This window comes from Polyodon spathula, chromosome 13 (genome assembly GCF_017654505.1).
Source record: "Polyodon spathula isolate WHYD16114869_AA chromosome 13, ASM1765450v1, whole genome shotgun sequence".
NCBI lineage: Eukaryota > Metazoa > Chordata > Actinopteri > Acipenseriformes > Polyodontidae > Polyodon > Polyodon spathula.
This window is the reverse complement of record NC_054546.1, coordinates 24594633-24738811: the sequence shown is the minus strand read 5'-3', so window position 1 is coordinate 24738811 and position 144179 is coordinate 24594633. Positions and strand designations below refer to the sequence as shown.

General features: G+C 42.1%; 1 protein-coding gene and 1 pseudogene across 2 annotated transcripts; one reads left to right on the top strand and one right to left on the bottom strand.

Moving 5' to 3' along the window:
• The first annotated feature begins 17586 nt into the window (after positions 1–17586).
• Positions 17587–17714, top strand: LOC121326310 (annotated as a pseudogene).
• A 16055-nt stretch (positions 17715–33769) lies between these two features.
• ret (ret proto-oncogene receptor tyrosine kinase) lies at positions 33770–92728 on the bottom strand. 2 transcript variants are annotated; one of them, XM_041269091.1, is made up of 20 exons: positions 92228–92711; positions 71547–71765; positions 70916–71191; positions 70075–70331; positions 69504–69693; positions 67978–68177; positions 66227–66509; positions 65565–65696; positions 63885–63995; positions 63383–63499; positions 62321–62577; positions 61680–61827; positions 60357–60464; positions 51326–51540; positions 50962–51084; positions 50282–50352; positions 45953–46090; positions 45433–45532; positions 38604–38751; positions 33770–35148 (listed from the first exon to the last, which is right to left on the bottom strand). In XM_041269091.1, the coding sequence occupies exons 1-20, from the start codon at positions 92283–92285 to the stop codon at positions 34991–34993; spliced, it is 3309 nt and encodes a 1102-aa protein (XP_041125025.1). In that variant the 5' UTR covers positions 92286–92711; the 3' UTR covers positions 33770–34990. The 2 variants fall into 2 exon arrangements, with proteins under 2 accessions (XP_041125025.1, XP_041125026.1); XM_041269092.1 differs by having other exon boundaries at positions 35056–38751; positions 92228–92728.
• Between the last annotated feature and the right edge of the window lie 51451 nt (positions 92729–144179).

Sequence of the window (144179 nt, the reverse complement as noted above, 5' to 3'; positions counted from 1 at the left end):
CATTCCTTGATGTTATTAAACGTGTATTCAATACAATAGTCAATACATCATCTTTGTCATCGATTCTGTTTGTCTAAAGGTTGAATTAATGTGCAAAAAACGACCAGGAGCAGCCTTTGGTATGAAATGCGGTTTTAAGCTACTTACCCCAATTTGCATCAGGTTGCTAAACCAAAATACTCTGCGACATACGTGGACGGCAAAACATTGAAGCGTGAAAATCCATCAACAATAAACTGTAACTGTTGTCACAAAGCAGCTACGCTATCACTTAAGATGTACTTCCTGTCTGACGGTGGAAGTGAGTCAGGCTGCAGTTTCTTAAAGAGACATGCACAGACAGTCACCGTGACGCGGATGGCACACACATGCAGTGTAGCTCGCATATCAACAAGTTAGGAATGAAATTAGAAGAGTTTGAACACGCTGTAGTGTCTGTGCTCCAATCAACTGCAATGCTTCTTTACAAGTGGTGCGATGACTGCATCATTCTGTACACAGACATGGGAACTATTTGCTTATTATTTCGTGTTATGTTCAATATAATGCAAACATGCCTTACTTTTAAGCTTTGGGTTAAAAACATTCACAGAATGTGCAGCTTTAAACGCGTTTTCCAACAAAAGCGTCAACAGTCTGTTAAACGTGCTGCTCCCGTATGCTGTGCTTGTAGACTATATTGAATAGCTGCATTTTCTCTGCGGTAGCCCAATCATAAATTAGCTGGGTGGGACATAAACTGTGTCTGTTACAGTTGCTGGTACAGACAGTAAGTTTAACCAGTAGGAAAGTCAAATATCTGCCAGGTTTTACGCAGCTGTCCAATCATAAGCAAGCACAGGCCGTTCACGGTATTCTGCATGAAAACTGAAGGTGAGTGAGTAGCCAATGGGAAAGTGAAAGATCTGACAGCTGTCCAATCATTCGTGAGCAGAGGCGGGGTAAGCACTGAATTTCGCAGACTGTTACTGAGAAAAATAATACACTTCAGTATTAAGAATTTAATTGAATCATATATATATATATATTATATTTAATCATATATATATATATATATATATATATATATATAGATATATATAATATATAAATGAGCCAGCTGCCCAACGTTTCAATATGTTGTACATATCTTTCTCAAGGGAGCCTGTGTTTGAATCAAAACATTGGAGGTATTTATAGGTGTTTGACGACATGACAACTACTTGTTATTGTTTATATTCAAATCCCTGATTTATTCTTACATGATGTAATGGTGTTCTATATGTGACATCACTTTTACTTATATCTTTAAATCTATATTAATTCTAATTAACATTATTTTATATAAACCTATATTTATATTATCATGCAATGCTGGCTCTGAGGATCAGCTTTGATATGGTCTCCCCAGCGCATCAGCATGCACAACTTTTGAATAATTTTGTTTATTTATTTATTTTTAACTATTATATATTTATTGGAAATTAGTTCATTCTTTTCTGTTGAGTCCCGCTGGCATAATCATATTCAGTCTATTTATCCATTTACTTTCTTTTATTCTTCTATACGTCGCATTATCTAATTTGAGCTGTTCTAATACTACAAACTGTACATCATTCATGTCATGCCCTTGACTGGTGAAGTGCTGTACTATTGGTTCATTCATTTTTTTATTTCTAATTAATGAAAGGTGGTTCTGAATTATTTTATATAAAGTTGTTCCAGTCTCTCCAACATATTTTATTTCATCACATAAATCAACATATTTTATTTGATGCATATCAATTATATATATATACATATAAATTATTTACTATATTATATATATATATATATATATATACACACACAAATAAATAAATTTCATCAGACAAGGGATCAAAACCGTAGTAGATTAAAGTTAACCGGAATCCATTTTACTTTCCATTTGACCGAGAACTAAATGAAATCAACCACGAGAGCAATTGTGCTCTTTTATTTTAAACGTATTATGGTTATTGTTGTAGAACATGTATTATAAACTTCTGTTCGCGGCGTTGTGTTATTGCGGACTTGGCATTATTCTCACGAATAAGCGACAGGCACAAACACCAATTAACTGCCTGAGACTCGGCATTACAGGTGAGTCAGAACATTTCCCCACTCCTCAAAACAGAGCCACAGGGTCGAGAAGAGTGACTAAATTGAAACAAAACTCTCTTCTCTCTGTAGTCTCTTTAGCTTCATGGTTATCTGTGTAGAGTGAGTGGTGTGTACTGTGCGTGAGTAAAACTTTTACTGAAGTTATATTCATTTTGTACACGTTTAGCTTTATTTATTTATTTATTTTTTATTTTTATTTCCATCTCCTGATTTGGAGCCGTCATGGGTTCCAAATCGGGAAGTTTTGGGTCGCTGACCCGTAGGCATGGCTTTAAATGTATTCCAGACAGTTCAGTAACAGTGGAGGAGTGTTTGTTAGCTGTCGGGGAGAAAATAGGGTATGGAAATATAAACTCTGCTGCAAGAATGAATAAAGCCATCGTTGTTTTTCTTAGTAGTGAACTGTTAGTGAACAGGATTGTTGAAGAAGGTTTGTATATCAAAGAAAGTTTTGTCAGCGTTTTACCTTTAGCTTCCCCTGTCACTAAAGTTATCCTTTCAAATGTCCCGCCTTTCATTAAAGATGAGTTGATTATTAATGAGCTACTAAGATATGGTAAAATAATGTCCCCAATTAAACCTATTTTACTCGGTTGTAAAAACCCAGATGTTAAGCATGTCATGTCTTTTAGGAGACAAGTTTTTGTATTATTGAATGACCCCAACTCGTCTATTGAAGTTGCGTGGACTTTCAATATTGACGGTAGTAATTATGTTATATTTGCCAGCACAGAATCAATGAAATGTTTTCATTGTGGAGGACAAGGACACCTTAGAAGGGCTTGCCCTCAAAAAAATAATAATACTGAGTACAATAAGGCAAAAGAACCAGCAAGTGGGGAGGACGGAGTCTCTGAGACAGCACCGGGGGCTGAGCAGCAAATGCAGCCGCCAGCGCAGACAGTGAGACCCGAGCCGGCGCCTCGACTGAAGCGGGGGATCGGTGCGGAGGTCAAAGAAAACAATAAAGAAACAAGGGTTGAAACAGTGAATACCCCAGATGACGCAGGTTTTCAACTGGTTGAAAAAAAGAGGAAAAGACGTGTGGCCACCCCAGGAAAGGTAGCTGAAGAAGGGCAGTCTGTCTGGGACTCTGAGACGCTCTCTCAGGGCAGCGGTGCTGCTGCAGCTCAGAGCTCTGGGACAGGAGATCAAGGTAAAGCTGGATCTCAGTGTAAACCTGCGATAACCCCGCGTTCAAGGGAGAAGGGGAACAGCAGCGCTGCAGTTCAGTCCAGCGCTGAGACAGCCTCCAGATCAGAGGACCTGTTGCCGGATACAGTAGCTGTGGATGACGCTGAGGAATCCGAAGAGGAGTCGGTGATATCAGAGATGGATGATGGAGGAGAGCTCTCTGACTCCTCGGTGCTGCTCGATGAGGCTCTGCCCAACCCGTCTGGTAAGAGTAAAATATATCCAGTTGATACAATATCAGCGTTTTTAGATAAAACCAAAGGGAAAAGGGGAACTGATTTAACACAGTTCTTTCCTAATATCCAGCTGTTTATCTACTCTGCAAAAATAGCCATGAGAAAAGCTACGTTAGAGGAGCTAGACCAAAAGAAACGGTATCGTTTAAAAAAAGTAATAGTCTCTGCAAGAAAATTGTTGAATGATAACAAACCGAAGACATATTAATGGATTATTTAATAAGACATTTTAATATAGTTTTTAGTAGTTTGTTTTTGCTTTCTTTATTTCCTATGGAACAAATTCAAATAGCTACTTTTAATGTAAATGGTTGTAGGAGTGTTAATAAAAGAGCACGTTTATTTCATTTTATCACACAGAAGAGAGTGAATGTGATGTTTTTACAGGAAACGCATACAGACAGTATGAATGAGAGTGAGTGGCTGAGCGAATGGAAGGGGCGGGGCGTCTTTAGTCACGGTTCTAATGTCAGTGCTGGAGTAGCTGTGCTGTTCTCCCCAGGGCTGCAAATAGATATTTTATCAGTTAGTGAGGAAATCCAAGGGCGCCTTTTAAAAATAGAAACGGTTTTTAAAGGCACTGAGATTGTTTTTATCAATTTATATGCACCAAATGAGGGCAGGGAAAAAGTTTTATTTTTTAAAAAATTAAATCAGGTTTTATCTAATTGTAATCCTGCACATATGATTTTAGTGGGGGGTGATTTTAATTGTACAGAACATTTTATCATGGATAGGAATCATGAAGAGCCACATCCCCAGTCTTCAAAAGAATTGTCTGCTGTTTTAAAAGTTCAAAGCCTGGTTGATGTCTGGAGGAATTTATATCCCAGAGTAAAGCAGTACACTTGGGTTAAAATCAATAATAATAATCAGATATCAAAAGCGCGATTAGATAGATTGTACTGCACTAAACAAAATCTTAATCAGATTTTTAAGAGCAATATCATTCCCACTATGCTGTCTGATCACCACTGTGTGTTACTTACTATTTGCCTGCCTTCTGCTGCTCCCTCAAAGTCATACTGGCATTTTAATACTAAATTATTGGAAGACAAACAGTTTTTAGATCTTTTTAAAGCATTTTGGGTCTCCTGGAGGCAGCAGAGTATGAAATATAGTAGTATACGACAGTGGTGGGACATTGGAAAAATACAAATTAAAATTTTCTGTCAGCAATATACTTTAAATACAACCAGGGTTTTGAACCAGACAGTTGAAGAGCTTGAGAGAGAGATATTGAGAATAGAAACAAAAATTACTCTCGATAGTGATGAAAACATCTTCCAGTCTCTGAGAGAGAAAAGAGAAACTCTGAGCAGCCTACTGGAGGAAAGAGTGAAGGGGTCCCTCATCCGCTCTCGTTTCACACAGCTAAAGGACATGGATGCACCCACCAAATTCTTTTTCAACTTAGAGAAGAAGGTGGTGGAGAGTAAGCAGCTGTTTTGTGTGCGTCTGCCCTGCGGGAAGGAGGTGCACAGTAAAGAAGATATTAATAGAGCAGCTGTGCTTTTCTACACCCAGCTGTTTAGTGCCGAGCCCTGTGATGAGGAGCAAATCGCTTTACTGCACCAGGACCTGCCCAAATTGTCTCAAGAAGAACAGCGCCCCCTAGAAGCCTGTTTGACAATGCAGGAGCTGACGGAGGCAGTCACTCAGATGTCACCAGGAAAAGCCCCTGGGATTGATGGCCTTCAGGCAGAGTTTTATAAAAAGCTCTGGCCAGTGATTGGGGAAGACCTTTTCCGAGTTTTACAAGAGCGCATTAGAGAAGGAGAGCTGCCTCTGAGCTGTCGTCGGGCTGTGATTACACTGTTGCCAAAAAAAGGAGATCTAAAAGAACTAAAGAATTGGCGCCCCGTCTCACTTTTATGTTCGGATTATAAAATATTTTCAAAAGCCTTGGCCAATAGACTGAGGGAATGTATTCACACCGTGGTTCATAAAGACCAGTCATATTGCATTCCTGGAAGGACAATATTTGATAATATCTTTCTAATCCGAGACTTTTTAACTGCTAGTAATCTTTTTAATCTTGATTTGGGGATTATTTCTCTAGATCAAGAAAAAGCATTTGATAGGGTGGATCACAAATATCTTGTTAAAACATTACAATCTTTTGGTTTTGGTCCTAATTTCATTTATTTTATTTCCCTGTTGTATAAAAATGTTTTTAGTGTTTTGAAAATTAATAATAGCTTGAGCTGTCCGTTTTCGGTGTACAGAGGGATTCGCCAGGGATGTTCCCTATCAGGCATGTTATATGCCCTCTCTATTGAACCTCTGCTTTGTCATCTTAGGAGAAAGCTGGCTGGTCTGAGAATACCTGTTACACCTAATGCCTATGCTGATGACGTTAATGTCTTTATCACCAGTCATGCTGATGTGTCAGCACTGAGAGACAGTTTGGACATTTTTCAGAAAGCCTCATCGGCCAAGGTGAACTGGGGCAAGTGCAGCACATTCCTGTCAGGGGAGTGGCGTGGAGCCGGCCCCCCGACGCTACCTCAGCCATTGCGCTGGGGGGGGATTGGGATCAAAGTTCTGGGAGTCTATTTGGGAGAACGACAGTATGAATTCAAGAACTGGGAGGATTTAGCAGAAAAGGTTAAGGGAAGGCTGCAGTGTTGGCGGTGGCTGATACCTCAGTTGTCATACAAGGGAAGAGTTCTTGTGATCAACAATCTGGTGGCCTCCATGCTGTGGCACAGGCTGGTGTGCCTGGATCCTCCCCCAGGGCTGATAAATGACATACAAAGAGTACTACTGGAGTTTTTTTGGAGTGGCCATCATTGGCTAAAGCCAGCTGTCTTGTACCTGCCCCCTAGTGAAGGGGGTCAGGGGTTAGTGGATGTACGCAGTCGTGTGGCTACTTTCCGGTTGCAAGCAGTGCAGCGTTTGCTGTTTTTACCTGAGCTAAGCTGGAGAAACATCGCCTTCTCTTTCCTGCACAGAGTGAGGGAACTGGGCTGGGATTGGCAATTGTTTTTAATAAATCTATCTCAGCTAGACACCAATGAACTCCCAGACTTCTATAAGAACATGCTCAATGCCTGGCGAATGGTGAAGGTAGAAAGACTGGAGGATTATTTGACCGTAGGAGCATTGCTAGAAGAGCCTTTATTTTTTAACTCCTTGTTCCCTGCAGATGGTTTCCAATCTGGGGCGTTGTGCTCTAGTTTTGCAAAAGGGGGCATTACAAAACTAAAAGATTTACTGCAGGTGAGCATTGGGAGGTGGACAGAGGTGGAAAGCCTGGCCAAACATCTGGGAATTCACTCACTCAGAGTACTAGAGAATCTTTTGAAAAAGCTCAGAGACTCTTTCTCCCCTAGGGTTACAGAGATGTTGAACCAGGCTCTGGGAGGCAATGATGAGCAAGAGTTGACTTGCCCTTCCTTTTTAGTGTCCCCTGCTGTTCCTGAAAACCTTGGGGAAGGTCTGTACAGTATTGAGAGGCTGCAACAGCTTCCTGCACACTCTTCTGGAAAAAAGGAGCTGTACAGACTCTGTGTTAAGGTGTGCCATGTAAATGCGCTAAAGACACTGCCTGATACCAGGTGGAGAGCTCATGTGGATTGTGTAGGTAGTACTGCTCCGGCCTGGAGGTCTTTATATAAACCGCCTTTACCTAAGCGTTCAGGAGATCTACAGTGGCGCATTCTTCATGGCATCATAGCCACTGGGCGCCACGTCCACCGTATTGACCCTGCGGTTAGTAAAGACTGTGTTTTTTGTGGAGAGGAAGAAACACTGTTTCATCTTTTTACTGACTGCAGAAGGCTGGACCCCTTGTTTAATGCTATTGCTGAATTGCTAATTTCTTTAAATGTGATTTTTACTAAAGAATTATTCATTTTTAATTTTCCTTACAGTCACAAGACACGATTTAAAAGTGCTTTAATTAATTTTATATTTGGGCAAGGAAAATTAGCGATCTGGAAAACCAGGAAAAACAAGCTGCAGGGGTCGGGAATTTATAACGCTGAGTTAATGTTGAAATTGTTGTTGAAAACAAGGATTCAAATTGAGTTTGTTTATTTTTCTTTAGTCCATGACTTACAGAGTTTTCAGCAGCGTTGGTGTGTGAATGAGGGATTGTGTGTGCTGGGGGAGGAGGGAGAGCTACAGTTTTTTGTGTGAAATAATCTGGATGTGCATGTATATACAGATTTATCTAATTGGGGGAATATATATATATATTTAGATCTGTTTTATATATAACCTTGTTTATCTTTTTTAAAAAAAAAAAAAAAAAAAAAAGGGATGTTACTGTGATTTGTTAATTATTTTATTTGTTTTTTCAAAATGTTTTCAATAAAGGACCCTTAAAAGTCAAAGTCTCTCTCTCTCTCTCTCTCTCTCTCTCTCTCTCTCTCTCTCTCTCTCTCTCTCTCTCTCTCTCTCTCTCTCTCTCTCTCTCTCTCTCTCTCTCTCTCTCTCTCTCTCTCTCTCTCTCTCTCAGTCTCTCTCTCTCTCTCTCTCTCTCTCTCTCTCTCTCTCTCTCTCTCTCTCTCTCTCTCTCTCTGGAGGATTGTGGGAAGGGCTTGCAGAGAGGTGGAACGCCGGTGCGGTAGGACCGGGAAATTTAAAACTTTTATTTATTTATTTATTTATTTATTTATTTATTTATTTATTTGTTTGTTTGTTTGATAGTTACTTAGTTGTTTGTTTTTGTGTGTTTGTTTGTTTGTAGGTTAGTGTGTGTGTGTGTGTGTGTTGTTTGTTTGTTTGTAGTGGTGTGTTGGAGATCCCGTTATGGGGTCTCGTTCAGGAGGGCTGGGGGCTCTCACCCGCCGACACGGGGTCCGTTGCCTGCCTGACCCCGGGGTTTCGGTGGAGGAGTGCCTGCTGGCAGTAGGAGAGGTGGTGGGGTTTGAGAATATTATGTCGGCGTCAAGAATGAATAAAGCGCTGGTAATATTTTTAGTGGAGGTGTCTCTGGTACACAAGCTGGTAGAGGAAGGATTTACAGTGAAAGGTGAATTTGTTCAGGTTTCCCCTCTAGTAACCCCGGTTACGAAAGTTATTATTTCTAATGTGCCTCCGTTTTTAAAAAATGAGCAATTAGAAAAGAATTTAGCTCGTTTTGGTAAACTGGTGTCCCCGATTAAGGGAATCCCGCTGGGGTGCAAAAATAACAGTGTTAGGCACGTCATGTCGTTTAGAAGGCAGGCGTTTGTCTTACTAAATGATCCTAACCAAGTCATTAATGTTGCCTGGAATTTTAACGTGGAAGGGATGAATTGTGTAGTTTTTGTCAGTTCCGAAACGATGAGATGTTTTTACTGTGGAGAACAGGGACACCAGAGAAAAGCCTGCCCGAGAAAGGAGGCTAGAGCGGAGACAGGGCAGGATCAGGGCGATGCTGGCGGGGAGGAAGTCGGGGGTGTTGGGGGTGAGCGGGAGGAAGAGTCGGCTCCCCCAGCGCAGCCGCAGAGCGAGCCCGTGCTGACCGAGGAGGGGGCGATCCAGAAGGAAACCGGAGCAGAACCACCAACACCACGGCCTCGCACAAAGAGACCCAGCCGCAGCCTGTCACTGACGGGTTCGGAGGATAATACCGCTACTACTGAGAATGGTGAAGAATCATTCAAGGTAGTAGCGAAAAAGACACGAATTCAGCGGAAGGCTGCAGAGCTGCCGGATGGCAGAGCGCAGCCAGTGCAGAACTCCGAACCCGTGCAGACAGGGAGACTGCGGGCTCCAGGCGGGGCGTCAGTCCCTCCCAACGCGGAGGAAGAGAGCACAGCGCAGGGTGAGCCGGGCGCGGTGCAAGACTCTCCGCTAGCTGAATCTCAGCCGCCTGAAATGGTGCCGGCTGTAGCAGAGACCGGTGTCGGGGAGTCGGAGGGAGCTGCGGAGGAACGGATTCTCGGGGGCGAGCGAGAGGACAGCGCGGATGAGATGGAGGGGGAGCTCTCTGACTCCTCGCTTATCTCAGACATCCCTGATAGCCAACCCGTCAGTAAGAAAAAGTTATACACACTTGAGCAGGTAAATGATTTTATGATAGAAACAAAAGGGAAAAGGGGAGTAGAAATAGAGAGTTTTTTCCCTGATCTAAGGTTATTTCTCCACTCCGCTCACGTTATAACAAGGAAAGCCACAATAGAAGAATTTGATCAGCCAAAACGTTATAGATTAAAAAAAATTGTTCAGAAAATTAAAAAGGATCTTAAAAGTGGTTCAAAATCTCTTGTTTAAAAATGGCTGTGTTTTATGAAACTTCTTTTATTACTTGTTTTAGTGTGTTAGTTTTTTTAGCTATGATGGAAAGGTGCGTTTTTATTTCTTTTAATCTAAACGGCTGCAGACAGTCTTTTAAGAGGGCGCAGCTAGTCGAGTTTTTAGAGCAGAAGCAGGCGGGGGTGGTGTTTCTGCAGGAAACGCACTCGGATCAGGAGAATGAGGAGGCGTGGCGAGCGGAGTGGAAGGGGCTGTGCGTGATGAGTCACGGCGCTAGTACCAGTGCAGGAGTAGCCGTGCTTTTTAAACCCAGCCTGGGGGCAGTTTTACTAGATATAGATGAAATCGAGAAAGGGAGGATTTTAAAAGTAAGAGCTAGGCTGGGCAGTACAGTGTATGTTTTTATTAATATTTATGCCCCCAATAGAGGGGGGGAACGAATTTTATTTTTTAAGAAATTAAAGCAAGCTCTTTTTAATATTAATAATAATGATGTGGTGGTAGTAGGAGGAGATTTTAATTGTACTGTTAATTTTAATATTGATAGAAATAATGATGAACCACACCCTCAGTCCTCCAGAGAGTTGGCTGCATTGTTAGAGTCCAGTGACCTGGTTGACATATGGAGATGCCTGCACCCCAGTTCAAGACAATACACCTGGTCTCAGTATCACACAGACTGTGTATATAGAGCAAGACTAGACCGGTTTTATACTTCAAAAAACGATTTAAATAAATTTATCAAAGCAAGAATCATCCCCAGTAGTCTCTCTGACCACCACTGTCTATTAATTACAGTATTAATTCAATCAGAACCCCACAGAGCATCTTACTGGCATTTCAATGTAAAATTATTACAAGATGTAAAATTTAAGCAACAATTCAAACTTTTTTGGATAATTTGGAAAAAAGAAAAAGCACAATATAAAGATTTAAGACAGTGGTGGGACATTGGCAAAATACAAATTAAATGTTTTTGTCAACAATATACTATAAATGCAACCAGGTCACTGAACACAGCCGTGAGAGAACTGGAGTCCAAAATCCTCCTCCTAGAGGAAAGTTTAAATTCAGAATTTAAAGAACAGACCCTGGAGAACCTAAAGGAGCAGAAAATCGCGCTGGGGAGCTTGCTGAAGGAAAGAGTGAAGGGGGCGATTGTGCGTTCCAGATTCATGGAGTTGAGAGACATGGATGCCCCCACTAGTTTCTTCTTCAACCTGGAGAGGAAGAGAGCGGACAGTAGACAGCTGTGTTGTATCAGGACTCCTGGTGGGAAAGAACTGCACACCCGGGAGGAAATCAGCAGAGAGGCGGTGCGTTTTTACAAGGAACTTTATAATAAAGAACTGTGCAACATAGAGGACACTGAGCGGCTGCTCCAGGGGTTACCCAGCCTCAGTGAGAAGGAGCAGATTCAGCTGGACGCACCGCTGACCCACCAGGAGATGACCGCCGCTGTCAAGCAGCTCTCCAGCGGAAAGGTTCCCGGGATCGATGGACTGCCAGCAGAATTTTATAATAATTTCTGGGATATAATGGGGGAGGATTTGCTCCAGGTTCTGAGAGAGAGCCTCAGCCACAGGGAACTGCCTCTTAGCTGCCGTAGGGCAGTGGTTACACTGCTGCCCAAGAAGGGAGACCTATGCCAGCTTAAAAATTGGAGACCTGTGTCAATTTTATGTTCTGATTTAAAGATTTTATCCAAAACAATCGCTAATAGATTAAAAAGTGTTATTGGAACTGTAATACATATGGATCAAACATATTGTATACCGGGTCGCTCTATTTTTGATAACTTGTTTTTTATTCGAGATTTTTTAACTGTAAGTGATATTTGTGATTTTAATGTAGGAATGGTCTCCCTGGATCAAGAGAAGGCTTTCGACAGAGTCGACCACACCTACCTCTTTCATACACTGGAAGCCTTCGGGTTCGGTCCTGGTTTTATTTCTTATATTCGGCTTTTATATTCCAACATTTTTAGTATTTTAAAGATCAACAATGGGCTGAGTCAGCCCTTCCCAGTGTGCAGGGGTATAAGGCAGGGCTGTGCCCTGTCTGGTATGCTGTATTCACTGGTTATAGAGCCCCTGCTGCACCTGCTGAGGGTCAGGCTAGCTGGATGGACAGTGCCCTCCTCGCCCTCCACACCCTCCTCTGCCACAGTGAAGGTGTCTGCCTACGCAGACGATGTGACTGTGTTTGTGAGGGGGGATGCAGATGTCCAAGCGCTGCAGCAGACTCTAAATGAGTTCCAGAGAGCATCTTCTGCCAGAGTAAACTGGGCAAAATGTGACACCTTCCTGTCAGGCGGCTGGGATGAGGGCACCCCTCCTTTCCTGCCTGAGGGGCTGAAATGGAACAGAACAGGTATTAAAGTGTTGGGGGTGCACCTCGGAACAGAAAACTACATGAAAAAGAACTGGGAGGGTTTGTTGGATAGGGTGAGGGGGCGGCTGCAGAGGTGGAAGGGACTGCTGGCTCAACTGTCCTTCAAGGGCCGGGTGCTTGTTATTAATAATCTGGTGGCCTCTAGCTTGTGGCACAAGCTGGTATGCCTGGACCCACCCCAGGGCCTGGTGAAGGAGATCCAGAGAGTGTTGCTGGAGTTCTTTTGGAGCGGGAGACACAGTTTGAGGCCGGCAGTCCTCTACCTCCCTAGTGATGAGGGGGGGCAGGGGCTAGTCAGCATTGCCAGCAGGGTGGCAGCCTTCAGACTGCAGGCGGTTCAGAGACTCCTGTACACTGAGGAGGAGGCTCATTGGAAGAGGCTGGCCTGTTTCCTTCTCAATAGATTTGGGGGGCTGGGGTTAGGAAAACACCTGTTTTTAATTGAGAACACCAGTTTTAGTAAAGCAGGACTTCCTCCTTTTTATCAAAGTATTTTAAAAGCCTGGCAGCTGGTGAGGGTGGAAAGGGATGTGGAGTCCTTGACAGGGCAGGACCTGTTTGAGGAGCCCCTATTTTTTAATCCACTCTTTCCAGTTAAGTTCCTCCAGTCGATGACGCTCTGTGCCAGTTTTTTAAAAGCAGGTGTAACCAGGATGGTCCACCTGTTAAACCTTGAGCTCTCCTGCTGGCTAACTGCCTCCCAGCTAACTGCACAGCTAGGCTGGCACTCAGAGAGGCTTGCAGAAAGACTGATGGGTGAGTTGAGGGGCTGCCTCTCCCCGCGGCTCAAGGCAGTCCTGAGGGAGGAGTTGTCCAGAGGCACAGAGCAGAGACAGCTTTCCTTATTTCCAGGGATGATCGTGTCACCAGCAGTAGGTGAGGAAGGTGAGGGCGGTGGAGAGAATGGAGGGACTTTGCTTAAATTGCAGAATGTGGAGGAAATTATCTTTCACACAATGAATGGAAAACAGATATACAAATTGTGTGTTAAAGCCACAGAGTATAGTAGGCTAAGGGGTCTGGTAGACTCTAAGTGGCGAGCTTACTTGGCTGTAGAGGAGGGGCACAGGCCGGTGTGGAGGGTGCTGTACAAGCCGCCTCTCGCCAAGAGAGTGGGGGACCTGCAGTGGAAGATTCTACACTGCATTGTGTCCACAGGCAGGTTTCTCCATAGAGTGGACCCCAGCATCAGTGAGCAGTGCGCTTTTTGCTCAGCAGAGGAAACTCTCTTTCATGCCTACAGTGAGTGTGAGAGGCTGCGGCCACTTTTTAATTTACTGCAGGGAATCCTGAATAATTTAGGGGTCGTTTTTAGTAAGGAGCTTTTTATTTTTGGGGTTCTATACAATTTTAAAATGAAAAACAGGTGTGTTCTTATTAATTTTTTATTTGGACAGGCAAAATTGGCTATTTTAAAGACAAGGAAAAATCAACTCTCTGGTTCTGGACTGACCAGTTTAGTGGTTCAGTTCAGGGTGCTCGTGGTCAGCCAGATCAGAGTAGAGTTTGAGTATTTTAAACTGGTCAGTAACCTGGAGGACTTTCAGGAGAGGTGGTGTGTGGGAGACGCCTTGTGTGCTGTGAGTGAGGAGGGGGAGCTCCAGTTTTTGTTCTAATTTTATTTAATTTTTGTTTTACAGTGTTTTATTTTGGCTTTTATCTGTTTTCAACAAAGAAAAAAAACACTGTTTAATATTGATTTTTTAATGATCCTTTTATTTTGTTTAAAATCTGTTTTTAAGGAGAACACGATATATTTTAGGATTTTTTAAATTTTGCTCAGGCAGTAGGAATCTTAACTTTTGTTGTGTTTTACCTTTATTTGAATTTTAATGGATTTTATTTGGAATATTTAAATAAAGGATCTGTGTGTGTGTGTGTGTGTGTGTGTGTGTGTGTGTGTGTGTGTACCGTATTACTTCAATTTGCTGCTGCCTTTGAATTTTTTTTCTCAGACACACACAGTAAACAAATAAACGCGCAACACTGACTATGTACATGTGACGCCCCCGAAGAGACATGAGCCTCAATCTAGCATGTAAATTACAAACTAATGTACACACACTTAGTAAGCACATTTTATTTTACAGCAGTACAGTTCGGAAAGCAAATGCAAGAAAAACTATGTACAGAACAGCAGTCGTGAAGCTCTTATGTGGATTTGTTGTTTTGTTTTTAGTTCGATTGTAATTCCCATACTCAATCCCATACAAAAAGAAACAAAAAACAATCTGCATCCTATCGATGAAAAGATTTAGTTTCAGTTTACTGATTTGCTGGTACAGTACTCCACCCCCTGACTTTCCAACTTCCATCTAATAAGCTCTCAGTAACTGTCACCGATGAATGTACTGTAGTCAAAGTAGGTTAGCCACACACGCTGCTACATACACATAGCTACTTCTAAAATGTCATAAATCGTGTAATTAAATATCGCAGCATTTGAGAATCGTAGTATTAATAAAGGTTGCCCTCATAAAAGCTGCCCTCTTTTAAGCGTTGCAGTCATTTTGATCAATTTAAAATAATTGCAGCAGCGCCAAATTGAGTTTAAGAACCTATGCAATAGGATAGGGATGGGATAGTGGCAAGGATGGGAAAGGGACAGGTAGGGGAGAGGGCCAGGCAGGGGACAGTGATGTAAGAGGGGCAGGGAGGGGAGAGGTACAGGGAATGAAGAGGGACAAGGAGGAGTGAGGGTCAGGGAGTCAAGAGGGGCAGGGATTATAGAGGGGCATTTCTGAGTCAACCAAAACTCTGAGGTCTTTTTCATAGATTCCTTCTTCAATTTCAGTATCTCCCATATGATATTTATAATGCATATTTTTATTTCCTGCATGCAGTACCTTACACTTTTCTGTATTAAATGTCATTTGCAATGTGTCTGCCCTGTTCTAAATCTTGTCTAGATCATTTTGAATGACTTTTAATGTAAATTAATTATTGTTAATTATTGTTAATTATTGTCATTAATGTAGATTAGGAATAGCAGAGGACCTAACCCTTTCCTTGGCACATAACTGTCTCAGCATCTTTATTCTGGTTACAACTGGTTGCTCTGGTTGCTTCAATTTTTATCCTAACTTAGGCTTTCTTGTTTGATATCACCACTTTAAACAGCTGTTGCATTTTTCTAACTTGTTTTTTTACATTGACAGTGTTTTTGTTATAGATTTTTACTGAGGCAAAAATCAAATTTTTGTCTAAAAAAACCCTGCATTAATGCAAACTGTAAAGCAATATAATAGTCGCTAACTCTCTTTACCCTGTGACCCACCTTGAATGATGTTTGAAATTTCATGACACCATTTTTGTTTTAAACAAATCTCCCAGCAAAAACAACAACCAAAAATAATTCTATTCACACTGTTAGAAATATGTGATATTAAAAGGACAAGAAGAATAGAACTTATAAATATGAAGTATATGAGTAGATGAGTGTGACAAAGTGGTTAACAATGTGCAGGTGCAGGTGATCAATAAACGGACAGACAATTATAATCCAGGTGCAAAGTTGTTTAATGGATTTGCATGTCCAGTGTCTGATGGCAAAACTGATGTTAAGTAATACAGCAGCGTATATTACTTAAATAGTAATCCCAGGGTTTGTCCAGAAATAATAGTCCCATTTTTATACTCCCACATGAAACATAAAACACATACACAAGTCTGTTAGTGCGTGAATTAGTGCTCATGGTGCAAATACAGTTATTTGTGATACAAGTGCAGTGGTGTTCTGGGTTTGTGCTGGCCCTTGGCGACAGCTCCAGAACATGTTAGCTGTCTACTAATAACAGGACATAATTAGAGACAAACAGACAAACACTCATGATACGGTTGCACAAAACACAGATCCATTCAGGTTCTTTTCTCTAACTAAAACGAATCGCTTCGTCCTCTACTTATACCGCCACTCATGACCCCTTGGTAAACTATTGGAGCTGCTCATCCAATCTGCGGCTGCCACATTATTTCCCTTCCGGGTTAATGAGTTAATGTAACAAAACTCCGCCCCTTTTCTCAATGACTGACATCCTTTTAACCCAGGAACGAAGTGTCAGGCCAAACAGTCCAGGGTACTCTGTTCCCATTACTTAGCACCCTCACAGGTTGGGAGGGAGATTTACCACCAAGAATCATTGTCTTTCTGTTACAGTGGGTTTATACTTTCACTGAGACATGAGTTTGGTTCACTGCTACTGAAATTAATGCTGAGACTGGTGACACTGATGCTACAACTGGAACTGGTAACAATGGTGCTTCTACTGCTGCGACTGGTGCTGCCACTGCTGGGACTGGTGCTGCCACTGCTGCGCCAGGTAAGACTGGTGATGTTACTGTTGGGACTGGTAAGACTGGTGATGTTACCTGGTAAGACTGGTGCTGTTACTGCTGGGACTGGTAAGACTGGTGCTACCACAGCTGGGCCTGGTAAGACTGATGTTGCCACTGCTGGGACTGGTAAGACTGGTGCTGCCTCTTCTGGAACTGGTAAGTTGTGCTGACACTGCTGGAACTGGTAAGATTGCTGATACTAGTGCTAAGACTGATCAGACTGCTGACACTGTATGATGCCACGATTAAAAACACTTTAGAAGGCTTTACTTTAAATAGAGTTTGCCAATCCTCCTATGATCTGATCTATGGAAACGCTGTAACACTTCCTCCTGGGTCATGTCTCTGTGGAAATATAGCAGGGCAAGGCCATTCAGTCTATTTTTACCCATACTGCTGCTGCGAAACATATTGAAAGGATGAACTTAGTTAAACTCTTTCTCATCATGAACAGGAACCCTAGGAATCAAATTGCTGCGGAAAATGCAGATCGTCTCTATGCTGTAGGAGAATTTTTTGTTTTACACTTTGGGTGGGGATAAAAACATGCAAGGCTTTTTTTGTTTGTTTGATAACCAAACCAATACACTTATCATATATAATCATCAACACAGACAATATTGATTTAAATTTATGAAAATATACTTTAAACTGCTTCTAGTGTAGGTCAAGGTTGAATGAGGCATGCTGTCACATTCATGCTGGAACATAGAGTTTACTTCAGTATCCATTGCTTTGTTACCACTGAAAAAGCTGTTTTAAGATGCCAAAACGTTTTTTTTTTAACTGCTGTTGCCAAACAGTGAATTTATAAATAGAATTACCTCCAATTCTTCTAGCCCATGGCATCAAATACAATACATGAAAAGTACTACAGGTATGAATCTTTATATTGGGGGAGGGGGAAGGCATTGCCATTGTGCAAGAAAAATACTGATTTATGAAAGCGTATCACAGGACTGTCAGCAGAAAAACAATATTAATATAAAAAATACAATTACTAAGCATTCATACCCAGAGTTGGCTTCTTCTGAAAGAAATGCGTTACAGATTGGTTTCTTCATCTTTGAGTATGTACAGTACCAAACTGTCCATTGGGGGGATGGAGGTAGTCAGCTTTGTACAGTGGCAGTATTGTAGCCAATGTGGTAAATCTGAGGTGCAATTATTGCTGGTTGAAAACTTGACCAATACACAGTTTGTTAACCAGGGATTTGAAGATTGTTTTAAACCTCTAAAGGTCCAACAGACGGCTTCTTGCACTCACTGTATGATTGTATTGTTTTTCCTATTAACAGAAACTGTTTGGCAATGTCTGAATGCTATAATAACAACTCCCCAGTAATGTTGTTGAAGCTGACACCTTGGGATCCTTCAAGAAGCTGCTTGATGAGATTTTGGGATCAATAAGCTACTAACAACCAAAGGAGCAAGATGGGCCGAATGGCCTCCTCTCGTTTGTAAACTTTCTTATGTTCTTATGTTCTTATGTTCTTATTAAATAATACGGGACTACCCCCTGCTCCAGGGACTGGTTGCACTAACGAGAACAAAAAAAAAGGGATCTGATCCAAATTCACTGGAGTCAGATCAATATTAGATGTTGGATCCAATTCTGGAACTACACATGACGTAACTAAGGAAACTGACCAATGAGAGAGAGTGAAGATGTTTGTTTTGCACAAAGTAATGCCCGGCATGTTAAATTTATATACATAGGGTTACCATACGTCCGGTTTTTCCCGGACATGTCCTCTCTTCTGGGCTTCCGTTCTCTGTCTGGGGGGATTTTTGAAAATTGAACAAATGTCTGGGATTTCGTCTGCTCGCCCCTTCGCTGCTGCCGATACTTTCAGAAAATTAGTTTACCTACCGTAAACCTGGTTCCCTGAAAGAGAAGATAGCCACCAAACATCGTTATGGGATAAACTCCTCCCTATTGGTAGGTGTCACTGAACTTCATATATCAAAGCTGCCGATAGGCCCCCCCCCCAAAGTGACCCCAAAAGTCCTGCCTCCCGAGGGTACTTAACTGTCACGCAGGGGGAGGAACATCCTCTTTCGCGACAAAACCGTGATGTCGACCGAAGCGACCTCACAGTTGGTGGCCATCTTCTCTTTCAGGGAACAAGGTTTATGGTAGGTAAACTAAAGTTCCCTTTTAATTCGAAGATGGCCACCAAACATCTTTATGGGAAACGTGTACCAGAGCCGTTGCGAGGGAAGAGAGAACAGCAACATATGAGGGACACTAAGTCCTGCCTGACAAAGGTCAGCGGCGTGAGCGTGCAACCTTGTGGACCCTAGTACACACAGAGGGCAATAAGGGGTATACCAGATTCAGGCGATATAACATGGAAAAAGTATGTGGGGTAGCCCAGCTAGCCGTATCACAATTTTCAGCCATGGAGGCACTCGGAAGAGGGCCCATGATGTAGCCACACATATCGTGGAGTGTGCGGCTATCTGCCCAGGTGGGGGTAAGCCAGCACCATCATACACCGTCAAAACTGTGTCTGCAATCCAATGTGACAGTCACTGCTTTGAAAGGGGCTGTCCCAGGGTCCGTGATCCATGACAGACGAAGAGCTGGTCAGATTAATATCTCAATGCCCGAACCGAGCAGAGAACTTCTTATCCTCCTCTGTAGCAGATGGTGGAGGATGAAAGAACTCCAGTTCCACAGACTGATTCAAGTGGAAGGCTGTAACCAGCTTGGAGATCATCCCAAATATGCATGCAGGAGCAATACACAGACAGCACCTGCAGCTCACTAACCCACTCTGCGGAGGTAATAGCTAAGAGGAAGGCTGTCATCATGGACAGATGCTTCAACTTGATCGAGTAAATAGGCTCAAACGGGGCCTGCATGAGAGTCTCCAGTACAATCTCAAGACTCCATTCAGGGAGAGTAGCCCTCCTAGGAGGGTGCAATCGCTGAGCGCCTCGGAGAAACCAGGTAGCCATAAAAAGCGTGCCCGGGGACACTGAATCAACAGGGGGTAGTCTGGAGCAGGGGGTAGTCCCGTATTATTTAATGGACAGTTTGGTACTGTACATACTCAAAGATGAAGAAACCAATCTGTAACGCATTTCTTTCAGAAGAAGCCAACTCTGGGTATGAATGCTTAGTAATTGTATTTCTTATATTAATATTGTTTTTCTGCTGACAGTCCTGTGATACGCTTTCATAAATCAGTATTTTTGGCAAGCAGAAATAGCTGCTAGGTAAACCTTCAGAGTGGAAGGTGATCTACCAGCCTCATGCAGATTTTGCAGAAACTGCAAGATGGCAGTCATGGGACAGGAAATTGGATCATGACCGTTAGTACGGCACCAATCTTGAAAATATTTCCACTTATAGGCATACAGTGATTTAGTGGAATAAGCCTTAGCATTCTGCAGCATACCCACAACCACGACCGACAGCCCTAGGGCTGACCAGCGGTCTCTTTCAGGGACCAGACCCACAACTGGATCCTGCAGCTCCGCGTGCCAAATTGTGCTTCTCAATTGACTGAGAAGATCTCAGCGAAGCGGGATTTCCCAGGGCGGGCCGTTCAATAGCTGGCACAGGGATGAAAACCATCTGGCCATCTGGGGACCACTAGGAGAACTGACACCTTCTCTGACCAGACCTTTTCGAGAAAGGTTGGGGAGCAATGGCAGAGGTGGGAATGCATAGAAGAGTGCTCTGGGCCATACGTGGGCTAGGGCGTCGACGCCGAGTGGACCGCAGCGGTGGAGGGAGTATAATAGGGGGGAGTGTGTCATCTCCACTAAGATGAAGAGATCGACCTGCACCTTCCCAAACCGTTCCCAAATGCACTCCACCACCTCAGGGTGGAGCCGCCACTCTGACAGATGCGGGCCCTCCTTCGAGAGGAGGTCTGCTTCCTGATTCTCCACGCCCGGAACATGCGTCACCTTAAGGGACAGTAGGTTCTGTTGGGCCCAAATCAGAAGCCTGAAGGCTAGGTGATGCAACCCCGGGGACTGAAGGCCATCCTGGTGGTTGACATACCCACCACTGATGTATTGTCTGTGTGGATCAGCACATGTCTGTTCTGCATCATGGGTAGGAAGTCCTGGAGGGCAAGGAACACTGCCTGCAGCTCCAGTATCTTGATATGCACAGATGTCCAATGGCCCAACCAGGGTCCATTGACTCCTCTGCCTTCACAGACCGCACCCCAATCCGAGTTGTCACCACCCTGTGGTTTTAAACCACTCCCATTTGGACTCCTTGGTGCAGGTGAGAGGGAATCTTCCACCAGAGCAGAACTGCCGTACACTGCAGGCCAGAGATCTGGAGCAACGTGTGCAATAGCAGTCGCAACTCCGTGGCCATCGGCTCTGGGAGCGGGGCGTCACAGAAAATCCCATTCAAGTACACAGTCAGCATGCTGGATGTGTTCGCTAAGCTGGTACTTTGGGCTCCCACCACGTAAGCTCTCCGGACGTGTGTCTCCGTAACCCTGCACTGCAGATTCAGGCACACAGGATCCTTGGGCATACCTCCCATTGGCAGAGCCTTAACCAAGGCTGCAATGTTGATGTCCTCCCTCCCGACCCAAGAGGGCGCTAAGCAGAGGTACTTAAGAACATAAGAACATAAGAACATAAGAACATAAGAAAGTTTACAAACGAGAGGAGGCCATTCGGCCCATCTTGCTCGTTTGGTTGTTAGTAGCTTATTCATCCCAAAATCTCATCAAGCAGCTTCTTGAAGGATTCCAGGGTGTCAGCTTCAATAACATTACTGGGGAGTTGATTCCAGACCCTCACAATTCTCTGTGTAAAAAAGTGTCTCCTATTTTCTGTTCTGAATGCCCCTTTTTCTAAACTCCATTTGTGACCCCTGGTCCTTGTTTCTTTTTTCAGGCTGAAAAAGTCCCTTGGGTCGACACTGTCAATACCTTTTAGAATTTTGAATGCTTGAATTAGGTCGCCACGTAGTCTTCTTTGTTCAAGACTGAACAGATTCAATTCTTTTAGCCTGTCTGCATATGACATGCCTTTTAAGCCCGGATATCTTTTTTGTAGCGAGGTGACCAGAACTGAACACAATATTCAAGATGAGGTCTTACTAGTGCATTGTACAGTTTTAACATTACTTCCCTTGATTTAAATTCAACACTTTTCACAATGTATCCGAGCATCTTGTTAGCCTTTTTTATAGCTTCCCCACATTGTCTAGATGAAGAGCTCTGCTTCGCCTGGGGCTGTTGCCGGCACTGCTTCGTCTGGGGCCACTGTCTGGCTTGTGCCGCCTGGAGCCGGTACTAGTCCTGCAGGACCGCAGGAAGCACCGGGGCCGGAGCCTCAGAAAAGGGGACGGCCGACTACAAAGAAGGGGGGGGGGGGTCATGAGACCAGCTCCCCCAGCCGCACTTTTGCGATAGGATGTACGGTTGTCGGAGCCCCATAAAGGGGAGCTGCTGGCCATTGCGGCAGGAGTAACAGTGGTTGAAGCCTGGGAAGAGGGAGCTACCAGCCAGGAAGACATGGGGGGAGGAGGACCTCCCACCATGGCCACCCACATGGATTACTCCAGACCCCTCTTCCAGGACATTGAGACTGAGGGGGGGAGGTGGCCGTTGGGGCCATGTGTGCTTTGCACAAGGGGGGGGGGGGGATATGTAACAGGGCGAGCAGCCCTGTACAGTGTATATTTTAGAATGGGGTCTCCCCTCCACCTCTGTGTTATTTTGTATTTGTTTATTGTTTTATATTTGTTTATAGATGTCGGAGAACCACTGTGTGTTTTGTTTATTGTTTATTATTGTATTTAGAAAGACGGTGTGCATGTGTGTACATTCTGGCAGAGACGAGGTTTGGCAAACTCATCTCTGCCAGCAATTCAAAAACTCGTGCAGAAAGTGGCCATCTCCCTAATTAGTTAAGTGATTAATTTGTTGCTAATCGGGAGATGATCATCTATATAAATACCTGCAGCTCTCTGCACTCTGGGTGGGTGTTCAGAGGAGGAACGAGAGCGAGCGAGGAGTGAGAGAGGAGAAACTTAAAATAAAAGAATATAAGGATCTGTGAAGGCTACTACCCAGCTGGACCTTAATTCATTATTTGTGTTTGAGATTTATTTTGTTTAATTGTTTCATTTCTGCTCTGCGAGCAAGTGTTTATTTTTGTTTAAATATGTTCTTTATTTTTGTCTACTTTAAATAAAACGGCGCACGTGCCAGCAATGTACCTTTGTTTTTGTTGTGCTCTCTTCTGGTCTGAGTCACCGCAACACCATTTCCTGCCACAGCAACACAGATGTCTTACCGTACCAATCATGAGAAGTGAAAGAGAGTGAATCTCCCCTGCGTGATGGTTAAGTACCCTCTGGAGGCGGGACTGAGGGGGTCACCGAGGGGAGAGGGCCTATCGGCAGCTTTGATAAAAAGAGCTCAGTGACACCTGCCTATAGGCTCCATCTACATCTATATAATGCTTATATTCAAAAGACCGATAGTGATAGCAGCTTCACTAGTTTTAATATGTTTTAAAAAATAAACAGGGAAGCGGCAATCATGATCGTTTTTTCAGACTGAAACAAAACTTATCACTTTCCCAAGCATGCTTCCTTGGTGCTGATAGAATAACATATCATAGTACGTACCGTACTAAACAACTACCTGTATAATGCAGGGACGCTTTACTTTAAGAGACACATACAGCAGTATATCAACCAAGCAACAGTTTGCACCTCCTTACCTTCAACAACTTGCTAACTGGATAAGTCGCTACAACATATTTTTATTTAAGTTATATGTTGAATAGCCTACACTATCCTGTGGTCCATTGTTTCATTTCTCCATTTAGTAGCTTATTTATATATTTTTGGGTCTGGGCATGCAACTTCGGGGGTACCATTGCTACTGATGTGTGTTGAGCTTTGATTCTGCATTCCATGTGTAGATTACATTTGAGTGTAGACTCGTCTGAGAAATAATTTATTTATAATCCAGTGTAATACTGTATCAATGCTAAATTTTCACCAAGATTGATGGTTCTGAACTCAATGGATATTACTCGATGGAGATCTGTATATTCCTACTGCGATTATTACCATTTCGGGGCAATAATTGGAATACAAGTTAAAACAAAATTAGTAGTTGGGATTCATTCCCTAGACTAGGTTGCAGAGCAGGAGCAGTACAGTGCTCAGTGAGAGCAGGTTGCAGAGCAGGAGCAGCACAGTGCTCAGTGAGAGCAGGTTGCAGAGCAGGAGCAGCACAGTGCTCAGTGAGAGCAGGTTGCAGAGCAGGAGCAGCACGGTGTCCACAGCAGTCAAACCCTTCACAGCTCAATGTGAGTGGCACAACAGCTGGGCAGGACCTGCAGCTGTCACACCTTTAGGAGCTGCGAACATCCTTAAAATTGCAAGAATACCTTTCCTTCAGAAAACCAGTGAAGCATTATTAAACAAGACACATATACAATATGGTTTAATGTGGATGGTGTGTGCTTTTGTATAGTTTTGTTCTTAATTAAAGAAAAAAAAGCTTTGAAAGAAGAATTTGTTTTGGAACTATTAATATTCTAAGATGTGAAACGTGGGTCAGTCTCCCTTTCACTGCTTTGCTGAGAACACTCAATTTTATTTCTCACCTATACCTGACCCCATGTATTGACTTTGGCTGTACTGCCTGTCCTGATTGCAAATATCAGAAAATTCATTAAAAAACTTCTATTCCATGTATAGGTCCGTGGCAGAGCGAAGCTCTGCCCTTTTTAAATTGGCAGGGATGGGGTTAATTTCCCCTACCTGCCTGGGTTTATTATGTTCAGGTGGCTGGGGTTGATTAGTTGATTAAATGATTAACTTAATTAACGATCAATAAGCGCACAGCCACCTGACATAAAAGGAGGCCTCTGCTTCTCATTTGGGAGAAGAGAGCTGAGGTAGCAGGTTGGTGTTTGTGGTGTTTGTGGTGTTTGTGGTGTTTGTGGTGTTTGTGGTGTTTGTGGTGTTTGTGGTGTGAATCCAGTGAAGGCATTGCCCAGCCTGGAAATTGTTATTTTGTAAGTTTTGGTTTTTTGTTTTGCTTTATTTGTGTTTAAATCCCTTTATTTTGCCCTTGTGCACTTTATTTTTGTGTTTGTTTATAATAAAATTGTTATTTTTTTTGAAATGCAGTCTGTCTCTGGGCCTCTATCCACTCGCCAGCCTGCCACAAGGTCTCAAATATGCAGTTTTGTAAAAACGTGTTACAGTAAACATATCTGTATTTTAAAGCATGACGTCTGATGCTACACAGTTTTCTTTTTACAAGTCATGTTTTCAGATAGTGTTGCCCTTTCTGGTCATTTCACTATTGCTGTGCTGAAATGAAATACCAAAGCAAGTGTAACTGATTCCACCGTGTAACAATTATTTATTTTTTCTTGGTTCCTGGGTAGTAAGTGTTATTTCCTAATTGCTTATGCCTCAAAAGTATAGAAAATGGCTATTATTCCCCGCAAACTTTGCTTTTCTGACCAGGACAGTGATATTTTAAAATTTACCTATTTTCCAGAACATTCCAGATAGATTCAGTGCTGAATAAACTTAAAGTAACTTCTAGAACTTTCCAGTAATATAAATAGTAATATAAATACAGGGGCATTAAGCCCACCAGTTCAGTTTGGTTCCAGCTGCCTAAGTCGATACATATCTGCATTTTTCTGAGATGGCATCAAGAGGCTGCAATGGTGGCATTCCTGATGGGTCTCTGTGACAGAGAGCGAATTAATCTGAATCAAAAATCTCCCGCTCGACTGGTGAGGACACTGTACAACAGGAGCTGCGGGCCTCCTACTGAATGGTTGGGCAGTTCATCCCAGGGACAGTCGGGAGCCGGCCATTCAGGAAGAGGGTGGCGTTACGGTACCTGGAGTCATCGCCCTAGTACGGTGAGCGAAGTTTCAGTCATGAATTGGAGGAGACGTATCGGAGGGGGTGGGGCTTAGGGTACTTTAGGGGGACGTGATGCCGTAATCGTCTCCTTTGTTGTGGTTAATGGGAGGAGACAAGGACGGAATCTCCTTTGTTGTGGTTAATGGGAGGAGACAAGGACGGAATCTTGAATGAAGTGTGGGTTCATTGAGGAGTATTGTGTTTGTTTTGGGTCAGTTTTCACTGGGTACCCATTGCTGGGTAGAACCAGCTTTATTATTTGAAACCCAGTTTAAAAAGGGCATTAAAAGAAACCTGACCGGTAGACTTTGTGTTTGTCCTTTGTTGGAGCACCTCAACTCACCTATATACCGGACCACTACAAACCACTTTGCCACAGTCTCCAATGCAGTTTTACCAAGTTTCCCTGCTATCTTTGTCTTTGGGACAACAGGGACACCAAGGCGCACTACCATAGGTGGGACTGGCCACAGCGGACTGAGTTCAGTGTGGGGAGGAACAACGTCAAGTGGGAGCCACTGGTGGACCCCCGGAAGGTGCTGATGCCACCACTGCACATCAAATTGGGCCTTATGAAACAATTTGTCAGAGCTCTAGATAAGGAGTCGGCAGTCTTCAAGTACCTTCAAGACTTCTTCCATAAGCTGTCTGAGGCAAAGGTCAAAGCCGGTGTCTTCGTTGGACCACAGATAAAGCTCACTAGTAAGGAGAAAGCGGCTTGGAACAGCTTTGTTGCAGTGGTTCAGGGCTTCCTGGGCAATCACAAGGCCGAAAACTATGTGGAGCTGGTTGAGACTCTGGTGAAGAACTACGGCACAATGGACTGTAGGATGTCCCTCAAAGTCCAAATCCTTGATGCTCATCTTGATATATTCAAGGAGAACATGGGAGCATACTCGGAGGAGCAAGGCGAGCGCTTCCACCAGGATATACTGGACTTTGAACGCCGATACCAAGGACAGTATAACGATAACATGATGGGAGACTACATTTGGGGGCTGATTCGTGCAAGTGATTTACAGTATAATTGTAAATCCCGAAAAAACTACTCATTTCTAAATCTTTTGTAGTCATTTTTGTATTACTTTAGTATAAACACATGTTAATTTGGATTCAAATGTTGTTTTTTTCTGACTTTATGTGAACGAAAAGACTGTTTTCTCATTGGAAATGGGTAAATTTTCACATGTCCTGGTCACAAAAGCAAAGTTTGTGGGGAATAATAGCCATTTTCTATACTTTTGAGGCATAAGCAATTAGGAAATAACACATACTACCCAGGAACAAAAATTGTGTTACATAGTGTTCTCTGTGAGGAAGGAAGGGAGCCTGAGAACTTTGAACACAGTCTACAGATACCATGTTTTAAAATGAAAAATAAGTTTGTATTGCATGCATTACTTTCAAAACTTCACACTTGAGTCCCATGTAGCGAATGGATTATTTTGTTACTTACATTCGTATTGAGCACGTAATGGCCTTGCCTCCTTGTACCTGTCTTAATTGCTTTGAAATCTTGTCTGAAGGCACACTTGTTTGAATCAGACATTCTTAACAGTGAGTATGTGTTTGCTGAAAGGTTCTATACAACATGAGTGAGGTTCTTTGAAGCATCTAACATAGCATCTAAACTACAGCAGCCCCCTTGTAGAGATGCATCTTAATTCAGGATCAAACAGGGACAAGTAAAAGCACTTGGGAGTTTTGTTTCTTCTCAATTTAATGCAAAACAACAATTTACAATGGCATAAGTATACTCTTATTGTATAATCAATATTGCAGCTGCTACACAACAGATGCAGATTAAAATTTTCTTTATGCAAAAGAAAGCCGAAATTTACAGCGGAAAAGTATTTCCATTCGAGGACAATAAATTAAACAGTTTCTTCTTGTAAACAAGGATACTTAATAAAATACAACAAAATGTGGTCATAAATAAATGACAGGAATTACTGTCACATCAGAAAAGGCACAACAGCCTGGAGCGACGAGCCAGAGATGGGCCTCTCCTTTAGTATTATGTGCATTCAGAAGACTGGGTGAGCTCAGTAGGGATTAGACCAGTGGTTCTGTATTAAATGCAACACCAAGCTGTGCAGCTGTTTCCAGTACCTGTTCCAGTTTTTGAATAGGGCATGTGAAATTTTCTTAAATTTGACACCTGTATTCTGAGCTTTCTTGTGTAGATTATACCACAATATACACGTTTGCTGTATGCTGTATGCTATCTGCTTGTATAGTGATCATGTTTTCTGAATCCGCTATGCTATCTGCTTATATGGCTGTGTTTGTTGTATGCTATGTGCTTGTATGGATGTGTATGCTTTATGCTATCTGCTTATATTGTCATCATGTTTGCTGTATGCTATCTGCTTGTATGGATGTGTTTGCTGTATGCTGTATGCTATATGCTGTATGCTATCTGCTTGTATGGATGTGTTTGCTTCTCGTTCACAATTTCAGCTGTGTTCTATTGTCAGTGAAGTGGAATCAGAGCAGGGTTACATAGTGTTTGTAGAGGCCTCAAGCATTGCAAAATGAGGGAGAATTCTTATGCTGAAGGGTGCTATTTGTTAAAGTTTTGAGGAATTTTATTTGGCATGGTTGTTATGTACCAGTTATTTGCATGGGGTTTAAATCTTTAGAAACTCTTGTAGTTCTATTAAAATAAGTAACAGCATAATACTATGATGGTGTGCTCCTAAACACACCCATTAGTAGTACTGTATTTCTTGTTTTTAGGTGTTGGCTGAGCGGTACTGTAAGTATCAGTTTTTTGTGTCCAGTTTAATAGGTATTTCACATCAGATCAACCCTATGTTGCCTACAGTACTTCAGAACCAATTCACCAAACCTTATCAAATTCACTGGTAGCCCCCAGATACATCCTTTCTTTTTAAATCAAAATAAGAATAAAAAAAGTATTTTAAAACATGAAACATACAAGAGGATGATTTGCATTAAAGGTGCTATATTCCTATCTTCCTATCAGCACTTAAAAAAAACTTCTGAAATAAAACTATAAAAATGTCAGGATAATTCTCTAAAAGAATTTATTTTATATTTTTAACTAAGGATCAATATTTTGTCAGACTTGGGTTATTTTAATTGTACAGCAGAGAACCCATTGCTTCAGGGTTCTGTATTCTATCATATACTCTATCAAGTATACAGTAGACATGTTACTGCCTAACGGTAAGTATCTGTCATGCAATCTTTTGAGAAATATCTAGCATTACAGCACTCGCCAGGAGCAAAGAAAGGTGCACCCTGATTAGGGACAGGGATGCTAGCAGAAGTTTCTAATTGAACAGAAATGTGTTTCTGAAAACCCTCACTCTGTGTTATAATGCTAATAAACCAGTACTAAGTACTTAGTGTTACTGCAGGACATTATCATACCAATAGGTGATGAGACCTGTAAATTACTTTCTGAGGTTCCATTTCTGCATTTCTTTATAGATGAGTTCCTGGAATGCAATGAGCTGTGTGTCCAGAAGGTAAAAAGGCCTTTAATGAGCAAAAAGTGAAATGCCAAGGGTCTGTTACGTCTGTGTGGAATCATGCTCTGCAGTCGCATGTAACATCTATGTAGAATCATGCTCTGCAGTCACGTGTAACGCCTGTGTAGAATCATGCTCTGCAGTCATGTGTAATGCCTGTGTGTAATCATGCTTGCGTGTAATGCCTGTGTAGAATCATGCTCTGCAGTCGTGTGTAATGCCTGTGTAGAATCATGCTCTGCAGTCGTGTGTAATGCCTGTGTAGAATCATGCTCTGCAGTCGTGTGTAATGCCTGTGTGGAATCATGCTCTGCAGTCGTGTGTAATGCCTGTGTGGAATCATTCTCTCAGTCGTGTGTAATGCCTGTGTGGAATCATTCTCTCAGTCGTGTGTAATGCCTGTGTGGAATCATTCTCTCAGTCGTGTGTAATGCCTGTGTAGAATCATGCTCTACAGTCGTGTGTAATGCCTGTGTGTAATCATGCTCGCGTGTAATGCCTGTGTAGAATCATGCTCTGCAGTCGTGTGTAATGCCTGTGTAGAATCATGCTCTGCAGTCATGTGTAATGCCTGTGTGTAATCATGCTCATGTGTAATGCCTGTATAGAATCATGCTCTGCAGTCGTGTGTAATGCCTGGGTATAATCATGCTTGCGTGTAATGCCTGTGTAGAATCATGCTGCAGTCGTGTGTAATGCCTGTGTATAATCATGCTCGCGTGTAATGCCTATGTAGAATCATGCTCTGCAGTCGTGTGTAATGCCTGTGTGTAATCATGCTCACGTGTAATGCCTGTGTAGAATCATGCTCCGCAGTCGTGTGTAATGCCTGTGTATAATCATGCTCGCGTGTAATGCCTGTGTAGAATCATGCTCTGCAGTCATGTGTAATGCCTGTGTGTAATCATGCTCATGTGTAATGCCTGTATAGAATCATGCTCTGCAGTCGTGTGTAATGCCTGGGTATAATCATGCTCGTGTGTAATGCCTGTGTAGAATCATGCTGCAGTCGTGTGTAATGCCTCTGTGTAATGCCTGTGTAGAATCATGCTCTGCAGTCGTGTGTAATGCCTGTGTAGAATCATGCTCTGCAGTCGTGTGTAATGCCTGTGTGGAATCATTCTCTCAGTCGTGTGTAATCATGCTCGTGTGTAATGCCTGTGTAGAATAATGCTGTCGTCGTGTGTAATGCCTGTGTGTAATGCCTGTGTAGAATCATGCTCTGTAGTCGTGTGTAATGCCTGTGTGGAATCATTCTCTCAGTCGTGTGTAATGCCTGTGTGGAATCATTCTCTCAGTCGTGTGTAATGCCTGTGTGGAATCATTCTCTCAGTCGTGTGTAATGCCTGTGTGGAATCATTCTCTCAGTCGTGTGTAATGCCTGTGTGGAATCATTCTCTCAGTCGTGTGTAATGCCTGTGTGGAATCATTCTCTCAGTCGTGTGTAATGCCTGTGTGGAATCATTCTCTCAGTCGTGTGTAATGCCTGTGTGGAATCATTCTCTCAGTCGTGTGTAATGCCTGTGTGGAATCATGCTCTCAGTCGTGTGTAATGCCTGTGTGGAATCATTCTCTCAGTCGTGTGTAATGCCTGTGTGGAATCATGCTCTGCAGTCGTGTGTAATGCCTGTGTGGAATCATTCTCTCAGTCGTGTGTAATGCCTGTGTGGAATCATTCTCTCAGTCGTGTGTAATGCCTGTGTGGAATCATTCTCTCAGTCGTGTGTAATGCCTGTGTGGAATCATTCTCTCAGTCGTGTGTAATGCCTGTGTGGAATCATTCTCTCAGTGTGCCTGTGTGGAATCATTCTCTCAGTCGTGTGTAATGCCTGTGTAGAATCATTCTCTCAGTCGTGTGTAATGCCTGTGTGGAATCATTCTCTCAGTCGTGTGTAATGCCTGTGTGGAATCATTCTCTCAGTCGTGTGTAATGCCTGTGTGGAATCATGCTCTCAGTCGTGTGTAATGCCTGTGTGGAATCATTCTCTCAGTCGTGTGTAATGCCTGTGTGGAATCATGCTCTCAGTCGTGTGTAATGCCTGTGTGTGTAATGCCTGTGTAGAATGCTGTCGTCGTGTGTAATGCCTGTGTAGAATCATGCTCTGCAGTCGTGTGTAATGCCTGTGTGGAATCATTCTCTCAGTCGTGTGTAATGCCTGTGTGGAATCATTCTCTCAGTCGTGTGTAATGCCTGTGTGGAATCATTCTCTCAGTCGTGTGTAATGCCTGTGTGGAATCATTCTCTCAGTCGTGTGTAATGCCTGTGTGGAATCATTCTCTCAGTCGTGTGTAATGCCTGTGTGGAATCATTCTCTCAGTCGTGTGTAATGCCTGTGTGGAATCATTCTCTCAGTCGTGTGTAATGCCTGTGTGGAATCATTCTCTCAGTCGTGTGTAATGCCTGTGTGGAATCATTCTCTCAGTCGTGTGTAATGCCTGTGTGGAATCATTCTCTCAGTCGTGTGTAATGCCTGTGTGGAATCATTCTCTCAGTCGTGTGTAATGCCTGTGTGGAATCATTCTCTCAGTCGTGTGTAATGCCTGTGTGGAATCATTCTCTCAGTCGTGTGTAATGCCTGTGTGGAATCATTCTCTCAGTCGTGTGTAATGCCTGTGTGGAATCATTCTCTCAGTCGTGTGTAATGCCTGTGTGGAATCATTCTCTCAGTCGTGTGTAATGCCTGTGTGGAATCATTCTCTCAGTCGTGTGTAATGCCTGTGTGGAATCATTCTCTCAGTCGTGTGTAATGCCTGTGTGGAATCATTCTCTCAGTCGTGTGTAATGCCTGTGTGGAATCATTCTCTCAGTCGTGTGTAATGCCTGTGTGGAATCATTCTCTCAGTCGTGTGTAATGCCTGTGTGGAATCATTCTCTCAGTCGTGTGTAATGCCTGTGTGGAATCATTCTCTCAGTCGTGTGTAATGCCTGTGTGGAATCATTCTCTCAGTCGTGTGTAATGCCTGTGTGGAATCATTCTCTCAGTCGTGTGTAATGCCTGTGTGGAATCATTCTCTCAGTCGTGTGTAATGCCTGTGTGGAATCATTCTCTCAGTCGTGTGTAATGCCTGTGTGGAATCATTCTCTCAGTCGTGTGTAATGCCTGTGTGGAATCATTCTCTCAGTCGTGTGTAATGCCTGTGTGGAATCATTCTCTCAGTCGTGTGTAATGCCTGTGTGGAATCATTCTCTCAGTCGTGTGTAATGCCTGTGTGGAATCATTCTCTCAGTCGTGTGTAATGCCTGTGTGGAATCATTCTCTCAGTCGTGTGTAATGCCTGTGTGGAATCATTCTCTCAGTCGTGTGTAATGCCTGTGTGGAATCATTCTCTCAGTCGTGTGTAATGCCTGTGTGGAATCATTCTCTCAGTCGTGTGTAATGCCTGTGTGGAATCATGGTCGTGTGTAATGCCTGTGTGGAATCATTCTCTCAGTCGTGTGTAATGCCTGTGTGGAATCATTCTCTCAGTCGTGTGTAATGCCTGTGTAGAATCATGCTCTGCAGTTGTGTGTATTTATATGCACGACTAGTTTGCTGCAATTTGCAAGAGGTGCTATTTATGAACTGAATGCATCCTTCATTAAGAGCTGGACACATGGTTATTGCATTCCAGTGATGATTAATAGTGTCTAGCACTGTGTGTCGTCACCACAGGGAGAGACTATCTTGGCCTCGTTGCTGTTAAAGAAATGAGAAGCAGCTCTGCAAAATCTTTGTCACTACTAGAGGTGCATAATCCCCCAGTCGTGTGTACGCCTGTGTGGAATCATTCTCTCAGTCGTGTGTAATGCCTGTTTTTTTTTTTTTTTTTTTTTTTTACAGAAATGCCTGTGTGGAATCATTCTCTCAGTCGTGTGTCTAAACAATGGTGGAAAATACTGCCACCACACAACTCTATCAATCCTACTGGTTTAAAGCCCCCTTTTCAATCACTAAATATAATACAAATACTGTGAAGCGTTGAGATACAGTATGGTTATGACCCCATTTGAACTTCAGGTTTAATCACTTTCTCTAGACAGCAAAATCTTGTGTTTGCCTGTGAAGGAATCATTCTCTGATGCGTTGTATGCCTGTGTGAATCATGTCTAACTGGTGTTCAGTGCTCTGTGTGGAATAAAACTGATCAGGCAGCCTGTTAATGCCTGTGTGTGAATCATATTCATATAGGATGATGTGTTATGCCTGTGTGGAATCAAGTCTCAGCCGTGTATATATATATTATATATATATCGTGTGTAATATAAATATCTCCACAAAAACATGCAACAAAATCATTGCTGATTATTCTCTGTGCATCCCTTTAAAAAATAGTCTGCCACAGTAACGTATGGAATTGCGTCGCACAAGCAAACAGCATGGTATGCCTGAGCCACAGAATGAATGAAGGGCTACTCTTCATTCAGCTTTAGATTGGTATGGATAATGAACAGCAACTAGTACATGCATTAATAAAAAATAATTAATACTAGTTTAAAATATACACAAACTGTACTTATAAATAAGAGGTCTATTGTACACAAAATAAATTGCTGGTATGTGTTTTGAGAAGAGCAGTGCTCTGATTGTCTTGATGAAATCAATGGTGCTAATTAAGCACATCCTCCTTTTCAACTCAACAGTCTGTTTAGTAGCAGACTTTAAAGTAGAGCTTTTGCCAGTGCATAGAAATTGCTGTCTAGCATGCTCGTTGGGTGAGACACTTGCGCAGTACACAGAAATAATGGATCCAAATCCCACTAACTGGAACTGTACACCCTGTTTATTCATTAAACTGAAGTACATATCTTTTTTTTCTATGTATATTTTTTTTTGACAGAGGGAGGAGGGGAGAGAGACAAAGAGGGAATCTAAACAATGGTATAATACTGCCACCACACAACTCTATCAATCCTACTGGTTTAAAGCCCCCTTTTCACTTCAGAAATATAATACAAATACTGTGAAGCGTTGAGATACAGTAGTTAAAACAGACCCCATTTGAACTTCAGGTTTAATCACTTTTTCTAGACAGCAAAATCTTTCTTTCAGTGTGAAGGGAGAGGTGTGATGCTTTGTATGGTGTGTGCCTGTATAACTGGGTTCAGTGCTCTGAGCAGCTAAAACTGATCAGGCAGCCTGTTAATATCTTAGTTGTCGTGTATTTATTTTCATATTCATATAGGATGATGTGTTAGCTATTGACAAGTAAAGCCAAATATATATATATATATATATATATTGTATAAATATCTCCACAAAAACAAACAACAAAATCATTGCTGATTATTCTCTGTGCATCCCTTTAAAAAATAGTCTGCCACAGTAACGTATGGAATTGCGTCGCACAAGCAAACAGCATGGTAAATCTCAGCCACAGAATGTAATGAAGGGCTACTCTTCATTCAGCTTTAGATTGGTATGGATAATGAACAGCAACTAATACATGCATTAGATAAAAAATAATTAATACTAGTTTAAAATATACACAAACTGTACTTATAAATAAGAGGTCTATTGTACACAAAATAAATTAGCTGGTATGTGTTTTGCAGAAGAGCATGTGCTCTGATTGTCTTGATGAAATCAATGGTGCTAATTAAGCACATCCTCCTTTTCAACTCAACAGTCTGTTTAGTAGCAGACTTTAAAGTAGAGCTTTTGCCAGTGCATAGATTTTGCTGTCTAGAATGCTCGTTGGGTGAGACACTTGCGCAGTACACAGAAATAATGGATCCAAATCCCACTAACTGGAACTGTACACCCTGTTTATTCATTAAACTGAAGTACATATCTACATACTCTATGTATATGTGGGAGTGAGGGAGGGAGGAGGGGAGAGAGACAAAGAGGGAAGTACATATCTATATACTGTATGTATATAAGGGAGGGAGGAGAGGGGGAGTGAGAGGGAGGAGGGAGAGACAGAAGGAAGTACATATCTATATAATGCATGTATATATGGGAGTGAAAGGAGAGAGGGAGGAGAGTGAGAGAGAGGGAAAGAGAGGGGGAGGGAGAGAAGGAGGAAGAGAAAGGGAGGGATGGAGAGGGGGGGCTATATACTGATCAAATAGGAGGCTTTTACTGGACTAAACTTAAATATAATTTATCCTGTCATTACGTATTTTAACTATCAAACTTGTCCATAAATTTTGCCGTTGAGGGTGAAACCATCCAGTTTGCATATACACTATCATTTGCATATCTTGTAAAGACAGGGTTAGTGCCATCGAGTCTTGTGAGCAGCACGGGGCTCTTCTCTGGCCAGTTTGGGTAAGACATTCCTAAAAAATGAAAACAGATAATTTTTCTGCACTGAGGAACCAGAAGGTAGGGTGCAGACAGTACGGCTCTCAGTGAAACCCTGATGAACCTCATCAATAACAATTTAACAAACAGTTTCTAAAACAAGCCTCTATATTCTTACTAATCACCTCCGGTTTCACAACATCAGGCATCAACAGTGAAGACATTTCCACAACGTGCCTGCTGGTTTCACAGCACAGTGGCCAGGTCTATCAAGCTTTGCTGCAAAGCACACTTTGCACCATTTTTATGTTCATCATGCATATTTTACAAAACTAGTAATTAGCAAGCTTGAATTAAACATTTACGGACTAGAAAAAGTGTGACTACAATTTGTTATCAGTTGAATTTTCCTGTGTAGTAAGAGCTTGATACATCTGTCCCAATAATATTGAAAAGTTTACAGGAAGACCATGATAAAATCAGGCCTGAAAAGCAGACCCTTCACAGACAAAGCAGGAAAAATAACACATGAATGTGTGCTAAAGTGTAGGAAAGTGCATGAAACTGACACAGTAAAGCATGCATGTTTAGAGCTCTGAATTTGAATAAGGGATGCACTTGCAATGACAGGGAAATGAGCCTCTTACTGCACTATGAATAAAAGCTCATGAAATGAGAGTTGAAATTTTTGGCAAAACAGAAAACTGATGTGGCCACTCGCAAGGGAACTGGGAAATTGGACATTGGAATTCTTAATATTAGGCTTTAATTCAGGGGATACGTAAAGAAAGTTTTAAAATATGAGTAAAATACAGTATTGTGGTTATTCATGACAAAGACAGGCAAATAACAACAATACAGTATGTTCAGGAGCAAAGATAATGAACCTGCTGCTAATCAGACCTTGGTTAGCTCTCCTTTAATAGTACACTTTGTCAAGCAGGTAGCTGCAGGACCTGGAGATGCTGTATAGGGGTGGCTTCAGTTTGCACCTCAAGGCAGAAAAGACTGTATGACATCTTTGATCTGTTTGAAATGTTACAGAAGCTGGAGTTTCTTCCAAGCATGATCACTTCCCTTCAGTACTACAGTATTCTGTACAACCCATTCCAAAAGTAAATAAGAACTTCCACCTTGATCTGGGTTTATTCTCGATCGCCTGTCATAAAACACAGTATCTGTGAAAGGGAGTTTAGATTTCAATTCATGGATTGTAAACAGGGCCCTTTTGGGAATCTAAGAGACCTGTAGAATACCGAACGAGTTTCGCACCATAATAGTTTTAAACTCAAATCTGGATGAAAGCAAGGCATTTTTAATTAGGAACTGATTGTGTCATTGTTAATACTGGGATAGAGAATGGGTCAGCAGATGTTTATTGTTTTATTTTTGTATGTAGTTACGATGTCAGTATGCTCAGCTGGAGATGTGTGCTTTGTATTTAGCTCTGTGGAATTAATAGGGATAAGTGCTGGGACAAAAATTTAAATATTCAAAGCAAAAATGTACTCGAGCTAGCTTATGTCTGCCCGAAGCATCAATGTGCAATTTATATGGATGCCATTTTCCATAAATGTCTCAAATGTCATGCTACAAAGTACAGTCAACCTCGGTTAACTCGACAGCCCAAAGGTTTACCATTTAGTGCCAACTTATCCAAGGTATCGGGTACCACGGGTGTAATGAGCCATGTCATTAACATGCATTGAAGTAACAGAACTGACATGTTTACAGTATTTACAAGTTTATTTTTAGTTAAATGTCCCTATGAAAATGGTTCAAAGAACTGCAGGGAATGAATCAATCACAGTACAGTACTGTAAAATTGGTTTAATGCTCTTACTCTTTAGTAAATATGTAATGAAGATTCAAATGCACAGGTGGGTCTCAATGCACATGAACTTTATTCCATGGTTTAATCGTTTACATTAATGATGTTTATTACCATCCTCCTGCACTAATCTACCACTCTGCTGCTGCTATTCTTGCCGTGTCTATCCACACACTGTCTGTCTAATCCTTCCGGTTCTTGACCTTACTTCTTTTGACCTTACACTGTATTACTTAAAGGGGCAGCAGTACATTTCTGGACACTACACTCAATACAACTCATACAGTTCGATTGAAATAAGAATTAATAAAATAACTGTGTGTTATTTTTATGAAAACAATCCAACCACAAACTGTTGACCATACTTTTAGGTATTGGCTTGTAATTTGACGACTTAAATACCAAAAGTTAACAAATGTGCATTATACAGAATTAACTCTGAACAAAAACAATAAGAAACAAGTTAGTTTCACACAGAACTCAAGCATTGTCGATTGTTTTGCATGTAAAAACACGAGTTTTGAAAGTTCTGCTGACAAGCTTGTTATCCCGAATAACCTGCTTTAAAGCCAATTGAAGAGAACACATTTTTTGCTTCTGACTCATTGCGCACTGATACCGTAACCAGCTGCACTTGGTAGTCGTGAAGGAATGAATAAACTATCTGTTTCCAGTCAGAGTTTCGTCACGTGAAACGACAGTTTCATGTTATCCACTAGTCTTTTTAATAGTTTTTATCCCTTTGGTGCCAGTAATTAGTGTTGAGTTATTAGTAAAGTGTGGTGTCGAATAAAAAAAATAAAAAGAGGCGTAAGATGGCCACATGGCTCTGTCTTCAGCAGGATAGTTTGGGATAGTTCAGGCTTTTCAACTCACAACCCAATGCATTTTGGACTATGCTTGGGTTGCGATTTGAAAAGCCTGAACTATCCCAAACTGTCCCACTGAAAACTGAGCCATATGGTCACCTCAGGCAGGATACATATATTTTATATGTAGAAAATGTAGGACCAAGACTGTCGAATTAAGAGAACGTGTCAAGTTATCCACCAGTCAAGATAACTGAGGTTGACTGTATTATAACTGCAGTATTAGGCTGTGGTTCTCTATATTATATTGGAATACTATCGTCATACCATAAAAAAAAAAAAAAAAAAAAAAAATAGGCTTCAGCCCACAGGTTTTACATTCACGATCAAAAACATTATCTGCTTTTTTTACCAAGCTTCACATTCTTAGTACAACTGTTTGGTGCTGACTGACTGGCTGGCAATTTTATGATGATTCCTTGTGAGTGTTGAACGATTTAACCACTGGAGGCAACACCTGCTTAAAGATTTTTGAGGTTCAAACTTGATGAAGCTTGGGTCTGCAGAAGCTCAATCTAATCTTATGACCATGTTTTCTCTCAGTGCCTACTGGACTTCTGAAAACAAAACCATGAGAAATCTAACCATTCTTTCACACTGGAAATCAACCGATGATAATTAATGAGATAGACGTTTGACATTTTCAGAGCTATCCAGATTGCATGAGCACAGAGAGTGTCTGGCTACAGAGACAGTGATAGAGACAGTGAGAAGGAATTCATGTCATTCATTCACTCAGAGGTTGGTTTGTTTGATTTCTAGAATCTAGTAAATGCATGTGAAATTCTACCATAGAGCTTGTTCTCAATCCAGGTGGAGGGAAGGGTGCGGGCAAGGGGGGTGTTATTACAGTCCACCAGGGGTGTGTCCTCTTCGGAAAGGGCGTCGTCATAGAGCAGGGAGTCTGCAGGGGTGGAAGCAGCGAGGTCCAGATAGTCCTGCAACAGACAGAGGCAACACCACTCCTTACACACTCATTTATTTTAGGGTTCTGTTGTTGTATTCAATCCAATCTTCCTGAGGACAAATGTTTTTATCAATTTTCTGGCATTTTTTGGCAACAGGAACATAATGTATTATCCACATTTACTACATTACATGTTATTCCCTCATTTGAAGCAGTCCATAATATTGTATATATATTCATTGTTTTAACTATAAGTGAATACATCTACATTTGTCATCTTGTAACACTATAAAGACTGTTGAAACATTTGTTGGCATTTCATGTAATTTGTGCCTGAAGCAGTAAAAACAGTAGATTTTTTTTTTAAAATAGCAAACCTTTAGGTAGGCTATTAAACCTGAACAAATACTTTGTAAATGCAGTACATGGTCATTTTCTTTTTCTTTTTTTTTTGTACAAAACAAACATTTAAATGATGTTTGTGGGATACGACTCACTTCCAGACATTCAGATAAAAAAGGTATTATTATTATTATTATTATTATTATTATTATTATTATTAGTCCTATTTAAGGCCCGTTTGCCGGGACTACACCAGCTGTCCAAAGACAGCTGGAAAAAAATTCAAATTAGCACCCTTGGGGGTGCTAAAAAAGACGGACCTTAACTAATTTAAAGAAAACCAGTGAAAAAGTCTGCAAATTAAATATTCAAAACCAAAGGGGAGGTGGTACAGAGCACGCCCCCTAGAGTTCACTGGTCGACAAAGGCGGCCATGTCGCCAGCAGAATCTGCGTGGGCGTGCTCCAACTTAACCCGGGAACGGACGAGGGCTCTGAACATGGCCCTGCAGTCAAAGAGACCTTCCTCGCTCATCTTACGTATCCTGGTCTTGTAAATTGCTAGTTTAGCAAGTGCCAGGAGCAGATTCACGAGGAGGTCTGTCTTCTTGCTGGAGCCACGAACAGGATGCCCGAATATGAGGAGGGTGGGGGAAAAATGCAGTCAGAACTGCAGCAGGAGGTTCTTAAGTAGCAGGAAGAACGGCTGCAGCCTGGCGCACAAAAAATAAATATGAGCCACTGACTCGGACTGACTGCAGAAAGGGCATGCGTCGTCCGAGTCGGTAAAGTGACACAGGATCTCTCCTGACGCACAGTCTCCGTGCAGCACCCTTAGGGACCAGCGAGGAGTACAGGGCCTCCCACTGGGGACTCTCGTCAAACGGGGGTTGGAGGGGTTCCCACCAAGCAGTGTCTCGATGGGAGACGAGGGCAAGGAAATGGATGGTGTGGGGCACCGTCGCATACAGGGTTCTCCTCGATGCGGAGGGGAAGGGAGTCAAGGAAAACTGTGAGATCCTGCTCAGGTTATTCTTGAGAGGAGGCTGAGGGGGGTCCTGCGCCTTTGGTTCAATCAGCAGGACCAGAGAGCCGGGGGTAGGGAGTGAAGTTGGCCCTCCTGTCCTAGGGACCCCCTTGAGATACCTGACAGAATCTGGGTGCAATATGGTTTGTACTCCTGGATCGCTCAGCAGGCCTCCTGGCAACCAGCAACTCAGGAGTCAGCCACTCCGAGCATTCGTGAACCAGGAGATCCCAGACTCTGGTCACTTTGGCCGAGATCAACAGCTTCTGCACTGCGGGGGATTCCGATGCCTGCGCACCTAGATGGGGGTTGTGCACTGTTCGGTTGGAATGGTGTCTAGGACAACGCTGAACATGCTCCAGGTCTTGAGCAGGTCCTGGAAAAAGAACCTCCTGCATATGTAACTGAGATGGATTTACCAGTGAGCAGGAGGATGATGGGAAATTTAGTTCTGAGAGGTCCACGCGGGTACATGGGAAGCCATCCTGAGGCAAAGAATGTAATTTAAAAGTTTAAAAAAAATGAAATGAAAATGTAAAAAAAAAATAATAATTAAAACAATACACACACCTTACATAAACAGATGTAGCAACACATGGGAACATGTAACACAATCAAATAAAAAGGTCCTTATGTACCCTTTAATTAATCACATGGACAAACTTCAACGAAATAATGAAGCATATGCATATCTCAAAGTAGTGCAAAATTCAGCAATGGGCAAAATTCAGCAGGACAGCGGTGCATGAAGCAGATCGTGGGAGGGGTCTGAAGCTGATAAGTGTGCAGACATGGAAGATTATAGTCTTGTGCTACGTACTGAGTCCGGGAACATACAATTACTATGCATGCATTGACCACAGACAAATTTTTTTTTTAAACTTTTGACATAAGCGACCAGGAACAAAAAAAGCCCAAAATATGTGCTAAAAGCGACAAAGGAAACCTGGATCTGGATCTGGGAACCCTGTTCATAATATCTTCCGCTCCACTGCTTGCGATTCCCACTCCAGACAAAATAGGCACGCTCCACTATGCTCACATTGTATTGCATATATTATATTATATAATTAATATAATAATAAATAAATAAATAAACTAGCTGTTTTTTGTGTTGCCGATTGCAAATGAAAAGATGTAATGTACATTCAGAAAGGAATACTATTTAATCATCCTTATTATAATCGCTTAGCTTGACCCAAGCAAAAAAAAAAAAAAAAACTATGATCAGAACAGAAAAAAGCTAATATAATCGCTCCAAAATCTAATTCAATTTCGAAGACGCTTTCTCGTTATTATCGATTGGTACAAAATAAAAGCGTACATTGAAAATAAATTCAGTTAGGAAATATCATCTTGCAATAATAGGCCAAGCAGGGAGAATGGATGAGATGGGAGAGTGTGGAACAACGCAAGATCTGCTGGCAAGACCTATGGACAATGGAAGATCAGTTTCCTCATCAGATCAACATATGATGTTCTCCCATTACCACAGAACCTAAACCTTTGGGTGGGTGAGGATCCCACATGTCCTTTGTGTTCATCACCTGCAACATTAAGGCACATTTTCACAGGATATAAGGTGGGTTTTAGCCAAGGGCAGTTTACTTGGCGCCATGACCAGGTGCTGTGATGTTTGGCCTTAACATTGGAAGACAAGAGTAACTTGACCAATAAGTTGCCACCAGTTCCATCAAAGCATTACACACAAAAGACAATATTCCTCTGTCCAGGAGAGCAACCACCAAGAAAAAGTGTTAAAACCAAGCCTCGCCCAGGACAACTCGAAGCTGCTAGAGACTGGAAGATGCTAGCAGATGTGGGTTAACAGCTTATTTTTCCACCTGAGATTGCCACGACTAACCTTCGACCACACATTGTCTTGTGGTCTGGATCAGCATGCCTTGTTCATATGGTAGCATTAACAATGCCATGGGAGGATGCTGTGGATGAGACGTTAGTGAGGAAGAAACTTCGGTATGCTCAACTAGCTGGAACAGCAAGGATGGAGTCCGGATTTACCCAGTGGAGGTGGGATTTGTGGCACATTGTACAATCTGGTTTCTCAGAGATGTCCGGTTCAGTGGCCAAGAGTTGCGTCACACAGTGAATAACTTATCTGAAACAGCAGAAAGGAGCAGAAACTGGCTGTGGTTGAGACGGAAAGATTCTGATGGGGGATCTCAAGCACAATAGGAAGAAAGCAACGCTGATGTACGGGTAAGTAAGCTGAGCTGAGCTGAGTTGAGCGGGGGACGGAGGTGGGGGGGATGCTGGGATGCCAGAATCACTGTCGAGCCTTCTTGAGGTGTGGTGGGCTAGTCGACGAAACACAGAGGATGGAAGGTGCCCATTTGAAGACCTCAGAGATGTACCCTACTTAGTTCAATCCAGATGGTTGTCATGCTGATACACTGGTAGACCGCACTATAGTTGATACTCGGAGCCAGCATCGCAGCCGTTATGTATGCTGAAGCGCTGGAGAAGCAAAATAAGCTGAACCCTGGAGCCAGCATTACACTTCAGCCATCAACACCAGGCAGAAGGATATCTACATCATCAGATGGAAAGCAATGCAAATGGATGGAGATGCAGATGGATCACATTAGTTTACTGTAAAGCTATGTCTTAGTTGGTGCTTATCTTGGTGAGATCCAAGTTCAAATCAGCATGTTTTAACATCTACTCTCATGTAATGGAAATCAAAATTTAATTTTCTCACCTATTTCAAACTTTGCAAATGATTTGTATCAAATTAGTTTTATGCTGGGCTTGTTTGTATCCAAATATCTCTTAGGAAGCTCAAAGCAAACCCCAAACGCATATGAGTGAGACCACCCTGTATTGTATGAACTATCCTTAAGAGTACAGAAAATATAAATCGTGTTCACAGCGCTATATTGGGGCATAACTGTAGAACTTCATAAGAACAATATAGGCTATGTAATAACCGCAGATAGATGTGCACACTGATAACATTTTTCACATTTTTATCTGGCACAAATGCAGCTCCACAATCGGGAGAATATCTTTTTTCCCTCCATAATGAAGTATAAAGTGCATCGCCAATCACATCGAATTTTTTATTTTTATTTTAATAAAACCGTGCTCCGTTCTTCTCAGTGCTGTAAAGGAGCAAGCCAGAAATGTATATATTATGGCCCTAAAGTAAAAATTACTGCTGGCCCTAAAGATAACGCTCTGTGTTCCCTCAGGCTGCTCCCTCTAGCTGAATACGAGCCAGCGGAAGCGCTATGGGTAAACCAAGCGCAGCTGGAGAAAACCACAGCATAAAAAGACAAAAGAAAGAAAAGATAATTTTTTCAGCAGGGAAAGAACTCGGGCAGACCCTGATTATTGTATAAGGTAGTGAGGGAACAAGAGCGGCCGTTCCTGCAGCTGAGGGGGGAGCCCGAGCGTCCACAGCCCCAGAGGGGTAAGCTCACGTCTCCGGCGTCCAAGAAAGGGAAATCCAAATCTCCAGTGACAGAGGGAGAGCCGCACCAGTTTCCAGAGATAGGCAACTAGCTGTAGCTCCTGCCTCGACCGCTAGAGGCAGCACTTATTGCTCTCATCTCTGCCGCCAGAGGTAGACCACTTGTTGCTTTGGCCACCACTGTCAGAGGAGCTGAAGCTACCTCCCAAGGATCAACTCCTGCCTGATCCTGCTCGCCGTCACCTAGGGATGTCTGCTCGCTGTTGCCTGTGGATGCCTGTATGTCACTCCCCAGGGAAGCTGCTGACCCCCATGGATTTGCTGTGGCCTCTGGCGGACCGGGCGACACCACTGTCCGCCTTTCTGCTACTGACACTGCCACTGGCAGTATGTCCACTGCCATACCTGCCTTTGCTGGAGGAGCCAGCCTTGGCACTGTCAGCACATCCTCCGACAGCATTGCTGTTGTCTCCCTTGCCACTGTCAATGTTGCCCAGGACAGCGTTGCCACTGCCAGGATTGCCCCTGCTGGAGCAGCCAGCCTTGGCTGACATTGCAGTTCTAAAAAGAATGCGCATGCAAAATCTTTCAGACACTGCCTAGCATGGTCTAGCACTGAGAAACATGAAGCAAAATCTTTCAGACACTGCCTAGCATAGTCTAGCACTAACAAACATGACAAGAAATCTTTCACACACTGCCTAGCATGGTCTAGCACTGACAAACATGATGCAAAATCTTTCAGACACTGCCTAGCATGGTCTAGTACTGATAAACATGATATAAAATCTTTCAGACACTGCCTAGCATGATCTTGCACTGACAAGCATGATGCGAAATCTTTCAGACACTGCCTAACATGGTCTAGCACTAACAAGCATGATGCACAATCTTTCAGACACTGCCTAGCATGGTCTAGCACTGACAAGCATGACTTTTTGAAGCTTGCTGACTTGTTTTTTGCTTGAACTATGATCAAATGAGCATTCCCCAGCAACACTAAAGCATTGTGAGATCTGATAGAATGTAGCAGACTCTGTTAAACGGATACAAACCAACAGATCGTACATACAGTTACAGCCGTAACATAATACTGTTTACATCTATTCTTGTATATTTTCTTTAACAACAGCAAATTTTAGTTTCCAATTTCAGATTATAAATAAGATATATAGTAGCCTATGTGTTAATGCTGATCGTGCTGTTTGTTCAATAACTTGACAGCGTTCAAAAAGTTTATTCAAAGCCTCTGGGCTTTGCTATTATTATGATATACTATGCTGACATAAAGTTGTTGAAAGTAATCAGTCTGCATACTGTTGTTTGATTTCTACAGCTTGTTATTCAAACTGGTGACTAATTGCTTTTCCTGTTGTGGTCACTGTATTGCTGCTGACAGCAAACACTATTCTCGATTACTTATTTACGTATTTGATATACTAAATTTAAATAGATAGATTGGACGTATTGGACAGACAACATTCAGAGAGCCTGCACTAGAACAGAGATTTTCTTTAATCAAGCAGAACAAAAGGTAAAATACACAAATGAATACTGTGTTTATGTATTTTTCAGCAGACTGATTTGGAAGAGATTGAACTGTTTGAAAGACAACATTCAAGGTTTACCAGAGATTAGGGGCCTCACATTGACCAAATAGGATAAAGGAAATTTCAGATCCATGCTCTAATATAATACAGATATGCCTCTTGCATGTCTTTTTAAAGAGACTCATTGGGGGGAAAACATGATGTGCTTTATTACACTGTGACATGTTTTACTGTGGTAAACTGTTATAAGAGTAAAGCTATTAGGTATTAGGAGAATGGTCTGTGAGTCCCACAGTATAACAGAGCTGAAGAGCTGCTCAGATTGCTCTTCACCCCAGCAGATGATCTAGGCTCTTACTCTGCTCTTCACCATCATCTTCTCCAGCTCTTTGCTGACCTCTGAGAAGGGCGGCCGCTTGTCTGGCTCCTGCTTCCAGCAGCGCAGCATCAGACTGTACCTGAAGAACAAAGCCAGGACAGAGGTCAGGGGTCAGGGCACTGCACAAATGTCTCTACCTGATTTTGATCGATTTACCCAGTGGTTCAACACTCCAAGTCTTAAAACCCTCAGAAATAAGCAAACTAAATGTTTCTTTCAATGATCTCTTCAAACTAAAATGACTTTATGTCAAGCACTGGGTTTAAATCTGTTTTAGGTCAAATCCCTGAAGTCAGTCTCAATGTCACCCTAAGTGTACAGTAGTCTAATTCACAACAAATCCATCAAAAACCTCCCTCGACATGTAAAGATGCACCAGTTTATATTGGACACAAGTTATGGCTTTTTAATTGGGCTATCCTGATCACATGTCTTAGAGTAACCCCACCCCCATAGGAAAATGTTCCCATAATAAACCGCACTAGGATTGGACACGCACATCTCCTCACTGCAGTTCTCTGGTTTTTCCATCCTGTACCCCGTCTTCAGCAGGTTGAAGAGCCGCTCTGGGGCGATCCCTGGGTACGGGTTTCCTCCCAGTGTCACAGTCTCCCAAAGGAGGACCCCAAAAGACCACCTGCACAAGGGGGAAGAGAAGCAGGAGATGAGGGGCTTCCCAGTACTCCGGACCTCTTACCTTCTCTAAAACCAACAGGCAGAGAAACACTGCCAGGTCTACCTCTGACGAGAGGAATTACGATTAACACCACTCACCAGTCTGTGAGTAAACCTGTCATTTAAAAACCTCAAAACTACACAGTCAACTGAATGTATTGTGCTTGTTTTGTTTTGTTTTTTTTTCTCTTTAGCTTAGAATTGCAAGGGCAATCAAATGAAAAGGCAGTCCTTCAACATGTGGCGGACCTTATTTATTGTAGGCTCTGATTATATTAGGATAGAGTCTCGTCATTATTTCATAGAAAGGTATTTTATAGAAATGTTTTCTCTATTTGTCATTCTTCTCATTTTCATTATTATTCTCAAGGTGTTTTAGAAGGATGATGTATCTCAGTGTGATTGCTTTAGTTCTACAGAGAGCCATGCAAAGAGAGTGTTCTGAAGCCTGTCTGTGTCAGAACACAGGGAGAGAAGAAGACAGCCTTGGAGCAAAGAAACACCTGTGGCTTCTATTCATGGATTGAACTAAAGGTGAAGACTAAACCTAATAAATGCTTTTCACAAGTCAAAACAGAATCAACAGCTTCCTAAAAGAAACTGCTTTCCCACTCTTCAAAATTCTTTAGATTCCAAAACATTGATTCAAATGGGATGAGTCCAGAAACAACAAAATAATGCATAACTGTACAAATAATGTTGTATGATTATAAAACAGGCCGAGGCTTGTAAAATAAACTTTTCCTTTGATTTTCCAGAAACATAAAAAAAGCATTGGTTGTAAAACTAGAGTTTACATTATATAATTTTATAATGCATTTCTTCTTAAACAAAATGGTACAGTATGGTACAGAGTGATGGGCTCAATTCTAATGGCACTGTAAATACCACCCGTTTCCTGCCAAGCATCTCACAGACTGGACTAATATAAGAATGATAATGTATATCATTAAATATATATATATATATATATATATATATATATATATATATATATATATATATATATATATATATATATATAATTACAGTGCCTTGAAAAAGTATTCAGCCTCCATCCCTTTTTTCACATTTAAGAGTCTCACAGCCTGGGATTTTGATGTATTAGATTGGGAATTTTTATTTGTGAGTCACATTCTACTTCACAGAGTCCCCCGCAAAAAGAAAGAAAATAGTAAACAATAAAATAATAAAAATTAAAAAACTGAAATGTCATCATTTAGCAACTATTACAGCCAGTAGTCTCTTTGGATAACTCTATGTATTGTGTGCCATTCACCCTCCCATCAATCCTGACAATATTGCCAGTCCCTCCTGCTGAAAAGCATCCCCATAACATGATACCACCGCCATAGTTTACGGTGGGGATGGTGTTACCTGGCTGGTGTGCAGTGTTTGATTTGCGCCACACATACTGCTTAGCGTTCAGGGCAAAAAGTTCCACTTTAGTCTCATCAGACGACAAGACGTTCTGCCACATAACTGCAGTATCTTCTAGGTGACGTTTTGCAGGCAAGGATATGGTTTTTTTTTAAGTCAGGGCTTCTTTCTTGTCACTCTCCCATACTCTCCCATAAAGGCCTTATATATATATATATATATATATATATATATATATATATATATATATATATATATATATATATATATATATATATATATAGTGGACACGCCATCGTAGTGATATCAATCCCAACTCGTCCGTCAAATTACAATTGGGGTTGAAGAGGAAATTAATGGAAACTGGGACAAATTACGTAAAACCACACACCAGGGAAACCAATTGAGAGTACTACACCCGGTAAAGCAAGACGAACCTATACGTCTAACTCTCTAGGTCTATCGTTCTGCTGGATACACAAAAAAATAAGAATTTGTGTTATTTGCTGCTCCAAAACGATTTTTAATTTTTGTTTGACAATTTTAGGGTTTTCCTGGTTTGGTTAAAAAATATTAACCTGTTCCTGAGTTATAGGAATTTGAAATTTTGGTTCTGAGCATGCTCAGTAGACCTCTCGTAGTTAGATGTTTGATCTCAAAAAAAAAAAAAAATTGAGCTCACGACAAAATATCCTTTTTCTAATCTAATCTTCTTTTGTCAGAAAAAAAATCTTTGCTTGTGAGGCCGTGTGACAGAGACAGAATGATTCTTGGAGATAAATCTCCCTCCTGACCTGTGAGGGTGCTGTATAAAGGGAACCGAGTGCCCTGGACTGGGTGGCAAGACAATTAATTCCCAGGGTTAGGTGGAAGTCATCCATCTGGAAAGGGGGCACAGCTACGGTACACCAAATCATTGACCCGGAAGGAAAGTGATGTGGCAGCCGGGGATTGGAGGAGCAGTTGTACTTGTTAACCAAGGAGGCATGATTGATGGTACATAAGGGGATATAGCAAGGTGATCTGTTCCTTTTTGTGGTTAACACTTAACTGGAAGGAGAAACGTATTGTTATTGTGAGTGTTTTGTTTGTTTTGTCATGTTTAAAATATACTTATTTGTTCTTAGATGGCAAACAAAAGGCTAAAATCTATTTATGTTCCTGTAACAGAAAGAGAATGATTCTTGGTGGTAAATCTCCCTCCTGACCTATGAGGGTGCTAAATAACAGGAACAGAGTAATCTGGACTACTTGGCTGCCACTTTGTTCCGAGGCTTAAAAGGAAGTCAGTCATATAGAAAAGAGATGGAGCTCATTGACCTGGAAGGGAAATTATGTGCCAGCAGCGGATTGGAGGAGTGGCTGCAATCGTTTACCAAGGGGTCATGAGTGAGTATAAATAGAGGTCAAAGCGATGTATCTGTTCCAAGGGCCAGCACAAAACCTGGAACAACACTTCACTTTTGTCACGAATAAACTTGTAACACCCACCACAAGCAATGCAGCACGCACCCAGGACTGGTGACCGTATTTGTACATTGTGGGAAAGATACATGTGTTTATTATTTGGGACTGCAACCCGTTTGTTTGTTTCCAGTGTAATACACATTGTTTTGTTTTGCCTGGAATTATTGTTTGGTCACAAGACCAGGATTATAATAAATAATCCCCCCTTTTCCAACTGGATTACAAATCTGTCTGTTCATTGCACACTGCATCACTCTTGCACCTGTACAAAATCAACCACTTTGCCACAGTTCCACCTCAAACAAGCTGAATGTGTCAGAGTCTTCCTGCCTCACAAAATTCCATCAACTTTTAATATTACTAACGGATTGACAAAATTCAGCATTACAAAAATACATGCTTTTGGGATATGATGTTTTCGCTTATGAGTTGTAAAGAATGCATTTGTACCGTGGGCTAGGTTTTGACATGCACATGTTTTTTTTTTTATAGAAACGTTTTCATACTAACCTTTTGATGACATTAATCTAATTTCACAGTCTTGCGTGTTTAGTCAAATTTACAAATATAGTCACTTTTATTTTTGTGCTCTATACTAGAACATACAGGCTTTCTAGCCATAAATATATTCTCAAAAAGGAAGGAAAATCTTTGCATAAGGAGTATAAGGTCTACTGCCATGTGAGTGTGTTGGGGGGGCATGTATACCTGGACACTGTTTATGCAGGTCTAGTAGGATACAGATGCATAATAGTGGTACCAACATCACACGGTACCTACATGAATTCCACAGCCATAATCAAATGTTTGATGAACATCAGTTTTGGGGGGGTGGGGTGGTGGTGGACTGCATGCAGGGTAACATAAGGGGACGTGCATATATACGGTAAATCGTGAGACACAGGTGCATGACAGAAAGACTACTAACAGTGCACAACTTTCTGTTGTATGGAATTGCAGATTGCAAGACACTCAATTATTCAATCATGTAAATCTCGGCAATCTCCCCTAGTAATGTAATTTACAGGCACCTGGTCCCACAAATGGGGGCTTACCCCCACCTCCCCCCATCCTCTGCAGTGATCTGCACCCAAACAAATGTAAATGTAATTTTAAGTTGTGTTTCTCAAACATCTGATCTTGCAGTTCTTACTGCAGTGATCAGAAACATGTTTAAACCCTATGTGCTAGTTCTTTTGTGAATTTGGATCAGAAACTAGACACTGGCATGGGTTTCATAAACTGTAGCGTAACTGCAGTAAACCAATTCACTAACTCTCACGAGGCACACTGTAGGATTACTTACACGTCACTCTGTGTGGTGTAGATGTGATCAAACAAAGACTCAATTGCCATCCACTTCACAGGTATTCGACCCTAAGGAGAGTTAAAGATGAGTTAGCAGCTGTTTGTTAGACTCAACAAAATCACATTCAATCCTTTCCCTTACAGTACTGTTATCAATTTGCACTTGGCTTATTTGTAGCACACTTTGCAAAGTCATCAGAAGATGTGATCCTGTTAATGCTCATTATTGATGAATAGAGATGTAAGACCAGTGCTGGAATTGAACTGAAACACAGCTTTCTTATATATTGTACAAACAATCGCACAAGTCTGTCTGCCCTTAGCTGCCATTACCAGCAGTCTCTGCTTATCTGGAGTAGTCTATTATCTGGAGTAGTCTAACGCTTTGCAACAATTTTAAGGCTGTAGTGGTGTTTACCGTTATGTCTCAGTCTCAAGGTTCAGACCAGTAATGTACTGCCTGTCTGTTTGTCTGCCTGTCTGCCTGCCTGCCTGCCTATCCATTGTCTGTCTGTCTCTGCTCGTCTGTTTGTCTGCCTGCCTCTCTGGTCGTCTATGTGTCTGAGAGCTGTGCTGAAAGACACCACTGAGCCAACAAATCTTTATCAAAATCTGTTAAACTACTGTTGCAGACAACTTTGTAAAGGCAGCCTTTACACCATGAAACCTCTATCTCACCTTGCTCCTCTTCACATATGAGTCTTCCTCATAGACGTCTCTTGAGAGCCCAAAATCCGAAATTTTCATCTTCCTTCCCTCAGCCACCAGGACATTGCGAGCAGCCAGGTCCCGATGAACCACCTGTGACAAACAAAGACTGTGTCAATTACATCGTAGATATCATACACAGAGACTGTGTCAGCTACACAGTAGATATCATACACAAAGACTGTGTCAGCTACACAGTAGATATCATACATATATCCAGCAAATGAAAGACTTTGACAGCTTACAGCCAGCCCTGGTTGGGGCTCATTTGGGGGCCCATTTCCTTGCTATCTCACCCCCTTCTCTTACAGATCAATATGATCCAGAGGCTTACCTTCATGTCTGCCAGGTACTGCATGCCCCGGGATATCTGCCAGGAGAAGGAGATGAGGTCCCCCATGGTCAGGGCTCGCTCGTCCGGGTTCTCCAGGTAGCTGGAGTTGCGGTTGGCATCACTTCCCATGTTGCTGGGCCCTACCTTCCGGCTCTCCCGCAGGAAATTGCGCAGGGACCCGTATTTTGCATACTCCACTATCAGGTGCAGAGGACCTGGGCAAGAAAACACAACAATGTGACCCCCACTGACTTCATACAGGACAATGCTGTCCAACAACTGAATAGACCTTACTCATGCCAGACTCAAAACGAGGCTTCGAGTGCAGCTGCTAGCTTCCAGCCACCGATGTCTCCAACTGCAGTGGGGAGCAGTTACAGCATTGCACTGTAATGTTCCGTCTTGTGGTTATGATTTAAGAAATAATCAGTAGAAAAATATATAATTTCATATTAATTAGAGAGCTGACTATATACAGAAGGCATGATTATTATTATTTTGAAAAGGAAGTGGATGGGGTCAAAGACTTATGAATCATTATATTAACCCTTACAGGTTCACATTGCCATTTTGACTAAGGCAAATTATTCTAATGGTGTGTATTGTATGTATGAATCACAAACATATTTCACTATTTTTTTAATATATGTTAATTTTTAGAAAGTTATTAATTGTATCCCTCAGTGTACACTGCCCTTTTTAGATATTAAAACTGTATATTCTGTACATGTACTATTTAATTATGTTTTACTTTTACTTTTATAACTCCAAAACAGCTTATTTAGCTTTAAAATAATAATTTTCTGAAGAGAAATCTCAAACTTTAATTTCTATGTGAATATACATATTCTTCATTATATTCACAAATTTGATTACATTTCAGTTATACTGTCCGGGAGCCAATCATTCCTAATCAATAGATAAGTAAGATGCAGAAGCTTGAGATTATGCATGGATACTAAAAGGAATGTTTCTTGCGGGATGCAATGCCCAGTTTGTATTAAAAAAGTTATAGAACACTGTGACGAAATATGAGTTCTGGTGATGAATCTTCCTCCCGACCTGTGAGGGCGCTAAAGAACGGGAGGAGAAGTATCTGGAAGGGCTGGCCTGACAGTTCGTTTCCGGGTCTGGGAAGTGGGTCAGCCTGGAAAGAAGCGCGACTCTGTTGTAAAACCGTATTGATTTGAAAGGTAAACGAGAGGCAGCTGCAACCGTTTACCTATATATCATGCGGGATTACATATAGGGGCCAGGGTAACACTGATCTTTTCCTTCGTTTGGGTAAACGACTGGAGGGCGAAGGAGCGAGAGAGGAGCTCTTAGAAATTAAAGAGAAAATACGTGTTCTATGTGTTTTTGTTAACTGTTTGTGTTTTTCACTATAGACAGTTAAAGCTCTTCTCCGGAGCTGTCGAAAAAGGGTCAGCACTAGCCGGAGCACCACTGCACTTCACACAACGAGCACCTGCACGTCTGCATGCACCCAGGACTGGTGACCGCGTCTTGCGTTTTTGTTCGGGACTGTGCCCAGTTTTTGTTATCCCCGCGCTATACACATTGTTGTGTATAGCCGGGCAGTTATTATTTATCGGTCACCAGACCTGGATTACGAATTAAAGCACTTTGTTCACTGAATCACTGTTGTCTGTTCATCACTCCTGCACCGCATCACCGCTACACCTGTTCCAATTACCAACCACTTTGTCACAGACACACTGAGTGTACTAAGAGTCTTTATTAAGCACAACGGAACAAAATTACAAAAACGTTTGTTAACACAAGTTAACAAAAAATATGCTTGAGTTACACAATACTTGGTCACAAAGGCGATCCTTAACGTAACATTAACTCCAAATAAACTACAGGAATAACAGAAAGGGGAACGTTTGATTCTTAAGTAAGGTTACTCATTATTTTTCATTGATCGGAACGCCTTAGCCCTAATGCTACATCCATTCTCCTGCATTTTAATTTTAGAAAACAATTAACACATGCTTATACCAAACCAATAAACGTGAAACTATACAGAGGTACTTAATATCAACACAGTAAACATTAATTAGAGTCAACGTTCTCTAACTGCTAGATCTAAACATATGTTACTAATCTAGTATAGGCTAGTAGTAGCTTATTCAGTTTCCGATCACAAATACGCTTGCTAATTTACCTTCTACTTCATGAATATAATCCTCGATCCAATTGCTGTACCCTTTCTGCAATATGTTTTTTGGAATCCTCGCTTCATTTTCTGCCCAATCGTCAGTTTCTTTAACTTTTACTTGAGGAACACATATTAAAGATTTCATCCACAGTGATACTATCAGTAGCTGCTGCCCCCATGACAGTTGCTTGCACACCAAGCCTCGTTTTCAACCAAACATGGCCGATGCATGAATAAGGTGTATAGACCAGCGTCAGGGTTCTCACCAGCGCTGTTGAGGGTAACGGGCCGTTACGTTGCTACCTGGAAAAATGACGCTGTAATGAGGCTACTACGCCGTGTTTTCAGTTTGCGTAATGGCCAAAAAATAATAATAATAATCCTGTGAAACATTGTTGATTATTCCTTTATGTGAGAAATTGGTTTGCTTAAAATACTTGTTGTAGCTCTCAATACTCTTTAATGGGTTGGTTGTGACAGCATGTTCTTTAGTTTGGTGCCTGTAATGTATGCCACACAGAGACGAGACTGAACTTCACTGAACTTTATTAGCACATACCCCCCCTTGTTGACAGCTGAGACTAGATGGGTGTGCCCCTGATACACAGCTCTGTAACAACCAACACTGTTGCAAATCTTTATTATTATACCATAACTACATTCCCTCTAAGACTTTAATTTAGTCAGTCACTCTGGCTAAAGTAACTTAACATTTTTAGCCACACTGGAAAAACTTTAGCCACTTAACAATACTATAAACAAATTATAAACACACTGTTTCAGCAAGACAAAAAGATGTGTATTTTATCTGAAAACATGTAGATATTTGCCATATAATAACAGACCCTACCATTTACAATACATATAAATATTATATCTAATTTGCACTACAACTCTGATTCCCATTAATAAATGCCAAACTTAGTCCCATGTGAAAAAAAGGTTACAGATTTAGGTTTGCAGAGATATTCATGTACCTTACATTATTTTGACTGTGACATGGTTTTCTTTAAAACGGTAAAGCAACATTGTGCCAGTCTCTCTGACCAGCTCTAGTTACACAAGATTGTACTAATGTGATTAATAATATTAGTAGGATTGTAAAGCCACTGCTGTGTTTTAAGAAAAAGTACTTATAGTAAAATATTGCACCGATTCTGACATTAAAACTCAATAAATCATAGTGAGACAAATACTTATTTTTTAAATAATAAATGTGTTTATTATTTTATTAAATTATTCCTCATTCGAATTATATTACAACACAGTTTAAAGAGATAGCAAACAATGGGGGGGGGGGGGGACAAAAAAAAAAAAAAAAAGAGTCGACACTAGAACTTCGACGCACTTGAAGCTGCGTGTTTCTGGCTTGCCGTTTGTGAAAATGTTTTTCGTTCTTTCAGAGGGTATGTTTGAAACCATGACTGCTTCACCTCCCTGCGACTAGTATCACTGTCATATTGTAGTTGTGTGCATGGGTGGATGGTATTCCTTGGGCTGCATCTTTTGGAACATAATTCTGGTAATTGGTCTCGACAAATTGTTTTATAACATTTCTTTCCCCCATTTGGATGCCATGTAGGTTTTTTTAAGAACATAAGAAAGTTTACAAACGAGAGGAGGCCATCGGCATCTTTGTTTTTGGTCCCTTTTAAACGCTCTGTAAAGTACCTTTTTTCGCTGAATATTTTTTAAATTGATCTATTAAACCATTTTGGCAATTTTGTTTTACATTTAGATTTGTCTACTTTAGGGATGTAATTGTTTTGCACCTTAGTACTACATTTTTGAAGAACAGCCATCCTTTTTCTGTGGATTCATCCTTTGTTTCTGTTTTTTTGTTTTTTACAAGCAGCACCGTCCACTGATTCTTTCTATTAGAGCCTCTGTCCTCCCGTTTGTGGCATGCATATATTAAGTGATCAAGCTACAGAGCTTTCATTTGGCAAAATGAAATTAAACTAAACAGTCTGTATTGACTAATCTCATAAATAAATAAATCGTTCAGACAAAGAACAGTAATGTGTATTCCAAACATTTTTGAGATAGTCAATCTTTTTTATTTCAAGTCTTTAAAAAAAATCAGTCTATGACGCAGACTCTTCATCTACGTGCTGACAGCCATAGATATAGAATATTATCCTGACAACTACTTCCACAAAGCCTAAGCATGTGCATGACTTGTCCTCACTCTCTTGCAGGGGGTTGCAAAGATGGCCGTTTCTTTCCCCGCCCGGCTCTGCCCCCACTTCCCCCCCTGCTCCTCCCACCACCTTGCTGTGAAAAATTCCTGGTGAGAACACTGAGCTTCTTAACCCATTTGTCCTAAAAAATGATTTCCATTACATGAGAGTAGATGTTGAACTTCATACTAATTTGAACTAGGCTGTTGCCAAGAGAAGAACCAACTAGATGTAGCATTGCAGTAAACTAATGTGATCTATCTGCATCTCCATCCATTTGCATTGTTTTCCATCTGATGATGTAGATATCCTTCTGTCTGGTGTTGATTGCTGAAGTGTAATGCTGACTCCAGGGATCAGCTCATTTTGCCTCCCCAACGCAACAGCACACACAACGGCTGCGATGCTGGCTCCGGGGATCAACCCAGTGCAGTCTCCCCAGCGCATCAGCATGACAACCATCTGGATTGAGCTAAGTAGAGTACATCTCTGGGGTCTTCAAGTGGACACCTTCCAACTGGTGGCAACTTATTGGTCAGGTTACGCTTGTCTTCCAATGCTAAGGCCGAACATCGCAGCACCAGGTCATGCCATCAAGTAAACCATCCTTGGCTAAGACTTACATCCTGTCAAAATGTGCCTTAATGTTAGGTGATGAACACAAAGGGCATGAGGGATCCTCACCCACTCAGAGGTTTAGGTTCTGTGGTGATGAGAGAACATCTTATGCTGATCTGATGAGGAAACTGATCCTGCTCTGTTCCATTGTCTTGCCAGCCTATCTTGCGTTGTTCCACACTCTCTCATCTCATCCATTCTCCCTGCTTGGCCTGGGAAACGGCTTTTACACACCTGATCCTCTCCTCCTGCTTTAGCACCTCATTAACCACCAGCTTCCTCTGTTGAGCTGGGGTTGCCTTGTACCATGTAGGAGGAGCTGAACTGAGGCCAAAACCTCCTTTTCCATGCTGAACTTGCCCCATAATATCTCCGATTCGAAGGGCAGCCTTAGCATCTTCTATCGCTTTCTTTGCCGTCTATTTTCTTCCAGTTTTCAACACAGGTGCTGACTCCCTTACGCATTTGTAGCGTGAATCTACTAATGCCATTTCCAGTCAGATTTTGGCGGACTTAAACTCCTTAGTTAGAGCAGAGATTGGCAGCTGAAGTATTCCTTTACCATAAAGTCCCAGCTGAGGCAGCGAGGAACTCCCAACTATTTCCTGACGTATGAACTGATTAAAGCTTCCAGCTTCTCAACTGTTGTCAAGGAAACCTCGTACACAGTCAGTGGCCACAGCAGTCTAGGTAGTAGACCAAACTGAAAGCACCAGAGTTTCAGTTAGCTTGGTAAAGCGCTGCTGTCTATGCTCTTCAACCCTTCCACTGCTTGTTGTCTATCTTCTCCCACACAAACTGTGTCCTTTAGATCCCCGTCGTACCATCTCCCTAGACTTTTCACTGGCTTCTCGGACACTCTTGGTATTGCCTCACCATTAATGTAGAACCTTTTATCTACTACTTTACCTTTAATTATAGAGATGCTCCTTGATTTATAGGGCTTGAATTGCATTCGTGTCCATTCAATGATATTGGCTAATTTACCCAATAACCGGTTAGTGCAGGCTACTGTTGTAGTCATTGTTGTCATGTCATCCATGTATGCTCAAATTGGTGGTAGTCGCATTCCAGAAGCCAATTGCTCTCCTCCCACTACCCATTTTGATGCCCTTATAATTACTTCCATGGTAAAAGCCAGTGGAGAAATGGTACACCCTGCCATTAATCCAACTTCTAGACATTGCCATGTAGTGCTGAATTCTGTAGTTGAAAAACTAAATTGCAAATCTCCAAAGTAGGCTTTCACTAAATTTGTTATTGTCATCGGTACGCTGAAAAAATCAAATGCTGCCCAAAGAAGTTCATGTGGCACTGAACCATATGCATTAGCCAAATCCAGGAATATCATATGAAGCTCCTTCCTCTCCTTTTTGTTGATTGAATTTGTTGCCAGATTACGCTGATGTGTTCTAAGCATGCTGGGAAACCTGGAATGCCTGCTTTTTGAACTGACGTGTCAATGAAGCAGTTCTTTAATAGGTAGGTTAACAATCTCTGAGCAATAATGCTGAAGAAAATCTTGCCTTCTATGTTTACGTCCAAATTTCTCTCCAGCTCAAACTTAATGATTTAAGTGTGCTATTTTTCTCACTGGTGAATATCTTTAGAAATTTGAATGGATCTTTACAAAAGTTAGTTCTCACAAGCTCGTTCTTTTTGTAGCGTTTCCCTAGGTGCTCAACTCTGCTCAATCTTGCAAGCTTATCTTTTATGACCCTTTGTAACAGATTGAGTCCCTCCTTCTGACTTTGTTCTGCTTTTTTCCATTGCTTGCTCAACTGCCTCCTGTCTCTAACTAAGCTTTCAATCTCCTGCTGCCGTCTAGACTTTCCAGGAATAGTTTGTACTTTTCCTTCCTTTTTTCAATTCGAAACCTCTTGCTTCCATATGCGTAGAAGATTTATCCAGCTTCTTTTCAACTGTTCCATTTAACATTTCCAAAGTAAAACAGAGATCCATGTTTACTGTATCCCACACAGTTTTCTCACAAGCTCTTGGCCATTTAACTCCAGTACTGGCTTCATACAGGACAATGCTGTCCAGCCACTGAATAGACCAGCATCTCATCCCATGTGTCATAGGGGTATATTTCCCATGAATGTAGAATTCCCAGTGAGTGCATGAGTATGTTGGTAATGTCCTACACAGACTTAGGACAGAGGACAGGAGACACTGTTTTACAAAAGAATAGATTTCTGTGCTACACTGCTCCTGAATCATCAGGATCGTTTAAGAACTGCCTAGAAACAGTTCTGGAATGAATCAGTTACTAAAAGCCAGATGAGCATTGCTGATCATATGGTCTCCTCTCGATCTTAACTTGTGTTGTTCTTATGTTACTTTCAGGGTATTACTGTAGAGAAACACACACAGTATATATATATATATATATATATATATATATATATATATATATATATATATATATATATATATATATATATATATACAGTGCCTTGCAAAAGTATTCAGACCCTTGACCAATTCTCTCATATTACTGAATTACAAATGGTACATTGAAATTTCATTATGTTTGATATTTTATTTTTAAACACTGAAACTCAGAATCAATTATTGTAAGGTGACACTGGTTTTATGTTAGGAAATATCTTTAAGAAAAATAAAAAACAAAAATATCTTGCTTGCATAAGTATTCAACCCATGTGCTATGGAAGCTCCCATTTTGCACCGATGAAAGAAATTGCCCTAAAGAGGACACAATTACCTTACCATTGGCCTCCACCTGTGAACCATTAAAGTTGCTGTCACATTTTCTGGATAAAAACCCCACTGTTGAAGGATCATTGGTAAGGCTGTGAATCTGAAGGAAAATGAACACCAAAGAGCATTCAACAGAAGTTAGAGATAAAGTAATACAGATGCATATATTAGGGAAAGGGTACAAAATAATATCCAAGTTTCTGGATATCCCAATGAGCACAGTTGGATCAATAATCAGGAAGTGGAAGCTGCATCACACCACCCAGGCACTGCCAAGAAAAGGCCGTCCCTCAAAACTCAGCACTCAAACAAGAAGGAGATTTGTGAGAGAAACCACAGAGAGGCCAGCATTCACTTTGAAGGAGCTAGAGTTCAGTGGCTGGGAGTGGAGTAATGGTGCACCAGTCAACCATATCAAGAGCTCTGCATAACACTGGCCTGTATGGGAGGGTGGCAAGAAAGAAGCCGTTACTCAAAAAGTACCATCTGAAAGCATGAGAGTGACCCAGCTGCGATGTGGGAAAAGGTTTTGTGGTCAGATGAGACCAAGATAGAGCTTTTTGGTCAAAACTCAAAGCGCTATGTGTGACGCAAACCTAACACTGCCCATGCCTTAAGACACACCATCCCTACAGTGAAGTATGGTGGTGGCAGCATCATGCTGTGGGGATGCTTCTCATCAGCAGGGACTGGGCATCTTGTTACAATTGAAGGAAGAATGGATGGAGCAAAATACAGGAAAATACTGCAAGAGAATCTGCTTCAGTCTGCTAAAAAACTGAAGCTTGGGAGGAAATTCATGCAAGCAAGATATTTCAGATTTTTTTATTTTTCTTAAAAATATTTCCCAACATAAAACCAATGTCACCTTACAATAATTGATTTTGAGTTTAAGTGTTTTAAAATAAAATACTGAACAGAACGAAATTTCAATGTACCATTTGAAATTCAGTAATATGAGAGAATTGGTCAGGGGTCTGAATACTTTTGCAAGGCACTGTATATAGTAACACAAATTAAGAAACTGTATCTACACATTGGGTAAGATAAGCATCTTGGTTAATATTTGCTTCTGTTTATTTCTCTTAAACTGTAAACAGTTAAATTGCTTGTTTACTAGCTATGTATTGTCATTAACTCTTTGGTATTGCCGGTATCACCATCTGTTTCTAAACAGTCGAACAATCTCAACTTATAAATTATAATAAATTAATTATTCAAATTAAATCTTGTATTACTCCTAGATAATTTCCCTTTTCTTAAGTTAATATTTTAAACAGTGTTGTATCCTCTGACCCTGTCAAGAACACCAAAGCAATGGGCAGCAGTGTGTATTGCTTACCATCCTGGCTGCAGGCTCCATACATTTTGATGACATGAGGGTGGTTGACTTGCTTCAGAAGGTTAAACTCAGACAGGAGGTCTCGCAGCTCACTTTGGGAGGCATTCTCTGCAAAAAAAGAGAAAAAGAGTGATGAATCAATCTCTTGTTTGAAACCAAATAACAAGGATTGTCAAAACATGATCTTGTGCAGAGTGATGTCCTCCCATGCTTTGAACAACAGCGCAGTTCTAAAAGTAGTAGTTCCTGAGTACTCTTACAACAAGAACATAAGAACATAAAAATGTTTACAAACGAGAGGAGGCATTTCGGCCCATCTTGATCGTTTGGTTGTTAGTAGCTTATTGATCCCAGAATCTCATCAAGCAGCTTCTTGAAGGATCCTAGGGTGTCAGCTTCAACAACATTACTGGGGGGATTTGGTTCCAGATTTCCATGATTCTTTGTGTTAAAAAAGTGCCTGCTATTTTTATGTTCTGAATGCCCCTTTGTCTAACCTCCATTTGTGACCCCTGGTCCTTGTTTCTTTTTTCACGCCACAAAGGCCCTAGTGTCAACAATGTCAATACCTTTTAGGATTTTGAATACTTGAATCAGATCGCCACATAATCTTCTTTGTTCAAGACTGAATAGATTCAGTTCTTACAGCCTGTCTGCATATGACATGCCTTTTAAACCCGAAATAATTCTGATTGCTCTTTGCACTTTCTAGAGCAGCAATATCCTTTTTGTAGAGAGGTGATCAGAACTGAACACAATATTCTAGATGAGGTCTTACTAATGCATTGTAAAGTTTTAACATTACTTCCTTTGTTAAACTCAACAATTTTCACAATATATCCAAGCATCTTGTTGGCCTTTTTTATAGCTTCCCCACATTATCTAGATTAAGACATTTCTGAGAAAAAACATAAACTCCTAGGTGTTTTTCATAGATTCCTTCTTCAGTATGCAATTTCCAATGATTTTTCAAGTTCACATTCAATTACCTAAACTTTGCTGTGCTTTTATAGGACTACACACCACGGCTTCACTTATAAAGAAAGGCTTTTCTGGGTTTTTATTTAATACAATTTGATTAATCGTAGCTCAGCGGCAGGGCCTGTGTTTATAAATGTGTTCTCCAGAAGTTACTGTGTCTGATAGTCCTCAGCAAGGGAGAAGAGCATCCTTACACTCAAAAAGGATGCTAAAGTTATATGCTGCATGATCAATATTAAATCCATGCACAGTATAACACTAAGAACTCTGCATGTATTGCTCTATTGAGGCACTGTAACTGAAGGCGTGCTTAATGCCAGAAAACAGTCAGGACATTCTCACCCTTCAACATCTTCACGGCTACAGTTGTGTATCCTGCTTTTCCCTTCAGCCGGAACGCCGTTGCTTTGACAACCTTCCCAAACTCCCCTTCTCCCAGAGTTTTGCCGAGCACCAGGTTCTTCCGGGGAAACTCCCACTTGGGATCTTCCTGTTAAAGGGATATGCACAGCTCTTGTTAGAATGCTGCAATGGCTTCATTTTAAAAGACTACAGTATGTGGTGCAACAGTAAGTGCTTTTAGCTCAGACACTTTAAAACATGTCCAGAAAATAGGTCTGCATATTTCTAACCATTGCTCTACTCTTACTCTCAATAACTAAAAGTAATAAAAGAGATTACTAAAATAACATTAGCTTAACAGACAAGTATTTTAGTTTGCGTCAAGGGAACAAAATGTCTTTTTCAATCTCTAAATGCTGGAATTAGTTTCAACCCAGACATTACATTGTGTTATGAGGCCCTCTAGTGGTTCATTGTGAATCTGAATGAATAAGTTGAGGCCTCAATAACATTACATTAGTAAATGAACACATTTGGCCAGTTAGCTCAGTCCACCAGATCAGCCCTGGCTCGTGTTGACTCACCCCAAGCCAAGCGTCTCCCTGGCCCTATATATCAGAAAAAGAAGCAGGGATACATACAGGGATCTTGAGGTTGTCCACAGCCACTTGGTTGTCCATAGAGTCAAGGGAGGGCCGGCGCACATTGTTGGCGGAGTAGCTGATGGGGTAGGTCTGGGCGGGCCGGCGGAAGGTCATCTCAGCCGAGGCGATGGGGGGCTTGGGGGAGTTCTTGTGGTAGCGATGGATGAAGTAGGAGGAGAGCAGCACTGAGATGATGAAGGAGAGCAGCACTGCTGCTGCGATCACAGTCTTACACACATCGTCACACATGGGCTCTGAAACAAGGCATTACATATGCCGTATTAAATTTATGTTAACCAGGGCTTTATGCTCCCAATACCCCTAGGAATTAAGGAGGGTTTTTCAGTCTGATTTGATCGATTAAACACAATGTGGTGTTTGAGTGTTTACAGACAAGGAGAAAATAGCTAAGAAGTTAGTTCTCTTTTAACCTTTAAATGTTTAACCCAATCTACTATAGTTTCACAGACTCTGATTAGCACTAATTGCAAAGTGATAATCTGGTCTGTGAAACTGGTTAATATACACCAATTTAGAGTAATTGCAAAGCCCAGGGCTATGATTATTAAAATTTCCCTTGGTAAATTTGCACAAAAATTTGGCAGTTTTCCAAATAACAACAAGCACACTTCACACTTCTATATGCCTTTCATCACAAGGATCCCAAAGCTCTTCAAATACAAAACATTAACAATTGAAACATTGAATTAAAAACAGTAATACAAAATGTAATAAAATGGAAATTATAAAAAGAGATACAAAATGTAGTTTTAATTTTAAAATTGAAAAAACTGAGATAAAAACCTACTTTGTAAAAATTGAACAATTAAAACAAAACTATAATACAACTGGAATATGTTTTTGTTTTAAGTTTACCATAGTTTACCAGTTTACTACAGTTTGCCATGGTTTGTCATGTTTTTAAGTACAGTATATTTCATCATTCATCTCCCATGCTTTGCCATGCTTTTACTTTGCTTTTACTGTGGTACACTTTTATTAGGGTGTGTGCAAGGCCAGTGGGAGTCTCCAGCCTGGATTCTGAGTGATTTCACACACCTTTGATGTCGAATTTCTCGCAGTAGCACTTGATTCCTGGGAAGCAGTAGCAGGTCCCATAGCCAGCCTTGATCCCAGACAAAAAGCCTCGCTCGTGCCCTCCAATAACATCCAACTCTAACCACAAGAAAAAACACAGAAAGGAGCTTAGAAACACACAGGTTCACCTTGCCAAGACTTTACAGCTGCAACTCACCATCTACATGTTGTTGTGTTGAATTTCTACCTGTGTAATATCCTATTAAGTGTTATCTGTGTGATTCTCTGTAGTTGTTTCTGCTTCAATCATTCTTATATTTATCAACAGGCTGCCCTTCATATTGGCAGTTTTATGGCAGTGTTTTAAAGTCCTGTAAGCCAATTCACAAATGCTTTGGCCCTCTCTCCACCCCTTACTCATGCAGCCCTGTTACTGTGCCCCCCGCCCCTTCTTTGTGTCAGTGCTGAGAGGCTGCTCCTCTCCTGGCTGCTCTGTCAGTGCTCTAGAAGTTTAGCTGCTTACTCATGCAGTCCTGTGGACAGATGGCCGGCTTCAAGTTCTCGACCATATCACATTGACCGTCTGGGCAGGTCTGGAGAGTGGGCGAGCAGGTCGAGTAGTTTGTGGTCAGTGCTGGCAGGAAAATCAAGAAAAAAACAACATAAAACATTCTTTCAGAAGCCTAAGTTCTTCCACGGTTTAAAATTGTCATTTACAGTACATCACTGGAGACAAATTACAAAATCAAAGTAAAGTAAAGAAACTGGGTTACAGACAGCTCTCAGCTTGCTTGACTTCCAGGATATCTGGTACTGCTTTATTTTTTTTGTCTCAGCAGTGTCTTCTGGAACAAAACATGTTATTGGCTGAAAGCATGTCAGTCAATAGGGAAGCAGCTGATTGGGTATTGGCAGGAAACCATTTCACCCACCAGGTGAAATGACCCAGGAAGTGTGACAATCAAAAAGCAAGCTATACCAAATATCATGCTTTAAAAAAAAAAAAAAAACATGTTTCTTTCAAATCTAACCATTTGATACCTTATAATGAATGGACGTGCATTGCAGAGAAGATCTATGGAACTATTGGTTAGCTATAATTACTTTAAGAGAGTAAAGAGCATTAATTCTATTTCCTTTGTTGAGCAATAAAATATTCAGCCATTCGGATACTGTGTATTTCTCAGTGAGTGGTTCTCTGTGAGTGTTTCTCTGTGTGAGTGCTTGTTTCTCTCTGAGTGTTTCTGTGTGAGTTAGTTTCTCTGTGAGTGGATCTGCAAGTGTTTCTGTGTAAGTGTTTCTCTGTGAGTGCTTGTTTCTGTGTGAGTATTTGTTTCTGTGTGAGTGTTTGTTTCTGTGTGAGTGTTCATTTGTGTGTTTCTGTGTGTTTGTGAGCATTTCTTTTTGTGTGAGTGTTTCTGTGTGTGTGCTTCTCTGTGAGTGTTTCTCTGTGAGTGCTTGTTTCTGTGTGGGTGTTTTTCTGTGGGAGTGTTTCTGTGTGAGTGTTTGTTTCTGTGTGGATGTTTTTCTGTGGGAGTGTTTCTGTGGGAGTGTTTGTTTCTATATAAGTGTTTTTTTCTCTATGACTGTTTCTCTGTGTTTGTTTCTCTGTGCGTGTTTGTTTACCTGTTTCTGTGTGAGTGTTTGTTTCTCTGTGTCTGTTTCTCTGTGCAAGTGTTTGTTTCTCTGTGTTTCTGTGCGAGTGTTTGTTTCTCTGTGAGTGTTTCTGTGCGAGTGTTTGTTTCTGTGTATGCGTTTCTGTGTGAGTGTTTGTTTCTCTGTGCGTGCTTGTTTCTCTGCAAGTGTTTGTTTCTCTGTGAGTGTTTCTGTGCGAGTGTTTGTTTCTGTGGAATTGTTTCTCTGTAAGTGATTGTTTCTCTGTGAGTGTTTCTATGCAAGTGTTTCTCTGTGAGGTTTGTTTCTCTGACTGTTTCTGTGTGAGTGTTTCTGTGTGAGTACTTCTGTGTGACTGTGTGTTTCTGTGTGACTGTTTGTTTCTGTGTGACTGTTTCGGGATAAGCTGTAAATCTCATGCTGGGCCGTACCCATATCCGCAGCAGGTCTCCAAGGTGTACAGCCTCTGGCATGTTAGAACAATGTAGGTCAGGGAAGTCGGCATGTGAGATCCATAACTTCAGTGTGTTTCTGTGTGAGTGTTTCTCTGTGAGTGTTTGTTTCTGTGTGAGTGTTTCTATGGCATTACCGTTCCCGCTGCCTTGTCTCCAATGGCACCTCCCGTCCGTTGCCCCCATGCCCCCACAGGCCTCACAGTCTGAACGCAATCGGTTCTCAGCACAGGACAGGGGGCAGTCCTCCTCCAGAGCGTGGCCACCAGCTGGGAGCAAGGGATCAAAACACAGACCAGATTGAAGACGATGCACTCCAATGCAATCCATTACAATCCAATGTAATACATTACAATACAATACAATACAACAAACAGTTAATGCAAGTGGAATACATATCTCCAGCAAAGGTTGAAAATAACACATTTCAGGTGTCCTAACACCACCTGTGTACACAGCATGTAGAGAAACCTCACACCAAGATCCAGCAAAGTTATATTTGAAAATCTATCTTTGACAGAATATTTTCCCAAAAACCAATCAATGGGCAAGGTTCTCAAAGCTATTTAATCCAAATTCTAAAAGGAATAAAAAACAATTAAGACTTCTTCCAAGTCGTAAATGAAGTCTGTGTTATTTATTTCTGGTTTGTTAACTTCATTGGCTGTGCTTTTCCTTTCTGATTTCGAGTATAACAATGTAGCCAGCTATGTGGCAAGCACATCATCCCATTGCTGATAAACTGGAAGCCCTTTTCCTGCCCAATGCATCTTACAGAAGGTCAACAGTGGAGCCCTACCTGCACGCTCCAGGGTGATGGTCAGCAGAGTCCGGGCACGCTTGGGGTTCAGTTTGTTCACAGCGGTGACGGTGTACTGCAGCTCCAGGCACTCTGGTCTCCCCAGGACTTTGGGGTCGATTACATAGAGGATCCCAACGATTCCCTCCTGGCCAGAAACGATGCCCACCGCACTGTGACAGGCCGTGGCCACGGCTGTCATGTTTTTTGCTGCTGGCTCCAGCTTATACATGATGCTGACCCCATGGAATTTCAGGCAGTTCTCAATGCAGACTTTGCCGATCTGAAAACACACCGCACATCCAGTCCACATGCAGCCAATGCAACTTTGTAAAATAGCCTATAAAAAACACTCAAAAGGAAGATTTAAAGACATAAATATACTATGTGAAGACCAAAGAAAAAAAAAAAAAACTTTTGCTAGTTTCTTATAGTATATCTCATTAAAATGATAACAGGGACTCCCGAGTGGCGCATCCAGTGAAGTGCAAAATGTGCCCTATAGCCTGATCGCAGGTTCAAATCCAGTCTATGTCTTTGCTGATCGTGACCTAGGGAGCGGCCCGCCGCCTGGGTAGGGAGGGCTTAGGTCGGCAGGGCAATCCACGGTTCACCACGCAACAGCGACCCCTGTGGCTGATAGTGCGCCTGCAGGTCTGCAATGGAGCCATTCAGATCTGAGTTGTCCTAAAGCACTACAGGTCTGGTGGCTTCGCTGTGGATCTGCAGTGCGAAAAATAACGGATTGGTAGGAACACATTTCAGCCTCCCTGAGTCACTGGGGGGTGCAGCAGTGAACCAGGATGAAAATAATAATTGGGCATTCCAAATTGGGGAGGAAAAATGGGTCAAAAACCAGTGGTGACTGCTAAATAAAAAAAATTTAAAAAGTGATAACAAATGTTCTGCAATCAGCATTAGCAGCTTCTGTAGCAACACTGTCACCTTTTTTTGTCTCTTGGCTCATAGCCTGTTTATTTTATTTAATATGTAGATTATTTTTTAAATTTTATTTTAAAAACTACAACAACATAATAAATAATAATAATAATAATAATAATAATAATAATAATAATAATAATAATAATAATAATAATAATAATAATAATAATAATAATATACAACCAGTTGCACTTGATTCTGGGTAGCTAATCACTTCCTGTACAAGTTCAAATATTATTTCAAAATACAAACAGATAGCAACATTTGAATATTCTCTCATTATCTCATTATTAACTACTGTTTTGTTAATAATATTGCCCAGTATTACAGTAAACAAATATTGTTGGAGAAATCAAATAACCTTAATACATTAGTATTATTCAAACACTCTTCAATGTAGTAGAACATGTTTAATATATTAACTGTAGAGTGGCAGTTAACACATTTAAAAACATGCATTTGTTTTATTTGAATTGCTGTTTAAAATATGCCCTTCAGTCACTGCATGTATAATTTTATCATGCTAAGTTTCCATGCTATGTACCTATTTTATAATGCACAGTGTTTTTGTTCAATGTTTTGGCAGAGGAACTTCTCTAAATCAGTAGAGTTCACAAAAATTGTTTTAAAATTTAAAACAATATAATAATAAAATCACGACTGAAGGGGTTATTTAAGAAAATGTACTTACTTGGCAATTCTTGTGATAATATCTGTCTTAGAACACTGATGTTAATATGGCACAATGCAATAAATGTTTATAAGCACTGAAGCAACAGAAGATGGTAGGAAAGGAACAGCACTGGTACCTGTGCAAACTGGGCAGCATTATTCTGGATTTTAAACAGGAAGCTAGTGTTGGGAAAGACGATGGAGACAGGCAGGATGGTCACGTTGAAATGGAGCACCAGGGACCCCCCTGGCCCCTGGAACTCTGTGTCATTCACAAGAACGTGCAGCTGAAGTGAGCGGCTCTCTGTGGTGGGCAAGCTTCTGTTCAGAACCAGCTCTGAAAAACACAGGCGCCACGTCAACGCTGGGGAGAGACACTCACACACAGGGGGAGCAGATACACAGGGGAGCAGGCACACACACACAGAGAAGCAGACACACAGGAGAGCAGGCACACAAAGAGGAGCAGGCACACGGGAGCAGACACGTACAGGGGAGCAGATACACAAGGAAGCAGACACACACAGAGGAGCAGACACACAGGGGAGCAGACACACACACAGGGGAGTAGGCACACAGGACCAGACACACACAGGGGATTAGACACACACAGGGGAGCAGACACACACAGAGGGGAGCACACACACACACACACACACACAGAAGCAGACACACAGGGGAGCAGGCACATGGGAGCAGACACACACAGGGGAGCAGACACACACAGGGGAGCAGACACACACAGGGGAGTAGGCACACACAGGGGAGCAGACACACACAGACAGGGGAGCAGGCACACGGGAGCAGGAGCACTCGGGAGCAGATACACAGGGGAGCAGAAACAAACAGGGGAGTAGCAACACATGGGAACAGACACACAGGGGAACAGACCCCCCCCCCCCCCCCCCCCACACACACACACACACACAGGGGGGCAGACACATACACAGGGGAGCACACACACACAGGCGAGCAAACACACAGGGGAGCAGACACACGAGAGTAGAAACACAGTGAAGCAGACACACAGGAGAGCAGACACACAGGAGAGCAGACACTCACAAAGGGAAGCAGACACACACACACAGAGAAGCAGACACACAGGGAAGCAGGCACACAAGGGAGAGACACACAGGAGAGCAGGCACACATAATACTAAAATGCTGTACACTTTCAATGCATGCACACAATATTCAATGTTTTTCATTAACACAAAGTTTTCTTTCTCATATATAGTATGCAAATTGAATTTGCTAGAGTAATGTAAACTTGAAATAAAAAAGAATGATGTTAATGTTTATTTATATAGTGGAGATATGTATCTATTTTCTTAAAGCGCTACTTATATACATTCTAGTTCTGAACTTTTTACCGTATAATCCTGCAAATAGAGGCATGGGTTTTAGCTTCGGTGTTTTCTGAATAAATGCAGTCATTTCATTTGGTTTTATACACAAGCCCAAGCGTCTGTCTCTGAGTATATGAACCCCCGAAGCTGAGATAAGTTCAAATGAAAAACATAGGGGCTAAAATGTTCATAAAACCTACCTATACTTATGTTCAATTGTAATAGTAACATTGGCAAAGCCCACATTAATGCATTGTAAATGGATTTGATGATATAAAGTACACAAGGCAGTGCAGATCAAGCTGTGTGACTCACCGTACTTGTGAACGGTGCGTCGCACATGGTTGAAGCTGGTCTCTGTGAGCTTGTGGTTGATTTGGAATGTTTCTTTAATCCACGTATCTTTTGTCAACAGGATGCCGGAGAACTTATTGCGACTCTGGTCTCTGTGGTATACTGGCGTGGAGTCAGCATCATAAACAAGCAACCTGCCCAGGACTGCACCCTGAAGGAATAACACTCACTCAGTACTGAACTGCAAAAAAACTCTGCTAAATCATGTTGAGGTTTACACAGGGTATTGATTTCCCCAAAAGCTGACGTACTGACAAACATACAGGATGGGCACACACTCCACTGAATAATCTCTGTTTAAATGCATTGTTGTCACACCTCATACCTGCATGTAAACATTCCATTAATTAACAATGAGCACAACACAACTGGGGAATGGTTTAGTTCCAATCTGGGATAACTAAAAAAAGTGATGCTCAGTAAACTGAGAAGTATATAAAGCCAGGGCTCATTGGTGTGGTGGTTTAGCACTAGACTTTCACTTTGTGGTCTAGTTTCAAATAAAACAGCAGCAGTGAAGCAATGAAGCTACCTTTTTCCTGTCGAACTCCACCACTACCTCTGTGGTGTCGGAGCCATTCCATAGGCAAGGGGCACTGTCATCCTCATCATGAACGCTGATCAGTAGGGGCTGGTCCACCTGGGTTACCATGGACTCTGTGGTGACAGTGCATCGCACAAGAAGCCTGTACTCCTCCCTCTGCTCGCGGTCCAGGGGCACAGACACCGCCAGCTCTGATGTGTCCTGGTCCAATTCAAATGGGTACAAGTCGCCGAAAGGGCTGGGATCTACAAGAATACAGAGCTTATGGTTTACATGATATCCTGTTGGGGGTTGGAACAAACTGATAGATTTCTTGCTGGTTTAGTGCTCAAAGGAGACAGGCACCTTGAGTGTTCCCCCTCAGAGCTCTGCAAAAGAGAGATCATAACTAACATATTTAAATATGTTAACATGTTTCTGCAATATTCAAGAACGGCCGCTAAAATATATTGAAACATATATATATATATATTATATATATATATATATATATATATATATATATATATATATATATATATATATATATATATATATATATAATATATATTTTTCAATATATTTTAGCGGCCGTTCTTGAATATTGCAATAGCTCTAGCTGTGTTGAGAAGGATAGCTGTGCACTGTGGTGTTGCGAAGGATAGCTCTGCTCTGATGTGTTGATAAGGATAGCTCTGGTCTGCTGTATTGAGAAGGATAATTCTGTTCTGCTGTGTTGAGAAGGATAACTGCTCTGGTGTGTTGAGAAGGATAGCTCTGCTCTACTGTGTTGAGAAGGATAGCTCTGCTCTAGTTGTGTTGACTAGGATGGCTCTAGCGCCTCGAGTACCTTGTTCGAAGCTGTAGGTGATGTTGATGTGGGGGCAGCGCTGCTGCAGGGGCAGGGGGCGGAGGTTGCGGAACACTCCAGGTTGCTTGTTTTCTTTGATGTGGGGTGCATAGTCCTTCTCGTGGAAACACAGTTGCCTGGGCTTAACCTCACTGCAAGGGGGCGCTGTGGCATTGATCAGAGTCAGGGATACCTCCACATAGTGCTTGTGGTCTTCATTGGAGAGGGCGGCAACTTTCAGTAAGAGCTTCTTCAGCTTCATGGGCTCCCCGTTCGCTACAAGAGGAATAGCAACATTCACATTCAATCAAACAAGAATTGTTGTCATGCCATGTGAATCCTATACATCCACTGGTTGTTTGCAATCTGATTAAAAAGGACAGAGTGCAGTTTGGAATGTGGTTACTTAATTTCCCCCAATATATTGATGATGATCTCAACAGCTTTCCATTACCTTACCATTTTGTAGGGTGTTTTGCCAAAAAAGTAAAAAGAAAAAAATAAGAAAAAACAAAATGAGAGTGGAAATGGCTCCGAACATCCTAAAAAGAAAAAAAAAAGTCTCTGACCAAGTAATCAGCTTTTCCAGCTCCAGAAGCACCCTTCCTGGGCTCTCTCACAATGTACTCACTCAGCAAAGCAAAGTCCTTCCTGTCCAGACTCCTGTTGAGGGATAGCATTCCGGTGCTCTCATCAATCTGGAACCAGGGATAGCTCCTGATGAGGGAGAATCGAGCAGTCTCATTCTCCTCCTCTCTCATCGCGTGAATCTGCAGCAGGGGGCCTGCCGGCTGCTCCACAAACACACTCTCAGAGTACTCCATCTGGGGGAAGTAGAGCGCAAGAGAGGCTGAAAGACAAAAATCATAAAGAACAAATGGTCAATGTTTGCATCACAACTCCCCTCTCACCAAGGGGTGCTCATCCTTAAAGTGGCTGCATCTGACAAAAATACTTCTAATCAATCTTTCCTGTATAGGTCTCAAATGTGACAGACTGCCATCTATTATATATGTCTCAAATGTATAGTTTGAAATAAACAATAAGATGCTATTACACACTTGTATTTCTATTTTCATTTTAGAACAATACTTCAGGTGATACACTAGGTAAATGAAGCTTCACAGTAAAGTGCAAGACTACCCAAAAACAAGGTCTGCAGACAGCAATTTCTTTAACCTAGTGTTATGGTGTCCAGGATAAAATTTTTGGGGGGGGGGGGGGGTGGGGGGTGGGGGGGGTGTTGCTAAACACATGTTTCTTTCAAAACTACACATTTGAGACATAGGGACCTTTTCATACCCAGTTAGTTTGGAGAGGTTAATTCACACTAGATTTCAGTTAATACCCATGAATAAAATATTTCTCCTCCTAGGTCGCCACAAAAATGTCTCCTCCTTGCACATAATCTAGCAAGAAAAGGTTGGTGTTCCTCCATACTATATCTAAGCTTGTGTTGCCATTCTACCAATAGCAGATGGGAAATAAACCAAAGAATAAACACAGCTAGCACAGCGAGCCTGACACGGACACCCTAATCCTTCCATGTGTACTATATACAGTACATACCTTCACTGTATTGAACAGCTGTATGACACGGGCACGACCTTCTGTGTGTATTATATACAGTACATATTACATACAATATATACCTTCACTGTAACAAACAGCCATCTGACAGCATTTTGGTCACATGCACACATCCAGACATTTGGGTTCACTTGCAAAACAAGCGAATGCTATTATGATTACAGTGGTAAAGGACTCAGTAAAGCAAACCTGAATTCACTTGGAAGTGAACTGCAGTTCATTAAAATGTTCTGTGTGAAACCAATCAACGCAAAATGCCATATTTTAGTTAGTTTTGAAATTAATTCTATATGGTATCTTTATATATGTACTAGGTATGAAATGGACCATGTATAGTGAATATATATGAATGGAGGGCACTGTGTATGGAATTGTTTTGTCAGCTATAATCATTTTAATCAAATTTGAATTCATGTCGATATCCCTAATTTTAATGTACAATAACAAGTGGGCCAAGGCCAAATTTTACCAAAGTAAATGGATTTCTGCAACAGTGACTAATTGTCCTAGCAGTCATGAACCATTAAAGAAAACCGAACCCATGTACCTGGATCAAGAACCATGGCATTAAAGAAAACCAAACCCTTTTACCGGGGTTAAGAACCACGACATTAAAGAAAACAAAACCCTTTTACCGGGGTTAAGAACCACGACATTAAAGAAAACCAAACCCTTTTACCGGGGTTAAGAACCACGGTTCTCCTGGTTTTCTAGTTTGTATCAAATGTGTGATTGCATTGTGCTTGTTTTCTACCCTTAACTTCCAGTCTGTCCTTGAAGCTCCTTGAAGAGTTTGTATTTAAGGGGGTATCATTACACTTTGCAGGAATGAATCATTACCTCCAGTAAGAAAACATATCCTTCATTCACAGGGTGCTGGAGGTTTTACTGGAACATTAAGAGCTGCATGTTCTAATTGGAATCATATCCCTGCTGTTTCCCTTCCCGCAGACAGAGCATGGCCATTAGGGAAGGGTGTTAATGTCATTACCAGACAACAAGATGGACATTTCTATTAATATTCCAGCACTTGCTCTGGTTTCCAGTATTGATTCTGGCTTTGTTTCTGGTTTCAGAGTGGCCTGTAAGAATCTTGCATGCATCGACATTGTGGGCAATCACCAAGTTCAACCAACACGTCCTCAGCCTATTTCTGTGGATTTCTACTCCTCTCCTTTCAGCAGGTAAGATAGCTATTCTGTAGTATTGTATACTTACACGCTCTGTAACAAGAACCACATATTGATTTTGTGAAGGGTCCCCCCCGGCAATTATTAATTTACTGAGGTAAAAAACAACAGTGCTGTAAGAAACACCAATGAAAGCATGGTAGTGCATAGGCCAGGATGGTAAAGCAGACCACAGTAACCATACAACAGCATGGCAGGAAATGACTGCGCATTTAGCATGGCTACTGTATGGTCTGGGCTCATGATGGTATGCTCTGGTGTAATTCCCTGTGTTAATCTGAATGGCAATAATGTGTCTGGGTGCTTGTCTCTGCCCATGTGTCTGTTTAAAACTGAACTTCTACCCACAGTTCTGTTCAAGCTACTCTTCAGTTATATACAACAGTGAAGTCCTGAGCGTGCTAAGCCAAAGGCATGACAGTACCAGACGCTTCCTTTTGAGGGAGATATTTCCTTTGTTTTGTGCTCAGTTGCCTCACACTGAGAACAACAAAAGATTTAAAAAAATAACAAACAAACAAAAAAAAACAAACAATAAGCAGACATGCAGCATCCCTTACTGAAGTGAATTTGAACAGTAAGGTTGCAGTTTACCATCATTCCACTGTGTTTTATCAAGCTTTTCACCATACTTTACCTCAATATAGGATTTTAAATAGCCTATACGTTTAGAAATGTATAATATCAACAAAGAACAAATTTTGTAACCCTGTTCCTGTTTCAGCCTACCAGTTCTCAGGGAGGACCAATTTCCTGCTGTGTCAGGGGTGCTATACCAAAGTGTCTTTACAGACTCCCCTTTCTCATTGTCCACCTCTACCTTCAGAACAGAGTTTCATTAAACTCCCCCTTCTCATTGTCCACCTCTACCTTCAGAACAGAGTTTCATTAAACTCCCCTTTGTTCTGTTTCAGTGAACTGCATGGGTGTCCTGGAAATCCACAATTTCAGATTCACCTAATTGCGCTTAATATATCATCAACAACTATCATCCAGAACAAAAGTTTCAGTTTTCAAATAATTGTATTTGGTTAGTAATATGAAGTGGGATAGAGGGTTTTCATGTTTTTTTTTTTTTTTTAATATTCTTTCCTTTTGAATTAGATGGAAAACAAAAGCATAACCCATGCCATATTACAATGTAAAAAAACCCCCAAAAAACTCAGGAGTAAAACAAACCTGGTGGCTCTTCATCAGATGCCCTATTGATGAAAGGAGAGAATCTTTCTTTTAAACAGAATGTTTATTTTAGATGTCATTTATGCATTGTTTTCCTTTGTATGATATGTTTTTGATACAGTACTTGATATAACAAGACATTTCAAGCTGTGCTTGTTCAAATATTTGAGTATTTGTCCCAGCACTAGTACTATATGAATAAATAGCTTATCTTCAGTACAGTACACATTCTGTGGGAAAATCCCCTTGGAAATGGTTCAAAGCACTAATTCAGCACCCAGCCAGAGTGTGAGATACAGCCCTGTTTGTACCCTGTCAGTCCTACAGCTGGTCCAGGGGAGAAGTGACCTCCACCAGGGTCATGCAGTAACTCAGTAAGGGCTGTGAGGCTGGAAACAGTAACCCACACACCACACAGGCACTTATCATCCTTCCAAACCCAATGCAGTCTGAAAGCCGGCCAACTTGCAGCATGCCTTTTGATGATTGTGTAAGTATTACTGCATCGAAAAGCATCATAAAAGTAACCAACATTATCAAGCAAATGGGTTACTGGAATAAAAAGGGGTGCTATCATTCTGAATCATAAAGCAACATTTCACCACTTTGTCATCGTAAGGAGTGTGTGTTTCCCTGCTAATTTTAATTCCAGTAACAAAAAGCAAACAGATCCAATGACTTCTATTTTTCTGTTTGACCTTTTCCTTCTCTTGCACAGATTACCTATTGCAACTACTTCAATTTGACCATATTGATTTCATCCTCATGGGAATTAAATTGGGGGGGGGGGGGGGGGGAATAAATAATCCTGGCTTAAAATGAAAAAGAAAACAAGTTACATTCCTATATTCTGCTCAGATATAGTGCCAGGGCAGTGCCAGGCCCAATGTACATGACTGCATTAACTATTAGATGCCCAGAGGATATTAATTAATAGTTAAACATTCATCAGGCGTTATCATTTAAATTTACCATTGCCAAAAATAAATAAATACATAACTAAAGATAAAACAATATGCTAGCTATAGGTGTTAGCCTTAGTGACCACATCATTTTAAGCACACAGGGTAAGCCAACTGATTTCAGATTGAATATATGTTCACTTTAATATACTAAGTGCGGTACCCATGCAGTTTTACACAAATTCATGTTGCAGAAATGTATATAAAGCAACTAAGGACTTCTTCTGATGACTTTTCTGATTGGTTCTAAACATTCTGCATTAAAGTCAACATGTTTAAATGCGTTTAGTATCAAAGGGAAGGCTTTGGAAATAAAGCGAAGACTAATAGCCCTGAAGATATTCCAAAGGTTGTTTGTTGTATTAATTGGGGGTAAATCAGAAACTGTAAAATCTCAAGACTTGATTCAAACAGACATGTGTTAGACATGACCTCCAGGTATCCTCTGGTAAAAATCAACTCTGCATGTCACTGTAGTTTCAGCAGGGCAGCGGCAGCATGAAAGAGCAACCCCAGAGCCATTCATGTTCATGGTGCTTGAGCATTTAGGGCTCAAAGATTTTTTTTCACATTGTTCACAAATATTATTAGAATGATGTCAAAATTATCAGGTTTCACAGACTATTTGTAATTTAGTTTAAAGTATATGAAGCCAAGACTGAATTGGTTAAAAAAAAAAAAAAAAAAAAAAAAAAAAAAACTATTTTAATAAGGAAAATAGCTTCAAAATCATGTTACAGTATAAATAAATGTTTTCAGTGCATTGAGAGGAATACTAATTGAAGGTATTAATTAATTAGTTGTTTAGCAGACACTTTTATCCAAAGAGACTAGGAGAGTAAACTATACATCAACAAACTGCTGCAGAGTCACTTACAATAGGGCGTCGGTTTTACACCTCATCCGAAAAATCTCTCACCACAGTATAATATTGTAAACAACTAATGCACACAGCGTCACTGTACTCCAGTGAAGATGCAGGTAATCCCTTTAACTGATCTACCTCACAGGAAGTGGGAAGAGGATCTACAGAGACTTGGGTCCCTGCTTTGGTTTCCGCTCCGCTCCTGGACCCGGCTTTGGTTTCCACTCTGTTCCTGGACCCTGCTTTGGTTTCCACTCTGCTCCTGGACCCTGCTTTGGTTTCCTCTCCGCTCCTGGTCCCTGCTTTGGTTTCTTCTCTGCTCCTGGTATCTGCTTTGGTTTCCTCTCCGCTCCTGGTCCCTGCTTTGGTTTCCACTCCGCTCCTAGAGCCTGCTTTGGTTTCCACTCTGCTCCTGGACCCTGCTTTGGTTTCCTCTCCGCTCCTGGACCCTGCTTTGGTTTCCTCTCCGCTCCCGGTTTCTGCTTTGGTTTCCACTCCAATCCTGGTTTCTGCTTTGGTTTCCACTCCAATCCTAGAGCCTGCTTTGGTTTCCACTCCGCTCCTGGACCCTGCTTTGGTTTCCTCTCCGCTCCCGGTTTCTGCTTTGGTTTCCACTCCAATCCTGGTTTCTGCTTTGGTTTCCACTCCAATCCTAGAGCCTGCTTTGGTTTCCTCTCCGCTCCTGGACCCTGCTTTGGTTTCCACTCCGCTCCTCGTTTCACTTTGGTTTCCACTCCGCTCCTGGTTTCTGCTTTGGTTTCCACTCCACTCCTGGACCCTGCTTTGGTTTCCACTCCGCTCCTGGACCCTGCTTTGGTTTCCTCTCCGCTCCTGGTCTCTGCTTTGGTTTCCACTCCGCTCCTCGTTTCACTTTGGTTTCCACTCTGCTCCTGGTTTCTGCTTTGGTTTCCGCTCCGCTCCTGGACCCGGCTTTGGTTTCCACTCTGCTCCTGGACCCTGCTTTGGTTTCCCCTCCGCTCCTGGTCCCTGCTTTGGTTTCTTCTCCGCTCCTGGTTTCTGCTTTGGTTTCCACTCCGCTACTAGAGCCTGCTTTCGTTTCCACTCCACTCCTGGACCCTGCTTTGGTTTCCTCTCCGCTCATGGACACTGCTTTGGTTTCCTCTCTGCTCCTGGACCCTGCTTTGGTTTCCACTCCACTCCTGGTCCCTGCTTTGGTTTCCACTCTGCTCCCAGTTTCTGCTTTGGTTTCCATGCCAATCCTGGTTTCTGCTTTGATTTCCACTCCAATCCTACAGCCTGCTTTGGTTTCCTCTCCCCTCCTAGTCCCTGCTTTGGTTTCCTCTCCTCTCCCGGTTTCTGCTTTGGTTTCCACTCCAATCCTGGACCCTGCTTTGGTTTCCTCTCCATTCATGGACCCTGCTTTGGTTTCCTCTCCGCTCCTGGTTTCTGCTTTGGTTTCCTCTCCACATGGTCCCTGCTTTGGTTTCCTCTCCGCTCCTGGACCCTGCTGGTTTTGATAACTGCCACAGGGAGGCAGGATGGCTGGTCTCAGGTCAGTGCTCTCCCATGATTGCTTTTTCAAACCCTCAGAGCAGAAACTGAATCTATGAGTTATGTGTGTGACACTATGTCACCCAGCGATCGAGGGCTAATTCCCGCAGATCAATGTTTCAAATGATTTCAAATGATCGGCCAGACGCAGGCTCCGGGAGACAGAAATAACCGGAAACCTTCTGCAAACTGATACATCTTCACAGTACTGGCACTGGACAGGACAGTACAGGCACTATTTACAAATAACACCACTAGCATTACAGCACAAAGTCCAGTAGCCAGACACTGTGCTTCAGTTCCCTACCTCCCTTTGGAAACCTGCTATTAGCCTTCACTGGAAAGGATATGGAGCTAACAAAGGGTGCAGGACAAGTTCTGTATACTTATGGGCTTCAGATTTTCGGTTTTAACCAATAAACACAGATTTAAAAATAAACAAACAAACAAATAAATAAATAAATAAATACAATCTGTGTATATCACTGGAAACTTCGCCATCTTTCCCAATGACCCCCCCCTCAATAAACAAAACAAAAACATTTAAATACAATTTTAAACCTACCCCAACTAGCGAGTTGCTGCATTTCTATTGGAGACTCAGCAGGGAGGATTGTACACAATTGCAAGGTTTAAAATCAGATTACAACTAGCAAACCTCAGAATATGCTTGTGACTGTAAGGATTTTCTTCTTCTTCTTTCTTCTTCTTATGATTTAATTGTGTAAGACAGCAACTAAGATACATGTGTGCAAGTACTGTTGAGTTACTATGTATTGTGTTGAGTTACATATTGTGCCAGTGTATAAAATGACTTCAGGGTATCTACATAAAACTCAAAAATAGCAAAAAAATAAACAAAGAAATGAAATTAATAAACATGGAAAACAGAAGCCCAGTGTATACTTTTTAATATAATATTATAATATATAATAAGAATAGACTTTTTCACTACCCTTTTTTAAAATTCACAGAAACACTCATTCCAGATGCACAAAGCATTTTAAATGTTTACTCATATCAGGATTTTCACTTCCTTTAGTTATTTGATGTGAATTTGACAGATTTATTAAGACTGGTGTACTGATGGCTGCTGCTCATTTACTGGTGTGCTGATGCTAAACATACCATACAGCACAGACCTGCAGAACAGAAGAGCAACATGCTTTACAGGAGTTCAGTCTTTATAAGAGCATTTTGTTTTTATTGTTTTTCTTGCATTCTTTTATTAATATTTGTCAATGGTTTATTCATGTAAAGTGCTTTGCAGCAATTGTTATCGTGAAAGGCGCTATATTCAAAATAAAGATTATTATTATTATTATTATTATTATTATTATTATTATTATTATAAAAGGAGATGGACAGAAATTGCACTTCAAGCTGTGATGTGAGAAGATAGAGAGCACCAGTCCTGACCTGAACATTGAACCTCTACACAGTGCGTGTGTAGCAGGGCGGTAGGAAAGCCCTGCTTAAATGTATTGTTTATTTATTTTTAGAGCAGGGTCTCCCCCTCCGCCCGTGTCATATTTGTATTTGTTTATTATGATTTATTTGTGTATATTTGGTATAGATATATATGATGGCGTGTTTTTGTTTTATTTTGTAATGTGGATGGGAAGCCCCATCCACTAATTAGAAAACTCGTGCAGATTGAAGATTGCCCATCCTGACCTATTTTGTGTTTGTGATTTATTTTTGTTTAAACCTTTTATTTTTGTGCTCTGTGAGCAGTGTTTGTTTTTGTTAAAATATTTATTTTATTTTTGTTTAATAAAAACGATGCCACAAGCGTCTTTTGCCTGCAGTACCTGTCTGTTCTTCCGGCATCTGGCCTGACGTCACCATTCAGCCATACCCTGTCACAGAGTGATAAAGCCACAGCTGCTTAAGATATCACATATACTGGATTAGGATAGCATTACTGAGCAAATTCAAAACTGCTATTTCAATTGATTTTTTAATACGTGAAAGTTTTTATTTTGCAATGTCACTTGGCTTTTAAGACAGGCTATTTTCAACTCAAATCCGGTGAAAGGAACGAATCATGCCACGGTGCAATAGATTCACTTCTCTCCACTCCGCAGATATAGGACCCCACCCATTCTTCACAATGCTTCATCTATGCTGCACAAAGATGGACCAGATAGGAATCGGAATACCAGCAAGGACCTCAAAGTGAAAACCAGCTAAACGATACACAGGAGAATAATCAGGGACTGAGGATGCTTTATTCAAGGCATGATTAGAAGACTTTCGAAACAAGGTCTACAGGATGGTAGCTAATTACTAGGGTCTGCAGGGTGACAGTATCTAATAGAAATACCTAGAAATGAACAGGGGGTCCTAGCAGTAGCAGCTTTATTAAGGAGGCTTCAGAGTGTGTGTGCAGATCTGAGGTGAGAGCTTCCTGGCTCCTCGAGCTTCTCATTAGCAACATGGTAACAGGGATTGGCTGGAAGTGGAAGCCAGCGTCTGCCCTGTGAGAAAGAGACTTTACCCACAGCTCCCATCGACCAGTTTTCAAAGCTATCGGTCAAACACGCCATGCTTCACTGACCACAGGATCAAGGGTGCCAGATCACAAGTCCATAAACAAAGGTAATAGCTTTCAACGTCTGCATTGCAAAGAAACGGAATATATTTTCTGGCAGTAAACCTTTTCAATGCAGTGAAATATACAAGCACCGCCTTGGTTTAATCATCAAAGATTTCATAAAGGGTTAAACATCCAAAGTTACTTCCAATTGATCATATTTGTGGACCATATTTACTGTATACATATACAATCTCTTGAACTGATTGGAGCTAGAACACTGGAGTAAAAGTCACCTATGGCTCAGGAAGTAGTATCATGAAGCAGCAGTAATTATCTATATTTGAATCTCATTTTAATATATAGTACTGTATTTGAAATAACATGTATCAAATGAAAGCACTAAAAACAAGCAAATAATCAGGAGTTCTTCAGCACATGCAGTGATAGCATTTCTGTTGCTAATAAGTAACAACATTGATTTTAAATTGTTGGTTAGCACTCCTTTACTCACCTGAAACATGCCTTTTAAAACAGCACAGATGAGATTATAACCAGAAGGCCAAGGTTAGGACACAGACAGGCAATTTAAACTTCCAGAAGTGCATTAATCTGCACTATTCTATTTTATACATGGGATCTAGTCCCAGTTTTCTTATCGCAGCCTGTCTGTCGTGTTTCCCTGGAGGGAAGGAGTCAATGTGGATTCCTTGCTGTGGCAGCCTTCTCTGCTCTGCTCTCAGTCTTTGGGTTTTGTCTTTACGGTCTTGTTCTCAGAAAGACTACACTCATGTTGAACTCAAACACCTCAGGCTGTATAGCAATAAAAGACTTTGAAACATTGATTCACCTGCCAGTCCAGCACCAGCTGCAGCATCCTAGTAATGTCAGATATGCCGTCTGCCTTACTCATTGTTATTGAAGCTGGCAACATGGAGATGCATCTTTTATATATCACGCATGCAAGGGATGCCGTTTGATAGTCAAAGACAGCACAATGTATACAAAATCTGATCAACCAAATACATATTTTATGTGCTTGATATGCCAGTTTGATGGATTCTGACCCTACAGCTGAGTTGAGGTTTCAGATTCTTAACAGTGGCGAACAATAGCTAAGGAGTTTTCTTGGGAAGTGTGTAAAATGTCCACCACCAGTTTCTTTAGTTTATTTCTACACACTATACTAGGTTAACAAGCTATTGTGGGATTCATTGAAAAACACCCAAATTATCACAATCATTACTTTTGAATCTATTACTAATCAGTGGAGTGTTCATGTGTTTTTAAACAGCGTGACACATTAAGTAATGTAGTTACATTGAGTCATTAACATTTAGATTTTAATATATAAGGCCAATTCGAATCATTATTTAAATGTATTTATTTTTTCATCTAGAAAACAAAGGCCCTGGGGTTTCCAGTCAGTCGCTTTCTTTTTCCCCCTTGTAAGAGATAGGGATGTGGAGCCTACCTTTCTCATACTGCTGCTTACCTGGTGATCTGATATTGAGGCTGCGCCCCCCTTTATTTCAGCAGAAGTTTTTTTTTTCTCCAAGGCACAGCACTCATTCCACCTGGCTCCCCACCTGCCTCTCTACCTGACTCCCCACCTGCCTCTCCACTTGTCTTGCCACCTGGCTCCCCACCTGGCTCTCCACTTGCCTCTCCACCTGCCTCCCCACCTGTCTCCAGCCTGGACCATTCAAACAGGCAGTCCAGTAAAAAGTGATTCACACAGGCTCAGTGTGAGGGCAATGCTAGCCTTTCAAAGGATCCCATAGCAGTGTTAAAAAAAGACTTGATAATAAAAAGGTGTCCACCCCTCCCTCAACACCTCACCTATTTCAGAGTCTGAAATACATCAAGTACAAGCCTACTTTTGTTTATTCTGCTGTAAGCCTGTTGTAAATATTAAGAACAGGAGATTGGACCAGACTGCACCAGCCCGTTTTACTGTATTAGAAACAAGTAGCAACATAAAGAAAACAAGCTAGGGTCCAAGTTTACTCCAACTGTGTCTTGTTTAACTTATACACTTTTACATTATATCTACACAGGGCTGACTGTTTTCAGTATATAACTGTGAAACAAACAGGTAACATTTAGGAAACCACGTACTTGAGGGATATCTTGCTGATTACAATGTTTTGCTTATTTTTAAAAGGGATACAAACAAGCTGTCCCCTATACCTCAGCATTAGTAGTTTATGAGGCCCCCATGTGTTTGACAGGTTGTAAAGTTGTACAGTACAGAGCATGCAATACAGATTTTGTAGACCATATTGGGCTAAACTACAACATATGCTACATTGTGACCTTTTTGCAGCTTAACTTAATTTACAAATCTCTAAAACAAGCTAATGAGAATACCAAATCAGGTGTAAAAAACTCATTTGAAAAAAATACCACTACTTAAAGAGCTTAAAGAGCATCTGAGAATTTAGTTAAAATGTAGGAGAGCAACGGCAAAAGGAGAGCAACGGTGTCTAAGGTGATGTTGGCATGGAACTCAGAGGGAAAGACATCATTAGCAAAGGGCAACAATGGGTGGAAGCGCATACTCCAGAATTGTGATGCCGTGCATTAATTCGATGTCCAAGGCAAAACAGGTGAGCAACTGCAAATGAACTGATTGCAAATTTCAACCTGGGGCCCGAGCAGCCAGTTTCATCAAAAACGGTCCGCCGAGAACTCTACAGAGTGGGATACCATAGTTGTGTTGCAGTGCAAAAACCGCTCATCACACCTGGCAATGCATGTTTGCGAGTCCAGTGGTGCAAAGAGCACAGTCAATGGACTATCGAGCAGTGGAGAAATGTAATATGGTCAGATGAATCATCCTTCACCAAGTTCTCGACAAATGGACGAGTGCACGTGTAGTGCCAACCTAAAGAACTCTACAGCCCTGAGTGTTTGGTTCCAACAGTGAAGGGTTCTGGTGGTTGTGGGGCGCATTTTCCTGGCATGGTTTGGGTGCACTCATTCCGTTAGAAGCCAAGGTCAATGCTAATCGCTACTTAAGAAAGTTTACAAACGAGAGGAGGCCATTCGGCCCATCTTGCTCGTTTGGTTGTTAGTAGCTTATTGATCCCAAAATCTCATCAAGCAGCTTCTTGAAGGATCCCAGGGTGTCAGCTTCAACAACATTACTGGGGAGTTGATTCCAGACCCTCACAATTCTCTGTGTAAAAAAGTGTCTCCTATTTTCTGTTCTGAATGCCCCTTTTTCTAAACTCCATTTGTGACCCCTGGTCCTTGTTTCTTTTTTCAGGCTGAAAAAGTCCCTTGGGTCGACACTGTCAATACCTTTTAGAATTTTGAATGCTTGAATTAGGTCGCCACGTAGTCTTCTTTGTTCAAGACTGAACAGATTCAATTATTTTAGCCTGTCTGCATATGACATGCCTTTTAAGCCCGGAATAATTCTGGTCGCTCTTCTTTGCACTCTTTCTAGAGCAGCAATATCTTTTTTATAGCGAGGTGACCAGAACTGAACACAATATTTAAGATGAGGTCTTACTAGTGCATTGTACAGTTTTAACATTACTTCCCTTGATTTAAATTCAACACTTTTCACAATGTATCCGAGCATCTTGTTAGCCTTTTTTATAGTTTCCCCACATTGTCTAGATGAAGACATTTCTGAGTCAACAAAAACTCCTAGGTCTTTTTCATAGATTCCTTCTCCAATTTCAATATCTCCCATATGATATTTATAATGTACATTTTTATTTCCTGCGTGCAGTACCTTACACTTTTCTCTATTAAATGTCATTTGCCATGTGTCTGCCCAGTTCTGAATCTTGTCTAGATCATTTTGAATGACCTTTGCTGCTGCAACAGTGTTTGCCACTCCTCCTACTTTTGTGTCGTCTGCAAATTTAACAAGTTTGCTTACTATACCAGAATCTAAATCATTAATGTAGATTAGGAATAGCAGAGGACCTAATACTGATCCCTGTGGTACACCGCTGGTTACCACACTCCATTCTGAGGTTTTTCCTCTAATCAGTACTTTCTGTTTTCTACATGTTAACCACTCCCTAATCCATGTACATGTGTTTCCTTGAATCCCAACTGCGTTCAGTTTGAGAATTAATCTTTTGTGCGGGACTTTGTCAAAAGCTTTCTGGAATTCTAAATAAACCATGTCATATGCTTTGCAATTATCCATTATGGATGTTGCATCCTCAAAAAAATCAAGCAAGTTAGTTAGGCACGATCTCCCTTTCCTAAAACCATGTTGACTGTCTCCCAGGACCCTGTTACCATATAGGTAATTTTCCATTTTGGATCTTATTATAGTTTCCATAAGTTTGCATATAATAGAAGTCAGGCTTACTGGTCTGTAGTTACCTGGTTCAGTTTTGTTTCCCTTTTTGTGGATCGGTATTACGTTTGCAATTTTCCAGTCTGTCGGTACCACCCCTGTGTCAAGAGACTGCTGCATGATCTTGGTTAGCGGTTTGTAAATTACTTCTTTCATTTCTTTGAGTACTACTGGGAGGATCTCATCCGGCCCAGGGGATTTGTTTATTTTAAGAGCTCCTAGTCCCTTTAACACTTCTGCCTCAGTTATGCTAAAGTTATTTAAAACTGGATAGGAACTGGATGACATGTGGGGCATGTTGTCAGTATCTTCCTTTGTAAAAACTTGTGAAAAGTAATCATTTAACATATTTGCTATTTTTTTTTCTTCATCTACGATTTTGCCATTTGTATCTCTTAAACATTTAATCTCCTCTTTGAATGTTCTCTTGCTGTTGTAATATTGGAAAAACATTTTGGAATTGGTTTTAGCTCCCTTAGCAATGTTTATTTCTATTTCTCTCTTGGCCTTTCTAACTTCCTTTTTGACTTGCGTTTGCAGTTCTGTGTACTCTTTCTGCGTACTTTCTTTTTGGTCCTTTTTTAATGCTCTGTAAAGTGCTTTTTTTTCGCTGAATATTTTTTTTTATTGATCTATTAAACCATTTTGGCAATTTAGTTTTACATTTAGATTTGTCTACTTTAGGGATGTAATTGTTTTGCGCCTCTAGTACTACATTTTTGAAGAACAACCATCCTTCTTCTGTGGGTGTTTTCTCTATTTTACTCCAATCTACTTCTGTTAGTCTCTGTTTCATACCTTCATAGTTTGCTTTTCTAAAATTGTAAACCTTAGCTTTAGTCATTTCTTTTGGGGATTTAAAAAACACTTCAAATGAGACCATGTTGTGGTCTGAGTTTGCCAGTGGTTCTCTGACCTCTGTTTTAGTTATTCTATCTTCGTTATTTGAAAAGACTAAATCAAGGCATGCCTCCCCTCTAGTGGGTGCCTTCACAAATTGTGTTAGGAAGCAGTCATTTGTCATTTCCACCATTTCTATTTCATCCTTCGCGCTACCCACCGGGTTTTCCCATTTTATTTGGGGGAAGTTGAAATCCCCCATTAGTATGGCTTCTCCTTTGCTACACACATTTCTAATGTCATTGTATAACAGATTATTGTGCTCACCGTCTGAATCTGGCGGTCTATAGCATGCTCCTATTATTATGCCTTTTGAATTTTTGTCCGTTATTCTGACCCATATTGATTCGGTTTTATTTTCTTTGTTCAGGTTTAACACCTGGGCTTCAAGACTGTTTCTTATGTATAGCGCTACCCCTCCTCCTCTTCTGTCCTGCCTGTCTTTCCTATACAGTGTATATCCACAAATATTAAATTCGTCATAATACCCATGGTCATTGTTTCTTTTTTTGGGTCAAAAAAGTCCCTTGGGTCAACATTGTCAATATATTTTAGAATTTTTAATGCTTGAATTAGGTTGCTGCATAGTCTTCTTTGTTCAAGACTGAATAGATTAGTTTCTTTTAACTTGTCTGCATATGACATGCCTTTTAAACCCGGAATAATTCTGGTCGCTCTTCTTTGCACTCTTTCTAGAGCAGCAATATCATTTTGTAGCGAGGTGACCAGAACTGAACACAATAGTCAAGTTGAGGTCTTACTAATGCATTGTACAGTTTTAACATTACTTCCCTTGATTTAAATTCAACACTTTTATTGTTAGCCTGTTAGCCTTTTTTATAGTTTCCCCACATTGTCTAGATGAAGACATTTCTGAGTCAACAAAAACTCCTAGGTCTTTTTCAAAAATACCTTCTCCAATTTCAGTATCTCCCATATGATATTTATAAAGCACATTTTTATTGCCTGCATGCAGTACCTTACACTTTTCTCTATTAAATGTCATTTGCCATGTGTCTGCCCAGTTCTGAATCTTGTCTAGATCATTTTGAATGACCTTTGCTGCTGCAACAGTGTTTGCCACTCCTCCTACTTTTGTGTCGTCTGCGAATTTAACAAATTTGCTTACTATACCAGAATCTAAATCATTAATGTAGATTAGGAATAGCAGAGGACCTAATACTGATCCTTGTGGTACTCCACTGGTTACCACAATCCATTCTGAGGGTTCTCCTTGTCACAAAGAAGGCTGGAGTGGGGGACGTCAGACCAGAAACAGGAACCAGGAAATAAACAAAAAGGTGGAGTTTTGGGGAAGCTGAGCACTTCCTTACACTCAGCATTTAATAAATGAACAGAGAGTAAATAAAAAGGTTGTAACAAAAACAGCACACGGCACGTGAGGCCAAAATAAACAGACAAACAAAACGGACTACAGTGGACTAACAGACAAACACGGTGAGTCAAAACAACGGTTATATATTTTACTTTGTTAAGTTTTCTCGTTTTTAATTCTTTCCTCTCCATACCCTTTCTCCACTCACCAAACACAACCCAAGTGAGTGAAAACATGCCGCTTTTATGCAGCTGTACCGAGACTCGATTGCTAATCAATCATTCACTTTATTAACTCACGGTACAACTGCACGTGAATTAATAAAGTGCAATTCCCCCTGCTCACATATTACATTTTACTTGCACATGAAGGGATGTGCAATCCTCGTGCCTAAATACAAATATACATTTTAAACACTCGTGTTACACAGACCCGTTTACATCCCGTGTATCAATGACTGTACACCAAAATTAACACACAACACACAACACAAAATACACACAGGGGCGGGGCACTTTGCCACACTGCTCTAATCAGTACTTTCTGTTTTCTACTTGTTAACCACTCCCTAATCCATGTACTGGTGTTTCCTTGAATTTCTACTGCGTTCAGTTTGAGAATTAATCTTTTATGTGGGACTTTGTCAAAAGCTTTCTGGAAATCTAAATAAACCATCTCATATGCTTTGCAATTATCCATCAAGCAGGTTAGTTAGACACGATCTCCCTTTCCTAAAACCATGTTGACTGTCTCCCAGGATACTGTTACCATATAGGTAATTTTCCATTTTGGATCTTATTATAGTTTCCATAAGTTTGAATATAATAGAAATCAGGCTTATTGGTCTGTAGTTACCTAGTTCAGTTTTGTTTCCCTTTTGTGGATCGATATTACGTTTGCAATTTTCCAGTCTGTTGGTACAACCCCTGTGTCAAGAGACTTTTGAATGATCTTGCTTAGCGGTTTGTAAATAACTTCTTTCATTTCTTTGAGTACTATTGGGAGGATCTCATCCGGCACAGGGGATTTGTTTATTTTAAGAGCTCCTAGTCCCTTTAACACTTCTGCCTCGGTTATGCTAATGTTATTTAAAACTGGATAGGAACAGGTTGACATGTGGTGCATGTTGTCCGTATCCTCCTTTGTAAAAACTTGTGAAAAGTAATCATTTAATATATTTGCTATTTTTTTTCTTCATCTATGATTTTGCCATTTGTATCTCTTAAACATTTAACCTCCTCTTTGAATGTTCTCTTGCTGTTGTAATATTGGAAAAACATTTTGGAATTGGTTTTAGTCCCCTTAGCAATGTTCATTTCTATTTCTCTCTTGGCCTTTCTTACTTCCTTGTTGACTTGTGTTTGCAGTTCTGTGTACTCTTTCTGTGTACTTTGTTTTTGGTCCCTTTTAAACGCTCTTTAAAGTGCCTTTTTTTTTATAAGGTTAAGCGGATGTGATGAGGTTGAGCGGACGTGATGCAATTGAGCAGACGTGATGAGATTGAGCGGACGTGATGAGATTGAGCGGACGTGATGAGATTGAGCATAGGTGATGAGGTTGAGCGGACGTGATGAGATTGAGCAGACGTGATGAGATTGAGTGGACGTGATGAAATTGAGCGGACGTGATGAGATTGAGCGGACGTGATGAGATTGAGCGGACGTGATGAGATTGAGCGGACGTGATGAGATAGAGCAGACGTGATGAAATTGAGCGGACGTGATGAGATTGAGCGGACGTGATGAGATTGAGCGGACGTGATGAGATTGAGCATAGGTGATGAGGTTGAGTGGACGTGATGAGATAGAGCAGACATGATGAAATTGAGCAGACGTGATGAAATTGAGCGGACGTGATGAGATTGAGCAGACGTGATGAGATTGAGTGGACGTGATGAGATTGAGCAGACTTGATGAGGTTGAGCGGATGTGATGAGGTTAAGCGGTCGTGATGAGATTACAGACTGACGAATTTAGTTGAATATCAGATCGCTGAATTGGTTGGTTACCCAACGTGTGTACCATCCTGGACACCATTATTGGAGCCCATCCAGAGGTGGAGGCAAACAAGCAACAGACAAACAGCAGAAATGGCCCTTTCCTGTAAAAAACAAATCTCACAACCAATATCAATTTTCTCACTACCAAACCACAGAATTTCTGATTACCCTCAGCAAACAACTTTTGAAGGAGCCGTTTCTGTTTACGCTCAGCAAGAAGCTTATCTTTTTTGCTGGACTGCAGGGCGCAGCGGGAGTGACAGACACTGCTGTCTTTCTTTCTTTTTTTTTATATAGCGCCTTTCATAGTGGACCACCATCACAAAGTGCTTTACCAGATACGAGACTAGGGTGTGTGAACTATGCATCAGCTACAGTCACTTACAAGAATGTCTCACCCGAAAGACGGACCACAAGGAGGTGAAGTGACTTGCTCAGGGTCACATGAGTCAGTGGCTGAGCTGGCGGATGCTTACGCTCGGCAAGAACAATGACAATACGAAAACACAAAACAGACAGAGAATGAATGTTCGACCCAGGGCTTAAACAGTGAGGTTAATTGATAGATTGCCGTGATTAACTATGGGGAAGCACCTGCTCCTGCTCCCTCAACAACATCTTAAAAGGTTATATTAGTCCCATTTTCTACCAGATGTTCAACAAATACTGCACCTGAGAGGGGAAACAAGTCCAATAAATCACTGAGGAACTCAAACAATAGTTTTCAGGGACACCACTGTATTTGGCAAATTCAGGCCTAAACTGAATTTCTATAAAAATGCAACAATCAAGATTACACATAAATTTGATATGTTTGTCGTGTTTTACAATAGAACACGTCTGGATTTCTTCACAGTCAAAGGAGAAAAAAGAACTCTCTCTCTGTCTGTCTCTCTCTCAATAATTCAAGTCTGTGCCTTTGTATGCCTCAACTATGAACATATCCTTCAAGCACATCCTCTGAATATGAACAGAAATGGACGAGAGAATATATCTGCCTACTCATTGCGAACAGATTCTGGTAACCCTAACACAACAAATCACTGCTTACAAATGAAACATTGTCATGTAAAAAGGTCAATACACCCATAACTACAAATACACCTGTACCTGCAACCCCTGTTTCATATATTGATAGTCCAAAGAGTTAGACTTCAGTGATGTTTAATACTGTAAACATACTGAGGCACTTGTGTCTGCAAAATCAGGTCTTTTTTTTGGTTTGCAGTTAGATTTAGTGTGCCTATCTTCGGTCATTTGTATTCTGAATCAGAAAAAAATTGATGAATTGTAAATTCTGGGGAAAGTAAATGTATAAATATTTGAGTTGTTTCATCTGGTCTTCTGAATTACCGGTGTAGCGTTATTTTCAGGTACAGTGCGCTTGCTCGTGCCTAAACAACTGCCGCTAAGAAAGCAGGGATCCGCCCATTCAAATCTGGTACGTTATGTTGTTTTTGTCTTTTACATGGTTTTTAATGTCATTTATCATATTTTTCCACCATTAAGAAAATAGTATGTGAATATTTATCAGATGCAATATATTAGGTCTTGTAAACGTTTTGGTGACTTCCCATTTTGCCTTATTTGTTGTGAATTGTTTTTTCTTAAAAGAAATTGGTTGTGTTTCCAGTTTAAGTTTGGAAAGACATTGCATAATTAACAGTAAATATTACTATTTTTGACAATAGCAAAATATCCATCAGATCGCAATTGATCTGACAGCATACCACTTTCAATCTGACATTGTACCACTTTAGTACAGAACATGCTCTGTGCGGGGTACTGCAGCTCAATTGTACCACACAAGTATATACAAAAGACTAAATAAATGCATACATAAATAAATAAATAAATAAATAGCAGTTATACAATACTGTACATTAGCTTTGGGAAGTTGCTGTCAATTATGCAATTTTGCCAGACAGCAACTTGCACTTCCAAATTTAGTTACAGGTCATTTTTTATTTAATGAAACATTATTTAACATGAAGTACAGTGGCATTTTTCATCTGTCTCTGATATCTTGGGAGGGTGTGGAGTATTATGCAGTCGTAACAATGATGCATCTTTAATTTGACATTGGACAATTCAAAACTGTTTTTCGTGCACAGTATTAAAGGCAGCTATATTTTGCTTCTAAGGCCATCATTATATATATCTTAGAGTAGAAGGTACAATATACCTCAGTCTTTAGAATACAAGGAACAGTGCACATTGATGAAGCAGCGCAGGAGACACGGCATGATACTCCAGGGCAGCAAATACACAGAGCTGCAGAAATATCCTCTTCACACAGTAGGGAACAATATTGTCTTTTTTACGCTTTAAAGATCGTGCTGCCTGCCACACACAATTAAAGGCCCTGTCTCTATAACCTGTAAGAGTACAAGCTGTGTCCAAGTCCAAGCATTTTGAAAATTAGAAATAAACACAGGACTCTTGAATCTCTACCATGCCTTTAAATCCGTGTAGTTTTTAAAAAGACTACTTTAGGCTTAAAAACGCCCATTTGTACATTTAAGGTAAAGCAATTGTTGGAATTCGTTTTTATTCTTAACAACTGAAAAGTATACATTAATTAACATGAATTATATATATATATATATATATATATATATATATATATATATATATATATATAATATATATATATATATATATAATTGGCTATACTTTCTTTGTGGATATCGAAGTTCAATTTCCAAACAGAGCAGATGTCTTTTTAGAAAACGTATTTTCGGTGAGATTATTATGTCTTGAATTATTTTTTCTCACATTATTCAGTCAGTACAGTTGCTGTTCTGTAGGTTACTGAGAATCCCAAAGGTGTTATTTAGTTGACAACCAAAACTTTACATTAGATGCTCTGATGCAAGATATATAAGACAAAACAATAACTCTTACCTTTACAAGCAAGCAGAAACAATAAAGTCTTCAGTTTTAAACGCACCGCTCCTCCCATTGTTTATTTTATTAAATTCCAGAGTTTAAAGAAAGTATGAAGAGCTCCTTTAATTTAGTTGAAAATTATTTCAAGTTGTCCTGTTTGCTGCTGGGAGCTCTCTCAGTCCGGTGGATAGTATCCTCAGTCCGGCGCCCGATAACCTGCTCGCTGCCGTGGTGCTCTCAATACAATCTGCGCTGGTCTGTTGATGCTGAGAGTGTGAGGCAAGCAGGCAAGCAGGCAGGCAGGCAGGGAGGGAAGGAGGGAGGGAGAGAGAGAGACAGAGGGGGTGAAGCAGAGGGAGGTTCACGTCGTGCAGATGTGGAGATGTGTTTTCCTTTGGTCCTGGTGGTGGAGCTCTGATTGAACTAGTAAGCCCGAGACAGACAGAGATATATAGAGAGACGTCGAATGTTTTTAGACCGCTTGTCATTTTCTTCATCATTGAGCTCGAATATGCTCTGGCGTTTTCGAGAAAGTTCGAATTCTTTGTATATTGATTGACATTTTAGTTTGTAATGTAGCTATGTAAAGGGTCAGAGTCTTGAAGTATTAATTGAAACTCCAAACGTAGCCTATGGGATAAATACACAGTCTAACTGTACAGATGTAATGCAGGGCTGTGTTTGCGATAACTCGGAACCAACCAATAAAGCACTTATAAAATTATTTTAATGTCTGTTTTGCAGCAAGGAAAAAAACGTTTCTTGGACAGCTATTGCCATGAAACTGATGTCTATCGTAACTTTTAAACATGTCGGCTAGAAGAAATGGCTGCTATTAATTAATGTTGTCAATAATGATTCTTGCACCGTTAGATTACCACAGCATTGTCTTCAATCAAGCATCCTGATGTTGTTTGCGTTCAAAATGCCAGTATCCATCCCCAATGTCCCCTGGTTTGTCGTGTCCACAATGCTTAACTCACATTGTAGACTAGAGAATTAACTTGTAATTCGTTGTCCGCCTCCGGGTGGGGGGTCCTCCCGCGTGTTTCTTTGTACTTTATTGAAGTCCACTTCAGAGCAGTTCAACTGATCACACAATCTAGCGTTTAAAACAATTTCCGTCCCTCGGAAATGAGCCCAAGGCGTAAGTTTCCAGGACTTGATTGTTGTAAATATAGTGACGCGTCGGGTTTCATGTAGAATGAACTTTCTTCAGCTTCTTCTGACATCATTTCATTCGTTGTTCAAAATTTCATTGTCCGAAAATCTTATTGGATTTTTCACACAAATAAACTTCTGGTGGCTGTTAAATCTTCAAGTCTGTCTGTCTGTCTATCTGCGCCGGGTTTGTATAATTGTTGGTGGTGCCCACCAAGGGTCAGAGCCCCACCCCCTATACCTGCATCTGATAAAATAATAAATAAATAAATAAATAAGTAAATAAACAAACAAAGAAATAAATACATACATAAATAATAATAATGGATGGATGGATGGATGGACTGGAAACAGTAAAACGTTTTAAAACCATTACCGTAAGAAAAAAAAAAAACGTATAAAAAACGTTTAAATAAACTAGACTAAAATAGACTATCTATTTTATTTTATATATAGTAGATACTATTACTTAGTACTTTGTCCTATAAAATGGTATGTTTAGAGACTTAGTGAAATTAGCAAACGGTTCGCAGTTCGCTGTTCCAGCTCACATTAATCCAGTTTGCTAATCCAGCCTGCAGTTCGCTATCCAAATTTGCTATTCATGTTTTCCAGTTTGCTATTTGTTTCTGTAGCTTGCTATTGATTTTTCCAGCTTGCTATTCGTTTCTACAGCTTGATGTTTGTTTGTTTTTTCTACAATTTTCGAACTCTAGATGAAAAAAACTGAAAAATGAAAAGAAGAAACAATATTTTCAGTTTTCCAATTTCTGAAAATGGTAAAAATAAAATGAACTAATATCTATAAAGCGCACGGTAAAAAAAAAAAAAAAATCTATAGTGCAAATATCAGGAACACTTGATTTTGCTTCAGTTTACAATTATTGTGCACAAAAATAAATATACATTGTGGAAATGATGATCGGCTCACCTGTTCCTGACTCTCTCATCTGGTAACTTGCCTGTCACTCAGGGTTGCCAGATTTCTGCAAAGTTTATAGCCCTGTCACTTAAAAAATAGCGCCAAATAGCCACATTATTTGTTTTAGCTGAAATCAAGATTATTATTTACACATTAATAATAATCAAAAGCTTTCGTAAAAAAAGATACCTAGTATGAACTTAATAAAAACTACAAGCCCCAGTACCGCTCATCCACACGACACGATCAACAAATTCGTACGGAAGCTCATGGGACAAATCAACATTCATACCAGACCAGCAGCCGAATTACAGCATGATCCCTTTATTGAAATACTAATGCTGGCATTGTATCCCAAACAATATTACAAGCATGAAAACACTTCAACCTTTTATAGTTATACCACTAATCTAATTACATTATCAACCCGCGACTCCTTAATATTTCCCGCGGCTGTGTTTTTGAAGTAGTCCAATTCCGCGGGAAAACCGCGAACCTGGCAACACTGCTGTCACTGCTACAGACAGTGCAGCCCCCTGGCAGCTCCTACCGCTGTTTCCACACCAGACAGCCAATGGGAAGGCTCCCTGTCTGCTTGCAGGAATCATAAGCTTTTCTATTGGCTGAATGATTTGATTTGAGGGGACCAGTCACTATCTGCAGCGCCCAATCACAAAAAGAAAAGACACAACTAGGACAGTAATATAAAAAATATATGTCATATATTATCCTTAAGCTAGGGGAGGCTTTTCAGGTTTGCCCCAGCCCATATCATCTGCTTCCAGACGATTTTAGTATTAGTGTTTCCAACTTGCTTCATTACCGTGTCATCTAGCGACTCTGTGCAGTGAATAGCTAACCGAATAGCTAACGATAGGTTGCGGATGCAACCCCGGTTCTCTGAAAGAGAAAATAACCATCAAGGTATAGGATATTGCCGTCAGGCAGTAACGATTGGCTGAGCTTTGTAGCAAAGCTGCCGTTAGGCCTCTGCGCAAGCTGCCACGTAAGCCCGCCCCCCTAGGAGTTTACGACCCACAGCGCGCAGAGACTCTCTTCCTCTTTGGCTCTTCAGGCCGAGTAGGCTTCCGAAGCAACCTTGCGGCTTGATGGTTATTTTCTCTTTCAGGGAACTGGGGTTGCATCCGCAACCTATCGTTCCCTTTCAAGTCGAAAATAACCATCAAGGTATGGGAACAGTGTACCCAAGCCGTTGCGAGGGAGGATTTTCGGCAATAGGACGGATTTACGTCATAACGCAAGTGCGTAGGCAATACATCTACGCATATGCGGAGCTGCGCCTCAGCATCTATGCTCGCAATGACACCTGTCCTAATGTGGAATAGTCAACACCATGTTAGCATCCTGAGGTGCCATAGAGTATAGTACAGATGCTCCAAATAGTGGAGCAGAGGTATCCAGCACGTTTAACCGGTAAAACCTCATAAAAGTATGCGGTGTAGCCCAACTGGCTGCGTGCAAATGTCCGACACCGGCACCCCTCTAAAGAGTGCTCAGGATGTCGCCATACCCCTAGTGGAATGCTCCTTCAACTGCCTTGGTGGCGGAAGGCCTGCAGATTCATAAGCTAATTTAATAGCATCCACTATCCAATAGGAAAGGTGTTGTTTAGACAATGGCTGACCCAAAGTCTTAGAACCACGGCATATGAACAATTGTTCTGTTTGCCTCACAGCTGTTGTACGGTCAATATAACACCTCAATGCCCGCACGGGGCAGAGCATGTGTAACCGTTCTTCCTCTGGGTAAGAAAAAGGAGGAGGATGGAACGTCATCAACTCGATTGGTTGGTTCATATGAAACAGGGATATGACCTTGGGTAAAAAGGCTGGATTTGGGCGCATGGAGACCTTAGAATCTTCTCCTGCGAAACGAGTACATGATGGATGCACTGACAGTGCATGTAACTTGCTGACGCATTTGGCTGATACCACTGACAGCAAAAATGCAGTTTTTATAGACATGAGCTTCATATCCACAGTCTGTAGAGACTCGAATGGTGCCTTGGTAAGGGCTTCTAGCACCACGTCAAGGCTCCATGACGGTAAACTGGTCGTTCTTGGAGGTCGATATCCTCCGAGGCCACCGAGGAGCAACCAGGATCACTGTCGCTTGCTCTACCCTGACCTTCTCTAAGAAGGCAGGCAGCATCGGAATTGGTGGAAACACATATAGGAGCCCTGGCGGCCAATCGTGAGCCAGTGCATTGACTCCTTGGGGGCTGTCGAGGTCCCTCACCGAGAACCATAGCGGGCAGTGTGTGGTCTCTTGCGAAGCTACTTGCACTATGCCAAACCATTGCCAAACGCGCCCTACCACCTGAGGGTGGAGATGCCATTCCCCTGCAAGAGGAAAGAGATCCACTATAATTGATTCTGCTTGGTAGGTGAACCGCGCACAGAGAGGTCAAATGCGGCTGTGCCCATAGCAACAGCATGGTTATCATCCGGTGAAGGCGAGGGGACCGTAGGCCCCCCCCTGGTGGTTGATATACGCCACAACCGTGGTGTTGCCTGACCGCACTAACACGTGCTTGCCTAGAAGCACAGGCATGAAGTGCCGAAGGGCGAGGTCCACCTCTCTGAGCTCCAGAGCATTGATGTGGGCTGACCTCCAGGGTCCTGACCACACTCCGCGGGTCCCTGAGCCATTCCAGACTGCTCCCCAACCTAGGTTGTAAGCGTCGGTCGTGACAACCTCCCTTCGGAAGATGGAACCCAAGCGCATGCCCTGGCGGATGTTTGACGGAACTTTCCACCAGTGCAGTGCTCCCCAGCAGGTTGGGGATACCGTCAACCTGAGGTATTTGTCTCTCCGCGGATGCAACACGAAGGCATTGAACCAGGCCTGTAGAGGTCTCTGGTGTAATAAGCCCAAAGGAAGGGCTTGTGAGGCGGCAGCCATTAGCCCCAGCATGCGCTGACACAGCTCCATGCTGGTTGTTTCTCTCAATCTGAACAGGGAGAGACACCGCTCCAGCAAGGCAACTCTCTGTGTCGTCAAGGTCGCTTCCATGTACACTGAGTCCAGATGCAGACCCAAGAATTCGGTCTGTTGGCTTGGCACGAGGCGGCTCTTGTCTGAATTGACCTTTAGACCTAGCCGCTGAAGATGGGTCTACTTGTTGAATGGCAATGCCTGTATTTCCACATTCAGAGCAGAGGACTGAACCGAGTCCTTCACTGCAGTTACCACCACTCCCCGGAAGGGGGGAGGTTTTAACCGGAAATGAAGGATGTACCCGGTGAGTATAGTTTTGCACACCCAGGTGTCCTTGGTGCATTGTTGCCAGAACTGGAGCTGTGGAACAGTGTAGGGGCAGGCTAACTGCTGCCTGGAGGTTTCAGGGCTGTTTTGGCTGCACTCAATCACGAGAGGCCTGGCCAGAGCTACGAGGACGTGGCCTGCCACCTCCTCTAGGACGCCACTCTGCGCGCTGCGATCTTGCAAGCACGGGTTGGCTGCGCGCTGATGGACCTACGGGGGAGGTCCTACTACCCCGTGGTTGCGCCTGCTGCTGTGGCGGTGTCCTGCGCCATGGGTGTTCCTGAGGCCGCTTCGGCTGGAACGACTTATTTGGCCACATCTTAGCCATTTGCTGAGACGTCTCCTGCGCCTTGACGGAGCGTTGCAGCATCTCCTCCACCGCCGGACCAAATGTGTGTCCCAGTGTAACTGGGGCATCCAGCAACGGGGCCTTGTCAGGCTCCTGCACTCTTGCCTGCGAGAGCCAAAGCTGTCTTCTGGCCACCACCAGAGACACGATGCTCCTGCGTTGAGCTGGGCCAGCTTCACCAGCAGCTGACTGACCGTGCCCAACTTGCTTCTGAGGGCCGCAAAAGGGCACTTAGGTAGGTCTCGAATGAGTGCCGCCTGGTAAACTGTCAGCAAGCTGGCTACATTAGACAGTCTGACCGCCTCTGTAGCCGCAGAGTACCCCTTCTTCAGGTGTACCTTTGTGGTCCTGCACTGCTTATTGGGGCATGTAGGATCTTTTGTAAGCCCTGATAATGTTGGCGTCTTCACCAACGCGGCGAATGCAGCGTCCACCGATGGGAAGGATGCTAACCCAGCTTCACTTGCCCCCGAAGCCGAAGCCTTGTGAGAAGTCGCAGGAGCAGAGACCAGAGTCCTCCAAATAGACTGCACCTCCTTAACAAAGTTTGGGAATGCCGGAAGCATCCTGGACTGATGGGACTGGGCTGAGGCGACTCAAACAGTGATCGTAGGGAAAGTTCTGTCCTGGAGGAGCCACTGGCTGGCTAGCGACAGACCCAGTTGTTGGTTCTGGGGCTCAGAGCACCGCATTGGCTAGGGACATGAGGATGGACTGCTGCCCATCATAACCTCCATAAACTGAGACATCTTGGAGGTTAGCTCCATCACCCTCGACCTGTCTCTGTATCGCCTGTCGCGACGAGGGGAGCGAGAGCGTCATCTGCGTCACGACGATCTGGATTGCGACCTAGACTCCCAACGAGGGCGTACCGTAGAAGGGGAGGGGCTGTGTTCCCGAGCGTGTCTGGTAGGGGACCTCTGACCAGCTGTAAGTTGGGAGGATGGGCTCCTGGAGAGCTGCAGCAGCCCTGGCGGCGTTGCTGTAGACGACGGCGGGGCAGAAATGGTGTGGAATGATCCAGAGAAAGGAGAGTGCCCACCCACTGATTTCTTCGCCCTTTGGCGAAGGGTTATGCGTGCCTGGAAGCCAGTGCAGAGATGGCAAAAAGCCCTATCTGCCAACGTGGATGCGGTGTGTCCTGGTCCGAGACACGCCACACAATCATCGTGCGGATCGCTGGCAGGCAGCTTTGCCTGACAGGTCATGCAGCGATGAAAGCCAGACATCTCCATCGAGCGTGGCTCAACGAACATGGAAGGTGCGTCGAAGCACCGATCACTGAGCGTCGAGCGCCATATCGCTGAGCGTCTAGTGTCGAAGTGCGGAACACCGAGCATCGAGCGCAGAAGCGCCAAGCGTCGAGCGTCTAGCATCGAAGCGCTGAGCGTCGAAGGTGCTTGCATCAAACTCCGAAGCGTCGAGCAGCGACGTGCTGAGCGTTTCAACAAGCGTTGAAATGCTAGCACGAGACGCTTAAGCGTCAGCTGACTCATAGAGCGGAGACGCTACTGCTGGTACAGTGTCTGATGGAATACTTACCTAGGTGCTTAAGGGAGTAATATGTTTGGTGGTCGTCTTCCTAATGGTGAAAAAAAGGGATTTTTTTTTTTTTTGAACGCTGCAGCAAGTGCTAGTGACTGTAGAGACAGGCTGTACAGCACTGGAGTGGCTATATATGTAAAGGGACTGCCGAGCAGACACCACATACACACACGATCAACCAGAGGCAAGACCGAGGCTGCAATGCGCGCGTGGCCAAGACAAACGCAATGCGCGTCCTAACAAATATATAAAGTACATAGTACAAAACCCCAAAAACACACAATAATAATTAAGAAATAATATATATATAATATATAATACATATATATTATATAATTATATATGTTATTAATTCTTTCTGCTTCTGGACCACGCTCTCAGTTGTTTTTGCAGCTTCGTTTCAGCAAAGCGTGAAGGATATATATATGTATATATATATATATATGGATATATATATATATATTATCTATATATATAATATATATATTCATATATATATATATATATATATATATATATATATATATTTCATGACCAGCTAGAACCACCAAACATGTGAAATGTACTCGACGTCACCTACATTTCGGTACCAGTCATATTGCCGTGCCACCTGTAGGGGTGCTATGGCGAATAGCTAACCAAATAGTAATAGAAAGTGAAACTAATGACTATTACTTAAAAGTTGTTACATTAAAATCCACTATCAAATTGTTACATACAAGCATCTCTATGCTATTTATTTAAAGTCTTATATCAGAATATAAGAAGGAGGGGGTATTGCAACAGTAACACAGAGACCCAATTACCACATGCATTACACACTCCCAAGTACAATGTGGGACAGTTACTTTGTTAAACCCCTTGACAATTTTAAATACCTCTATTAAGTCACCTCTGGATCTCCTTTCTGGGCTGTACAGATTCAGCTCTTTCAATCTATCTTCATATGCCATGCCCATCAATCCTGGAATTAATTGTGTTGCTCTTTTCTACTGTCTCCAATGCCTCAATGTCTTTCTTATGATATGGAGACCACAGCTGGATGCAATATTCTAGGAGTGGTCATACCAGTGCATTGTATAATTTTAGTATTACTTCTCTAGATTTGAATTCAACTGTCTTGAATATATACAGTGGCTTGCGAAAGTATTGACTCCCCTTGGCATTTTTCCTATTTTGTTGCCTTACAACCTGGAATTAAAATGGATTTTTATTTGGATTTCATGTAATGGACATACACAAAATAGTCCAAATTGGTGAAGTGGAATGAAAAAAAATAACTTGTTTCAAATTCTAAAAAATAAATAATGGAAAAGTGGTGCGTGCATATATATTCACCCCCTTGCTATTAAGCCTCTAAATAAGATCTGGTGCAACCAATTACCTTCAGAAGTCACATAATTAGTTAAATAAAGTCCACCTGTGTGCACATGATCTGTCACATGATCTCAGTACATATACACCTGTTCTGAAAGGCCCCAGAGTCTGCAACACCACTAAGCAAGGGGCACCACCAAGCAAGCGGCACCATGAAGACCAAGGAGCTCTCCAAACAGGTCAGGGACAAAGTTGTGGAGAAGTACAGATCAGGGTTGGGTTATAAAAAAATATCTGAAACTTTGAACATCCCACGGAGCACCATTAAAGCCATTATTAAAAAATGGAAAGAATATGGCACCACAACAAACCTGGCAAGAGAGGGCCGCCCACCAAAACTGACAGACCAGGCAAGGAGGGCATTAATCAAAGAGGCAACAAAGAGACCAAAGATAACCCTGAAGGAGCTGCAAAGCTCCACAGCGGAGATTGGAGTATCTGTCCATAGGACCACTTTAAGCTGTACACTCCACAGAGCTGGGCTTTACGGAAGAGTGACCAGAAAAAAAGCATTGCTTAAAGAAGGAAAAAAAAGCAAACACGTTTGGTGTTCGCCAAAAGGCATGTGGGAGACTCCCCAAACATATGGAAGAAGGTACTCTAATCAGATGAGGCTAAAATTGAGCTTTTCGGCCATCAAGGAAAATGCTATGTCTGGCGCTAACCCAACACCTCTCATCACCCTGAGAACACCATCCCCACAGTGAAGCATGGTGGTGGCAGCATCATGCTGTGGGGATGTTTTTCATCGGCAGGGACTGGGAAACTGGTCAGAATTGAAGGAATGATGGATGGCGCTAAATACAGGGAAATTCTTGAGGGAAACCTGTTTCAGTCTTCAGTCCAGAGATTTGAGACTGGGACGGAGGTTCACCCTCCAGCAGGATAATGACCCTAAGCTTACTGCTAAAGCAACACTCGAGTGGTTTAAGGGGAAACATTTAAATGTCTTGGAATGGCCTAGTCAAAGCCCAGACCTCAATCCAATTGAGAATCTGTGGTATGACTTAAAGATTGCAGTACACCAGCAGAACCCATTCAACTTGAAGGATCAAAATCAAAATCAAAAGATACAAACCCCCAAAAAATCAATTTTAATTCCAAGTTGTAAGGCAACAAAACAGGAAAAATGCCAAAGGGGGGTCAATACTTTCACAAGCCACTGTAACCTAACTTTCCTTTATTTTTATAGCTTCTCTGCACTGTCTAGTTGGCTTAAGAGATTCATCCACTACTGCCCCCAAAGTCCTTTTCATACATAGCCTCCTCTGTTTTGTTACTATTCGTGCTGTACTTGCCTGTAATGTTTTTGCATTTGACTGCATTTATTCACATTAAATTTCAGCCCAAACTTGAATCTTGTCTAAATCTCTTTGTATTATTAAAGTTGCTGATTGGGAGTTGGCTACCCCTCCCAGTTTTTTGTCGTCAAATTTGTATAGTTTGCTGATTATGTCTTGGTCCAAGTCATTTATATAAAATTTATTACATAGAATAGCAACGGTCCCAATACTGATCCCTGTGGGACACCTCTTGTTACGTTACTCCAGTTTGATGCCTGGCTTCTAATTATAACTCTCTGCTTCCTATCTTGTAACCAGTTATGAATCCATGCTGCTACTTTTCCATTAATCCTACTGATTTAGTCTTTAGATATAGCCTTTCATGTGGTACTTTGTCAAATGCTTTTTGAAAATATAAGTAGATGATGTCATACACACTATCCTTGTACACTCTAGTAGTCACCTCCTGAAAGAAATCTAGTAAATTTAACAAGAGCTACCCTTCCTAAAGCCATGTTGGGTGTCACTTATATTATGTTGTTACTATATATAGTGCCTATAGAAAGTCTACACCCCCTTGAACTTTTTTCACATTTTGTTGTGTCAGTGTGTGGCGGAGTGTCCCACCCCTATATACATGTGTGCACTGTATTATTATTATTATTATTATTATTATTATTATTATTATTAATATATATTGTGTTTTGAGCGGATGGACGAAAGCCAGTCTCAAAGTATGGATGGGGTTGAATCCCCACCACTGTAAAGCTTGTGGGAATGCGACTGGAGCCTTAATAAGGTAATGGTTTAATGGTTAATTAAGGCTCCAGCAATGACATAAAAGACCCACTCCAAGCTCATTAGGGGAGAGGGTTCAGAGTGGAGAACGAGTTGGGAGGTAAAACTAAAGTCAAGAGATATAAACAATTGCTATACATGTTGGTTAAAACCAGCACGATACTTGTTTAGGTACTATTAACTAAGTGAATTTATCCTGAAATCATGTGAATCACTACAATTTAACACAAGTGGAGGCCGCTTAACTTTAGGTTATTACCATAACCCTGGTTCCCTGAAAGAGAATGACAACTATTACCGAATGGGAAAGAGCCCTCTCTGACTGTCAATCACTGAGCATCTATAAAAAAGCTGGCCTATCAGGGCCCTGCTGTTAGAGGGAAGTCCCTCCCACCTCCTGTTAAAGAGGGACATCCTCACATTAACATATCGCCATTTTCTTTTGAAATCTTCATGCGAGCGGTGAGCCGAGGATACAGATAATAACTGGGCATACCAAATTGGGGAGAAAAACTGGGGCAAAGAATTTGAGACGACTAAATATAAAAAAAAAAAAAAAAAAAATGCCACCTTCAATGAAACAGGGCGCAGTTCTGCTGACGCCATGAGCTTGAATGGAGGATCCGTAAAAGCCCGCAGTACCAGTTCTAGATCCCACTTGGGGACCATACTGTTCATGGGAGGACGAAGCCTCCGAGCCCCTTTGCGAAATTGCACTGCCAGGAAATGTGCCCCAGGGGACACCGAATCAATTTTGGCTTCACAAAATATTGACACACTGATATTGCTGCCAGGTATACCTTCAAAGTGGACGCTGATTTTCCTGCTTCAAACAAGTGTTGTAAGAAGGTTAATATCGTCTCAATAGGGCAGGTAACAGGATCGTGACTTTCGGCAAGGCACCAGTCTTGGAAAACTTTCCATTTATATGAGTACTGGGCTCTAGTGCTCAGTGCCCTAGCAGACTGTAATATTTCTACTACTGCATCTGGCAAACCTCGTCTGAATAGACGGCTACGTTCAACCGCCAGACCCAGAGTTGGACCTTGAGCGTATTTACCCAGGCTTGAATTGGACGCATTCTCAGCAGCCCTAGTGAAAGGATTCTCGAGGTGGCTGGCATCAGCCTCAACAACCTTTGATATATTCTGACCTGTAGGAGCACGTCCTTTCTGAATAGGGAGTGGTGGCCTCCAACGACCGAATCCTGTCTTCCGACAGGCAAGCATGCTCACAGAGTTCAGTTTGATCCACAGGAACACTGTGAGAGATGGTACGAAGTTGCTCTTCTGTTGATGTATCGAGAGCCCTAACTTCGTCACATGATCTCTGACCTGTTTTGTGTGCAGCTCTGCACGTGCTTTGGAATGCGCACAAACTAACCAATCGTCCAGATAGTTTAGGATCTGAATACCCCGCAGCCTGAGTGGAGCCAGTGCTGCATCCATGCACTTTGAAAATGTGTGGGGTGCCAGCGAGAGGCCAAATGGCAGCACGCAGAATTTGTATGCATGGCCTTGAAAGGTGAAGTGCAGATATTTTCTGTGCGCGGGACGGATCGGGACATGAAAGTCGGTGTTGATTAATGTGAACCAGTCGGCCAGTTGGACGGACTGGAGGATACGCTATGCTGTTAACATGTTGAACTTCCTCTGTTTGTGGAACAAGTTCAGGACCCTAAGGTCCAGAATTGGTCTGAAACCGCCTTCCCTCTTGGGCACCAGGAAGTACCTGGAGTTAAAGCCACTGAGGGCATCGCTTGGACTTACCAAATGTACAGCGTTCTCCTGTTGAAGAGTGGCAATCTCCTGTTGAAGTAGTATCACTCTGGCTGCTTTGAAGGTGGTGAGGAGCACACCCTTTAAGGGTGGCAGATCTATGCAGAATTGTAGAGCGTATTGGTGTCTCATTGTCGATAGCACCCAGGAGTCCTAGGTGCAGCTTTGCCATGGGTCGTTGCCTTAGGTCAGTCCGGTTGTGGGGGCGGGGGGGTCTGGTGGCAGCCGGGGCCCCTCAAGGGCGGTCTCCCTTGGGCTTGGGAGGGGACAGGTCTTTCTTAGGCCCCGGCCTCGGTTACCCCTGGCTGGCGGTGGTCCCTTGCCGCTGGCTCTGCCTCTGCCTGCTTGTCTACTCTGGGGTGGAGGGCGGTGTTCAGACCCTTTTACCCCAGCAGGCTGTGAATGCCACTTCGGGCGCTGATGATAAGACGGAAGTCGCGAAAATTTGGAGGCGACCTCCGTCGCCCCAAATGTCTGCCCCGGTGTAATGGGGGCATCCAGTAGTGCCTCCCTCTTGGTCTCCACAACTTTGGCTTGCGTCAGCCACAAATGTCGTTGAGCGGCCACCATCCCCGCCAGCGACCTCCCTGATGTCTGGCCTAACCCCCCCATTAGGTCAGTCATTGCCTTTGCCACTGCCTGGAGCTCCCCTATGTCTGCCTCAGTGCATCTTTCCAGCAGCCTCTCTGCCAACTGGGTTTGATAGAGCACCAGTACCACTATGGTGTTTGCTGCTCTTATTGACATCGCTTATTGGCCATATGCCTTCTTGAGCATGGCATCCATTGTTTTGCAAGGCTTACATGGGCAGGTTGGGTCCTTATCCCCCATAGTGAAGGTGGAACCTTGCACCAATACCGTGACCGTGTCCCCAGTAGTGGGGAATGTGCCTAGGCCCACTTCTTGGGCTCCTGCAGTGTGCAGCAGAGACTCTGCTGTTCTGGAGGAGGAGGGTGCAGATGCTGAATTGCTCCAGGAGAAGCGCACCAATTCCAGGAAGTCCTGGCAAAAGGGAAGGCTTGTTGTGGGTGCCCTTTTTGCTGGAGGAAGCGGTTCCCCTTTCACTCCTGTTTGGTCTGCCAGGGAACGTCAGTGGCTGCAGCTGCACGCTGCATTAATGCCCGGAACCTTTCCCACTGCGACACATGTGGCAAGGGCGGTAAGGAGCCCCTCGCTGTGGCCTGCCCGATGGAAGTGGCTGGATCTGAGATGTCCGATCTCGACGCAGTGAAGGACAGCTCGTCTGGGCTAGGCGATCTAGGTAGTGGGAATGGGGAATGAGACTGTGGGAGCTAGGGCTGCCTGGTTGTAGGGGGAAGTCTGCCCTGTGATTTTAGTAGGGTCTCTAGCATGGTCTACTGAGCCCTTACAGTCTCCACTAGCTCCACAAAGCACTGCTCGGCCGAGCTTAGGGGCCTCCGAGGTGACCGATGGGGATCGTCTGCACCTGCGTGGGGAAAGGGAGCCTGCGCGGTGGCCGCTTGTCCCTGTTGAGCATCCCTCGAGCGGTACCATCTTGACGGTGACCATCTCGCCTTCCCTGAGAGGTGTCTGCGCCTCTGTACCGTTGGTGGGGTAGAGCAGGGTGACCCATGTGTGCGGGAGAGCTCTCTGGTCACTGTAGGAGGGGGGGTCCTAGAGGACCTCTGCAGAGGCCCTTGGACCACGGAACTCATTCTCCCATGGCTGGGGAGAGAGACTCTAGTGGGGATAGGGCTGCTCCCCGGTGCTTAGTTCTGCCAGAGAACTTCCTACACGGAAAGCAGTCCTGCTCACCAGCCAGTGCTTTGGCCGCATGTTCTGGCCCTAAGCATCTGGCTTGGACTGGTGCTTGTCCTGCCTGGGCAGCTTCGCCACGCACTGGTCGCACTGGTGGAACACAGCAGAGGACCCAATCGACTGTACTGACATGGTGTCGTAAGCAGGGCTGCTGCACTCGGTGCCGATAGTAGCGCGGTTGGTGCCGGGCTGTAGACGGCTCTTAAGCGATTCACCTGTGCCGAATCAGTCTGTGCCAGGATCGACGTCGAGAAGAGCGCAGGCGGTGCTGTGGTAGGCACGGTCGGTGCAGGTTTAGGCACGGTTGGTGCTGGGCTGTAGGTGGCGCCGAAGATGTTTACACCAAGTCAATTGGGGCCGGATAGGCGGTGTTTTTCTCAGCCTCAAAGTCGGCAGGAAAACTGTGGTCGATGCCGGGATATGCAGCCGATTCAGTAGGCGTGGTCGTCGAGGGCAAGCGCAGCTGCGCTAGGAGAGTCCAAGGCTTGAGAAGGGCGCTAGGCCTGAGCTTTTTTTTTTGTGGTAGCTGTGGCCAATTAAATCAGCGTGGAGGACGATGCTGTGAGCCCGCGGGGTCTCCTTACAGCACCAGAACAGCTCCCCACACAGTATATGAACACTACACGAGGCCTCATGCAGCGAAAAGAGCGTAATAGCCACTTAACAATCTCCCAAAGAAGGGTTGAAACCAGCTCTAGTCGGTAAACTGATGTGAGAATCAGGTAGTGGCACTCTCAAAAATGCTCGAAAGCGTGATTCTACCGTGGATTAAATAAATTTGATAGTTAAATCAGCAAATCAGTCAAATTCAGCAAAGAAAGCACGAAGCAATCTATGACCTGTGTCAGTGGAGTGAGAGAAAAAATGGTGATATGTTACTGTGAGGATGTCCCTTTTCAACAGGAGGTGGGAGGGACTGCCTCACAGCCGGACCCTGATAGAACACATTTTATTTTTTATATGCTCAGTGATTGACGGTCAGAGAGGGCTCTTTCCAGTTCGGTAATGGGTGTCATTCAATTGAAAGAAGACTGTAATTTCTGGCCATTTTTATGTAGCTGTCCAGTCTGCTGAATATCGATGTTGCTAATTATACAGAACTGTTCATTTATTGAGAAATCATAGTAGGCTACAATTATCATTTTAGGAGTGTATTTAGAATTAATTATTATTCTTCCAGCAAAAATGGCATAACTCAAAACCTTACAAACTGGTCTTAATCATGATGTTCAAATGAGTTAGTAGAATGAATAACATAATGCATTTCTGTGTAATGTGTATATAAAAATGCTTGACTGATGTTTACTTTGCAGGTGAATGAACTTGTTACATTTACAAATCAGAGAGTGTGCTACCACAGTAGACTTATATAAAAAAAATCATTCAGAAAAAAAAGACAGTATCCAAAGCCTTTTTTAAATTTTACTTCAAAAACATACAGCTATGTCAGATCAGCTGGCCATTAAAGAAACCTATTTAGTATTTCCTCATGATACAATACTGTCCGTATTCAATAAAACAGTGGCATTATCAGTACATTAATTTGAAAACTCGGCACCTAGCTATGGAGCCAATTGTGTATTTGAATGGTCCATATGTATGTGTGCACGATATATTGTGTGGTCTCGTCTGCTGTCATATCGGTACATACTGGGCAACATCAATGATAGCAGCTTGTCGGGGTAATGCCATTACTAATGGTGACTGTCCATCGTTCTGCATTCTCAGGGCAGGCATAAGCACGGACAACGAACACAATTGCATTTTATCGATAGCAATTTGAATGCACAGAGATACCGTGACGAGACCCTGAGACCCAATGACATGCCATTCATCCGCCGCCATCACCTCATGTTTCATAAGAACATAAGAAAGTTTACAAACGAGAGGAGGCCATTCGGCCCATCTTGCTCGTTTGGTTGTTAGTAGCTTATTGATCCCAAAATCTCATCAAGCAGCTTCTTGAAGGATCCCAGGGTGTCAGCTTCAACAACATTACTGGGGAGTTGATTCCAGACCCTCACAATTCTCTGTGTAAAAAAGTGTAAAAAACCCCTGGTCCTTGTTTCTTTTTTCAGGCTGAAAAAGTCCCTTGCGTCGACACTGTCAATACCTTTTAGAATTTTGAATGCTTGAATTAGGTCGCCACGTAGTCTTCTTTGTTCAAGACTGAACAGATTCAATTCTTTTAGCCTGTCTGCATATGACATGCCTTTTAAGCCCGGAATAATTCTGGTCGCTCTTCTTTGCACTCTTTCTAGAGCAGCAGTGTCTTTTTTATAGCGAGGTGACCAGAACTGCACACAATATTCAAGATGAGGTCTTACAAGTGCATTGTACAGTTTTAACATTACTTCCCTTGATTTAAATTCAACACTTTTCACAATGTATCCGAGTATCTTGTTAGCCTTTTTTATAGCTTCCCCACATTGCCTAGATGAAGACATTTCTGAGTCAACAAAAACTCCTAGGTCTTTTTCATAGATTCCTTCTCCAATTTCAATATCTCCCATATGATATTTATAATGTACATTTTTATTTCCTGCGTGCAGTACCTTACACTTTTCTCTATTAAATGTCATTTGCCATGTGTCTGCCCAGTTCTGAATCTTGTCTAGATCATTTTGAATGACCTTTGCTGCTGCAACAGTGTTTGCCACTCCTCCTACTTTTGTGTCGTCTGCAAATTTAACAAGTTTGCTTACTATACCAGAATCTAAATCATTAATGTAGATTAGGAATAGCAGAGGACCTAATAATGATCCCTGTGGTACACCGCTGGTTACCACACTCCATTCTGAGGTTTTTCCTCTAATCAGTACTTTCTGTTTTCTACATGTTAACCACTCCCTAATCCATGTACATGTGTTTCCTTGAATCCCAACTGCGTTCAGTTTGAGAATTAATCTTTTGTGCGGGACTTTGTCAAAAGCTTTCTGGAAATCTAAATAAACCATGTCATATGCTTTGCAATTATCCATTATCGATGTTGCATCCTCAAAAAAATCAAGCAAGTTAGTTAGGCACGATCTCCCTTTCCTAAAACCATGTTGACTGTCTCCCAGTACCCTGTTACCATATAGGTAATTTTCCATTTTGGATCTTATTATAGTTTCCATAAGTTTGCATATAATAGAAGTCAGGCTTACTGGTCTGTAGTTACCTGGTTCAGTTTTGTTTCCCTTTTTGTGGATCGGTATTACGTTTGCAATTTTCCAGTCTGTCGGTACCACCCCTGTGTCAAGAGACTGCTGCATGATCTTGGTTAGCGGTTTGTAAATTACTTCTTTCATTTCTTTGAGTACTACTGGGAGGATCTCATCCGGCCCAGGGGATTTGTTTATTTTAAGAGCTCCTAGTCCCTTTAACACTTCTGCCTCAGTTATGCTAAAGTTATTTAAAACTGGATAGGAACTGGATGACATGTGGGGCATGTTGTCAGTATCTTCCTTTGTAAAAACTTGTGAAAAGTAATCATTTAACATATTTGCTATTTTTTTTTCTTCCTCTACGATTTTGCCATTTGTATCTCTTAAACATTTAATCTCCTCTTTGAATGTTCTCTTGCTGTTGTAATATTGGAAAAACATTTTGGAATTGGTTTTAGCTCCCTTAGCAATGTTCATTTCTATTTCTCTCTTGGCCTTTCTAACTTCCTTTTTGACTTGCATTTGCAGTTCTGTGTACTCTTTCTGTGTACTTTCTTTTTGGTCCTTTTTTAATGCTCTATAAAGTGCCTTTTTTCGCTGAATATTTTTTTTAATTGATCTATTAAACCATTTTGGCAATTTAGTTTTACATTTAGATTTGTCTACTTTAGGGATATAATTGTTTTGCGCCTCTAGTACTACGTTTTTGAAGAACAACCATCCTTCTTCTGTGGGTGTTTTCTCTATTTTACTCCAATCTACTTCTGTTAGTCTCTGTTTCATGCCTTCATAGTTTGCTTTTCTAAAATTGTAAACCTTAGCTTTAGTCTTTACTTTTGAGGATTTAAAAAACACTTCAAATGAGACCATGTTGTGGTCTGAGTTTGCCAGTGGTTCTCTGACCTCTGTTTTAGTTATTCTATCTTCGTTATTTGAAAAGACTAAATCAAGGCATGCCTCCCCTCTAGTGGGTGCCTTCACAAATTGTGTTAGGAAGCAGTCATTTGTCATTTCCACCATTTCTATTTCATCCTTCGCGCTACCCACCGGGTTTTCCCATTTTATTTGGGGGAAGTTGAAATCCCCCATTAGTATGGCTTCTCCTTTGCTACACATATTTCTAATGTCATTGTATAACAGATTATTGTGCTCACCGTCTGAATCTGGCGGTCTATAGCATGCTCCTATTATTATGCCTTTTGAATTTTTGTCTGTTATTCTGACCCATATTGATTCGGTTTTATTTTCTTTGTCCAGGTTTAACACCTGGGCTTCAAGACTGTTTCTTATGTATAGCGCTACCCCTCCTCCTCTTCTGTCCTGCCTGTCTTTCCTATAAGTGTATACCCACAAATATTATATTCGTCCCCATCACTCTCAGATAACCACGTTTCTGTAACACCTATCACATCATAGTTACCTGTTAGTGCAGTAGCTTCAAGTTCTAGAATTTTGTTTCTGATACTTCTAGCATTTAGATAAATACATTTAATGGTTGTCTTACCTGAGTTGTTGTTCTTGTTTTGATGCGGTCTCCCTTCTGTTTTTTTTTGTTGATTTCTCCCCCCTTCCTTTCTAGTTTAAATGCTTCTGAACCTGCTCGAGGATCTTTTCTCCAAGTAGACTGGTTCCCTTGTTATTTAAATGCAGTCCATCCCGTCTATACAGATAGTCCTCGTTGTAGAAAGTGGTCCAATGATCAAGATAGGTGAAGCCTTCCCGTGTGCACCACGTCTTCAACCATTGGTTTTGATTTATTATTTCCAGCTGTCCATATGGTCCTTTGCAAGGTGCGGGTAGTATACCAGAAAATACCACAGTTTTGGTTTTCTCTTTTAATTTCCTTCCTAGCTCTCTGAATTTGTTTTGCAGGGATTTTGGTCTGTCTCTTCCAATGTTGTTTGTACCGATGTGGACGACTACTACCGGGTCGTCTCCTGTTCGTTCTAGGAGCCTGTCCACGTTTTCAGTGATGTGCTTGACCGAGGCTCCCGGAAGGCAGCACACTGTTGTAGTAAGGGGGTCCAAACTGCGAACTGAACTTGCTGTGTTTCTCAATATGGAGTCCCCAACAATCATGACCTCCCTTCTTTTTACTGTCTTGTCACCACTGTCAATAGGGTCCTGGATGTTGTTCCTTTCATTCTCTTGTTGTTGGTTCTGCTCATCACAATTCTGAAGTGACTCAAATCTGTTGGTTGTTTTGATTTCTGGTGGTGTTTGACGAAGTTTCTTTTTTTTCCCTGCTTCTGCCTACCTGAACCCAGCTGTTCTGACCTTCTATCTCCCTGGTGGCTTTCAGTCTGTTAGGGGTGATGCAGACTTCCATGAATTGTGGGTGTGCCAGTTCTTCAAGATCCTGTTGCTGTCTCACTTCTTCCAGCTCCATTTCTAGCATGTTTACTAGTTTATGCAAATCCTGGATCGCGCGGCACTTTACGCACACTTGGTTTAGCTCCGCTGGGTTTTCTTGGATTTCCCACATCAAGCAGGTGTCACAGATTACTGGCTTGAAGACCATGTTGAGGGTTTTTTTTTTTTTTTTTGAAGTTTAGTTTCTTCTGCAGCCGTCAACCTGCTTTCAAACTGCTTCGAAACTGCTCTGTACTTTTCCACGCTGTACTTCTCCCACTCGCTGTCGCTGGGAAGACTGCCTCGTTTAACTGCGTTGTTCTGCTGTGCTGTCGGCTCCTCCCCTCGCCCATGTCTCAAAACGGCGCTGAATTTGAATCAGCTGCTCCGAGTTTCAGCTTGTTTGTTATCAGAAAAACACACGCGGCTGTGTTTCCCCAATGTCCTCTGTTTTCTGATTAAAGCAATTCAAGATGCAATTTCTCCTTTCTGCTTCGAAACTGCTCTGTACTTTTCCACGCTGTACTTCTCCCACTCGCTGTCGCTGGGAAGACTGCCTCGTTTAACTGATGATAATGCACGGCCCCATGTTGCAAGGATCTGTACACAATTCCTGGAAGCTGAAAAATGTCCCATTTCTTTCATGGCCTGCATACTCTCCAGACATGTCACCCATTGATCATGTTTGGGATGCTCTGGATCGACATGTACAACAGTGTGTTCCAGTTCCAGCCAATATCCAGCAACTTCGCACAGCCATTGAAGAGGAGTGGGACAACATTCCACAGGCCACAATCAACAGCCTGATCAACTCTATGCGAATGAGATGTGTCGCGCTGCATGAGGCAAATGGTGGTCACACCAGATACTGACTGGTTTTCTGATCCACGCCCCTATCTTTTTTTTTAAGGAATCTATTCCCAGTCATGTGAAATCCATAGATTACGGCCTAATGAATTTATTTCAGTTGACTGATTTCCTTATATGAACTGTAACTTACTAAAATCTTTGAAATTGTTGCATGTTGTGTTTATATTTTTGTTCAGTGCAGTTTTTATTAGATTTATACTAGGTATCTTTTCTTACGAAAGCTTTTGATTATTATTATTATTATTATTATTATTATTATTATTATTATTATTATTATTATTATTATTATTTTTATGCATGCATAGGCCTACATGTTAATAATAAGTTTGCTTTCAGGGCTATTTTTTTAAATCACTGGGGCTATAAACTTTGCAGAAATCTGGCAACCCTGAGTGACAGGCAAGTTCCCAGATAAGAACATAAGAACATAAGAAAGTTTACAAACGAGAGGAGGCCATTCGGCCCATCTTGCTCGTTTGGTTGTTAGTAGCTTATTGATCCCAAAATCTCATCAAGCAGCTTCTTGAAGGATCCCAGGGTGTCAGCTTCAACAACATTACTGGGGAGTTGATTCCAGACCTTCACAATTCTCTGAGTAAAAAAGTGTCTCCTATTTTCTGTTCTGAATGCCCCTTTTTCTAAACTCCATTTGTGACCCCTGGTCCTTGTTTCTTTTTTCAGGCTGAAAAAGTCCCTTGGGTCGACACTGTCAATACCTTTTAGAATTTTGAATGCTTGAATTAGGTCGCCACGTAGTCTTCTTTGTTCAAGACTGAACAGATTCAATTCTTTTAGCCTGTCTGCATATGACATAAGAACATAAGAACATAAGAAAGTTTACAAACGAGAGGAGGCCATTCGGCCCATCTTGCTCGTTTGGTTGTTAGTAGCTTATTGATCCCAAAATCTCATCAAGCAGCTTCTTGAAGGATCCCAGGGTGTCAGCTTCAATAACATTACTGGGGAGTTGATTCCAGACCTTCACAATTCTCTGAGTAAAAAAGTGTCTCTATTTTCTGTTCTGAATGCCCCTTTTTCTAAACTCCATTTGTGACCCCTGGTCCTTGTTTCTTTTTTCAGGCTGAAAAAGTCCCTTGGGTCGACACTGTCAATACCTTTTAGAATTTTGAATGCTTGAATTAGGTCGCCACGTAGTCTTCTTTGTTCAAGACTGAACAGATGAGAGAGACTGGAGTCAGTAACAGGTGAGCCGCTCATCATTTCCACAATGTATATTTATTTTTTTCACAATAATTGTAAACTGAAGCAAAATCAAGTGTTTCTGATATTTGCACCATAGATTTTTTTTTTTTACCGTGCGCTTTACAGATATAAGCTCATTACACCCACCCCCCAAATTTATTTATTTATTTATTTTTACCGTTTTTAGAAATTGGAAAACTGAAAATATTGTTTCTTCTTTTCATTTTTCAGTTTTTTCCTCTACAGTCCGAAAATTGAAGAAAAAACAAACAAACATCAAACCGTGGTAAAACTCCACATTCACGGGTTTTTTTTTTGCAAAAAAACCCCCAAAAAACAATGAATAGCAAGCTCTAAAAATTAATAGCAAGCTGGAATAGCAAACTGCAGGGTGGATTAGCGAGCTGGATTAACGTGAGCTGGAATAGAGAATTGCGAACCACGAACGGCTTGGTAACTTCACTAATGTATATTAGAGGATAAATGACAAAGCTCAACTGAATACAGTAATAATCAAGCGCTGATGCATCTAGCATTAAACCAGCATTTCATTTCAAAAGAGCAAGCAGTGTAAACAATACTTCGCTTTAAAGCAACAACAAAGACAGAAAACAAAATAAATATGATACACAATAGGATTATCAGTTAAACCTCAAAATAGCAATCAAGTAATTGGACACACAGGTAAGTATATCGATTGTAACACCCATATACATTTTCGCTCCATTCCTCTCCCTGTGATGTTATTATTTTAATATCATTGCTGTTAAGTAAAAGCTTGTGCAATTGAATGCGAGTGGTAATTACGCCTTGGTACTGTGAGGAGAACCTCTCCCTCAAAAAAAAAAAAAAAAAAAAAAGACAAAGTACACAACATTTACAACTAGCCTAAAGCAAGTTTAACATACTAAAGGGGTGTGTGGCAAAGTGCCCCGCCCCTGTGTGTATTTTGTGTTGTATGTTGTGTGTTAATGTTGTGGTGTATAGTCATTGGTACACGGGATATAAACAGGTCTGTGTAACACGAGTGTTTAAAATGCATATTTGTATTTAGGCACGAGGACTGCACAGCACTTCACGTGCAAGTAAAATGTAATAATATGAGAGCACGAGGGAATTGCACTTTATTAATTCACGTGCAGTTGTACCGCGACTCCAATTGAATGATTGATTAGCAATCGAGTCTCGGTACAGCTGCATAAAAGCAACATGTTTTCACTCACTCAGGGTTGTGTGTTCGATGAGTAGAGAACGGGATTGGAGACAGAGGTTATAATAATAATAATAATAATAATAATAATAATAATAATAATAAATAATAACAATAATAGTTAACAGTTAGAACTGTCTTGACTCACCATGTTTGTTTGTCTGTTAGTCCACTGTTTGTTTAGTGTTAGTCCGTTTTGTTTCATCTCTGTGTTTTGGCTACCAGTGCCATGTCCTGTTTGTCTTGCAACCTTATATTTTCTGTTTATTGATTAAACTGTGCAACAGCGCAATTCACATTTCACCTGGCAGTACTGAATGTTTCTTTCGGGTCTGACGTCACCATACATGCCATCCTGTTACAGGGTGTTAACAAAATATTTATTCCAAACAGATTATGGTACTTTGGAATGTAATCTATATAAACTGGAGACCAGTTTATAAAAAACATCCTTGAAAAATGCATCTTGTTATTGTACCACCTAACCTTCACTATCTGTGAAACACACAATGTGGAAATCCCCACTTAAAACATAATAATAATAATAATAATAATAATAATAATAATAATAATAATAATAATAATAACAACAAATACATTGATTTACTTATCACAACATACAGACCTGCTATAGGTGAAGCTGATTGTTACTCTAAAAGTATGTTTCACATCACTGGTAGTTTATTTATTTATTTATTTATTTATTTATTACATTATAATTGCATACAGTTAATTACGAAACTCCAAAGAAGCACAAACTATATACAGTCAGGTTTCTTCAATGTACACAATTTATTTACAAGCTGTTTGACCTGAACATTAGAACATAAGAAAGTTTACACACAAGATGAGGCCATTCAGCCCATCTTGCTTGTTTGGTTGTTAGTAGCTTAATGATCCCAGAATCTCATCAAGCAGCTTCTTGAAAGATCAAAGGGTGTCAGCTTCAACAACATTACTGGGGTGTTGGTTCTAGACCCTCACAATTCTCTGTGTAAAAAAGTGTCTCCTATTTTCTGTTCTGAATGCCCCTTTTGTATAATCTGAATACCTCCATTTGTGACCCCTAGTCTTTGTTTCTTTTTTCAGGTCAAAAAGTCCCTTGGGTCAACATTGTCAATACCTTTTAGAAGTTTGAATGCTTGAATCAGGTTGCCGCGTAGTCTTCTTTGTTCAAGACTGAATAGATTAAATTCTTTTAGTCTGTCTGCATATTACATGCCTTTTAAACCCAGAATAATTCTGGTTGCTCTACTTTGGACTCTCTCTACAGCAGCAAAATCCTTTTTGTAGCGAGGTGACCTGAACTGAACACAATATTTTAGATTAGGTCTTTGTGGCAAAGTGGCTAGTGGAGGGGAACAGGTATAACGGTGATGCGATGCAGGAGTGACAGGCAGACAACAGTTTCCAGTGAAAAGGTGCTTTTATTTATAATCCAGGTCTGGTGACCGTTAAATAATAAATCCCCGGCTATACACAACAATGTGTAAAGCACGGGGATAGCAATAACACAGACACAGTCCCGAACAAAACGAACACACGGTCACCAGTCCTGGGTGAGTGCAGACGTGCTTGTGGTGGGTGAAGACACTGTATTTCGTGACGGTTCCGTGCAGTGGTGATCCGGATTGTGCTGACCCTGGTCGACAGCTCCGGATAGGTGAGTTAACTGTCTGGTGGTGCAAAACGCAGACAATTACAAAACAAACACAACAAAACACAACACGTAATTCTCTGTAACAACGAGAGCTCCTCTCTCGCTCCTTCTCTCTCCGAACATTTACCCAAACGAAGGAGAAGACCAGCGTTACCCTGGCCCCTATATGTAATCCCGCATGATATCGAGATAAACGGTTGCAGCTGCCTTATTACTTGCAGCTGCCTCTCGTTTATCTCTCAAATCAATACGGTCTTACAACAGAGTCGCGCTTCCATCCAGGCTGACCCACTTCCCTGACCCGGAAACGAACTGTCAGGCCAGCCCTTCCAGATGCTTCTCCTCCCGTTCTTTAGCGCCCTCACAGGTTGGGAGGAAGATTCATCACCAGAACTCATCTTTCCTGTCACATATCCCACCGCTCAGAGTGGAGCCGAAGGAACACTCGGCTAAATCTACCTTCCCCATTACTCCCCCCTCCCGGGAAAAATAATCCGCATTTTGGTGGTCTTTCCCCGCACGGTGTACCATGTGGTACATGAAGGGCTGCAATGCCAGATACCACCGAGTTATCCGGGCATTGCTGTCCTTCATTGTGCTTAACCACTTGAGTGGGGCGTGGTCTGTGACCAGATCGAATGAGTGTCCCAGCAGGTAGTATCGTAAAGAGTGAGTAGCCCATTTAATGGCCAAACACTCTTTTTCGACTACGGAGTAGTTGCGTTCCCGAGGTAACATTTTTTTACTGAGGTATAATATCGGGTGCTCTACTCCAGCTACTTTTTGGGACAAGACTGCACCCAAACCTACATTCGATGCGTCGGTGTGGAGGATGAATCTCTTGGTGAAATCTGGAGTAATAAGAGTGGGGGCCTGGCAAAGTGTACGCTTAATAGTATCAAACGCTCCCTGACACTCAGCTGACCATTTAATTAAATTTGGAGCACTCTTTTTGGTGAGGTCGACTAACGGGTTAACCACTGTGGCGTACTCGGGGATGAAGCGGCGGTAATAACCGGCTAAGCCCAGTAGTGACCTCACCTGAGTCTTGGTTTTGGGGATCGCTGCATCAACCAAAGCCTGGATTTTGGTGACTACAGGTCTCACCCTTCCATTCCCCATTAAAAATCCCAAATATTGAGTCTCTGTTTTGGCAAACGCACATTTCCTCAAGTTAGCTGTCAGCCGGGCTGCCCTTAGAGACTGAAGGACGGCTGTAATCCTAGCCAAATGCTCTCGCCAGGTGGAGCTGTAAATCACCACGTCATCAATATACGCTGCTGCATATTCATGATGTGGGCGTAAAACCTGGTCCATCAGTCTCTGAAAGGCAGCGGGCGCACCATGTAGCCCAAACGGCATGGTTTTAAAGTGGAACAGCCCTTCTGGTGTTGAAAATGCGGTTTTCTCTCTGGAGCTGCGGGTTAAAGGGATTTGCCAATATCCCTTCGTCAGGTCCAGAGTGGAAATAAACCTCGCTTTTCCCAGTCTGTCTAAAAGTTCGTCGACCCGAGGCATGGGATATGCATCGAACTTAGCAATAGCGTTCACCTTTCTGAAATCCACACAGAAGCGGTTGGTGCCGTCTTTCTTAGCCACTATGACGATCGGACTGCACCACTCGCTCCTGGAAGGCTCAATCACCCCAAGCTCGAGCATATCCCATACCTCTTTGCGAACGCCACTTCGTCGACTTTCTGGGATCCGGTACGGTCTCTCTCGCACTGTGACACCTGGTGGAGAGATAATGTCATATTCAACTAAGTTTGTCCTGCCGGGCACGTCAGAAAAAACATCGCTGAACTCCTCAATAAGCTTACGCAGCTCTCTTTGCTGATCCGGAACCAATTGTTCCCCCATAGAAATCGCTCTTGTGCTCGGGGTCTCTGAACAGGGACCTAAATCATCCTCCATATTGCCTGGGGCTATAAATAAGACCTCCCTTGCCTGCCAGGGCTTTAATAAATTGACATGATAAATTTCACGTTCATTTCGGCGATCGGGCTGTCTAATTTCATAATTCACTTTCCCTATAGCCCGAATCACCTCATACGGCCCCTGCCATTTAGCACACAGTTTCGATTCGATGAGGGAAGTAGCAGCATTACCTTGTCTCCTGGTCGAAAGGTTCGAATCCGTGCATTTTTGTTGTAATGCTGCTGTTGTCGGTGCTGAGCCGATCTGAGGTTGTCTTGGGCCAAACGACCGACCAAATCCAGCCGATCTCGTAGTAGGAGCACATACTTCACTACATTTTTAGACGAGCCTTTGTGCTCCTCCCACCCCTCCCTCAGCAGGTCGAGAATGCCGCGAGGCTGCCGGCCGTACAGGAGCTCAAAGGGGGAGAACCCCGTTGAACTCTGCGGCACTTCTCTCACCGCAAAAAGGAGGTAGGGAAGAAGCGATGCCCAATGTTTCTGCTCCTGTGTTACAAATCGCCTCAGCATCGACTTTAAGGTCTGATTAAAACGTTCAACCAAACCGTCCGATTGTGGATGATAAACGGACGTCCTGATGGGACGTATTTTTAATATTTTGTACACCTGCTGTAACGTATTGGACAAAAAATTGGTTCCGTGATCAGTCAAAATCTCCTTGGGGATCCCTACTCTAGCCATAATCTGCGCTAACTCGGTGGCTATTGCAGCTGCACTAGTGGACCTCAATGGAACTGCCTCTGGGTATCGCGTTGCATAATCCACCACTACTAATATATGCGTATACCCAGAGTCAGAAGGTAGCAAAGGGCCCATTATGTCCATTGCAATGCGCTCGAACGGAGTGGAAATAATCGGCAGTGGGACCAAAGGAGCGGGGCGCACTCGACCTGGCGCTACTCGCTGGCAGTCTGGGCATGTGGCTACATATTTCGACACATCAGTATGAAGACCGAGCCAATAGAATCGAGCCAATATCCGCTCCCTCGTCTTCTTGGCTCCGAGGTGCCCCGCAAAAGGGATATCATGCGCCAGCCTCATGACCTCGGTCCGACAAGACGGGGGAACCAATAATTGTGTTACAGGCTGTCCTGTGCCCGCGGCTAGGTTTACCCTATATAGTAATTGCCCCTTTATACTGAAATGTGGATATACTAGCGGCCCAGCGCCATCAACATCCTTACCTTCAATGGACCGGACCTGCCCCCAAGCGTGCACCAGTGACGGGTCGTTCTTTTGGCCCCACACTAGGTCCGCGCTTGAGTACCACGGGTCCGGTATATTGAGAGGGGCTGGAATAACCTCTGCCCTAGTCGGCCCAGTAACCTCGCTCTCTCGGTCGCACTGCGTTCCCACTCCCTTCGACTGGCGTTTGTTACCATTACAGCACTCTCCCACCAGACCCCAGCCTTGTCTCAAAGACGCTCCCTCCCATTTCGCGGTCCGTCTCTCCTTATTTGTTTTTCTAGGACGGAACAGAGGGGAAAACATTTCAGGATGAAAAGGAAACACATCACCAATCCGTTCCTTTTTCCTTTTTTTCTGCCACGTTTACGTGTGTGGCTGAGACTGCCATTATTTGCACCAATTCTTTGAATTTTGGCCAGTCTCGGCCCAGAATAACTGGGTGCGGCAACCTTTCCGCCACCCCGACTACAAGGTGACGTTTTATCGGTCCTACCGATAAATATACTTTTAGGGTGGGGTATGCCGCCGTGTCTCCATGGATACAGGAGATGGCCACCTGACCTTGTGGCCGCCACGACACACCGCCCAAGAGAGCTGTCCTGATCAAGGTCTGCTCACACCCTGTGTCCACTAACGCGTGGGTTTTCACATTCCCTAAAACCACGTCAATCAGACAGGGCCCCTCCCAACCGTTTTCCCCCTGCTTACCCGTTCCAGGTGTCCAGTTGCATGCAGCCACGTCACACTCCATAGCAGCGGGGCATGACCTGGCCCTATGTCCTGGCTGGTTACACCTAAAACAGAGTGGAGGGACAGAGGGGGCATAGGTTAAATATCTGTCCCGCTGCTGGTAGGGCAACGGGGCAGGGGCAACACCTCTACCCCAGCTGGGGGCCATCCTCGGTCTCCATGGGGGGGAGGCAAGGGGGCCCAACGGGGTCGGCGGTCTGGGAGGTCTGGGTGCCGGGACCGAGGGTGATGGTGGTGGTGTTGGAGGAGAGGGAGGGAGAGGTTGGTTCCTGAGCAGGGCAGGGGCTGACAGGATCCCGACCCGGGCTGACGTCAAAGAGTCCTCAAAATCTTCGGCCAATTTGACCGCCTCCTCCAGGGTGTCAGGGTTGTGGCGCCGTACCCACGCCTGAGTTTCGGCGCCGACCACATGGCAGAATTGTTCCACCACAATGGCTTCCCCCATTTGTTGAGCGGTCTTCTTCTCTGGGGTCAGCCAATGGACCATGTGGTCGCACAACCGCTGTGCCACCACCCTGGGGCGTGTCTCCGGGGCTCTCCGGTACTCGCGGAACCGCGTCCGGTGGGTCTCCGCGGTGATGTTGAGACGACGGAGGATAGCCTGCTTGACTAGGTCATAGTCAGTGGCGTACTGGTCGCTCAGGGCTTGGTAAGCTGCCTGCGCTTCCCCGATCAGGCAAGGTCCTAGCTGGCTTGCCCAGAACTCCCGAGGCCATCCCGCCGCGGTTGCCAGCCGCTCGAACGCCACCAAAAATGCCTCCGGATCATCCTCCGCCGTCATTTTCATGGCCCGTGCCTTCGGGGCCGACATCAATGATGTTCCGGTAGGGGTCGCTCCTGCAGCAACGATCAGCCCTACCCGTTCAATGAGCGCCGTATAGCGCTCCTCCCTCCGTCTCTCCTCTGCATCCCGTCTGGTCTCCAGTGCCTGCAGCAACTCCGCCAGCGCGTTGCGGTCCATAGTCCCGTGTTCTGACACCACGTGTGGCAAAGTGGCTAGTGGAGGGGAACAGGTATAACGGTGATGCGATGCAGGAGTGACAGGCAGACAACAGTTTCCAGTGAAAAGGTGCTTTTATTTATAATCCAGGTCTGGTGACCGTTAAATAATAAATCCCCGGCTATACACAACAATGTGTAAAGCACGGGGATAGCAATAACACAGACACAGTCCCGAACAAAACGAACACACGGTCACCAGTCCTGGGTGAGTGCAGACGTGCTTGTGGTGGGTGAAGACACTGTATTTCGTGACGGTTCCGTGCAGTGGTGATCCGGATTGTGCTGACCCTGGTCGACAGCTCCGGATAGGTGAGTTAACTGTCTGGTGGTGCAAAACGCAGACAATTACAAAACAAACACAACAAAACACAACACGTAATTCTCTGTAACAACGAGAGCTCCTCTCTCGCTCCTTCTCTCTCCGAACATTTACCCAAACGAAGGAGAAGACCAGCGTTACCCTGGCCCCTATATGTAATCCCGCATGATATCGAGATAAACGGTTGCAGCTGCCTTATTACTTGCAGCTGCCTCTCGTTTATCTCTCAAATCAATACGGTCTTACAACAGAGTCGCGCTTCCATCCAGGCTGACCCACTTCCCTGACCCGGAAACGAACTGTCAGGCCAGCCCTTCCAGATGCTTCTCCTCCCGTTCTTTAGCGCCCTCACAGGTTGGGAGGAAGATTCATCACCAGAACTCATCTTTCCGTCACAGTCTTATACATTATACATTATACATTATACACTTATACATACTAATACATTGTACAGTTCTAACATTACTTCCCTTGATTTAAATTCAACACTTTTCAGAATGTATCCGAACATCCTGTTGGTCTTTTTTATAGCTTCCCCACATTTTCTAGATGAAGACATTTCTGAGTCAACATAAACTCCTAGGTCTATTCATAGATTCCTTCTTCAATTTCAGTATCTCCCATATGATATTTATAATGCACATTTTTATTGCCAGAGTGAGTATAGCACCTTACACTTTTCTCTATTAAATGTCATTTGCCATGTGTCTGCCCAGTTCTGAATCTTGTCTAGATCATTTTGAATGACCTTTGCTGCTGCAACAGTGTTTGCCACTCCTTGTATTTTTTGTGTCATTTGCACATCCCTACTGGGTTCAGTTGGAGAATTAACCTTTTATGCGGGACTTTGTCAAAAAATGTCACAATCTCCCTTTCCTAAAACCATGTTGATTGTCTCCCAGGATACTGTTACCATATAGGTAATTTTCCATTTTGGATCTTATTATAGTTTCCATAAGTTTCCATATAATAGAAGTCAGGCTCATTGGTCTGTAATTACCTGATTCTGTTTTTGTTTCCCTTTTTGTGGATAGTATTACATTTGCAATTTTCCAGTTTGTCGGTACAACCCCTGTGTCCAGAGACTCTTGGTTAGCGGTTTGTAAATAACTTCTTTCATTTCTTTGAGTACTATTGGGAGGATATCGTAAGGCCCAGGTGATTTGTTTATTTTAAGAGCTCCTACTTCTTTTAACACATCTACCAAGCTTATAGAAAAGTTATTATGTGGGGCATGTTGTCCGTATCCTCCTTTGTACAAACTTGTGAAAAATAATAATTTTATATATTTGCTATTTTTCATTCTTCGTCTATGATTTTCCCGTTTTTATCTCTTAGACATTTACCCTCCTCTGAATGTTCTCTTGCTGTTGTAATATTGGAAAAACACTTTGGAATTGGTTTTAGCCCCCTTAGCAATGTTCATTTCTATCTCTCTCTTTTGGCCTTTCTAACTTCCTTTTTGACTTGTGTTTGCAGTGCCAAGTACTCTTTCTGTGTACTTTGTTTTTGGTCCCTTTTAAACACTCTGTAAAGTGATGTTTTTTGCTCATTTTTTTTTTAAATTGATCTATAAACCATTTTGGCAATTTTCTTTTAGATTTAGATTTGTCTACTTTTGGGATGTTAATTAATGTGCCTCTAGTATTACATTTTTAAAAAACCGCCATCCTTTTTCTGTGGATGTTTTCTCTATTTTACTCCAATCTACTTCTGTTAGTCTCTGTTTCATATTTTCACAGTTCACCTTTCCAAAATGATAAACCTTAGTGTTAGTCATTACTTTTTGGGTTTTAAAAAAACATTTGAAATGAGACGATGTTGTGTTCTAAGTTTGCCAGTGGTTGTCTGACCTCTGTTTTAGTTATTTCGTCTTCGTTTTTTGAAAAGACTAAATATAGGCATGCCTCCCCTCTAGTCGGTGCCTTGACAAATTGCGTTAGGAAGCAGTCATTTGTCATTTCTACCATTTCAATTTTGTCCGATGTGCTCCCCACCGGGTTCTCCTATTTTATATGCCCCCCATTAGTATGGCTTCTCCTTTGCTACATGCATTTCTAATGTCATTGTATAACAGAGTATTTTGCTCAGTGTCTGAATTTGGCATTCTATAGCATGCTCCTATTATTATGCCCTTTGAATTTTTATCCATTATCCATATTGATTTGGCATTGTTTTCTTCATCCAGATTTAACACCTGGGCTTCAAGACTGTTTCTTATATATAGCGCTACCCCTCCGCCTCTTCTGTCCTGCCTGTATTTATTATACAGTGTATACCCACAAATATTATATTTGTCTCCATCACTCTCAGACAACCAAGTTTCTGTATCACCTATCACATCATAGTTACCTGTTAGTGCAGTAGCTTCAAGTTCTCACTCTCACCTTGGCTAATGTGAGTTTTCATGACTCAATTATCAGAAAAAGACTGAACAAGAATGGTGTTCAAGGACAGATAGCCAGGAAGAAGCCACTGCTCTCTAAAAAGAACATTGCTTCCGTCTGAAGTTCGCCAAAGAGCACAAAGATGATCCAAAAGACTTCTGAAACAATGTTCTCTGGACAGACGGGTCAAAGGTTGAGCTTTTTGGCCTCAATGAGAAATGTTTTATTTGGCGAAAGCCAAACACTGCATTCGAACAGAATAACCTCGTCTCAACCATCAAGCATGCTTTGCTGCATCAGGACCTAGACGGTTTGCCATCATTGACATCCATGAATTCTGTATTGTATCAGAAGATTCTAGAGGAGAATGTCAGGCCATTCGTCCGTGAGCTGAAGGTGAACCGAAAGTGGGTCATACAGCAAGACAATGATTCTAAACATACAAACAGATCTACAAAAGAATGGCTGCAGAAGAAGAATTTCCACATTTTAGAATGGCCTAGTTAAAGTCCAGACCTAAAACCCATCAAAATGTTGGGGCAGCTGTCCATGCAAGACAGCCCTCAAATGTCATCGAGTTGAAGCAGTTCTGTAAGGAGGAATGGGCCAAAATTCCTCAAAACCGATGTGAGAAACTGACCAACAGTTACAGGAAACACTTAGTTGAAGTCATTGCTGCTCAAGGGGGTGCCACCAGTTACTGAATCTAAAGGTTCACATACTTTTTCACAAATGGATATTGAATGCTGAATCACTTGTGGATAAGTAAATCTTGAAAAAGTATTATGTTTTTGTGACATTTGTTTAATCAGGTTATCTTTATTTATTATGAAGACTTAGATTAAAATCTAATAACATTTTAGGTTTGAAATATGTGAAATATGTGAAAATCCTAAAGGATTCACAAACTTTTTCTCGGCACTGTAGATAGTCCTGTTTGTAGAACATGGTCCAATGTTCAAGATAGGTGAAGCTTTCCTGTGTGCACCATGTTTTCAGTCATGCGTTTAGATTAATTATTTCCAGCAGTCCATATGCTCCTTTGCAAGATGCCAGCAGTATCCTAGAAAATACCACAGCTTCCTGTATTGTCTTTTAATCTCCTTCCTAGCTCTCTGAATTTGTTTTGCAGAGATTTTGGTCTGTTTCTTCCAATGTTGTTTGTACCGATGTGGATCACTACTACTTGGTCATCTCCTGTTCATTCTAGGAGCCTGTCCACATTCTCAGTGATGTGCGTGACAAAGGCTCCTGGAGGCAGCACACTGTTGTAGTAAAAGGGTCCAAAGTGCAAACTGAACTCCCTTCTTTTTGCTGTCTGGCCACCACTGTTAATAGGGTCCTGGATGTTGTTCCTTTCGTTCTCTTGATGTTGGTTTTGATCATCTAAATTTTGAAATGGCTCAAATGTATTGGATGTTTTGATTTCTGGTGGTTGTGTTTGAGTTTCTTTTTTTCCCTGCTTCTGCCTACCTGAACCCAGCAGTTTTGACCTTCTATCTCCCTGGTGGCTTTCAGTCTGTTAGGGGTGGTGCAGACTTTCATGAATTGTGGATGTGCCAGCTCCTCAAGATCCTGTTGCTGACTCATTTCTTCCAGCTCCATTTCTAGCACACTTACTAGTTTAAGCAAGTCGTGGATCGTGCGACACTTTACACAGACTTGGTTTAGCTCTGCTGGGTTTTCTCGATTTCCCTCATCTTGCAGGTGTCACAGATTACTGGCTTGAAGATCAGGTTAATTTTTTTTTTGAAGTTTAGTTTAGCTTCTGCAGCTGTGAACCTGCTTTCAAACTGCTTCTAACTGCTTCTGTACTTTTCCACTCCTGTACTTCTATCACTGGCTGTCGCTGGCAAGACTGTCTCCATTATATCTGTATTTGTTGTTCTGTTGTGCTGTTGGCTCTGTGTCTCAGAACGGCGCTGAATATGAATCAGCTGCTCTGAGCTTCAGCTTGATATCAGAAAAAGACATGCAGCTGTTAGACTTTGCGCTGTAGTGTTTTCCCAATTTACTGTGTTTTCTGATTAAAGCAATTAAAGATGTAATTTCTCCTTGCTACTTCTAACTGCTCTGTACTTTTCTACGCCTGTACTTCTCTGACGCTGTTGCGTACTAAAACCATGCTGACTGTCTCCTAGGATACTGTTACCATATAGGTCATTTTCCATTTTGGATCTTCTTATAGTTTCCATAAGTTTACATATAATAGAAGTCAGGCTTATTGGTCTGTAGTTACTCTGTACCTGGATCAGTTTGGTTTCCCTTTTTTTGGATCGGTATTACCTTTGCAATTCTCCAGTCTGTTGGTAGAACCCCTGTGTCAAGAGACTGTTGCATGATCTTGGTTAGTGGTTTGTAAATAACTTCTTTGAGTACTATTGGGAGGATCTCATCTGGCCCAGAGATTTGTTTATTTTAAGAGCTCCTAGTCCCTTTAACACAAGGTTTTTTTTATTTTTTATTTTATTTTTACATCGAACACACAGAGGGGCATACTTACAAAGCATTTTCAAAACTAATTAGCTGGTAGAATGGGACCAGTAAATCAGATGCTGGTTAACACCAGCAGGAGAAGAAGAGCACGCCCACTGCTTGTTGGTCATAAATGCTGTAAGGCAGGGTGTTTGGTACAGTTTCGTTGATAAACTTAAATAATATTATTAGCTATGCGCATTACAAAAATGTAATTATTTAATCGATTATCCGGTATTTATATCGATGTACAGTACCAGTCAAAAGTTTGAGTACATTTGCTGGAAACTAGTTTTTTTTCATAATTGACAATTGTGGCACAGCAAATCTCTGCCCTTTTTAAATTGGCAGGGATGGGGTTAATTTCCCCTACCTGCCAGGGTTTATTACGTTCAGGTGGCTGGGGTTGATTAGTTGATTAGGTTAATTAACAATCAATCAGCGCCCAGCCACCTGACATAAAAGGAGGCCTCTGCTTCTCATTTGAGAGGAGGGAGCTGAGGAAGCAGGTTGGTGTTTGTGGGTTTTTGGATTTGTGAATCCAGTGAAGGCATTGCCCAGCCTGGAAACCTTAATTTTGCAAGTTTTGTTTTTGTATTGCTTTATTTGTGTTTAAATCCCTTTATTTTACCCTTGTGCACGTTTATTTTGTGTTTATTTATAATAAAAGTATATTTGTTTGAACTGCAGTCTGTCTCTGGGCCTCTATCCACTCGCCAGCCTGGTGTGGCCGGTGTGAGGAGGACAGCTACAACTGGGCAGGATGCCCCTACAACCAGGCCCAGGAAGAGTTGCAGTATTCACCCCGGGCATCAGGGGTCTCCCCGGGCATCAGGAGCCACCCCACTACCTCCAGCACCACCACCTTCACCACCGTCCCAGGAGATCTAGGACTGGTTGATGCACCCTGAGGTGCAGTATTCACCCCGGGCATGGGAGATGCCCCGGTCCACTCCAACCTTCAAAGAGGGTGAGGACTGCCTTCCCAGAGCCAGAGAGGGGTGAGCCGCCGTCCCCAGAGCCAGAGAGGGGTGAGGAGCCGCCGTCCCCAGAGCCAGAGAGGGAGGAGCCGCCGCCGTCCCCAGAGCCAGAGAGGGAGGAGCCGCCGCTCCCAGAGCCAGAGAGGGAGGAGCCGCAGCTCCCAGGGCCAGAGAGGGAGGAGCCGCCATTCCCAGAGCCCAGAGGTGAGAAACTATGACCCAAGGATGCCTGCCTTGCACTGCCCAAGGATGCCTGCTTTGCACCGTTCAGGGATGATGCATCCGCATCGCCTGGGGTTGCCTGCTGCTCCGCATCGCTTGGGACTGCTGGTGTCTCCTTTTTGTTTTCTAGGGTTCCCGAGGGTCCGCTGCCACCGTCGCCGCCTCCACCACTAGAGGGAGCCGGGCCGCCGTCGCCGTACTACCTTGGAGATCTGGGGCCCCCTCAACCAAAGAAGGCTTGGGGTCTCCGACATCAACCCCGCCCACCACCACCCACCAAAACAGCCCACCCAAGGGACATAATTGGACTCTTGGGGGTGGGGGGGGGGGGAGTTGGCCGATTGCGGCCGGTGTACATTGTACATGGGGGGAGGTGTGTGGCACAGCAAAGCTCTGCCCTTTTTAAATTGGCAGGGATGGGGTTAATTTCCCCTACCTGCCTGGGTTTATTATGTTCAGGTGGCTGGGGTTGATTAGGTTAATTAACGATCAATCAGCACCCAGCCACCTGACATAAAAGGAGGCCTCTGCTTCTTATTTGAGAGGAGGAAGCTGAGGCAGCAGGTTGGTGTTTGTGGTTTTTTGTATTTGTGAATCCAGTGAAGGAATTGCCCAGCCTGGAAACCTTAGTTTTGCAAGTTTTGTTTTTGTATTGATTTATTTTTGTTTAAATCCCTTTATTTTGCCCTTGTGCACATTTATTTTGTGTTTATTTATAATAAAAGTATATTTGTTTGAACTGCAGTCTGTCTCTGGGCCTCTATCCACTCGCCAGCCTGCCACAACAATGTTTTACGTTGTATACGTTTCTGTATCAAAGCAATGTTCAAGAAAACTGAAAATTGTCTCTAAATGTTGGATTTCTCAATAGCCACCCTTTGCCTTAATAATAGCCTCAAACAAGGCATTCGGCTAACAAATTTCAGCAGGAAATCACCCGACATGTCTTTCCAGCTCTTCTGCAGCAATTCCCAGAGATGTAGGGCACTTGTGGATAGGTTTGCTTTGACTCTTCTGTCCAGTTCGTCCCATACAAGTTCTATGGGATTGATGTCTGGAGACTGGGCAGGCCAGGTCATTACATTGAGTTGTCTTTCACTTTCCTTCTTTGCCAAATAGTTCTTGTACAACTTTGAGGTATGTTTCGGGTCATTATCTTGCTGAAGAATGAAGGACTGCCCAGCTAGCCGTAATCCTGATGGAATGGCATGCCTCTGAAGTATGCTATGATAGCCATGCTGGTTGAGCTTGCCAAGGACTTAGCAAAGATCACCAACTCTGTCACCAGCAAAGCAACCCCAGATCATGACACTGCCTCCTCCATGCTTGACAGTGGTAACCACACATGCAGAACTCATGTGCTCACCCTCTCTGCGTCTTACAAATACTCAGCAGTTAGACCCAAATATTTCAAATTTGACCCATAAGACTGACTTCCACTCCTCAGATGTCCAGTTTCTGTGTTTTTTGGCCAGGCAAGTCTCTTCCTCTTATTCTGCACTCTTAACAATGGTTTCTTTGAGGGAACTCTTCCGTTAGGCCAGCTTCACACAATCTCCTCTGAACATTTGATGTTGAAACATCTGTACTTCTAGTAGCATTTAGCTGAGCTTGTATTTCAGGGGCAGTTAATCACCGGTTTCACAGACTTGTGACTTGAATGAACTTGTTCTCTGATTCTGAGGTCACCCTTGGCCTGCCTGACCTTGTTTGGTCCTCATGCGTGCCAATTTCTTCAAATCGTTTGATGGTCTTGGCCACAGCAGTTACAGACACCTGCAAAGTTCTTATGATTTGTCTTAAAGATTGACCTTCATTTCTTAAAGTAATTACAGACTGTATTTTTTCTTTGCTTAACTGAGTGTATTTTGCCATTTTCTGCTCCCTTACATTCAGGAACGCCAAACTTGTGCCTATGCTGCCTATATTTATAATAATCATGGACCCTCACCTGTTAACAATAATTGGTGACAAAAGGTTAATTAGGTAACATGCTAGTTAACTCAGAGACACTTTTATACTTAGACCAGTGTTCTAACACCATGTAATACACATTTCAGACTTTTAACTGACTTGGACTTCAGACTGAAATCCCCTTGCTTTGGGTGACCATTTCACTGAAATTGACAAGATTTACATTTTCATTTAAAAATTAAATTTTCAAATGCAATTCACTTATGATTATCAGCTTTATAAGTACATGTATCATATAATGAAACATTAAGTGTTTCTAGACAAGTTTATACAGTTAAAAGCATTGATAATCATGAAAAATCAGGTTTCAAGCAGGTGTACTCAAACTTTTGACTGGTACTGTATATAATGAGGAATGGAATTGATTGAAAAATCATTTTTCGATTTAATCGTAGCAGACCTACAATAATGAATTTCAACTATAGTCCCATAAATAAAGCATAAGAATAAAAGCATTAAATAACTAACGTATAATAGTGTTTGACTGCATATTTACCAAAGGCCATGTGTAACTTTTGGTATAAAATAATAAAGAATACTTTAAAACACTACCATATTCTTCATATTTTATATTAAACAATTTATTTTAAAGACTAAAACATATTCAAGTGTAGTTTGAAGTGTTAAACACAATCACACCTCAAACTACCCACCGAATTGAGGCTGCATTATTTTCTTTTCCTCAGGCACTCATATGGATGGCTTTCAAATGATGCAATGGTGCAGAGTGATTTTTTCAGGTTTTTTTTCACGCCACGGTCGCGTCTCCTTAAAAATGAGGTCACAAGCAACAGCTCCCAAAAGCTAAGCATGCCCACAAGCTGACACAGCAGACATCTGTGAATAGAAATATTGTTCACATCAAAATGTATGTAAAATATAAGCTCAAACAGTGGTGGAGCAGGGCCCAAGTTCCAGAATATACTGCCTGGGACCTGAAATAAGGACAAGGAACAGAGGTTAATATGGGACTCGAGCACAGAGTAGCCACGTCCCGAAAGTAAGGCAGAGTATAGAACAGAGTCTCGAGTGAGGTAAGATAAGCACTGTAGCTGCGAAAGGACAGAGTGTGGCAGGTGGTCCACTTTGACTCACATGGTGAGAACCCTCCAAACTACACAAGGCAACATTTCATGAGGCGTGAGCTGTGGGTGTAAGGATAGGGCAGAAGAAGTAGAAAGAAGCATTTAGTAGGACAGAGTGCTGGCTAGAAAGGACCGGACTTAGGATAGAGGAGTGGCGAGGCCCTGACTCTAGTAGCAGAGCAGTGGAGCCGGACATGGAAACAAGGATAGAAAGTGGTCACTGACTGAGGGCGACGATGCCGACACATCCCAGGGGCAAAGGACTCAGCAACCGAAACAGGATAGAAAGACAGTTACTGATTGAGGGTGACGATGCCGACACATCCTAGGGGCAAAGGACTCAGCGACTGAAAACATATGCGAGGGTTGTAAGTCAGGGTGCCGCCCCTCAGGAGGAAGTCAGTCCCGGTAGGCCGAGACATGAAAGGAGAGAGGTACTCAGCATCTGAGACTTCTGTAAAGGGGCGCATGTTAGACCCCCAATTGTCAGAGACTTCATGCTGCCTAGGACCTGAAATAAGGACAAGACACAGATGTTAATATGGACTCGAGTACAGAGTAGCCACGTCCTGAAAGTAAGGCAGAGTATAGAACAGAGCCTCAAGTGAGGTAAGCGCAGGAGCTGCAAAAGGACAGAGTATGGCCAGGGGTCCACTCTGACTCACATGGTGAGAACCCCCCCTGAATGTAAGAGAGGCGGATGCCTAGCCCTGGGGCTGGGGAAGTGAGACTAATTTGCCCCCCAAAGGATGGACCCCTAGCTAATGGCAAAATCTCCCACACCATGAGACAAACAAAAGACAGTACATGCCAGTGCATAACATAAACAAAAGACCGGAAGAACAAAACGGGACAAACAGAGGGACGGTTAACAATTTTGTATGATGTGACTATATGTATACCTGCTGCTCAGTGGAGAGGAAAAAACCCTTAAGGCTGATTAGGAGAAAACCTCTGGTGGCCCTGGCAGACAGGAAGCCCCCACTCCGGGCATACTAACAATTGTAAAATGAGCAGCAACTATATCAGAGGAGGATAAATGAATGTAAGAATCCACCACCAAAGAGGACCAGCTCCCCGCATTCTTGATCAGACTGTGATTGATTTTTGTGGTGGCTGCACCGATACGTAATGATTGGGGGGTGGGGGGGGGGGGGGTTGAGTCGAGAGGGAGACCTGCTCTGGAGGCGAGGGTGGAGAGGTAGATTGAGTGATGACAGAGTGAGAGGAATCAATGAACAGAGTGTCTGGGGGGGGGGCTAGGGCTAGGGTTAGGGTTAGGGTTTCCTGCTGGGGAGATACCTTGATGTTGAAAAGGGCGCGATAGGGAACTTGATACTTGATGGCTGAATGAACTGACCTCGCTGAAATTGATCTGTCTTGGAGGTCTACAGCCAAATGAAATAAACATTGAAGGCAGCTGAGATGCAGATGATCTCCATAGGTAGATCCTTGTAGAGGGAGAAGCGGCCTTTCTGAAGAGTGGCAATGAGCAAATGGAGAATGTCCATTGATATGGACAGGCGGGAGGGTGAGGAAGGGGGAAATCTCTTAAGAATCCCATGGAGGGTCAGGCGAACTGCAAGTATGGAGAAAATGGAGGGAGATGGAAAGAATCGCTAGCGTGGACAGTGAAAGCCAGGATCCGGTTCTGATTGAAGGACTATGATTATCCGATTCTGGTTGTCTGTAGAATAGGAAGCTCTTGAAGAAGGGACGAGGGCTGCAGACATGTAATGCTGAGCTGATTGAAGGAGGTTACTGAGAGTAGGATTCAGTCGAATAGCAGCTGGAGAAGCTGGGGATTCTGGATGGGGGTTGTGGAAGCAAATGTGACCAGCTGACAAAACTTGGATACCAAAAGTAGAGGCAGAAGGAAACCAGGAACTGAGGGCTGAGGTGACAGCTGGAGCTGAGCAAATGTCTAAATCGGCTGCTGGGGACGCTCAGCGCCTTTTGCGGCCCATATTCTGGAAACAATGGCAGAGAGAAGAGATGCCAACCATTCTATGTGTTAGTTAATATGGGATTGATCAGCGGTTTGCTACTATCATGTCTGCTTGAAATGGAAAAGGTGAACTTACATTCAGAGATTTGGGTTTCACAACTCCAGTCATTCTTCTAATAGTGGAATTCCTTAACTCAGACATATGAAAAGATTGCTGAGGAAGTCAAGTGCCCTGTGTTTTGATTAGATGGGGATTAGCATTAGCCTTGGATTGTGGAAATGCTGCCACACACTGCTTACTGGAGGAAAGCTGGAGCATTGGAAACGCTGAAGAAGTGCAGTTGTGCATTTAAACAGAAACTAAAGCAATTTTTGCAGGCTGGAGTACTGATCAGATATTAAGAGGGAGCAGAGATCTGCTGTAGTGAGGTGCGAATAACAGTAGAGAGCGGAGGTCTGAGGAAGTAAACGATGGAGTGCTGTCAGTAGTGTGCAGTGGCCTGCTGCAGAGAGCAGAGATCTACTGAAGCAGTGATATGTAATAGTGAATGGTGGACTGCCATCGGTAGAGTGCGGTGGTCTGCTGCAGAGAGTAGGGACCTACTGAATGTGGTAGATATCGGTCTTTGAGTGTTAAGGCAGTTTTAGATGGAGCCTGAGATGTGGCTGCTTTAGGGTAGAGATAAAGAATGCAGAGATGTTAGCCTGCTGTAGAATCCGAGAGGATAAAGAATGCGTTGCTCCGAGGCTTCTGCAAAACCTATTGATTTGGTCGGGAGCAGAGTATGAGTGTATTTTCTATTGGGAGTAGGAGACTGAAACGTTGATAACACTGTGTAACAATTTTTTTTTTTTTTTTGGTTCCTGGGTAGTAAGTGTTATTTCTTAATTGCTTATTCCTCAAAAGTATAGAAAATGGCTATTATTCCCCACAGACTTTGCTTTTGTGACCAGGACAGTGATATTTTGAAATTTACCTATTTTCCAGAACATTCCAGATAGATTCATTGCTGAGTAAACTTGTAGTAACTTCTAGAACTTTCTAGAACTTTCCAGTAATATAAATAGTAGTATAAATATAGGGGCCTTAAGCCCACCAGTTCAGTTTAGTTCCAGCTGCCTAAATGGATACATATCTGCATTTTTCTGAGATGGCATCAAGAGGCTGCAATGGTGGCATTCCTGATGGGTCTCCAAGGCAGTTTTACCAAGTTTCCCTGCTATCTTTGCCTTTGGGACAGCAGGGACACCAAGGCGCACTACCAGAGGCGGGACTGGCCACAGCGGACCGAGTTCTCTGTAGGGAGGAACAATGTCAAGTGGGAGCCACTAGTGGACCCCCGGAAGGTGCTGATGCCACCACTGCACATCAAATTGGGCCTTATGAAACAATTTGTCAGAGCTTTAGATAAGGAGTCGGCAGCCTTCAAGTACCTTCAAGACTTCTTCCCTGTCGCTGTCTGAGGTAAAGGCCAAAGCCGGTGTCTTCGTTGGACCACAGATAAAGAAGATCCTGGAGTGCAATGAATTTCCCAAGAAGCTCACTAGTAAGGAGAAAGCGGCTTGGAACAGCTTTGTCGCAGTGGTTTGGGGCTTCCTGGGCAATCACAAGGCCGAAAACTATGTGGAGCTGGTTGAGACTCTGGTGAAGAACTACGACACAATGGGCTGTAGGATGTCCCTCAAAGTCCACGTCCCTGACGCTCATCTTGATAAATTCAAGGAGAACATGGGAGCGTACTCGGAGGAGCAAGGTGAGCGCTTCCACTAGGATATACTGGACTTTGAACGCTGCCACCAAAGACAGTATAACAAGAACATGATGGGAGACTACATTTGGGGGCTGCTTCGTGAAAGTGCTTTACAGTATAATCGTAAATCTCGAAAAACTACTCACTTCTAAATCTTTTGTAGTCATTTTTGTATTACTTTAGTATAAATACGTGTTAATTTGGATTCATATGTTGTTTTTTTCTGACTTTATGTGAACGAAAAGACACAAATTCGCCCGTTTTCTCATTGGAAATAGGTAAATTTCAAAATATCACTGTCCTGGTCACAAAAGCAAAGTTTGTGGAGAATAATAGCCATTTTCTATACTTTTGAGGCATAAGCAATTAGGAAATAACACTTACTACCCAGGAACAAAAATTGTGTTACATAGTGTAATCGTAGGACATGGTTCCGTATCTGACTGGCGGCTTGCGTTGATGAAATGAACGTTTCATCACTTGAAAGTTGAATAAAAAAGTGCCTTGATGAAGTTGGTCAGTTTGGAAGAGTGGAGCCAGATGAGGAAACACGAATCTGGGAGCAGGAATAAGTCACAGGAATGGATTCCTGATGCAGGGAAGCTGGAAGTTAATGTGATGGTAGATTTCTGAGAGTTGAGAGAGTTGCTTCATGACCAGGTCCTCGAAGAGAGGAAGAGTTGAAATTGAAGAATGTCAGTTGATATAAGTAGGCAAAAGGTTGAGACAGGAGAGGAACTCCTGAGAATCCCTCGGAGTGACAACGAACTGCAGGAATGTATAGAAAAGTTAGAGTGTGCGAGTTTCGCAGTGATAGCAAACCGGCTTAAAGACTGTATATACAGTGCAGTGAAAAAGTATTTGCCCCCTGCCTGATTTTCTGCACTTTTGCACATTTTTCACATTGAATTTGGTCAGATCTTTTCATGGGTTGTGGTAGTATATAGAGGGAGTCTGAGAGAAAAAATGACACCAAAGTTTGATGCTTCTTTCATTTGTTTGGTGTGCAAGGTAATAAAACATGCAATCTTCAGGTTTGATTAAAAGTTATTGCCCCCTGTGGCAAAGTGGCTGGTGAAGGGGGAACAGATGTAGCAGTGATGCGGTGCAGGAGTGACAGGCAGACAGTTGTAATCCAGTGAAAAGTGCTTTTATTGTATTCCAGGTTTGGTGAAATAATAAATCCCCGGCAATACACAACTTGTAAGGCACGGGGATAACAAAAACAGGGCACAGTCCCGAACAAAAACGAACACACGGTCACCAGTCCTGGGTGAGTGCAGTTGTGCTGGTGGTGAGTGCAGACACAGGTATTTTGTGATGGTAGTGCAGTGGTACTCCGGACAGTGCTGACCCTCGGTGACAGCTCCGGGTGTGTGCTTTAACTGTCTGGTGGTGCAAAAACACGGACAATTACATAACAGACAAACACAACACAAACCACGTAACACATCCTTTTTTATGAGAACTCTTCTCTCAGTCCTTCTCTCCACCAAGTTTTACCCAAATGAAGGAAAAGATCAGCGTTACCCTGGCCCCTATATGTAATCCCGCATGACATCTTGGTAAACGGTTGCAGCTGCCTTACTGCTTGCAGCTGCCCCTCGTTTACCTTTCAGGTCAATACGGTCTTACAACAGAGTCTTGTTTCTTTCCAGGCTGACCGACTTCCCGGTCCCGGAAACGAACTGTCAGGCCAGCTTCCAGATACTTCTCCTCCCGTTCTTTAGTGCCCTCACAGGTCGGGAGGGAGATTTATCACCAGAACTCATTATCTTTCTGTCACACCCCCCTAGTTAACTGAACCAAATTAAAGGGATAATCAGGGTCAGTTGTTTGAATATTTAGGTTAACAATCAGGCCTGATTTGGGCTAGCCCTGCCCAATATAAATCTGACTAACTTTGGCCCTTTCCATCAGAGTGAAGTTGTCAGCACGCAGGTTTTAGAGGCACGTCATGCCACGATTAAAAGAAATTCCCGAAGACCTCCAGAAAAATGTTGTTGATGCCTATCAGTCTAGACATTTCTAAGGCTCTGGGGCTTCACCAAACCACAGTCAGTGCCAGATTGTCCAAATGGAAAAAGTTTGGGACAGTAGTGAATCTTCCCAGGAGTGGCCGTCGTGCCAAAATCTCTCCAAAAGCAACGCATAAAATCGTCCAAGTCACAAAGAACCCTAGAACAACATCGAGGGATCTGCAGGCCTCTCTCACCTCGGCTAAGGTCAGTGTTCATGACTCCACCATCAGAAAGACACTGGGCGAAAATGGAATTCATAGCAAAGTAGCAAGGCAGAAACCACTGCTCACTAAAAAGAACATGAATGCTCATCTCAAGTTTGCCAAAAAGCACCTGGATGATCCTCAAGAGTTCTGGAACAATGTTCTATGGACAGATGAGTCAAAAGTAGAACTTTTTGGCCAACATGGGTCCCGTTATGTCTGGAGAAAACCAAACACTGCATTCCACAGTAAAAAGCTCATACCAACGGTCAATCATGGTGGTGGTAGTGTCATGATTTGGGGATGCTGTGCTACTTCAGGACCTGGACGACTTGAAGGAATCATGAATTCTGCAGGAGAATGTCAAGCCATCCGTCCGTCAGCTGAAGCTGAAGCGCAGCTGGGTCATGCAGCAAGACAATGATCCGAAACACACAAGCAAGTCTACATCAAACTGGTTGAAGCACAAGAAACTTTAAGTTTTGGAATGGCCTAGTCAAAGTCCAGACCTAAACCCTATTGAGATGTTGTGGCAGGACCTGAAACGAGCAGTTTATGCTCGAAAATCCACAAATATCACTGAGTTGAAATAGTTCTGCATGAAGGACTGGGACAAAATTCCTACACAGTGCTATAAGAGACAGGAAGCGTTTGGTTGCAGTATTGCTGCTAAAGGTGGCGTAACCAGTTATCGAGTCTAAGGGGGGGGGATTGCTTTTTCATACAGGGGCATTGGGTGTTACATAACTTTCTTTAATAAATAAATGAAATAAGTACCAAAATTTTGTGTTATTTGTTTACTCAGGGTCCCTTTTATCTAATATTAGTTTGAGGTTGAAGATTCAGTGTCACAATTCGATGAGTTGAACTCGCCCTCACAGGCTGTGAAAGCACAGCAACAGGAAGCCAGAAGATTGGAGTACTGAGGCACGGAGCTCACAGTGCCTGATGAAGCTGCCCGGTCACCATGGCAATTTACCACTCCCCACAGTCACTCAATGAGGGCGTTGCCATGGTAACCATGGTCTGTGAGGCACAGGTGGAAAAGTTGCAGTACAGTAGTGTCGTTGGAGCATGTTGTTTCCAGTCAAAATTTAGAGCCGCCACAGGCTGAAATGGAGTTTGTAATGGGCTGAATAGGTCTTTTAAAACGTTGAACCTAGCTGATGGAAATCCAGGGCTGGATCTTCTGATGGAACGGTAAATTGTGCTGGCTCTGGGAGTGGGGGAGGGGCCCTTGATTGCAAACAAAAAATAATGATTCAGCTGCCAAAGCAGCCTTTGTGGTGGATTTAAATAGAGCTATGGCAAGGTAATCACTGACGATGGGAATGTCGGTGTCTTGTCGAAGGAGCTTTGAAAGTTTTAGTGGAGGACCAGTCTTTCTAATAAAGATGCGGATGGCGCTGTTGTTGGGCTGTAGACTGAATGGAGCAGAAAGACTAACGTTGGAGATCCTGGGGCCGAATAGAGAAGCTGAATGAAAATCACCGGAGAACAGGTAGGAAAATAATTGATAATATCTTGTAGTGTTGCATGAAACAATTATTAATGTAATCAATCTATCAATTATTGCTTTGATTAATCGATTATTCGGATAAATACCAACACATCACTCAATAGCTAGCAAGTTGAACCATTTTTACAGATTTTTATGTACCCAGTGCAGTAAATGTCTCAAGATGATTTTCTATTTCAGCAACAAAAAATACTCTACAATTTATAAAGTATCTAAAATAAAGTATTAAATGAATACTCCGCATAGTAGCCTTCTGATTAAAACTGCCAAGGTCAAATGATGGCAGCTAACTAATGCATTGAGACAATTAAAACTATTTGTTTAAGTTGACCACTTCATAAGACAACAAGCAACTATGGGTTAATTGTTGTTTTTTTATAAAGGTTTTTCTAACAATGGAATGGTATGAAAAAAAAAGTAATTTTCTTTACTTGTACAACAAAACAAACATGGTCTAACTTTTCTATTACATTTCACAGCAGGATGTACTTTAAACAAATAACCTATTTGTTTTCAAATAACCTGTTTGTTTGTCTTAATAGACCTTTTAATAATTATTTTGCTTTTATAGAAGAGCTACAATATAAACAAAAAGAGAAATGTACAGTTTATAAAATATCAAAATGATTCTAAAAATACAGTATATCTTTTTACTTAATGTTTTTTACACTTGTATTTGATACAAAGCCCCTTCAATGAATAATAATTAAAATAATGTAAGAATAATATTTTGTGTTTCTGTTTCATTCTAGTTATCTTTCTTTTAACTCTACCACTCAACAGTGAAAGCTAAACACTAAATAATTATTATACAAAATACACAAAATATCATCCTTACATTATTATTATATTCAACGAACGGGCTTTGTTGCAAAAATATAAATCTCTTAAGTTGCGACTCACCAAGCGTTTTGAGACGGACGCATCGGCATAGTTTTAAAAACATTTCAAAGTAACAAGGCATATGACACAAGTGGGGTGGGAGCCTGATAAGTAGGGCTATACATTTGGACGTAAATCAAGGAGCTGTCACGGTCAATGCTTTCAGAATCACGGAGAAAATGACAGAGAGAGAACAACGTCACTGTGATAAAAAAATAAAATAATATAACTGTCTAATAAAAGCATATTGCAGCATTGGTGCGCACGGTTCAGAATAGAAGCACAAGACTAGCAAATGAAATTTCAATTTGTTGCTTTCATTTGCTCTGCAAAGGTGATTACTAACTAACAGTAGCATTATGCGCTGAACTAAGCAGAGAATAAAGACGCAAACAGGGGCAAGGGTAAGAGGCGGCAAGCCTGACACACTGGGCTCGAGAAATACACACGAGGATCACACAAGGAGGGTGTGGGGTTGACAAGTGACATATACATTAAATTATGTGCAACTGTACAACAATTAAACAACAAGTGGAACAATAAATTCAATTTAAAGGGAGGAAACTGTTCAATGTATGTCCCGCAGCGAATGCTGGCAGATAGTATAGTACACACACACACAATTTATGAACTGTTAACATAACTTCCATGTATTTGATCGAAGAGCTTAGTTTGATTCAGAACTTTTTTTTTCCGGTAACACTGTCTGATAGGCAGGCTCTTCAAAAAAGCACTGTAGGAATGGGCCCGGCTATGTGTACACATGTGTGAGGTTTCATCCTTCCTCTTCCCAGGGGACACTCGGATTGATCCTTCTTTTTTTAATCTAATTTAAATCTAGGGCCATATGCTGCCCACTGAGAATCAATATGGACCAAGGAATATGATCCCAGTTGAACATTAACTAGGACTTGACTCCTTTTTTGGGTTTGCTTCAGGCTTTTTCTGTTTTCTTAATTAAACTTTTATGACAGATGTTCCAGTGTCCAGCTATGCTTCAGTCTCTTTGAAGAGGTTATTTCTGGGCTCTGGGGAGCATGCCAGTTTGCAACCCGGTCCACATCCGGTGCACACTAACTTGATACACGTTGGATGCTGTCAAAACATAAGAACATAAGAAACATTACAAACATGAGGAGGCTATTCGGCCTATCTTGCTCGTTTGGTTGTTAGTAGCTTATTGATCCCAAATTCTCATCAAGCAGCTTCTTGAAGGATCCCAGGTTTTTGTAGCGAGGTGACCAGAACTGAACACAATATTCAAGATGAGGTCTTACTAATGCATTGTACAGTTCTGACATTACTTCCCTTGATTTAAATTCCACACTTTTCACAATATATCCGAGCTTCTTGTTGGCCTATAGCTTCCCCACATTGTCTAGATGAAGACATTTCTGAGTCAACATAAACTCCTAAGTCTTTTCCATAAATTCCTTCTTCATTTCAGTATCTCCCATATGATATTTATAATGCACATTTTTATTGCCTGTGTGCAGTACCTTACACTTTTCTCTGTTAAATGTAATTTGCCATGTGTCTGTCCAGTTTTGAATCTTGTCTAGTCTGAACCTTTGCTGCTGCAACAGTGTTTGCCACTCCTCCTATTTTTGTGTCATCTGCAAATTTAACAAGTTTGCTTACTATACCAGAATCTAAGTCGTTAATGTAGATTAGGAATAGCAGAGGACCTAGTACTGATCCCTGTTGGGGGGGATCAGTGGTTTGTTCTTTTTTCTGCTATGTACTGTACAGTGCTTTGCAAAACGCACTATAAAATGCAATAAATAAATAAAAAAGCAGAACAACTGGCATATCAGAAATGTCACCACAGGTATGCCAGTCTGAATTGATACCTTTTAAGGTGTGGGTAACTCAGTCGGTTCAGATTTTCACCTTCATATTGACAGAACACAGATTTTGCTGTTCAAACACAACAATATATTCTACAATTTTTGGAGAACCTTTTTGCTTTTGGACTGACATTTGTTTTGCAAATGGAATACAGTAAAGCTTGGGGCTGGAAAATTGTGCTGGATTAGACAATGTGCTGGATTACAGTTACTGTAATTAATATTGTAGCTAAAAAAGTCAAATAACTATTTGAGCACTTTAAAAAAGGAAACTGTATTTCTGTACATACACAGTATAATAAACACAACAATCTGTACCTGTTATTATAACAAGCCTGTTTAAACCATGCCCATATAAATACATTCACTTGTTCATACCAAAGTTGTAATGAGTCAGCAAAATTGGGACTCGAGTCGAGTCATTGAGGAGTAAAGACTTGAGTCGAATTGAGTCTTTGACATGCCAAGCTCGAGTCGAGTCACTAAACTGCTCGAGTCAAGTCGAGCTGAGTCACCAATCTGGCTTGAGTCATGTCGAGTCATTAGTTCTGACAGTTCAAGATATCTTGATTTAACCAAATTAGTTTTACAGGAGATTAGCAAACTATACATTAAAAAAAAAAATAATCTGTTGCAAATACAAAATTAGGATGCACAATAATGTGGTCATACTTGCCCCACTTATGTTCACCATTAGAAGTTCATGGTTTCTGCTTTGGTTTCTGCTCTGTTTTCGTCTTTCCATATTAGTGCATTTGATTTCTTGATCTATTTATAAGCATTTTGCCACTGTATAAAGACCCCCTTCTCTGTGCACATTTGGGTTGGATGTTTAGTAATGAATGATATCAGAAAACAAAGAACATATCTAAATAAGTCTAAACAGTGACACTCTTCTAATTTTATTTCAGATACTTTAACCAAATGAAAGGAAATTTCATGGCATTTAATTTCATGTTGCGATATTACGTCAAGGTTTTAACACATAGGAGACTAATAGAAAAATAAAGAAACTGGGGCAACATTTTATATAATTCAGTTTTACATAATTCCCAGGTATCTTTTTCCACTAAATGTCAACTAGACATTTTTAAGTAACAGATACTGTTTCACAAAAACACAAAACATAAAAAAGGTGTCTGTTGGAGTCCTAATGGCATAACAAAACACAATACTGTATTGAAAAAAGTACAAAAACAAATTAATCTTTTAAACTTTCTCTCCGGCCACGTCTTATACTTAATATACATAAAACTTTAAGTTAAAGTTGTATCTATGTTACAGTTTTATTCAGAATTGGATTTAAAGGGAAATTTAAAAATATATAAAAAGCACCAACTCCCTTAAGAGATACATGTCCATAAATAAATAGATAAAATACATACAACCATACATACATACATTAAATAAAAAGAATATTGAGCACCAAATGCCTCCCAAATTATTTACTTTTCAAGCTTTCACAAGGCAAAATTTTACTTTTTAGAAACATTTTCCATACATTCAATACCTTTTATTTGTGTGCTAACAAAACCTGAAAAATAACTCCTAATCACCGCTTTTTGTGCTGTGTTGTTTAATTTGTCCTGGCATTATTTTATTTTATTTTTTTAAATATTGAATATCGACTTCCTACTAATTTTGGAAAAATACCGCTGTTGCATTGTACCTGTTTTTAATTAATTCAGATTCTCATTTTAACCGTTGAAAAAAACTTGACATCTACCGGTATAAATTAACGGCATTAATGGTGCAATGTTTTGAATGCAGTTTATTCATATTGTCGCTTTGCAGTGCTGGCAGGATGCAGCCTGCTTGTTCCTCTCCTGGTCAAAAAATGAGCTCCACCACCCTAGGTACTTTTACTGTACTCTCCATGTTGTTGCTGTTTTGTTTTTTTCTTGTCTGTGACAAAACTCAAAAATCAATATTTTCCTCTGGATTTTCTGTGATCAGTGATCAGAAATCTGTCTTTACTTCCCGCCTACACATTTTGATTCCTGGGCTCCCTGCTGCTTGTGACGATATGATCACAGAACAGTGCTATAGGCCAGAAAGGTGTTTTCTATTTCCTTAGCAATGGTTTTAACAACCATGGCAGGAACCTGTTTATGTGCAAAATGACAAGATGACTATGTGTGTTAGAGGGCTGCATGTATTGAAAATGAAATAAGTTATTGATTTCATCATAAGACAATGACTCGAGTCATTACAGCTCTGGTTCATAAGAGACCTCAATGTGGGATTGCAGTGCTTTCTGCTGCCATTCAGGTTTTCTCTGCGTTGCATCTTTTCAGAGTGTCTGGATGGTTTGCCTTGAGATTTTTCAATTTTTCACTTGGCTCTTTTTGTGCTAGTTTTGGTAAACATTCAGCTCTTTTGATAGATGCACATTTTCTTTCAAGAGACAGCTTAGACATTTATTTGCTGTTCACTGCACAATTCAAAATGACGCCTGATAGAACATGGTAGAACATGGTAGTATGTACGCAACATCTTGCTTTTGTTTTTGTTTTGTTTTTCATACTAGTTTAAACATAGAAAAGAAAAATCACATGACCATGTGCCAGATTGCAGTCAGATTCCATTGATTTTAGGCAGAACAGATCATGCCTGATTCCAGAATAGACAGGTTCTAGGTTCACATCAATTGGGATTTAGTTGGAACCCAAAAATCATTATATAGAATTCTGTTTTGTAGAAGGGCTGGATTAGACAAGTATATAATCTATAATATGTGATGATTGTCT

What these genes read in the sequence shown, in the direction of transcription:
- ret (XM_041269091.1), bottom strand. Translation starts at nt 92,285, where the DNA reads ATGGGAGGAGCGGTGCGTTTAAAACTGAAGACTTTATTGTTTCTGCTT. An exon ending in GAGACAAGGCAGCGGGAACG is followed by an intron (nt 63,996 to 65,564) that starts GTAATGCCATAG and finishes TTTTCCTGCCAG; the next exon opens with CACTGACCACAAACTACTCG. An exon ending in CTGTCCACAGGACTGCATGA is followed by an intron (nt 63,500 to 63,884) that starts GTAAGCAGCTAA and finishes TCTTGTGGTTAG; the next exon opens with AGTTGGATGTTATTGGAGGG.